Raw genomic sequence first — 144,179 nt, forward strand, 5'->3', positions numbered from 1 at the left:
CCATCTATCAGTTCCGGATAAACTACTGAATCCCGTGATCATCCCAGAGAGAGTCGCTAGTTCGTTTGTTTCCGTATCCGAAGTTGGCTGTCGCGTCCAGTCGAACGTCAAGTATGTCTCACCATTCGTCGTCCCGTATCTTTCTCCAACCGTTACCTGTTTCTTCCTTTCCAATCCAAACAGTTCTGGAAATTTCCTGCATAACGGCTCATCCGCGGTCCACCAATCTGTCCAGAAACATACTTTTGAACCCACACCCGGTCGAACCTTGATTAGTTTTTGGACATCAATATCGGCCTTCATCAAGTCTTCCCCAATTTTTCCAAGTTGCTTCCATGGTCCTGCGAGAGACAGTTTAACTGGGATATAATTCCATGACCTTGAGGCTGCATGAATGCTCCAAACCATTTTCCTCCAGAGGCTTTGCTGGTCCACCTTAAACCTCCACCACCACTTTGACAACATGGCAACATTTGCCTCCCGAAGCGAACCCATACCTAGTCCACCCAAATCTTTTGGAGTCATCGCGTTTCTCCACTTTAGCCACCAAACCTTCCCGTGTTCCGGCGTTACTCCCCATAGGAAATCTCTTCGAATAGCCTCTAAGCGTTTTATAACTTGGATCGGAGCTTTGTATAGAGAAAAGAAATACGTCGGCAAGGAGTTAAGCACCGCCTTGGTTAAAGTTATCTTTCCTCCATACGATATAGTGTTAGCCTTCCAAATAGAAAGTCTCTTTCGAAACGTTTCGATAACCGAATCCCATTCTTACAAAGGTTCATGTTTGCCCCGACATATAGGCCCAAATATTTAAATGGAAACGTACCGACCCTATAGTTAAGCTCTCCCGCTAAATTCTGAACCCGAGAATCGCTCACCCCAACACCGAAAACACTACTTTTCGAACAATTAACTCGAAGACCCGAAGACAGGTAGAAACATCTGAGAAGTTTCCGGAGACATCGAGCATTGTCTGAGGACCATTCTCCCACGAAGACCACATCATCGACATAAAGAAAATGGGAGAGAGTTGGACCACCCATATTGCATTTAATCCCTTTAAAAAGTCCCACCGCACACGCTTCCTTCATAACCCCCGTAAGAGCTTCCATGGCTAGTACAAAAAGGAATGGGGACAAAGGGTCACCTTGTCTCAATCCTCTTTGGCACGAAAATTCTTGTGTCGGCGACCCGTTAACTAGGACCGATGCTCTAGCGGCTGATACAATGGACATTACCCATTTCCTCCATTTAGGATGAAAATTCATTTGACTCAAAACTGAATCAAGAAAATCCCAGTTCAGTGAATCATAGGCTTTCTCAATGTCCACTTTAAAGATCATACCTTCCTTCTTGCTTTGTTTCAGCCATGCCACGACTTCGTTGAGAATCAGCGGCCCATCCAAAATACTCCTATTCGATAGGAAAGCCGATTGCTCTTCAGACACAATATATAATCTATCCTATATAATAAAAGAAACTTGTTTTGGGACACTTGTCATTCTCTCATTTAATTGATTAAAATTATTAATAATACTAATAATAATAATAATATTTAATCAAATCTAATGAGAATTCACATGAATTCCAAAATAATAATAATATTTATGATAATAATTCCTTTCATCTCATCATGTGCGTATGCATGTGCATGCATATTGAGTTAGAAAAAAAAACTTAATTTCCTAGCTCAATTGCCACTTAATGATTATCGGTCCAACTCCTTTTGAGGACCAAATCGTCCCAACTCTCTTGTGTTCAACTATTGGCGCATGCATGTTATTTGATCTGATTCCTCAAAACAAACTGCCGAACTTAAGGCCCCAATCCTCAAACCGCCCCTACTGCCAAATTAGTTTATAAATTATGTGAGAGCATGTTGTCTTCTTTATAACTATCCAAAACTCTCATCAAACCCTACCTGCAAGTATACTAATCTGCGAGTATAAAAAATCTCTCTCTATCTCCCTCGCTACGGAATCGGTCCCAAGATCACCACACAATCGGTTAGTACAACTCACTCCGCAGTTTTTAGTTAAGTTTTTGTTGTTTCGATTTCGGTTTCGGTTCGATCTCGGCTTTAGTTTTAAGTGCATTCGTGACATGAACTTGACTTGGTATGAAACTGTGACTTTGACTTGGTACAAAAACTATGCTTATATGTACGAACACATGCTACTTGGTATAGAAACTATGATGTGTATGTTATGTGATGTGCTTATATATGATGCTACTGTGATTATAAGGTTTTATGAATTGTACGAAAATAATATTAACCTAATTTAAAAAATAATAAAAATCCATTTTGACTTAGAAAGATTTTTTTAACAATAGATAAACCTCTGTAATACACAAGGTTTTTAATGATATAACATTTTTTTTATTATTTGCTACATAAAATTAAATTTATTAAACCCGTACAATACACACAATACACGAAGTTTTTTTAAGTATAACTTTTCTATTATTTAGTATATAAAATTATATTTCTTCCACCCGTGAATACACAAGGGTTTTTTTAAATATAATTTTTTTATTGTTTGGTATATAAAAGTATTTTTATTCAACCCACACAATACACGAGATTCTTAAAGATATATTTTTTATTATTTAATAATATAAAATTATTACTCAATAGATGTAATAAATGAGGTTTTTAAAAATATATTTTTTTTATTTAGTATATAAAATTATATTTATTAAACCCGTGTAATACACGGGGTTCTAATCTAGTAAATAATTAAAACAAGGGTTAACTTTGTACAATAGTAACCAAGTTTCAAGAGTATTCTAATTAGGTCACTCATAATTCTTTTTGTTCCAATTAGGTCATTCAAGTTTCATTTGATGTTTCAATCCTAGATATTTTACCTAAATAGAAGGTCATCCATCCTACATGGCATTTAATTATTTTTTTTTTAATTTGTTGACATGGCATATAAATGCCAAATGGATTAGAAAAAAAAGAGAAATAGGTTTAAAAAAATTGTGGAAAAGTTAACAAAATGCGATTTTTTTTTTAAATTGTAGAAAAGTTAAAAAATGCAAAAAAATTAAAAAAAAATGTGATTTACCCTATTTTTAATAAATAAATTAATAAAACCTCCTAAATCATTTCGTTTAAATTACTAAAAATTATGAAAGTTTTATTAAAAAATTAAAATGGGCCAAAAATTCAACTGCGTTTTACCAAACCCTTTATACTACTAATAATATCACTTTAGAAATAAGGATATGGTGGGCATAGTTCATGGGAATTCCATCTTATCGTGTGACTTGGGAGTTGGTCCTGAACCAACACATCCACTTTCATTCAATGACATGCAAAAAGGTCTTCTAGGTTGAGCTTTGCTGTGAATATTCTTAGGATATTGATGTTAATAACAACTATGTCACACCCTGACTTTTGCGGAAGCGTGATTATGTGTGACTTGCTTAATATCATTGCATTCAATCATAACAACAACTATATGATAACACTGAAGATGTTCGTCCATTTAATAAGTTTAGAAACATTACAATAACATTATTTTAAAACCAAGCGCACACTTCAAATCCAAATACAAACCATACAAATGTTTTAGAGTTCCACAAGGACTCGACAAAAGACTTTAAATGAAACCAGGTCTTGCGTTCTTCGCAAGCAACGGTAACTCAATGATCGGATTATCCGGTTTTTGGATATCCAAAAACCGTATATCTGAAAATTCCGGATAGTGAATATTGATATCCGAATCCGTATCCGAAATTATAAAAAAAAATCAAAAAATCCGTTTCGTGTATAGATTAAAACTAAAGTTATATTCGATTTCCTAAATTTCCAACATTTAAAACTAAAAACATTTATAAATTCACATGAATACAATTATTTACTAGTTTTTTACTAATATTTACAATACTTCAAACTAAATATAATGCTCATATACTATATATATTTATAAAAAAATAATTAGTTTTCGGATATCGGATAATCAGATTATCCGAAATTTTTTAAATTCATATCCGAATCCGAAAATTCGGATTATCCGGTTTTCGGATATCCGAAAATTCGAATATTTCGTATACGGATTTTTGGATATTTCGGATTCGGTTTCGGAACCGGATTTTTTTGAACACCCCTAGTCATGGACTCGTGGGCTGGACCGAAATTACAGTGGATTTTAATGTGTGTCAATAAAGGATTATATATTTTTTTTGTACAAATATGTGATTTTTTGCTAATCTATAAATAACTAACCATATACAACGTTTTAAAGTATACCATATTTATAGACTTACAAGACACAATAACGAAAAACAAATTTATTATTATTATTATTATTATTATTATTATTTTAACGGCTGTCAAATTGATTATTCCCAGCCCCACAGCAAGTGACGTTATTCAGTTTTGAGATGTATAATAATTGCCAATAGGGCTGTAAACGAACCGAACGTTCAGCGAACAGTTCGTGAATCGTTTGGCGGGAAGTTCGTTTTTGTTCGTTCGATTAACTTAACGAACGAACACGAACAAAAAATTTCGTTCGGTTAGCTTAGTGAACGAACACGAACATAGGTCTCGTTCGTTCGACTGCGTTCGTGAACGTTCGGTAATATGTTCATTTGATTATATTAAAAAATAATAAATAATAAACCTTTTATCTAAACATATTGAAAACTTGAAACCCTATATCTTTCTTTGTTAGCTAAAATTTGGACATTCTAAGACATTTTTGGGATAATTATGTCTAAGTTAGTTAAACTTTATTTATGGTTTGGTGGTGTGGTAGACTTCTTGTGTTTTGATTTATCATTTGATGGTAGTATTTAACTACTTACATCCAATGTTTAAGGATAATAATGTTTTTATTTTTTTTATTTTCAAGTTAAATGTTCATTTGCGTTCATTTTTATTTGCTTGTGTTCGTTTCTGTTCGAGAGCAGTGTTCACGAACTATTCGTGAACAATTGAATTTTCTTAACGAACGAACACGAACATAAACTTATGTTCAGTATGCGTTCGTGAACAGTTCGCGAACATGTTAATTTCCTTAATGAACGAACACGAACATGGCTTTGTTCGTGTTCGTTCGGTTCGTTTACAGCCCTAATTGCCAACGTAAATGGCAGGTATTATCGTTTTAAGAAGTGAGAAAGCAACTCTTGAACCATAAGGGCATCGTTTTAATATAAGTGACTTTGTTTTGTTGGGGTATTTTTAATTACTTTCAGCTCCTCTATTTCCGATCCGATCAGTTCCTCTTTTCTGATCATCACTTCCGTTATTCCGAACAATGGTGTTGTGGCTGCTTCTCAACCGTCTTTACACTGCTGTGTTAGCCATTATTAATGGTGGAGGAGAATATTGATATCAATGGTACACCGCCAGAGGAGAATACAGATATCAATGGTGCAAGACAGCCAGAGAATTCTCCTATAAGGGTTGATATCGATGATGAGGGGGATGCAAATCCCGAAGGATTTTTCCGCAACATGCTCGCATTTATTAAGCGGCACAGATACATCTTTACGGTGATCATCACTACGATTATTGTTGCGATCGTATGCATAACTATAATGTTCATCACTATGGGTGTCAAGGTGATGAAAAATCACCCAGCTACACTAGAATCAGCTGAAGTTACAAAGCCGATGTATTCCATATCATCTACATCCCTCGACCCCTTAGAAATTACCGGCACGGATACTGTAACCATCCAAGTAGCACTTTCTTTAACCACACGCTGGATCTCACAGTGTTACGTGAGGATTAAACCAACTGAAGCCATCTTCACGTTATCTTTGAGAGTGGGAGTCTCACTGAACAACACCTCCGTGACAAAAAGAAACGTGTTTCCCGCTACACCATTTGAATCTGCTCAGCAGATTGACTTTCCGTCAACTGAAACACGTCTTACCGCGGAGCAGCTCAAAAGTCTCGCTGGTGACATGAGATCTGATTATCTTTGGTTCTCACTCACAACGAACTACAGGTTCAAAAAGAATTTGGCAGGTTTCCCTCTGTACCCCATAATTCATGGGAATTCCATCTTATCGTGTGACTTGGGAGTTGGTCCTGAACCAACACATCCACTTTCATTCAATGACATGCAAAAAGGTCTTCTAGGTTGAGCTTTGCTGTGAATATTCTTAGGATATTGATGTTAATAACAACTATGTCACACCCTGACTTTTGCGGAAGCGTGATTATGTGTGACTTGCTTAATATCATTGCATTCAATCATAACAACAACTATATGATAACATTGAAGATGTTCGTCCATTTAATAAGTTTAGAAACATTACAATAACATTATTTTAAAACCAAGCGCACACTTCAAATCCAAATACGAACCATATGAATGTTTTAGAGTTCCACAAGGACTCAACAAAAGACTTTAAATGAAACCAGGTCTTGCGTTCTTCACAACCAACAGTAACTCAAAGATCGGATTATCCGGTTTTCGGATATCCGAAAACCTTATATCCGAAAATTTCGGATAGTGAATATTGATATCTGAATCCGTATCCGAAACTATAAAAAAAATCAAAAAATCCGTTTCGTGTATAGATTAAAACTAAAGTTATATTCGATTTCCTAAATTTCCAACATTTAAAACTAAAAACAATTATAAATTCAAATGAATACAATTATTAACTAGTTTTTTACTAATATTTACAATACTTCAAACTAAATATAATGCTCATATACTATATATATGTATAAAAAATAATTAGTTTTCGGATATCGGATAATCGGATTATCTGAAATTTTTTAAATTCGTACTCGAATCCGAAAATACGGATTATCCGGTTTTCGGATATCCGAAATTTTGAAGATTTCGTATACAGATTTTTGGATATTTCGGATTCGGTTTCGGAACCGGATTTTTTTGAACACCCCTAGTCATGGACTCGTGGGCTGGACCGAAATTACAGTGGATTTTAATGTGTGTCAAAAAAGGATTATATATTTTTTTTGTACAAATATGTGATTTTTTGCTAATCATAAATAACTAACCATATACAACGTTTTAAACTATACCATATTTATAGACTTACAAGACAAAATAACGAAAAACAAATTTATTATTATTATTATTATTATTATTATTATTAATGGCTGTCAAATTGATTATTCCCAGCCCCACAGCAAGTGACGTTATTCAGTTTTGAGATGTATAATAATTTCCAACGTAAATGGCAGGTATAATCGTTTAAGAAGTGAGAAAGCAACTCCTGAACCATAAGGGCATCGTTTTAATATAAGTAACTTTGTTTTGTTGGGGTATCTTTAATTACTTTCAGCTCCTCTATTTCCGATCCGATCAGTTCCTCTTTTTCCGATCATCACTTCCGCTATTCCGAACAGTTCACCGGGCGGACTTGGGTGATTCCTGTCCGAACCAGTGAAGCAAGTAAGGACCCACGTTCTATGGTTTAACTCGCTGTTAAAATACCTTGAAATCATGACAAACAACCAAAACAGCCAAGTGTTAGACGAAAGGCCGACCAGGTTAGAAATGCTAGCCGAACGGCCGGGCCAACCGATCGGCTAGCACATGGTCCCACTCTTTTCAAATTTCATGAAGTATGCTATTGACGAAGTAATGTTCGATCGAATATGCTACTCGATTGGTAAACATTACTCTTCGGATCATGAGATACTATGCTTTAACACTTAATCGATTTTGCAACTCGTTCGTAGTATGGAATGCCAGCCGATCGAACAGGCTGTTCGATCGAGTGACATCCTGCTGAGAACTACTTCTGAAGTTCCTAGCCGATCGGTTAAGCCGGCCGATCGAACAGACCGTTCGATCGATCGACCTGAAAGGTAAGAACACTTCGGTGTTCTCTAATACTACAACGAAAACTTCAAAGGTTCAAACCATCATACACAAACACATCAGAGGAAGAAACAATCCACTCGGATGGTCCAGCTGATCGAGCCTACCAGCCGATCGAACAGGACTGCTCAAACGGACTTTCAAGCCGAACGAACAGCCCGCTCGATCGAACCTGTTGTTCGATCGACCAGGCTGTTTGATTCATTTACACTTGTTTGCATTTCCGCGTTACTCATCATTATGCTATCGAACTATTCAGGCTAACCCTACTCTCAGCGCTCCCTTCAGTCCATAATCAATCACTGTGAGTATACTCGAATCCCTTTCTGCTTTAGCACTTTTGGGTGTTACATACGTTACTTATCAAAATCACAATCGAACACACTATTCAAACTATTTGAACGCTAAACGATTGCATGTATTACGTCACTAAATGTATGCTTGTTGTTATGTTTACACGTGGAATGCTGTCTACCTGCCTTAGCAACGTAGTACTATAGTTTGGACTCAGCACCCGTTCACACGGGGGTTGTTAAGGACAATTACTTGCATGGATTACGGTGGTAATCATGTATTGCGAACTGTCTCGGACAGTCAACCCGCAGTCGTTGGTATCGATAGGTCCATGTCGATAATTAACATGCATCATTTCCCTCTGCGTACGTGCTGGTTATGCGTAAACTATTCGAACTCTATGTGCTATTATTAAACTTGTATGCTCACCTTTACATTTTATGTATTGACTTTATTTTAACGTATGTGACAGGTGTTTAAGGTATTTGCTTGCTAGGGAAGTGAAGCTAGAATAAAGCTTTAGAGGCCCTCAACAAATAGTTGTCTGTCAGGAACAAGCAACTAGGGCATAGTTGTCTGTAGATCTTGTCAGGCTGGGTCTTTAGGAGCATTTAAACCATATTTATTTATGTTAAATCTGAGTTGTCGGAACCGAATTTCTTGTTTGGATGTTATCTGTAATAATATATTTGTTTATTCGGGATACGGTATGGGACGTATCTTTAACTGGATTATATAGATAGTTGTTATGGAAACTTCTGGACAATCTGTTTCGCTCAGTGCCATGCCCCGATGATTCCGCCATCGGTTGGGGTGTGACATTACCACCACCAGAGCACCTAAACAATGGTACCTGAGTTTTTTTCCATCTAAAAGGTATTTTAATAGATTTTATCATGTCATAGTTAAGCATCACTTGATTTAGTTAAGGTTATAACTCATGACTAAATCCTCATTAAGGTTTTTGGAAATGCGAAAGGAGTGGCCACAATCATTGAATTTTTATATATTTGGAAATCTGCTTCAATGCTATTAGGAAAATTAAGTTAAAGCCTTCAATTTAGGAAGAAACTAGATCACTCGATGAGTCAGAAGGTATTATTACGCGAATGTATAATCTAACTTATTAGTCATAATTTCATTATAGTTTCCTTAATCGTATAAAAAAGGTGCATCATATCCCCATGTGTTAGAAGCGTAAGGGCCCCGAATTTAAAATCCGCTTTAGGCCTACAAAAAGGTTGAGCCGGCCCTGGGCACAGATACGTCTTTACGGTGATCATCACTACGATTACCGTTGCGATCGTATGCATAACTATAATGTTCATCACTATGGGTGTCAAGGTGATGAAAAATCACCCAGCTACACTAGAATCGGCTGAAGTTACCAAGCCGATGTATTCCATATCATCTACATCCAATTTCGGATAGTGAATATTGATATCCGAATCCGTATCCGAAATTATAAAAAAATCAAAAAGACCGTTTCGTGTATAGATTAAAACTAAAGTTATATTCGATTTCCTAAATTTCCAACATTTAAAACTAAAAACAATTATAAATTCACATGAATACAATTATTTACTAGTTTTTTACTAATATTTACAATACTTCAAACTAAATATAATGCTCATATACTATATATATTTATAAAAAAAATAATTAGTTTTCGGATATCGGATAATCGGATTATCCGAAATTTTTTAAATTCATATCCGAATCCGGAAATTCGGGGATTATCCGGTTTTCGGATATCCGAAATTTCGAAGATTTCGTATACGGGTTTTTGGATATTTCGAATTCGGTTTCGAAACCCGATTTTTTTGAACACCCCTAGTCATGGACTCGTTGGCTAGAGCATAGTACCTAATTGTTTGTTTTACAATTTGTAATATTTGATCGTTTTGGGTTTTGGGTTTTGATTTATTATATTTCTTTTATTTGATTCCATGTCATTATGTTTTAACAACAAAAGGTTAAATAAATACCATGTAGGACTATGACATGCATAAATTTTATTAGTGACTTAATTGGAACACTCATAAAACTTCATTACTATTCTGTGACATATTCCCTTAAAACAGAAAAAAAACTCCCTCTATCTCTCTCTATGTGGTCCCCACTTATCAGCCATCAGCTAATCCCCCTGCATCGTCCCTTCTGTCTTCCTGTGAACGTGAGCGATGCAACGACCCCATGAGGGGCGGTGAGCGACGTGAGGGACTATCCGAGAGGGGGAGGGGAGGACCCCCATACCCCATGGTCTAAGTGGAAACTGAACCACAATCAAGTGGGTGATTGGATATAGGGTGAGAATTACTTATCGACTTATAAAAAGTTAATAAGTTCTTTTATAGTGTTTGGATAGAGTGTGAGAATGACTTTTATGGCTTGAAAATGAAAAGTTAGAATTTTGAATTTCTCACTTTTGACTTATTAAAAGTTAAAAGAAATCCCAAACACCCCAAAATCTGGGAAAAAAAAACGTATAACAAAACTGATTAAAAAAAACTAAATCATTTAACTTTTGTAGCACGATAATAAACAACCAAAGTTTTACTGACGAAAAAAAAACCCCTTAAAAGATGACTATGCAAAAGCAAAAAAGAGGAAGAAAAAAACCAAAACCCCATAATGACAAAAAAATCATTATTCCTTCCAATATTATGAATTAATACATATAGATATAGATGTACACTCACTTTTAACTAGGGATGGTAATACCAGATATAGACATGTTAACACCACACCAACCAACATGTTTTTAACAGATTTTATATTTGGACTTAACATGTATCGTGTCTTAAATAGGTAAACACATTAACATGTTAGTGACCTGGCAATTTCAGACAGTGACATGTTAACATGACACGAACCATCACATTCTTGACAGGTTTTGTGTTTAGGCTTAACAGGTTTTGTTTTGGGCTTAACAGGTCAACACATCAACCTGTTGGTGGTTTGTTTAAATTTGTAATGGATGTTTATGATTTGACTTTGTTGGAATTCTGTTTTAAATTTGCTAAGGCTACGGGGTATGAGGATAGTGGATTGGATCATGGATTGCCACGTGAGACATGGTTCTCGTGGTACACCGTCCCCATTTCCAAATCATGGTGGTTCGTATGGTTTAATTCAAGGCAACCATGACTCTCTTTCAATTAATTAGGGATTTTGATTAGTGGGGGATGATAGTAGGGTCATGATCCACCCCATATAGGATTGTGGATTAGGTTGGTGAATGAGGGTAGGGGCGTGAATTTCTGACACGACCCGAAAACCCGACACGAACCTAACACGAAATTCGTGGGTTTAGGTTTAGTCTAAACGGGTTCGGGTCAGTTTTAGGTTGAAATCGCAAACCCATTTAGGTTAACGGGTCGGGTTCGGGTCAACCTGGTCGGGTTAGCGGGTTGACCCGTTTAACACATTTATACTATATTATATTTTTTACAATATATTTTATGTCATAAATTAATTGGGTGTGTATTTTATGCATTGATTATAACTTAAAAAGAGAAATTAATATAGATTTTATAATTTAAATATGATATTATTATATACATTTATGTTTTTTAAGTAAATTTTAATTTTAATATATTAATTTCAGGAAAAAAAATAAAAAAATTCGGGTTGAACGGGTCGTGTTCGGGTCAGCCCACGAAACTTCGGGTCGTGTTCGGGTTCTTATGTATGATACAATTTTCGGGTTAGGGTCGGGTTCGGGTTTGTGTAAAATTTTCGGGTTCGGGTCGGGTTGAACCCGCCAACCCGCGAACACGACCCGTTTAGCACCCCTAAATGAGGGTAGGGTGACATGACGCTGACGTGGAGGATGGTGATGGTCATTTAGGTCAGGTCATAACCACACCACATAGCCTAAGGATTAATATAAATATATTTAATGATTATGTACTAGTTAATACTTTTATGAGCTTTTAGCAATTTTTTTTTCACTAAATAGGTTCCTAAATATGTAATATTTATTGTGTCTCTAAACATGTTTCTTAATAGGTCGTTTCATGTTCACCTATTTCTAAACAGGTCGTGTTCATGTTTGGAAAAATGACATGATAAGCTATCGTGTCATGTTCAAGTCTAGTATCTTTGGTCATCGTGTCTTATCGTGTTGTGTCCGACATGTTATGTCAGACCTACTTTTAATAAAGTTTTATCTATTTTATCGTAATTATACCTTTATTTCTCTCTAAACCAGATCCTCCTATTCACCCAAATATAATCAGTGATTGGAGCAACGACTCATGTTCGTGAATGATGTTCTAGAAGTTAATCTCGGTGGTTGGGTGGCGGTGTTTGTTGTTGGTAAAGGGCAGAAAAAACAAAGTTATAAGGGTGAACGGGGTGGGGCGTCTTCAAGATGGAAGAGCGAGATCACTATAATCAAATTTAATTTAAGAAATAAGAGAAATAAAGAAAAAGAAAAACAAAATCTAACAAAATCTGTAGGGTAAAACAAAAATTAAAAAATAAATAAGCCTGACACAAAAAAAAGAAAAAAAAAAACCCTCATATACTTTGCATTATCCTTATATTAAAAAAGAAACAAAATGAACAGTAATTATCCTTATATTATGAATAGTAATTATCTTTATATTAAATCAGGGTAATAACGTATCAAATTTATCAAACCGGGTATATTTTTTGTATCGAATCAGTATCGCCTTTTGACATTTTTGGTATCGGTTCGGCACCAGTATTCAGCAGCTTTTTCCCTCAAATATCGGTATCGACCGGTACCGAACCATACCGTACCAGGTATATTCGGTACCGGTACCCACTTTTGTGGATTTTTCGGTAACGGAATTTTCGGTATCGGTTGGTACCGAGCTCATCAAATCCTGTAGCAACGCAAGTAATTGCACCGGTTTAGATTATTTGTCATACACAATCCAATGAATAGTAACATCATCAAAGGGATGAGCAAATGGTATCGGGTACCGGTACTGGTATCAAATTTACCAAACCGGGTATATTTTCGAAATCGGTACCGACTCTTGACATTTTCGAATTGAATGAATAGTAACATCACTAAGGGATGAACAAATGGTATCGGGTACCGGTACCCGCTTTTACCAAATCGGGTGTATTTTCGGTACCGGTTCGGCACCGGTATTCACTGATTTTTACCCTCAAATACCGGTGTCGTACCAGTACCGACCGGTACCGTACCAGATATATTCGGTACCAGTACACACTTTTGGGGATTTCGATAACGGTATTTTCGGTACCGGTTGGTACCGAGCTCATCAAATCCTGTAGCAACGTAGCAATGCAAGTAATTGCACCGTTTAGATTACTTTACATACACACAGTAAGTAAACTGTATTTTGTTTGAATGAGGTTTTATATACACAACAACTTATTTTGGTTTCTTTTTTGTCTTTTTTTGTAATGAATGAATTGTAGCATGTAAAATTAATATGGATATTTAGATTATTGATGAGCAAATCGTATCAAATCCTGTAATAAAACCGGTATCGTATCGATACCAAATTTACTATACCAAATCATTTTCGGTACCAATTTGGTACCCACCTTTTGGCGTTTTCAGAATCGTTACTTTCGGTTCGACACCGATCTAGCACCATACCTGTATTTATTGATTTTTACCGTCAAATACCATACCGTATTGTACCGAGCATTTTCGGTGCCGGTACCTAATTTCGATGATTTTCCGGATCGGTACTTTCGGTGCCGTTACCGGTACCGAGCTCGTCCATATTTTAACGTGTTAGCACCGTAATAACTAAACTGAAAACAACCGAATTTCCAACGTGTAGGATGTGTGGGTCCTATTATTATATATTAGGTTATTTAAAATCGTTTTATAGGACGAAGTGACTACCCTTACCACGTCATTTTTATTTATGTTTTGATATTCGATATCTGCTGCTGACACGCGTTTTGCAGACATTGGGTCCCCGCCGCAAGGCGCGGGCGGAAAATTAACTAGTTTAACTAAAAGAACTAATATTAATGTGAGTAAATGTTTTCATCAAGTTGTAAAAGGTTATCCCGATAATAAAATATCACGTTATAGATTGATCTGAACCATTTTTAAACCGGAAGGCATAGCGTGCAATTTTAGGAATACATAAAGGTTGTTTTATGCAATTTTGTTTTGTTTTTCAATTGGCACAACCCTTCAAACCGATTTCTTCATTTTTCTTGTTACTCTCCACATCCTTTTTATTAAATCTCACTATATAATAAAAGAAACCTGAAGGGGTATGGCCCCAAAAAGCTGCGCAACCCTTCATTAAGGGTGCGCAAAGGCCATACTCCTTATTCAACAATACTCTTGCGAAGGCAACCTCGCGCGCGTATTGGCACATCCCACGAAGAGGCGCGAGGTCCAGCCAGAATAAAACTGCAATTACGACACTTAGCAATCTGATAAGAACCTTCACTACCTGCACACCCGCGCAACTCACACAAAGGTTGCAGCGCGGGCCCAGAGTATGAAGGTACAAAGGGTACAAGTGGCAGAGAAAGGGAGCCAATGAACATCCAGCAGGCTCTGTTCAATCGTGCGCCACGATCGTCTGACGAGAAGTACTCAAGGACGCTTACGTGGCACCAATCAGAGGACGGAAACATCTGTCCCACGATCTCCACTTGTCTGCTGATGGCAGAAGGATGACAGGGCCGACAACAAGGACACGTGGCTCCAATCAAGGCGCGCCAGCGCCGGAGAGCTTCTAGAAGCCACCAACGGTCGACACCAGTGAGACAAAGAGCATATCCATTATGTTGTCAATTACCGGCCCAAGGCCCATCAGCCCATATCCTCTTACACCTCTCCGGCTATAAATAGAGACCTCACTCCACAGGTTAAACATTCTATTCCCTCTACTCTCACTCTTAATACTTGATTATCCTCCCAAAGCAGTTGCTTATTCTCACGCCGGAGCCCGGTTAAGAGGGAAACCCCCACATTCCCCTCTTGACGAGTAACGGTGTTCTGTTTTGCAGGATTAAACATCAAGGTCGGAGCTCAGATAAATCTTTGGAAGATTAACCACTATGGTAGAAACATAAACCAAACTGATTAGTCACCTAATTAGTTCAGTGTTTCTTCATTGGCGCCCACCGGTTTTTCTACAACCATCTTCATCTTCCTTTTTCTGAGTTTTTGACATCTTTCGTCCTTCGATCATGACTGGTTAAGGAATCATTCCCGAGTTTGGCTTCGGAGCCAACTCTAATGTGGCGCTGGGCGAAGGAATCCAAAACATCCAAGCCCAGCAAATCGAAGAAATTGGTGAAGTCGAAGTAACCAATATTGGGGGCCCGCGCGGGAGCATCACCCGCATCACTCAGACGGTCACCCCAGGAAACAACGGCGAGGGACCTTCAAACCCAACACCGCCTCAGAATGTTTCGGCATTGCTAGGGCTACCAGAAGGCGAAACTCCAGCCTCATGGTACGCCAAGAATATCGCCATAATCAACGCAACGTACCAATCTCTGATTGCACAGCAAGCAGTCTTGACGGCAGAACCGTCCTTGGTCACTCCTCAAAGTCAGGGGGCACGCCAGATGCCCCCACCGTAAAATCTCCAAGGCAGAATCAACAGGCCTCCCCCTACCAGACGTTTAAGCGTGCATGACACGCGCGACACAAGGGGAGAACCGGAAAGTTACTACGACTATCCGTCAAACCTTCAAAGAGGTCCTGTTCATAACCGGCTTACGCTGCGCAACATGAACAACGAATGGGAGGAGACTGACCCAAATGGTCCAACTTGGGAAGATGACGAGGGCTCGTCAGTCTTCAACCGCTTGCAGAGGAACCATGAATACTTCAAACCACGACAGCATGTCGGGTACACTGAAGAAGCGGAAAGAGACTTCCGCCTGGCCTACCGGCCAGCGGAAGCCGCGGAACATTCAAAGTTTATCCCAAAAATCGCGCTTGCGCCACTTTCAAGAGAGAAGTTACCTCCAACAGTTGGGAAATTCAACGGATTGACTGATCCTGACGATCACGTCAGAACTTTCACAAGCGTAGGCTGCATGGGAGGTTGGAACATGCCTATGCAGTGTCACTTGTTTATTCAAACTCTTACCGGGGCTGCTCGCGCCTGGTTCGACAGCCTTCCACCGGGAAAGATTAAATCATAGGGTAGATTTCAAGACGCAGTTCTTGAGCTACTTCAGCCAGCAACGACGCTACCAGCGTGACACGGCCGAAGTAGAAGACATCTGGCGAAGAGATGGCGAAGGTCTGGAAGATTTCATCACCCGTTTTAACAAGGAATGTTTGGAGATAGGTGGCGTAAGCGAACAACTCATGCATTGTCATTTCAAGAAAGCCATTCGCTGTGATAGTCTCATCAGAACTATCACAGGCAAAGACGGAATGCCAAAAGAATGGGATAAACTCATGGAAGCCGCAAAAATCGTTGCGCAAACAGAAGAATCACTCGCTGGGAACAAGAGTTATTACTCTGAAGATCGATTCTCCAGAGGAAGCACGCGTGACAACAACAAGCGCAACAAATACAAGGGTAATGATTGGAAGTCTGGGAGATCAAGGGGCCACGATGAAAAGCCGCGCTATAGAGAAGACGCGCGTGACACAATCGACAGAATCGGTTACAAGAAAGCAGTCAAAGATGATAACCGAGACAAGCACTGGACTTCGCTCATAAAAACACCAAAAGAGGTGTTGATGACGGAGAACCATGATTTCAAGGCTCTTAGGCCGATGACAAACAAGAAGGGACAAGATCCCAACTTGTACTGTGATTTTCATAAAGACACAAGACACTTGACTGACGACTGCTATAGTCTGCGTCAAGAGATCGAAAAAGCGCTAAAAAGCGGAAAGCTAAGTCACTTGGTGAAAAATGTGCGAAAAGAAACTCGACAGCTTCAACGCCAAGATGAAGGAAATCACAAGAAAGTCCGGCGCCTAGAGACCCATATGGTCAACGGACCAAGATACATTGCAAAAGAAAAAGGCAAGCGCCCCTATGAGCCTTCATGGCAGGAGCAGCAGGTCATTTTCCCGGTAGTGCGCGGCGGCCCTCGCGCCACTTGACCCGTCGTCATTACCGGTATTATCGGCCATTATGAAACGGAATATGTCTTCATCGACCCGGGAAGTACAGCTGACATCATCTATGAGCAGTGTTTTAACCAGTTTGATGAAGAGGACAAAGCGAGACTCGAGCCAGTTGATTATCCACTGTCCGGATTTTGTAATGAAATGGTCTTTCCACTAGGCCAAATCAGTTTCCCCGTCACGCTCTCTGACGGGAAACATTCAAGAACAACGAGCGTAAACTTCATGGTAATGCCCGTCAAATCGAGGCATGATGTGTTGATTGGGAGAGAAACCCAGGGCGAGCTGAACATGGTGACTTCCACTCCCCACTCTGCGATAGGGTTCCCAACCAAGACGGGAGTGGCGATCATCTATGCCAAGAAGGAAGTGATGTTAACCGAAGAGTTGCGCCCAACAAAAGCGGCGAAAGTCTCAACAACTGAGCCAGAGAAGTGGGTATTGAACTGTAAATACCCAAAGCAAACAGTGACAATTGGCCATGCCATTTCGTCAAACATCAGAACACATTTAAAACAACTACTGTTCAGAAATATGGATATATTTGCCTGGACCCCGGCAGACATGACCGGTGTCCCGCGCAACATAACCGAACATTTCTTAAACACCTACCCCTCTGTTGAGCCAAAGGTCCAAAGAAGGCGCAGCTTAGGGGCAGACAAAACAAAAGCAATGAATGAACAAGTATGCGAGCTGCTCAAAGCTGGAATCTTGCGGGAAGTACGTTATCAAATTTGGGTTGCGAACCCAGTAATGGTGGAAAAGTCGACTGGAGGATGGCGAATGTGCGTGGATTATACCGATCTCAACAAGGCATGCCCCAAGGATTGTTATTCCTTGCCTGAGATCGACAAAAAAATAGACTCCTTCGCGCCATATAGATGGAAATGCTTCTTGGATTGCTACAAGGGGTACCATAGGTTCAGATGAAGCTCGAAGACGAGGACAAGACAGCTTTCAGAATTGATCTCGGTATTTTTTGTTACACAAAGATGCCTTTCGGTCTGAAAAATGCTGGCGCGACGTATCAGCGCCTGATGGACAAAACCTTTGCGGGGGATATCGGGAAGCACATCGAAGTCTACATCGATGATTTGGTTGTAAAAAGTCCTGAAGAGGACCAAATGTTGAAGGACATCGAGAAGACCTTTAACTCGTTGAGAAGCGTGAATATGAAATTGAATCCAGCCAAGTGTTCCTTTGGCATGGAAGAAGGAAAATTCTTGGGCTTCATTGTCACCAACGGCGGATTTAAGGTGAACCCAGAGAAAGTCCAAGCAATAGAGCGCATGCCATCCCCCAAAACAATCAAAGAGATGCAAAGGTTAGCCGGCCGCCTGGCCGCGCTAAACCGTTTCCTGTCAAATCACGCCGCAAAATCGTACCCTTTCATAAGTACGTTGCGCAACTGTGTAAAGAAGCAAGAATTCAGGTGGACGCCTGAAGCAGAAAGCGCATTTCAACAAATGAAGGAGTGTTTGATCGAGCTCCAAATGCTGACCGCACCGTTCGAAAAAGAGCCACTAATCTTATACTTGTCATCATCTGACAAGGCAGTGGGCTCGGTTTTGCTTGTAGAAAGAAACGGGGTTCAGACTCCAATCTATTATGTCAGTAGGATGCTAACAGATCCAGAAACAAGATACTCCACGATGGAGAAACTAGTACTAGCACTACTACACGCCTCAAGAAGGCTGCGCCGATACTTCACAGGCCACGTCATCACCGTACTGACCAATTTCCACATTGGGACAATATTGCAAAAACCGGAAACATCCGGACGATTAGCGAAGTGGGCAATTGAGCTGGGAGGCCACAACATCTTGTATAGGCCACGCCCAGCAATCAAGGGTCAAGTACTTGCAGACTTTATCACAGAAGTCCCAGCGGAGAAAGTCAAAGAATGTGAAGTCGTGGAAGCTCCCAAAAAAGATACATTAGAAGGGTTGTGGTTCTTATACACAGATGGTGCCTCAAACGAGGATGGCTCAGGAGCCGGGCTGCGGCTGGTCAGCCCTGAAATGCACGAATTTACATACGCCATCAGGTTGGACTTTTAAAACACCAACAATGAAGCGGAGTACGAAGCATTTCTGGCAGGATTGCGCCTCGCCATTAAAATGGGAGCCAAGAATTTACAGGCGCACGTCGATTCACTCCTGATTGCCAGCCAAGTCAATGGATTTTATGACGCGAACGGCGACGTTATGGCCCTATATCTGGATCAAGCAAAAGAGCTGCTGCAGAAATTCACGTCATTCAGAGTCGTACACATCAACCGCTCTGAAAACAAACAGGCAGACGCCTTAAGCAAGCTCGCATCAACTTCCTTTCAGCACCTTGCAAAGAAAGTAAGGATCGAAGTGCTCAAGAATCCATCAGTCCTGCTGCGCCAGGTAAACGTGATCGAAATGGGGCCACCATCTTGGATGACCCCTATAATTCGCTATCTTCAAGAAGGGATACTCCCTGAGAGTAAAGCAGAGGCAAGGAAAATCCAACACAAGGCCTTGCATTATGAAATGAATGATGGTATCCTGTATCGGAGATCCTTCTTAGGTCCCTTGTTGCGCTGCGTGAACCCCGAGGACGCAAATTACCTAATTCGAGAGATCCATGAAGGGATATGCGGTATACATGCGGGGCCACGCATGGTCGTCGCGAAAATCATGAGCGCTGGGTATTATTGGCCAGGGATGCATGTCGACGCCCTGAAGGAACTGCGCAAGTGCGACTCTTGTCAGCGACACTCTCCAAAGACCCTGCGCCCCAAAAACGATCTTATCCCGGTATCCACTGCTTGGCCCTTCCAACAGTGGGGGATTGATATGGTGGGACCCTTCCTAGATGCTCCAGGGGCCGTAAAGTTTATAATCGTGGCTGTCGATTATTTCACCAAGTGGGTGGAGGCAAAAGCCCTCGCATCAACCACTGCCATGATTGTGCGCAAGTTTATCTGGGAGTATATCATCTGCAGATTCGGTCTTCCACTAAAGATCGTCACAGATAATGGTACCAATTTTGCCTCGGAAGACCTTAAGAAATGGATGAAGGAAATGAAGATTGAACATACCCTCTCATCCGTTGCGCACCCCCAGGGCAACGGTCAAGTGGAAAGCGTGAACAAAAGCATCGTGTAGGGGATAAAAGCCCGACTAGGCACAAAGCGCAGAGGATGCGTAGATGAGCTCCCAAGCATCCTATGGGCTCATCGAACCATGCCGAAGACGAGTACCGGCGAAACTCCTTTTAGCCTCGTATACGGTTCAGAAGCAGTTATCCCGCTAGAAGTTGGTCTCCCCTCACCACGATTGACAGCGGTCAATACAATCGACAACGAAGCAGAGCGCCGCCTTGACCTGGATCTCTTGGAAGAAAGACGCGAGATCGCGCACATTAAAGAGGCAAAATACAAAACACAGCTGGAGAGGTACTACAACGCGCGAGTCCGCATTTGTACCTTCAATCCAGGAGAATACGTCTTCCGTGACAACGAAGCCTCAAACGCCGAACGTCCTGGAAAGCTTGCATCCAAGTGGTAGGGCCCATACTTGATCCACGAGGTGCTAGGGAAAGGGGCATACAAGTTACGAACGCTGGATGGCCATATCATTCCATGAACATGGAACGCGCAGCAATTGCGCAAGTGCTATATGTAATCACTTCAGATTCAACTCACCCCTATGTTGAGGGTCACACATCTATTTAGTTTCCTATGATTGGCTAAACGCCATGTATGTTATTTACTCACAATGTATGGTTGGCCTAAGCGCCTGTTTCCAAGTTAATGAAATCATACAACATGTTTTCCTACTTCAATGTACTTCAAAAGTTACAAATGCATGTTAAACTTTTGGTTAACACGAAAACACTTCGGTAAATCGCCAGCCCTTGAAGTACACCTACATTTATTCGTGCTAACTTAACAAAAGTTTCAAATAAAAGTGCAATAATTGTAACGAGAGAATAAAAGTAAACGTAAATATCATATTCAAGAAAAAGCGAAGCGCAAGAGTTACATAAAAGTCACCACCCTTTCGATCTACAAAAGCGCGACCGCGCAACCCTATACATTCAAAGCATTAGAACAAGGCAATCATCCTTTAAAATCTACTCTAGTTCAAGAGCTAAACAAAACAAGGCACAAAGCCTTCAATCACTATTCAGGTTGATCAGCATTCCCGCCATCATTATCATCACCTTCATCGTCACCGGCCAACTCTTCATCTGATAGTTCAACTGTTTGTGGTGGATCTAGGATGATCTTCAATCGATGACACCAGTCGTCATGCTTCAGCGCTTCAGTAACCAAGTCCATCACTGGCAGCGATAAGTTATCATAACCATTTTCAGCGCGAGCCAGTTCGACCTCAGCTTGATCAGTAACCGAGCAGTGACTGGTGTCAAATTCTTGGCCAATCACCTCGGCAACATGTTGCGCACACTCCAAGTAACCACCCCGGTGACCAGCGGCGAGGGAAGCATCTATTAGAGCCGCAACGGCCGTATCCAGCTCCCCAGCATTCAAGACAGAGTTGGCCATCTACAATAAACAAAACACATAAGACAACAAGCCTTAACGAATTAAACCAAAGTAAAGAGAAATCTTACCAAAGCGACCCCTCGGCTGCGCATCCATTCAGCCTCAGCGATCAGAGTATCCACAATACCTTGAGCCTCAGAATAATTATTCTGTGCCACATTAAGAGCAGTGGTACTAATGGCTCGCGCCTCCTCGGCCTGTTGCTTCGCTTCCTCAACAGTGGCAGCTTTTGACTTTTCAGCTTCGAGATCAATCTCTAAGGACTCGCTCCTTTCAGTCTGCTCGTGAAGGCGACGCTTCAGCTCAGCGATTTCAACGTCCTTAGCAGATAAATCCCTATCCTTGCTCGAAAGTTGCGCCTTAAGCTCAGCCTATCGAAAAAAGGACTTAGAATATTTTCTACAAAAGGCATAAGTAAAGAGGGACGAAAACATACCTCAGATTGTTCTTTCTCAGCTTGCGCATTCTCAACCTTCTTCTTAAAGTCCGCAACTTGACCTTCAAGTTCGGTGATCTTGGACCGAGCAGCATACATACGCTCATTATCCTTGGCGCATATAGTCTTCCATTCAGCTCGTTCCTTTGAAAGGAGTTCCTCAGCAGCACGAAGTTTGTTTTTAAGGCCTTCACGGCCCCACTCTTCACCCTTTTTATCTATTTCAAACTTCGCCTTCTCCTCTTCAAAGGCGGCCTTCGACCTCTCATAAGCTTTCACTTGCTTCAACAGCCGCTCGCGATACTTCTCTCACTCATCCCTTTCCCTAACCATAGTTCGCCATTCGCGAACGATTTGATGGTTAGCAGCGCGAGTGTTGGCTTCACCAACAACATAGGCGTGATAAAGCGCGCTGTGGGTTCGCTCTCTTTGACGATTCACCTCACCAGGAGGGATAGAGTTGAGAAGCCAATCGCGGCAGGGAGCGAATTCTAGAAAAGTATCCTTCTGTTTAAGGCCCCATGGAGGCTGATGAAGCGCTTCACCTCGACTTTCTTCGGTGTAAGACTTATAATAAACATCTCCCAAAGTGTCCATCAGACCTATGGGAGAATGAAGCGATTCACCACGACTCCCCGCGCCAGCTTGGCCGGCAACAAAGCCAGCGTTACCACCAGCAGCAGCAGTAGTCTGCTCCGTAACCACCGGACCAGTCTGGACATGGGCAGCACTCGGCGACGGCTCAACAGGCTTCTTCCCCTCAGAAGTTTTCTCCTTCTCAGTAATGAGCTGCGCATGTTCAGTGACAGGAGTGGACCCTGACCCCTGCGCCGAATCAGTGGTAATGGGGGCAGTGACCTCAGGATCCCTCGGCCCAGTAGGAGGCTTCTCAACAATCTTCTCCTTGTCAACAACCCTCTCTCTCGCAACCTCTTTTTCCCTTACAGGCTTCTCAGCCCCCTTCTTTTTCTCCTTGTCAGACTGAGAAGAAATATACGGCTTGATGGTGACTTTGGTAGGCCGAGACTTTTTCTGTGCCGGCTCCAAAGGATACGAGTATTAGACAGGAGAATATTGCAAGTGCAAGTAAACGAGATAGTAACCAGGGGAGAATCTGTAGAGCGAGCGCAAGTTGCTCTTCTTCGTAATCAAAGGAGCCTCGCCTGTTTTCAGCAATGCGGTGGCCCCAAGCGCAGCCTCCCGGCTCCTTTTCCTTATCAATTGCACTGCAGGCTCTTCTGGCGTCTCTTCTTCATCACCCCCTTCCTGCGCGCCAGACGACGGGGTAGCCCCAGCATCTGGATTACGGGAGCCCACGCTCCCTGAACTCTTAGAGCCTCCTGCTCCGGTTCTCTTCTCTCCTATATGCGATAAACCCTCCAGTGAATCACTGATAGTAACATAGTCTTCAAGGTTACTTTGACGAAGGCGGAAAGTACCTTTGTCAGTAGCAGCAACAGTTGCGCGGCTACTCCCAGCTTCTTTGCTGGTCACCTCAGGGTCCAAGTTGATGACCTTCTTCTTCTTCGGAGGTTTCTTCTTCTTCTTCTCTTCCGGGTCTATCCCCAAATCGCGCAGCACACCTGCAAAGATTTGAGACCATGGACTTAATTCTCCACTTGATGATCCAACGGACTCCTCGCTGGAAAGATAAACAACTTCTTTCCCAGCAGAAGTCACGGAGCGCAAGGGTCGGGGTTTAGGTATATGCGCACCTTCAGTTGCTGTCGGTGGCTCGGCAAAGGCATCGGCAACGGGATACATGAAATTGTCCCTGATCTGGTCATACCAGCGCTCCTCCTCATCCCGGAGTGGGCGCACGCCCATAGACTCTCCAAAAGTAGCGAAAGCAGCTTGATACAAGCGCGCCTCTACATATCAAAACGTATAAGTAAAATAAAGCATGAAGCATGGAATCGGGGAAACTAAGGAAATCACTGACCTTGATCACCAATCTTTAAGACTGGAACTTCCTCGCTATCAGGTGACCATCGGTCACTCATGCGCACCGCAACTAATACATTCTCCCCAAATACACGGTTAGGGGTTAGAGTTAGTTGCTGATACCACCTCTCATGTTTGGGGATTGGAAGATCTTCTTTCAACACCGGGTCTCTCCAATCCCGGAAGGGCATGGCGATCGGGAGCACCTCCTCTCGAATAAAGAAAAATTTAGGTTTCCAAACGTGGAAACTCTTCGGTGGATTTAATAGAATCTTCCTCGCTGCACCACGGCTGGCAAACGAGAAAAGACCCATAGTCCGTTGAAGCTGATAAAAGGCCCGGAACTTCTCAACAGACGGCTCGATGCCATGGGCCCGGCATAAGAACTCGAAGTGACGAACCCTAACCATCCCGGGAGGGCTCATCTAGGAAATATGAAAGTTGTAAAAGTGCAGAATGTTCCCCATGAAGTTCGTCGCCGGCAGCCGGAAGTTGCCTTGAAGGAAAAAATCTTCGAATAATGTAATATAGCCCGGCGGTGCGTCGGCGGCCGTCTGATTCTGGGCCGGATACCGTGCATCCCATTCCGGTGGAAATCGGAAACTCCTAACGATCTGCTCAAACAAGCCTAAGTCCCACCGGAGAACTGGGACCGGCCCCTCTTCTCCGAGATTATCTTCAGCATGCTCTTCTGCCATTGGAGTTGTTAAAGAACCGTTGAATATTCAAGTATGAAGAACTTGAAGAACTGCTACACAGGTTTGAAGATCTGAAAAAGATAGGAAGATTAGAAAGAAACGAGTAGGAAAGAGCACAAGATGAGTCGTTTCCTCTCACCTCCATCGAATATATATACCCATCGCATTTAATGCGATGGGTAAACGTGCCGCACTCGCCGCTCTCCTGGCCAACCAGAGTATGCCACGTCACGCGTAAAAGCAGGGGTGACGGTTACCACGCGCGCGTGGGCCCCACTCTCCTGACGAAAAGTGGAACCGTCACAGACGGTATGATGACATCCGTGCCAGGAGTCAACTTAAACGTCGCAATCAGAGACTTATCTCACCAAACTGTCCGAATTTAAATTTCGATGAATTTCCCGCTGATAGAAGGGTAAATAACCGTGTTTTAACATGTGTAAATATAAGGTTTTAAGTGTTTATCATCATAAAACATGGTTACTTTGAGTGTGTTTCTATTTGTAGGTACCCAAAGCTTAACGGGTGGATATTGAAGCTAAACGGGAGGTTTTCGGGAAGATTTATGAAGGTTAGAATCTTACACACAAGTTGGGAGTTGAAAAATGCGAAAAATGGTGAGAAACCAGTACTTGGCGCAAGAAGAAACCAGTTTGGCGCAACCTGGTGTCAGTTTGGGCGCAATACAGATGCTAGTCAGTTAGGGGCGCAACCTTGTGCCAGGGGGGCGCAACCTTGCGCTGACAGCAGATAGTCACGCGAAAATTCAGGATTTCACTTTATTTTAAGATATCTTCAACCCCAAAACGAGATATTCACTAACCCTAGCCGTTTTCCACTTCCCAAGGACGAATTTTGGAGTTCCCAACCTCAATTTTCATCAATCTTTCATGCAATCAAACATCCAAGACAACCAAGAAGATCAAATCATGACTATGAGTGGCTAGATTCTTTTGTGACCACCTCCGGGTGGATGGTTCATGTATGTGAAACTCAAACCTTGTTTATTTAGTTCTTTGGATTGTTTTTCATAACTTGAAGAATACTTGTGGTTTAGTTTTGCTTAAAAGAATTGTGAGTGTTGCAATTATTCATCTTTTACCATTCGCATTCGGTTTTCTTGCGTCGTGAGTAGTTTAGTTATTGGGTGGGTTCTTGGCACTTATGATTTGGTAATTAAATTGCATAGGTTATTATTAAAAACTTGTCTTTGATTATCAATCAAACTAAACTGTTAACAAGACCTTTTGGTATCTATCTAATTAAACAAGTTTGGGTGAATCATTGAACCGGAAATCCGGAGGGGGTTGCTTTTCTTTAAAATTGATAACTTTCTTAATTATTCTCAATCAAAAATCTCAAAACGCAATCAAAGCAATAGTTTTTCTTAGTTCTAGTTAATCTAGGTTTCTACAATCAACACTAACCACATATTCCCTGTGGAGACGACCCTACTTACCCTTGCTAGTAAAGGTACTTAGGACCAAATTTTAAACTTGTTTTTGACCGACCTTTCGACATTGATCAAAATGGCGCCGTTGCCGGGGAATCGGTGCGCTTAGTGTTAGTCGTTGTTTTTATTAAAAAAAAATTCAAAAAAACCTAAAAAATAGAAAAACCAAAAATATTTCTTTTTGTTTGTCTTTTATTTGTTTTGTTCCGCATTACGCTTGGTTTCTTGTTTGTCTGTGTGCAGGTGATTCTCGTGTTGCATGCATACCAGGTTTTCAAAGAAATCCTCACCGCTCTTATTTGATCCTGAAATTGAGAAGACTGCTCGACAAGTGATTTGTTAATAAGGTGAGTAATGTTTGTAATGGTTGCTTGAGGACAATCAATGTTAAGTGTGGGGATGTGATGGAGAGTGTGAAACCCGGGTGTTAAAGTGTTTAAATATTGTGTTTTATTACATTTTAGGCGGTTAAATGTTTCGAATGTGATAACTACGAGTTCGTGTGGTTTTACAGGTTAACCGTCTAAATCGGTAAAGTTGGAGAGTTTAATGACGAAGTGGAACAAGTGAGGATGTTTATCACAATGTATTACATCATTCGGGAATCGTGTGGGTTAAAGAGATAGCTTGAATGTATAAAAAAACGGAAGGTAATGAAGTCCAGAGGATTGTTTGTTATTTGCTGAAAGTTGAAATAAAGTAAACAAGAAGTCAGCATGTTTGAGATGTGGCTTACGGAATAAGAAGCGTAACCTACGGCCAAGGAATAAAGAAGAAACAGAAAGTAGGAACCGTAACCTACGGTTAAAAACCGTAGGCTACGGTTGTATATGTATGGCAGCGGCAGGTATACACGCACACAAGGAGGTCATGATGACAATATTAATCCTATCCATAAATCTGTGGGAATAGACAAACATCACATGCACATGGGTTTTTAGTCAACATCATATCCTCATTATCAATGTGATATACACACATGATTGGGCTCTAATGAATGCTGGGAACACTTGATTGGATGGCACATGGGCATCCATAAGACTAGAAGGTATGGGGAGGATGGGCTTGGAGGGGATGAGCCGCCACGTAGGCGCCACGTAGGAGTGGCTTAGAGGGGATGGACCTAAGGGGGTGGGGGATGAACCCCTTTATGTATATATATGTATGTATGTATAGGTATATGTGAGAGGCAAGAAGAGAAAGAAGGTCCGGCTACCCCGGCTGTGGGTGGCCGGTTGTGCCGAGCCGAGCCCAGGGGGCGGTGTGGGGGACCGGCGCCGGTCCTAGCCTGGCCTCAGCCGGCCCCCATACCTTCTAGTCTAAAAGATTTTGATGGCAGACTTTGAGACTTGTGTGGACTATTATATTGCATAGTGAAAATTTGTCCATTAACACAAGAAAAAGAGTGCATACATCATTGATCATCACCAGCAATACATGTGGGCCGCAAGACATCACATGTGCTTCTTGCACAATTTGGATTGGGCCGACTTGGTGGACTACATGGGCCGCACACTTGGACTTGGGATACACACGCATATATTGGCGGCAGGCATCACAAATCGACATCATCATCTTTTGACGGCAGAAAGGGTTTCAACCGTGGTCCAAGCGATTAAAGATTCAACCGAGATGAGCGGCTAAATCTCTCGTGGACACTTCAGGTGAATGATTGTGTAAGACACTATTGATTTGGTTTATTGTTTTATGTATTGAGTTCGGATTGTAACCGTGTGACAGACGGTCTTTACTTGTGTTTTTATAATTCGTTTGACAAACGAATCCTGTGTTAGACAGAGACATAAATACGTTTAAATCCGATTATACTTTGTTGGTTGAATAATTATTCATTGCATGAATAGTTGATAATTATATCGTTTAACCAATAGTATCCAATATGACAATCAGCTAAGTTATTTGTTAATCACACAATCTGAATCCCGGAGTGATCACCATTTCTCATCATTGTTTATTACACTCACTCTTTTTCTTAATTGCTACTTGTTTCATGTGTTCTTAATTCTATATCAGTTTTATAATCATCAGTTAGTTTAGTAATTAATTAATACTTTTCATTCGACACTTTCCACAATCCTCCTCTGGTTCGATATCCGACTTACTCTAGCTACTAGTTTATTTCGGTTTTTGCATGTCACTAACGACAGACATCACCCGCCCAAATCTCCCAACATTTAACAAAGAAGATACTTAGAACGCGCAATTCACCTTGTACACAAGATACCCGCATGATAGCTTATTGAATGAGCAACACTCAGCTAACAGATACATAGTCGCGCCGTCATAATCGCCAGCTCTTTTACGCGCGCGCCTATAAACACAAAACAAGCAACCTCTATAATTTACTTTTTCTAAGTCCAGAGCTCGAACCACTCGCCTTGCGCATGGTGCAGCACTGGACTGGGGGGGGGGGTTGAAGGGGTATGGCCCCAAAAAGCTGCGCAACCCTTCATTAAGGGTGCGCAAAAGGCCATACTCCTTATTCAACAATACTCTTGCGAAGGCAACTCGCGCGCGTATTGGCACACCCCACGAAGAGGCGCGAGGTCCAGGCAGAATAAAACTGCAATTACGACACTTAGCAATCTGATAAGAACCTTCACTACCTGCACACCCGCGCAACTCACACAAAGGTTGCAGCGCGGGCCCAGAGTATGAAGGTACAAAGGGTACAAGTGGCAGAGAAAGGGAGCCAATGAACATCCAGCAGGCTCTGTTCAATCGTGCGCCACGATCGTCTGACGAGAAGTACTCAAGGACGCTTACGTGGCACCAATCAGAGGACGGAAACATTTGTCCCACGATCTCCACTTGTCTGCTGATGGCAGAAGGACGACAGGGCCGACAACAAGGACACGTGGCTCCAATCAAGGCGCGCCAGCGCCAGAGAGCTTCTAGAAGCCACCAACGGTCGACACCAGTGAGACAAAGAGCATATCCATTATGTTGTCAATTACCGGCCCAAGGCCCATCAGCCCATATCCTCTTACACCTCTCCGGCTATAAATAGAGACCTCACTCCACAGGTTAAACATTCTATTCCCTCTACTCTCACTCTTAATACTTGATTATCCTCCCAAAGCAGTCGCTTATTCTAACGCCGGAGCCCGGTACAGGGAAACCCCCACATTCCCCTCTTGACGAGTAACGGTGTTCTGTTTTGCAGGATTAAACATCAAGGTCGGAGCTCAGATAAATCTTTGGAAGATTAACCACTATGGTAGAAACATAAACCAAACTGATTAGTCACCTAATTAGTTCCGTGTTTCTTCAGTATGCAAACTATGTATGGGTTTATATGACAAACTGAGCTTGCTCGTTTAACTTTGAACGAGCACTCTTGATACACAAATATCTTCAAAAAACGTTCCCACCTGATTGGAACTCGCAAAACACTCTCGATGAAATATCGGGGGTTGATCGTGGACTTAATGATGATGACTTGTTGTATGAAAGTGATTCTGATGGTGATATTGACGAGGATTGATATATGCTTTTGGTACTTGATGTATATTTGGTAAATGTTACAATGACATAATGATGTAGTGACTTGTACATTGTGCAATGAAAGTTGTACATTTTTTGATTTGTGAATCTAGGTTTGAGTGTTGAGATTTGGTAATGGTGCAGTCTGCTTTATCTAAAGTCTTCTGCTTTAAATGTGTACATATATCTTAGTTAGTTATACCTTGTATATTTGGATCTTTATTATAATTATTATAAGGGGAAGAGGGGTGGTCACTAGTGATGGATTTCTATCATTTTCACTATCCAATCAAATCATGCTATGTCATCACCCAATATTCTATCACTAGTGATAGAAATGTAGGGGAGGTGGTATCACTAGTGATGGGATTCCAATGTACAAGTATTAATGCACAATGTACAAGATACACATTCATCACCATTGATCTTCAACGCGTTATATATATAACGAGTTATACTCCATAACTCGTTATGGAAGTGGAGGTGGCGGTGTTCCACGAGTGATAGAATCCTATCACGGTAAATAACGTCCCCACCCCGTGTGTCCTGACAAAGAAGAAGCATCTTAATAGTTTATTTATTCATTTTTCTAGTGATTCATTTTGCCAATGTGACCTACATCTTCAACAATACTTTGTACGACTCTTTAAACATATGATATTATTAGCTTAGCTCCCTCGTCAAATGATGATGATAAACGAATTCATCAAATGAAGATGATTGCATTTTTTCAATAAAAGAGGAATTTTCTAGTGACAGAAGTTGGTGTTGTTTGTATGAATAGAAGTTGGTTTATATAATAAAGTATTTCAAGGATTATTTATTTATTTATTTATTTATTTATTTTTATAAAACTAGCCGTTAGGAACGGCTCTTTTTTGAAAACAAAAAAAATCGGTCAAATGCTTGATCAAAGTCCCCACGCCCGTGGAGAATCCCACAATGAGAAGGGGCAATACCCAAGGGAAATGGAGGTGGGGTGGTGTGGGTGGCATGAAGGGGCTTTGCCCTCCCCTCTTCACGCCTCATGCCACAAAGTCTTAGACGTGAGAACTTGACTCCTTGGCGATACGAAGTCAATATTGATGGAAAGGTTTTCCAAACATTAGATATCAATTATAATAATTGTATTTAACTAGATTGATAAATGTCGCGCGAGGGATCAAAAGCATGAGGTAAAATAGGCAGAATTTTATCATCACCAGATCTCATTTTATATGAAAATTAGGAAAAAGTGAGTAACGAGTTGGAAGATTAAGGATATGTTTGCTATGATGTAATAGAATGAATGAGAGAATGAAATGAACAAAGAAATGGAATGGAGAAGAGAATGAAATGGATCACTTCGTTCTATTGTGATGTTTTGGTTACTCATGTGTGAATAGAATAAAACATTACTTTGTAAAGTTTGATAGGCAAAAACATTACTTTGTAAAGTAACGAGATATAATTTATTAAAAACGACAACAATTTAATTACCTCAATAATAATAATAATATACTAATGATAAAAAAATTAATAATAAAATATTGATGTAATATAATGTAGAGTAAATTCCCAAAATCGTACCTGAGGTTTGGACATGTTTGCCATTTTCATCTTTTTTGTACCATATAGTTAGGGGTGTAAACGAGCCGAGCCGAGTCCGAGCTCGACTGGGCTCGAGCTCGGCTCGGCATGTTTTTATGAAGCTCGAGCTCGAGCTCGGCTCGGTTCGAGCTTACTTGTTTGAGCTCGAGCTCGGCTCGCGAGTAAAACCCAAAGCTCGAGCTCGGCTCGACTCGGCTCGAGCTATTTTGAGAACAACGGCTTAAGCTCGTTTCAATATCGCTTAAACGAGCCAAAGCTCGGTTCGAGCTCGGCTCGCCAATGTTAGCATCATTTTTATTGTATTATATATAATAAAAATAAAATTTTGTTTGGGCTCGTTTAGGCTCGCGAGCCTAAACGAGCTTTGTATTTCAGGCTCGAGCTCGGGCTCGATAACAAAACGAGCTCTATTTCAGGCTCGAGCTCGGGCTCGAGCTCGTTAAAGCTCGGCTCGTTCGAGCTTTTAGCCGAGCCGATAACGAGTAGCTCTCGAGCCTCTGGGCTTGTTTACACCCCTACATATAGTCATTCACTTTTTGGATTTTTTGCCATTTTCATCCAAACATCTGACTTTTTTTGCCAAAATCGTCCTTGAGATTTGAAAAATTTTGCCATTTTCATCTAAATGTTTGATAGAAAAAATAAAGCAAATTAGATATTTGGATGAAAATGGCAAAAACTCCTAAAAGTGAAGAACTATATTGTACAAAAAAGTTGTTTTGTATGAAAATGACAAACATGCCCAAACCTCAGGGACGATTTTGACAATTTACTCTAAAAAAGTGGAGTAAATTGTCATTTTTGTCCCTAAGGTTTAACCAAAATTATTACTTTAATCCAAATAGTTTTTTTTTTTGCCATTTTCGTCCAAATAGTTTTGTTTTCTGCCATTTTAGTCCATGACTTTTGTCATTTATTGCCATTTTCATCGACCACCACCACCACCCACCCCATCACAACATTCTATCATCGCCACCACCTAGTGCACCGTCACCACCCATCCCACCACCATCACCACCCACCATTTCCACCACCACCGGCCACTTTTCCGCCACTCACGTCATCAACCAACACCACTGCCGTCATCGTAAAACATACAACCACCGTCATCATCTTCACTGTAAACCGGCACAACACCATCCCCATACAATCACACCTGCAAAAAAAGAAAGAAAAATGTGGTTTGACCAAAATTCAGCTAAGTTAACAAAATATTTTGAATGGTTATGATGAACAGATTTATGGTTCACAAAACTAGATACATCTTCAAGCCGGTTTCTATTGGCCCTTGTCCCGACTAAATGCAGCATATTGTTGTCATTTTCATCTCTCAAAGGTGTAATCAAATCCTTCATTGAGCCTATCTCATACAATAAGTTGTAAATCCCCTCATGGCGATGTTTGACAGCAATGTGAAATATGCTTTGGTTATTATCATTGACCTTCCATATCAGATCAGGGTATAGTCGGATAAGCTCAACTATAAATACTGTATTGCCCATTTCTGCAGCAACAAATAGTATACGCGAAGAATATGTTTTTCGTGCATTCCCCATCGTTGGTGCTCTTGTCGTTTTCGCAGAAGTCCCAGCAGTTAACTTTTGGATTTCAACTGGCATTTTGGCAATGTTTTCAGAAATATGCTTTGGTTATTATCATTGACCTTCCATGGAAGAAAGGAAGCCCAAAGCTAGGGCTTTGGCAGCTTTACCCTTGAGCCGGCCCTACTAACACCCAAGCCTAATGTTCTGAAACATGGTTCAAAAATATAGATTCAACACTAAAGAGGAAGAGGAAAAGTACCTGGAGGTCCGGCAGTGCTGAGAAGGTGGTACGGCGGCGCTAGGGAGGTGGTCCGTCGAGATGGTGCGGCGTCAATCTAGGGTTTGGGGGAGCGGTACTGGTGTGATTTGGGAGGGAATGGGTGAATCTCCAGCCCGCCAATGGTTTTGATAAGCGACATGCTCTAATAAAACACCAGCCCTTAGATTGCCTTATGATCAAACGGTTAGGGATTGATTAAAAGGAGAGGACACGGATAGGAGTTTTAGCGGCGACTTTTTGGAAGTCGTCGCTAAAGAGGTCGCCGCTATTGCTAGTTTTTCTTGTAGCCGCCTATCATCTTTCTTAACTGCATCAGGCGGCCCTCGGATTATGTCATCAATTTCTTTCTTAGGCTTGCTTGCAATATTTTTCCAAATTATTCTTAGTAATTGCATTGCTTCATTAGCCTTTTTCGACGATCCCGAGTTTGAACCCCGTTCAAAAGCTGCAAAAGCGAAAAATAATAGAAAAAAAAAGCGAAAGTTATCAAATACATAATACGGTTATATATAAAGGAATACTGTCATGACTAGTAAAGTTCTAGCATATAACATGGATATTATTTTGAATACATTTGATGCTTACCCCAACTGATAAATTTTTGGAACATATTTGATGTTGTTCCATAAAACACATCCGGCTTTTTAGCCAAGTAGACTCCCGTTACTAGCAAGTTCTTGGCGGTCTTCCACTATTTTTAGAGCAATATCTGAAAAAATTCGCATTTTTTGAGGCAAATGCTTTTGCAAAATAATAAAGAAAGATAAAATATAAGTATCTTATTTACTACAACATGGTAGAATGCTTACGGAACAGTTCGGCTCCAACGCTAGTCTGAAGTAGCCAACCACGGTTCTGCGGATTCCAGCCATCATCACGCAACCCCTTGGATTCATTATAAAGATATTCCACCGTGGCATGTTGTCCAAATAAGGCAGCCATATAGAGTGGCATCATTTGTTGACTACCAGGAATTGTGAGCAACGCGCGGTTCTTTTCCACCAAAATTTTAACCATTTCAACGTTTCCAGCCGCAGCTGCTAAACACAGGGCAGTGTTGGAACTGTTATTTTGTAGTTCCAAGTCTTCTTTTGTCATCAACCCCACCAATTTTTTCACAAAGTCTTGCATCGGTTTAGTTTTCTTAGCCGATGCGGCAATATGAAGTGCTGTTCCGCTGTTTTCAGTGATGCTATACCGTACCAAGTCTGGTTTTTCACTGATAATGGCTTTAGCAGCTTTCCAGTCGCCTTTAATTGATGCTTCATAAAGGGGGACACCAAGTTTGATGTACTCCTCTCTACTGCCTTTAAAGTAATTCCAACGACAAGTTAGTATGAATATTTGCTCAAGATAATTCAGTTAAATTTGTCTCTTCTAAACATCGAAACTGATAAATTTATCATCTAGTACTCTTAAATTCACATTCAACACTAATCTACTAGTTATGTTTACTAATTAAAGTAGAGTTGATGATGCTGATTTTATCCCAAAATTGAGTGTTCAATATGAGGCACAAACTCAGAAAATAGTGTTTTGTGAACCATAAATCTGTTCATCATAACCTTTATATGAAAACGAATTAAAAACTTGTGGCAATCACCCACATGTTGCGGCGGCCGCTTTTTATGTGGAATCGTAGATGAAAAAACACGTCACGCATGCATTTGCACATCGAAATGTACAAGAAAACACGTTGTAAAGGTATATTAAGAAAATCGAAATGTACAAGAAAACACGTTGTAAAGGTATATTAAGAAAATCGAAATGTACAAGAAAACACATTAATAAGAAATAATAAAAATTAACAAACAATTGAACAATTTAATGATAAAAAATTGAAGATAAACGATAATTTTTTATAATCTAAACAATTAAAGTTAAGTGAAACAAAAAAAAAAAAAATCAAATACCATCTTTTGGATGAAACTAATTCAAAAAAAAAAAAAAAAAAAAAAAAAAAAAATCTACGGGGCCCAATATAAGCAAAACCTACCTAGCATATACACGGACGAAAACAAAAGGCATTGCCGCCCCTATCATAGAGTTATGGGGAAAGCATGCAAGAAGCAGTCGTCCTTGTTCGTAAAGCTTCTCCGCCGCCGTGTACACGAAACATATGGAAGCTTCTCCAATCCATCCATCAACGAACTGGCTGACGTCCTCCGAACCAAGTATCCGGAATACGCTCGCCACAAGCCCCAACTGTTAACAAGGATGGTCAAGCAAACCCTAGATTCCGACAACAACAACAAGCGGAAATTAAGTAGGAACAACGATGAGGATGATGATGATATCACATCGGTGTCGTCATGCAAAAAAGCGAAGAAAATCGATATTGGAGAACAGACCTCTGAGGATGGAGACGAAGATATGAGTGCGGTTGCGACGTCGTACAGCCCTGAGTTTGATCTAACGAAATCAATGCTTCGAAACAAATACAAACCTAAAACTGTAGAGTTAGAGCTTCTTACCGATAGCATCGATAGAAAAGTTGATTTGCGGATGGAAGATAAATCTGTTAAGCGCGCGAACAATTTTCCTAATGCTGATGGTGTTGGAAAAGTTAGACTTAAGGATCTTGGTGGTATCGATGATGTGTTGCGTGAGCTACTGCTGGAAGTAATTATTCCTTGGTATCGTCCGGACGTGCCTCTTAGCATTGGAGTAAGGCCCACGACTGGTATTTTGTTACATGGGCCGCCTGGGTGCGGCAAGACTACACTAGCTAATGCTATTGCTAATGAGGCTGGAGTTCCATTTTATAACATTGCAGCCCCTGAGTTGGTCTATGGGGTATCTGGTATGTACCTCTGAATGTTTGCATTTGAGATTTCACAGTTGTAATATCAACTCATAATCATATATTCATAACATAACTGTACTTTTATTAGGTAACTAGGGTAGATTGCTATTCTTTTGCATCACTAACTTTAGCCGACATCATAGTTATTAATAGCCCTCATAGAGAGCGCTATAGCAAATAGCGTAGCGTAGTGCTCATGTGTCGCTATTTGATTTTGGCGCCCCCACAGTGGGATTTTAGGTTTTTTTCTGCTTTATTATAAAGAGCGGGATTTTATAGGTATAAACTGTTAGGGGTATCGGATCAGAGTAGGCTCGAGCGGAAGCGGAACAAACACACACACTAGCAGAAAATAAAGAACACGAGAATTTACGTGGTTCGGTCAAGGTGACCTACGTCCACGGGTTGCAACTAGGGTTTTACTTTTATTAGATGCTCACAACTGTTTTCAGAATGACACAGATTACAATTACATCATAGGTATTTATAGAACAAGATTAGGGTTTCCTACTTGGTCAACAAGTTAACTAAGTGGGCTTAATAACTAGGGCCGGCTAACCCTAATTAGGGCCGGCTACCCTAAAGCCTACGAACCCAACAATCTCCCACTCGGAGGCTTTGCATAGTCCACAAAGTGCATCCAAGAAACCCATCACCAGTAACTTCAGTAATCTTTACGTTCAAGTCTTCCCAGCCTCCAGTTCCAAGAACAAGCTAAGACTTCAGTCACATCCAAGCCACCTAGTTGCAACCACACCTCTCATCAAGTAACTGAGAGACCAGTTGAAGCTCCCATAAGCTCCAACCCAGCCATGACTGAAATCGTCACTGACCCATCCTCTGTCTCAACCGGCTTGCACGATCCACCAGCTCCAGAGATACACCGAGAATCAATACCACTCTCCACATTTTGCAAACTATTTCCAGGAGAGCTTTTTTCTTCAGTCAGAATCTTCGTCTTCAAAACCCAACGGTTCTTTGTGATTGTACCCCGAACACGACCCGTGCTCCCACTATCACCAAATCCCTTGACTGGCTTAAACTTAGACCCCTGACCACATTCAACTGACATCCCCAAAGCACCAGGATTCAAGTTCGCAAATTGAACCCTCTTCCGCTTACTAGATTCAGTGAACCAGACTTTATGTTGTACAGGGACGGCTACTCCCTCAACAGGTATCTCAACTAGATACAACGATCCTCGTCTCCTCCCACAGGCAACAACAAGATTTCCATCAATCACCTTCCACTTCCCACCACCAAACTTAACATCTAGTCCCTGTTTATCCAGTTGACTAACAGAAATAAGTTTCTTCGTTAAACCTGGAATTACCCTGACGTTCTTTAAGTTCCATGTAATGCCCAGTGGAGTCTTCAGATTGACATCTCCCATACCCGTAACATTAAGAACATGGCCGTTAGCTAATCGTACCTTTCCGAAGTCTCCTTTTTTCAGATTCACCATCGTCTCCCCGCTGTGCATGGCGTGAAACGAAGAACCAGAATCCATAGCCCAAGAATCTATAGACTCTTCACAGCAAACTAGTACGTCACCGTCAGATTCATCTGACACAACGCTGTTTACATGCTGCTTACCATCCTCTTTCTTAGGATCAGGACACTCGTTTTTAACATGCCCCTTTTCACCACAGTTCCAGCACCTCACATTTTTCCCAGCTTTAGAAAAGCTTTTCCCACGACTCCCACTGCTTCTGTTTTTACCTCTTCCCCTGCTAACACTGAACATACCAGAAGTAGATTATCCACTAGTGTTCCTCCGGCGAACGTCTTCACCCAAAACACTATCCCGAACCCGATCAAACTTCAAATTTCCAGTTCCAGCAGTTTCAGTGACCGTTGTCACAAATCCTGACCAACTATCAGGTAAGGAAGATAACAAAACCACAGCCTGAGTGTCATCATCCAACTTCATGCCCACAGTTGCTAATCTGGACAAAATTGAATTGACCTCGTTAATGTGATCAGCAACTGAACTGCCTTCGTTCATTCTCATATTAAACAGTTCCCTCATCAAGAACACCCTATTACCGGCAGACGGCTTCTCATACATATTTGACAGAGCTTCTAACATATCACGAGCAGTTGTTTCCTTCATGATATTAAATGCAACGCTCCTCGTCAAAGCCAATGTAATTTCACCTCTTGCCTTTTTGTCCTTTGAGTTCCAAATTGCCTTGGCAGCTTTATCCATTCCAGCAGGTTTTTCTTCTAGTACCACATCCAAATCGCATTCACCAAGCAACGCCTCTATTTGCATTCTCCACCAAGCAAAATCAGTACCGTTGAACTTCTCGATTCGGAACTTCCCGTCTTCAGCCATAGCAAACGAGAAAAACCAGAAAAAACCACAAGGAACCAAGCAACCGAAACCCGAGCAACTTTCAATAAACCAGAAACCCGAAGTACCCGAACCAGCGACTTCTCTTGCAAACCCGAGCGTAAAATCAGCGAATAACCAGGATTCAAGAACCGAAACCCTAATCGCCAAACACCCCAAAACCACTAGATCTGCAACAGCAAACCCTACGGCGCAAACCCTAGACCTTACGAGCCGTAACCAGAGAATAGGTACGGGCCGTAAACAAGTCAGCGGCGACGGCAGCAACAGCAGATCAAGATCTCTCATCCAGCTCTCCCCTTCTCCTGCGATAACCGTGTGTTTAACTGAACCTTTGGCTCTGATACCACTTGTTAGGGGTATCGGATCAGAGTAGGCTCGAGCGGAAGCGGAACAAACACACACACTAGCAGAAAATAAAGAACACGAGAATTTACGTGGTTCGGTCAAGGTGACCTACGTCCACGGGTTGCAACTAGGGTTTTACTTTTATTAGATGCTCACAACTGTTTTCAGAATGACACAGATTACAATTACATCATAGGTATTTATAGAACAAGATTAGGGTTTCCTACTTGGTCAACAAGTTAACTAAGTGGGCCTAATAACTAGGGCCGGCTAACCCTAATTAGGGCCGGCTACCCTAAAGCCTACGAACCCAACAATCTCCCACTCGGAGGCTTTGCATAGTCCACAAAGTGCATCCAAGAAACCCATCACCATTAACTTCAGTAATCTTTACGTTCAAGTCTTCCCAGCCTCCAGTTCCAAGAACAAGCTAAGACTTCAGTCACATCCAAGCCACCTAGTTGCAACCACACCTCTCATCAAGTAACTGAGAGACCAGTTGAAGCTCCCATAAGCTCCAACCCAGCCATGACTGAAATCGTCACTGACCCATCCTCTGTCTCAACCGGCTTGCACGATCCACCAGCTCCAGAGATACACCGAGAATCAATACCACTCTCCACATTTTGCAAACTATTTCCAGGAGAGCTTTTTTCTTCAGTCAGAATCTTCGTCTTCAAAACCCAACGGTTCTTTGTGATTGTACCCCGAACACGACCCGTGCTCCCACTATCACCAAATCCCTTGACTGGCTTAAACTTAGACCCCTGACCACATTCAACTGACATCCCCAAAGCACCAGGATTCAAGTTCGCAAATTGAACCCTCTTCCGCTTACTAGATTCAGTGAACCAGACTTTATGTTGTACAGGGACGGCTACTCCCTCAACAGGTATCTCAACTAGATACAACGATCCTCGTCTCCTCCCACAGGCAACAACAAGATTTCCATCAATCACCTTCCACTTCCCACCACCAAACTTAACATCTAGTCCCTGTTTATCCAGTTGACTAACAGAAATAAGTTTCTTCGTTAAACCTGGAATTACCCTGACGTTCTTTAAGTTCCATGTAATGCCCAGTAGAGTCTTCAGATTGACATCTCCCATACCCGTAACATTAAGAACATGGCCGTTAGCTAATCGTACCTTTCCGAAGTCTCCTTTTTTCAGATTCACCATCGTCTCCCCGCTGTGCATGGCGTGAAACGAAGAACCAGAATCCATAGCCCAAGAATCTATAGACTCTTCACAGCAAACTAGTACGTCACCGTCAGATTCATCTGACACAACGCTGTTTACATGCTGCTTACCATCCTCTTTCTTAGGATCAGGACACTCGTTTTTAACATGCCCCTTTTCACCACAGTTCCAGCACCTCACATTTTTCCCAGCTTTAGAAAAGCTTTTCCCACGACTCCCACTGCTTCTGTTTTTACCTCTTCCCCTGCTAACACTGAACATACCAGAAGTAGATTATCCACTAGTGTTCCTCCGGCGAACGTCTTCACCCAAAACACTATCCCGAACCCGATCAAACTTCAAATTTCCAGTTCCAGCAGTTTCAGTGACCGTTGTCACAAATCCTGACCAACTATCAGGTAAGGAAGATAACAAAACCACAGCCTGAGTGTCATCATCCAACTTCATGCCCACAGTTGCTAATCTGGACAAAATTGAATTGACCTCGTTAATGTGATCAGCAACTGAACTGCCTTCGTTCATTCTCATATTAAACAGTTCCCTCATCAAGAACACCCTATTACCGGCAGACGGCTTCTCATACATATTTGACAGAGCTTCTAACATATCACGAGCAGTTGTTTCCTTCATGATATTAAATGCAATGCTCCTCGTCAAAGCCAATGTAATTTCACCTCTTGCCTTTTTGTCCTTTGAGTTCCAAATTGCCTCGGCAGCTTTATCCATTCCAGCAGGTTTTTCTTCTAGTACCACATCCAAATCGCATTCACCAAGCAACGCCTCTATTTGCATTCTCCACCAAGCAAAATCAGTACCGTTGAACTTCTCGATTCGGAACTTCCCGTCTTCAGCCATAGCAAACGAGAAAAACCAGAAAAAACCACAAGGAACCAAGCAACCGAAACCCGAGCAACTTTCAATAAACCAGAAACCCGAAGTACCCGAACCAGCGACTTCTCTTGCAAACCCGAGCGTAAAATCAGCGAATAACCAGGATTCAAGAACCGAAACCCTAATCGCCAAACACCCCAAAACCACTAGATCTGCAACAGCAAACCCTATGGCGCAAACCCTAGACCTTACGAGCCGTAACCAGAGAATAGGTACGGGCCGTAAACAAGTCAGCGGCGACGGCAGCAACAGCAGATCAAGATCTCTCATCCAGCTCTCTCCTTCTCCTGCGATAACCGTGTGTTTAACTGAACCTTTGGCTCTGATACCACTTGTTAGGGGTATCGGATCAGAGTAGGCTCGAGCGGAAGCGGAACAAACACACACACTAGCAGAAAATAAAGAACACGAGAATTTACGTGGTTTGGTCAAGGTGACCTACGTCCACGGGTTGCAACTAGGGTTTTGCTTTTATTAGATGCTCACAACTGTTTTCAGAATGACACAGATTACAATTACATCATAGGTATTTATAGAACAAGATTAGGGTTTCCTACTTGGTCAACAAGTTAACTAAGTGGGCCTAATAACTAGGGCCGGCTAACCCTAATTAGGGCCGGCTACCCTAAAGCCTACGAACCCAACATAAACGAGCATGAGTTAAGGTTTTTTATTTTTTTGTTAAGCATACATATGAAACAACTTAGTTTGATATAATATACACATAAAGTATTCCTAAAATTCTCCTAGTGTGTCACTAAAGATAAAATAGCGCCCGCTATCACTATGTAGCGTATAGGTATCTTGTCGTTATTGTTCGCTATTCGCTATCAATAATTATGGCCGACATCTACTATCAGGTGAATCAGAAGAGAAGATACGTGAGCTGTTTTCAAATGCACACAAAACTGCACCGTCTATAGTTTTCATTGATGAGATTGATACAATAGCTTCGAAAAGAGAAAACCTTCAAAGGGAGATGGATAAACGTATTGTGACACAACTAATGATTTGTATGGATGCCGCTTCAAAACATGAGGATGGGAAACCGGGATATGTTTTGGTGATCGGTGCTACCAATAGACCTGATGCTCTTGACCGGGCATTAAGAAGGCCGGGGCGTTTTGACCGTGAGATTACTTTAGGTGTTCCGGATGAAAATGCTAGAACAAAGATTCTTCGTGTGCTTACACGAAATGTAAAACTTGGAGGTGCTTTTGATCTCGTCAAAGTCTCAAAGTTAACTCCAGGTTTTGTTGGAACTGATTTGGTATCGTTGGTGGACAATGCTGGTCGCCTTTGTATGAGGCGAAATATTGAGGCAAAAGAGTTGGAACTTTCTGCACAAGATGAAGACTGGTGGAAGAAGCCATGGACCCTTGATAAGGCTAACCTTAACATCACGATGTCTGACTTTGAGGTATTAAGAGATAGTTACTCTTACCTATCAAATTTGTCTCATTGTTGTTGATTCCTTTAAATTTTAAATTTATATACAGGAAGCAGCCAAGCTGGTTCAGCCCTCTTCTAAAAGAGAAGGATTCACGAGCATTCCCGATGTCAAATGGGAAGACATTGGAGGTCTTGATCGGTTGAGAATGAAGTTTAACGAGTACATAGTCAACCGTATAAAAGATCCTGTTGCGTATGAGGTAATTTAACTTTATACATTGGCATATTTATTTCAATGGCTCTAACTATCTGCACACCCTGTTTACCTATCTGCACACTTAGGGTTTACCTACAATGCGTATAGGTCTATACGCAGTGTATAGGGTTAACCCTATACGCTGCGTATAGACCTATACTCAACGTATATAAACCATGGATTTCAGAGCCTTATCAGCAATCATTGCATAGAAAACAAGGGTTTATATACGCTGCGTAGGGACCTATACGCAGCGTATATAAAGCTCAATTTTTGTATTTTTTATGTATTCTTTTGTTTATTTATAAAAAAAAGAAAATTATTTATAAAAAAACAATATTAATGGTAAATAATACAAATATAAATTATAAAAATTAAAAATAATACAACTATTATGAATTATAAAAATTAAAAAAGAAAATTATTTATAAAAAAACAATATTATTGGTAAATATTACAAATATAAATTATAAAAATTAAAAATAATACACCTACTATAAATTATAAAAATTAAAAAAGAAAATTATTTATAGAAAACAATATTATTGGTAAATAATACAAATATAAATTATAAAAATTAAAAATAATACAACTATTATGAATTATAAAAATTAAAAAAGAAAATTATTTATAAAAAACAATATTATTGGTAAATAATATAAATATATTATACGATACGATGCAACACGATACGCTACTACACTATACGATACGATGCAACACGATACACAACTACCCTTGTATTTCGCTTCGTATAGCCTCAACACAAGGGTATAAAGGACATTTTCAGACCTTTATATACGCTGCGTATAGGTCTCTACGTAGCGTATATAAACCTTGTGAAAAACTGATACTTCAAACCTACCAAAATGACCCCAAATTTTCAGATGGTTTATATACGCTGCTTAGAGACCTATACGCAGCGTATATAAACCTTGTTTTCTGTGCAATGATTGGTTATTAGGCACTGAGATCCATGGTTTATATACGTAGCGTATAGGTCAATACGCAGCGTACAAGGTTAACCCTGTACGCTGCGTATTGACCTATACGTTGCGTATATAAACCCTAGTTTTGGTAGGGTTTGGTGTGCCAATAGGCACCCCCATTTCAATAAAGGGAACTTTTGTTCATAGTTAATCTCCTGTTCTTTTAGAAAAGTGGACTCAAGAATTTGGAAACAGCGTTTTTGCTTCATGGACCTCCTGGATGTGGAAAAACATTGATTGCCAAAGCTGTTGCTAACGAAGCAGGAGCAAATTTTATACACATTAAGGTCTGTCACAGTGTCACAGATTATGCTCCTTTTAAAATTTTATTCACCTTATTTGTCTTATGAGTTATCCCCTAAAATTCGTAATATACATCTTTTTATTCCTATGAAGGGTCCTGAGATTATGAGCAAATACGTTGGAGAAAGTGAATTGGCAGTGCGGAATATATTTAGTCGTGCAAGGACATGTTCTCCATGCATAATATTCTTTGATGAGGTTCGTTTTAGTTCATCGTTTTGCTCTAGCATTGATTTTGACAAATGTCGATATATATATATATATTTTTATAATAATATTTCAGGTAGATGCTTTGACATCGCAGCGTGGAAAGGAAGGGGGGTGGGTTGTTGAACGAGTTGTAACCCAGGCAAGAAAATTTTACAATATCATACTACTACTAATCTTGCTCACCGTGCATCAATATTTCTAAATAACCAAAATTTATATATCCTTAATCCTATTGCTTTTAAAAAAATGAGTATTCGTTATCTTTTGCAGCTATTGGCAGAGCTAGATGGTGGTGATCCACGCAAGGGGGTTTACGTAATTGGTGCTACCAACAGGTTTTTGTTATAAAATTACGTTACTAAAGATCAATGTTCTATTTTTGTTGGGAACGGATGAATGTTGTATAGTTATTGATCTTGTTGGTGTTTTGGTCATTTCAGGCTAGATGTGATTGACCGAGCACTCTTACGGTCCGGAAGGTTTGGGGAGATTCTGTATGTCACCCTGCCAAACCAAGACGAGCGTGGGTTGATCTTAAAAACTCTTTCTAAGAACTGCTCATTAGATGCTGATGTTGACTTGATTGCAATTGCTCGGAGCAAGGCTTGTGAAAATTTAAGTGGAGCTGATCTAAAAAGAATGGTTCGTTTATCTTTTTCTTTTTGGTTTGATTGCCATCCCTAGCCCGTTTAGAATAAATCAAAACCGTAATATCGTGTTGGGTTCGTGTTGTGTTAGAACTTCATCCCTATTTTGGCTATAGCTTTTTCCTCTAACTAATATGGTTTACTTTTGTTTATCTTGACTTTTTGACCATATTTCAGATGGCTAAAGCTGCAATGGTTGCTCATAGAGAAAACTGCAGTAAAATTAAAGCTGTTCATTTTGAAAAAGTATTGAAAAAAATCAAGCCTTCTGTCACTGATAAGGTATAATTAACTAGCCCTTTGTTGATCATGTCTGCATATATCATATACATCATCACTATCTTTATAAATCGTCTTAGTTCAGAGCGTAATCCATCACATCCAAAAATGGGTCATGTTCACGGGTCCAACCCGACACTAACCTGAACATCACATAAATATATTGCCTGCAGTGCTGAGACGAGCATGACCGGTTTAACAAAAAATAGAAATGCATATAAAATTATTACGTGTAATTTATAAAATCTTATATTAGTTTCGCTTTACAACTTCTAAGTCTTGACATAAAATACATAACCTGTTTAATGGGTCAAGTTATTCTACAAAGGCTACTAATTGTAAGAAGTGTAAGAAGGATTTATAGAGTGACAAGTGTCCAATAACCTAAAACTAAACCCACTACATCACCACCAAAAACCTAAATACCCACCCCCACCCCACCCCACCACCACCCAAAAACCTAACCCCCCCCCCCCCCCCCCCCGGAAAAAAAAACAAAAAAAACCTATACCTCACCAAAAAACCCCCAAAAAACCCAACCTCCCCCCCCCCCACCCCCCAAAAACCTAAAAAAAAATCTAAAAAAAACTAAACACCCACCCCCACCCCCCACCCTCCACCCCTCACCCCCTCGGCAAAAAAAAAAAAAAAATTATTTATTTATTTTTTTTTAGGGTGGGTGATTGGGGGGGGGGTTTAGATTTTTGGTGGTGGTGGATGTTTAAGGTTTTTTTTTTTTTTTTTTTTTTTTTTGTAGTGGGGTTTTTTGTGTAGTGGGTTTTTTTTAGGTTATTGGACACTTGTCACTCTATAAATTCTTCTTACACTTCTTACAATTAGGATCCTTTGTGTTTGATCCTAATCCCCTGTTTAATATATGACAATTGACAAAATGTAAATTTAAATAAAAAGTAAACAGTTCACTTACCTGTCAGGCTGACCTGAACACGATCATAACGTAACCTTACTAAACATAGACTTGTATATTCTGCAATGAAAGTTGTGCCTTGCTCAGTGGCGGACCCAGAAAATATTATCAAGGGGTGCGAACGAGGGGTTTAACCAAATTTCCAAGGGGTGCGATCAGGATTTTGACCTATAAAATACACTAATTTTTTAAGGGGTGCGCCCGCCCACCCAGGCTCTACCTAGGTCCACCCCTGGCCTTGCTGACGATTTGTCGTGTACATTGTGTCCTAGCTAGACCTTGGTATTAATATTCGTGCACCTTATTTTTGTTTCAGGAAAGAGAGCATTACGATCTAATGGCAAAGATCCTCGAGTCTTAAAATGCGGAGTATGGTTTTGCTGCCGGTTATTATTCTTTTATAGCAGCTACTAGCCAAGGGTTTTACACGCGTTACGATTTAATATTCATGACACCTAATATGTTGGTGACGATTTTGTTTTAGAATTTGGATTATGCATGGATACAAGATTGATGCAAGAAATGGAATGGTTTGATGAAAAATGTTTTTTGCTTAGTACATTGAGTTCGGTTTCAAGGACTGGGTGTCTTTATAACTTAAAAGAGCATAGAGATGTCGAAAATTCAAGTTAGACTCTCAGCTAGTAAAATAAATGATTGGAAGAATTCAATATAGATCAAGCTCGTAAAATTCAACAGGCTTCAACTAGATTAACAGCCTAATACTTGCATGATTAGATATTTAGATGAACTCTGCCGATCAAAATCATGATGTTGATGAACATTCGGCTGTCTTGTATTGATGAAGAGTGAAGACCCTTGATGAACCTTGATGGCGTCGATGAATCAAAATAACGTAATGATGTTAAATTCTAGCATTCTGTGATTCATGGTGATGATGTTTACAAACTGAAGATCTTGATTCCGTTTAGGGGTTGTTTTAGCTTTTTCGGCATTACAAACATTAGATAAAACTTGCATAAATTCGTTCTATAAAACTATGTTCACTACAATTAAGGAACCAAGATAAAGAACTCCTCAGCCCTTAAAAAAACTCAAACCAATTTTAGATTAATACAGATAGAATTATATATAACCTTGCCACCAAAAAAAAAAAACTACCTTTTTGGAAGATTTTGACTGTATAAATTCCCCGACTTTTGATTCCCAGTTTAAAATAGGCTCTCACTATCTGCACACCAAGTCAGGCTATCTGCACAATTAGGGTTTGCATACGCTGCGTATTGGTCAATACGCAGCGTATAGGGTTACCTGAATACGCTGCGTATTGGTCAATACGCAGCGTATATAAGTGGTAGGTGGACGACCAGACAATCAAACCTAGTACCATGTCAAATCAGTCTTACATAGGGTGCGTATTGATCAATACGCATCGTATAGATAGACTGATTTGACCTGATACGATGTTGTCTAGGGCACGTGAATAAAGTAATACGGTGAGTAGGGATCAATACGCTGCGTATTGACATGCTAGATGAAAGTCTATTTATCCCTCCATTCATATCTGTTACCCATCACCCGACATATACTTTGCTTTCCTTTTCATCTTCTTCTTCAGTAAATTGTTAGTTTTTGGTTCAACCTTGTTAAAATGTCATCATTTTGGAAGGATAATTATTTCGGTAATCGTTATTCTAACGACACATGGGGATCAAATGCTGCCAATGAGGAGGAGGAGGTTGTGTCTGGAGTCCCTGTTAATCAAGAAACACAGTTGCCAGACTTGAACAAGACTCCCACTCCACCTGTTGATGAACCAAATTACCCGGCGCATCAAGTGTGTCCAGATTACGGATACGGGTATGAATCTCCGTACGTGCAACAAAGTGGATACGGTGTTGAGAATGCACCTGTTGATGAACCATATTACCCGTCGCAGCAATCGTATCCGGGTTATGGGGTATACGGGGATGAAGGTGGATACGGAAGTTACAGTGGATACGGTGGTGATGGTGGATACGGGGGTGAAGGTGGTTACAGTGGATATGGGGGCTACGGTGGATACGATAGATATGGGGGTGACGGTGGTTACAGTGGATACGGGGGTGAAGGTGGTTACAGTGTATACGATAGATCTAGGGATGAAGTTGGATACGGTGGATACGAAGAACATGGTGGATATGGTTATGAGTCCCGTAACACATCACTTTATGAACCATCTACCCCGGGCAATCCATTTCAAGTAAATGAGGTATCACATTAAAATAATTATTGTTATTATTATTATAATTATAATTGTTATTATTATTATTATTATTATTATTATTATTATTATTATTATTATTATTATTATTATTATTATTGTTAAAAATAATATAATTATAATAATTATTGTTATTGTTATTATTGTTAAATACTTTAATTATAATTATAATTGTAATTATTATTATTATTATTATTATTATTATTATTATTATTATTGTTATTATTATTATTATTATTATTATTATTATTATTATTATTATTATTGTTGTTGTTGTTGTTGTTAAAAATATTATAATTATAATTATTATTATTAAAAATTGTATTCTTTTTATAATAATAATCTAGTTAGTCTAATTAACAAAATGGTTAGTTTAAACCTAACTTAGTTAGTTAAATCATAGTTATATCCTAACTAGGTTAGCATTTAATACAAGGGACCACTAACTGAGTTAGAGAACTCAGTTAGTCCAGTTAAGTGCCAAAAACAATAAAAAGTCCCTGAAGTTTCAAATTTTACGAAAATAGTCCCTGAAGTTTCAAAAAATTGACAAAACAGTCCCTAAAGTTTTGAAAATTGACAAAAATGGTCCCTGAAGTTTCGAAAATTGACAAAAATGGTCCCTGAACTTTCGAAAATTGACAAAAATGGTCCCTGAACTTTCGAAAATTGCAAAAATGGTCCCTGAGCTTTTGAAAATTGACAAAAATGGTCCCTGAACTTTCGAAAATTGCAAAAATGGTCCCTGAACTTTTGAAAATTGACAAAAATGGTCCCTGAACTTTCGAAAATTGACAAAAATGGTCCCGGAAGTTTCGAAAATTAACAAAAATAGCCCCTGAAGTTTCAAAAATTGACACAAATGGTCCCTATACTGTTCAGTTAAGTATGCTAACTGAGTTAGTGTTTAAAGATGAAATCTTTATATGAAAGTTAACCTTGTTAAATCATTCTGTTAAAATAGTTTCAATAATAACCATATTAGTACCTGAAGTATGAGTTTCGAATATATTATTATTATTATTATTATTATTATTATTATTATTATTATTATTATTATTATTGTTATTATTATTATTAATGTCTTTTTGACACAAATGGTCCCTGAAGTTTCGATTATATTATTATTAACGTAACTTTTTTTAGCGTTTCATGTCTCTAACTGATTTGAAGAATTGGGTACAAGAAACGGGAAAGGATAATGGTTACGTAATTGTTACCCGCCGATCAAAAAATATTGGCGGTACTACTGGGATGGTATGGCTTGTGTGCGACCGTAGTGGTGAACACCGTTGTAAAGCAACAGTTACGTAATTGCTTCATCCACTACACACTACTGCTCTACTTTCACCAGCAAGCCATACCCAACGTCCACTAGGACCGCCACCACTATCCCCTTCTACTCCATCACCACATGCTCACACGACTCCGAAAACCTCACCACCACCTCATCGTCCCTCCGCCGCCCCGCCAATAACCGACCCTTCAAACCCATCGCTAACTCCCCCGTCAATCCCCACCGCCCCAAACCCAAAACCCATAACACGAATCCGCTCCAAACGCTCCTCAACCCCACCCCGAAAAGAAATCCAATAGATAATAGTTCTCAAACGCTAACCGAAAAGCTCTGGTTAACCAGCAAACTCTCTCCGCCACCAGCACCAGCACCGGCACCAGCTCCAGCGCCTGATGCGAATGAAACTGATATTAGTAGTTATTTGGATAGTTCAGTTGATTTGGGATCGAAACAATCCAAACAAATCGAGCATAGAGAAAAAGGGAAAATCTTTGTCGGGAACCTTCCGTTGTGGATAAAGAAAAACGAGCTTACCGAATTTTTTCGGCAATTTGGACCGATAAAGAACGTGATATTGATAAAAGGTTACAACGATACAGAACGAAACATGGGGTTTGGATTTGTAATATATGGTGGTGCAACCGCGGAAAAGGCGGCGATGAACGCGGTGGAGTTTGACGGGATGGAGTTTCATGGGCGGGTGATAACTGTGAAACTTGATGACGGGAGGAGAATGAAGGAGAAGTCTGCGGAGAGAGCGAGGTGGATAGACGGGGATGATAGCGTGGAATACAAGTCAGCGTGGCAAGAAGAAAGAGACGGTTCACGAAAAGAGCTTAAAAAGGTGTTGGAAACCCAACCGGAGAACTGGCAGGCTGTTGTCGGAGCTTTTCAAAAGATTAAGAAGGTACTTACTTTCGTTTTGTTTTGTTTATAGATGGCAAAATGGGTGGGTCGGGTGGGTTCAGTAACGGGTCAAGATAACCCTCCTATGAGCTGTGAGAACTATGAGAACTTTTACTTCCCGAGTTTTCCCACCATCTTTTGCACCAACGTAGATGAAAATGTTACAAACACATTTGTAAAAAAAAAAATTGCCGAGCCGGTAGTTATTCTTCATTTACATTGATGTAAAATTGTTTTACAGGACTGACCGACTGATGACGTCACCTGTAATTTTTTTACGGTGATGTAAATTTTCGTAGGCGACATGCTTTTGTTTTTTTTTTCTGAAACACTTGATTTTTTTTTAAAGATTTTTGGGGTTTTTTTTTTGAAAAAACCTTTTGTAAAGCCTAGTTCTCACAATTCATGGTGGTTCTCATTTGATCCGAATCCTATATATGTATATATATATATATATATATATATATATATATATAGGGGAAGGTTCAAATGAAAACCACTAGTTATTGTGAAAACTAGAAAACTAACTAAAACCCACTAAAAAGGAGGGGGGAAGACTTTTAATGAAGGAGGGGTAAAATTGGAACAAAAAATATATAACTTTTCAAACATTTCCCATTTCTCCATACGTTATCATTTTAAAACAAAAACGGCACCATAAGATCACAAATTTTCTTATCTTTCATTCAAGTATATTCGAGCATATTTTTTATGACATAAAAAAAGATTTATGGTGTCGTCTTGTTTTCAATACTATTATTATAGTAGTGCACATGTGCAATATAACATGTACTACAATGTGCATTACATGCTTAAAATTAGGTTTTTGAGTCTAGTTTAGCTTTTAGGGTTAGTTTTTTTGGAGGTTTAGGATTAGGATTAGGTTTTTGGGTGTGGGGGGGGGGGGGGGGGAGGGGGTGGGGGGGGGGGGGGTTAGGTTTTTTTTCGGGTTTATGTTTAGGGTTTAGTTTTAGGTTTTCAGGAGGGTGGGGGGTGGGGGGTTTAGGTTTTGGGGGGGGGGGTTAGGCTTTTGGTGGGAGGGTGAATTTTGGTTTTTTTTTTTTGGGGGGGGGGGTGGGGGGTGGGTTAAGTGGTTTAGGCTTTCCGTATTAGTGCACATGTGCAGTACAACCAAAATTTTTTTTTTTTTTTTTTTGAAATTTTTTTCCATATATAAAAAGTAGCGATTTTTCTAAAAAAATTGTAAAAAAAAAATTTTTTTTTGTATGTTTTTAGGTTTTTTTAGGCTTTTTTAGTTAGTTTTCGAGTTTTCACAATAAAAGTGGTTTTCATTTGAACCATCCCCTATATATATATATATATATATATATATATATATATATATATATATATATATATATATGAGTCACTTGCCTGAAAATATGCTTAAATGTCGGAATGAGAAGTTGAATGTTTTCCTAAAAGTCAACTGTTATAGCCTTCCAGGAAAGAGTTTGGGTTGATGGTCAACTATTATGCAAGGCGAGGAGATATGCATCGTGCACGAGAAACTTTCGAGAGTATGCGGGCCAGGGGAATCGAGCCAAACTCACATGTATTTACCAAGTAAGCGACTTTGATGTATTAACCCCTATATGATCTCTTTTGTGACTTTTATCCATTTTCTAGCATTAAAAATAATTTATTTTATGCAGCCTAATTCACGCTTATGCAGTAGGTAGAGATATGGACGAAGCACTTTCTTGTGTAAGAAAAATGGAAGACGAGGGTATTGAATTGAGTTTGGTGACGTACAGTATTCTTGTCGGAGGATTTGCTAAAATTGGCAATGTAAAGTAAGTAAAACACACACACATCCATTCATTTACGTATACACACACACACACATCCATTTACATATGCGTACACCATAGTTGTTAATAGCGGCTATAGCGACCGCTATAGCGCGCTATGTAGCCATGCGACCAAGTGTCGCTATATGGGTCTTAGCGAACTTAGCGACAGTTAGGTTTTTTTTTTTTTTTTTGATGTTAATTTCAATTAGATATAGCTATAAAATAGCTGGATTTATATGTTTTTGTTACATATCCTTGTAAAATAGCATATATACAAGGGTATTTTGATGTAATATACATATAAAAATTTTCAAAATTTTTTTTCTCGTGTAATCGTTATTTATAAAATAGTTGTCTCTATTTTTCACTATTCGCTACGTAGCCTATAGGTGCCTTGTCGCTATTTGTCGCTATTCACTATCGACAACTATGGCGTACACACACACATCCATTTATGTATACGTACACACACATATCCATTTACGTATATGTACACACACACACACACATCCATTTACGTATACATGTACTTTGCATCATGCATGTTGGATGTTGTTTACAACTTATGCAATGCTATTTCTTTACTACACTTTTTTTTTATACAATTAATTGTTGCTCATTTTTATCTATTGTGCTTAAGTTAAATCTTTGTATTGTTTACTTTGAAGTGCTGCAGAGAAGTGGTTCAAGGAGGCCAAAGAGACACAACGAACTTTGAACGCCATTATATACGGAAACATAATTTATGCTCATTGGTAAGTATTCCCTTTTTTAGTATATTTCAAATGTGAAAATAATGAGACTATGATCTTCACTTTTCAAAAGTGAAAATATGACAAGTCAACAACCTTTTAGAAGTGTTGCTTTATTATTATTATTATTATTATTATTATTATTATTATTATTATTATTATTATTGTTGTTGTTGTTGTTATTATTATTATTATTGTTATTATTATTATTGTTATTATTGTTATTAATATTATTATTATTATTGTTATTATTATTGTTATTATAAGTATTGTTGAAGTGTTGCTTTATTATTATTATTATTATTATTATTATTGTTATTATTATTATTATCATTATTATTGTTATTATTATTATTGTTATTATTATTGTTATTAATATTATTATTGTTATTATTATTATTATTGTTATTATTATTGTTATTATTATTGTTATTATAAGTATTGTTGTTGTTGTTGTTGATTTACGATTATACACGGTTAAAAACACAGCCAAGCGTTTAACATGGAGCGTGCAGAAGCGTTGGTGAGGGAGATGGAGGAAGAGGGCATTGATGCTACACGGGATATTTATCACATGATGATGGATGGTTATACGATGATTAAAGAAGAAGATAAATGTCTCGTCGTGTTTAAGAGGCTTAAGGTAAGATTGTTTTGTCTCTATAGCTTTTTTTATTATTGTTGTTAATCTTATTCTTCTTATTATGCTTATTAGAGTAAAATGCCATTTTCGTCTCTTAGGTTTGGCTACTTTTGCGAATATCGTCCAAAGGTTTGTTTTTCCGCATCTGGATCCAAACAGTGGCGGATCTAGAAAACCCTTCATAGGGGTAACGTCTTAAAAGAAAGGGGTAACGAAATCGAAAAAATGTCAAATTTTTCCAAAATTTACACTACCGCCGGAGCACCAAGGGGTAGCGGAGGCTACCCCTTCTCATATGGTACATCCGCCCCTGGATCCAAAAATCTTGCCATTTTCATCCAACTCGTTAACTCCATTTATTTTTAACGTTAAGTCAGGGGTATTTTCGCCTTTTTAGACATTTTTTTTGTGATGATTAAAGGGTTTGGTGGGGAGAAAGTCAACAGAGGTGGATCTTTATTTCTTACAGTGTTCTATTTCAATAAAGAATGTCTAAAAAGATGGAAATGCCCCTCACTTAACGGAGAAAAATGGATGGGGTTAACGAATTGGGTAAAAATGGCAAGATATCAAACCTTTTGGATCCAGATGCAGAAAAACAAACGTTTGGACGAAAGTCGCAAAAGTGGCCAAACCACAGGGACGAAAATGGCATTTTACGCTTATTATTATCATTATCATTTTGCCTTTTTTATAGGAGTTTGAGTAGCTTATAGTACACTAACCTTAGCTTTGTCGCAGGAATGTGGCTTTACACCAACAGTAATTACATACGGATGCCTTATTAATCTCTACACCAAGGTAACTTAAAATGTTTATTTCTCTATGGTACCATGTTTATCTTTTACATTTTTGCATATTTTTTAATAAAAAGTAGAGTAAACTTTCGTTTTGCTCCCTGTGGTTTGGTCACTTTAATGGTTTTGCTCCAAACCTTTAAAAATAGCCATTTTGCTCCCCGATGTTTTGATTTTTTTGCCAGTTTGCTCCCCGCCTCTAACTCTATCCAAATTGATTGTGTTTCCATTTTGCTCCCCGCAGGGAGCAAACTGGCAACAAAACCAAAACATCAGGGAGTAAAATGGCTATTTTTAAAGGTTTGGGGCAAAACCGTTAAAGTGACCAAACCACAGGGAGCAAAACGGAAGTTTACTCTAAAAAGTAAATGCATTAAATATGATTACAATTTCATATGATCAACTCTTCCAGACGGGAAAAGTTTCGAAAGCGTTGGAGGTGAGTGAAACAATGAAAGCCGACGGCATAAAGCATAACATGAAGACATATTCAATGTTAATTAACGGCTTTATAAAATTAAAAGACTGGGCAAACGCATTTGCAATATTTGAAGACGTCGTGAAAGACGGTTTAAAACCCGACGTTGTGCTTTACAACAACATTATTACCGCATTTTGCGGTATGGGAAACATGGATCGTGCGATCCGTACCGTTGAAGAGATGCAAAAATTGAGACATAAACCGACTTCAAGAACATTTATGCCCATAATTCATGGGTTTGCAAGAGCCGGAGAATCTAAAAGAGCTCTCGAAGTTTTTAATTTGATGAGAATGTGTGGTTGCATCCCGACCGTCCATACTTACAATGCCCTAATTCTCGGTTTAGTTGAGAAACGCCAGGTATGTTGTCGTTAAGAAATTGAATTAAGGGGGTGTTTTTGCTTTTTGTAAATGATTATCGGAGTATTGCATAGATATGACAATTTCAAATCATTTACTTACTATCGGTTAATTCGGGCTATGTTTATCTCTTGCGGGTCAAATGGGTAAAATAGAAAAGAGTAAAATGCCATTTTCTTCCCTGAGGTTTGGCCAATTTTGCGATTTTCGTCCAAAGGTTTGTTTTTTCGTCCGGCTGGTTAACTCCGTCCATTTTTTCTCCGTTAAGTCAGGAGTATTTCCATCTTTTTTGTTAACTTAAAGGGCAATTCGGTCTTTTTCACTTTATGTAAAAAGACCGATACCCCTAAAAAGACCGAATTGCCCCTAAAGACAACAAAAAGACGGAAGTACCCATGACTTAACGGAGAAAAATGGATGGAGTTAACGAGCGGGATGAAGATGCAATAATCAGCTTTTTTTACAACTGTCTGTTTTGACCCCAACCGGAAAAGAAAAAATAAAATTATGACCTGACATGTTTTGACCCGTTACACAGCTGTCTGACTCACTGAGTTTGCCACCTATATCATTGCAATATCAAGATGCAATAATCCGTTTTATTTTTATTTTTTATTATTTTATTTATTTATTTATTTTTGAGTAAACTTTCGTTTTGCTCCCTGTGGTTTGGTCACTTTAACGGTTTTGCCCCAAACCTTTAAAAATGGCCATTTTACTCCCTGATGTTTTGGTTTTGTTGCCAGTTTGCTCCCTGCGGGGAGCAAAATGGAAAAACAAACAATTTGGATGGAGTTAGAGACGGGGAGCAAACTGGCAAAAAAACCGAAATATCAGGGAGTAAAATGGCTATTTTTAAATGTTTGGAGCAAAACCGTTAAAGTGACCAAACCACAGGGAGCAAAACGGAAATTTACTCTTTATTTTTTTTACAAATAATTAGACACCGCTGATTATTTGCTTCTTACAAACAATTGGAAATGAATAATCACTTTCATACAAATTACAACAAAACCAATTTTAGTGGCTTAATCATCTGATTTGTTTTTTTAATGATTTTTCTATTAATCCAAACAAAATCTGTGAAACAACTCATTCGGTCAAATCAACCATTTATACCAAATAATACATAAAATATGTGTCAAATTACACTTCCAAACACCGGTTCTTATACTCGTGAAATGATGATTCTTTTTACAGATGGATAGGGCGGTAAAAGTATTAGATGAAATGTTACTTGCGGGGATTGGACCAAACGAGCACACGTACACCACCATCATGCATGGCTATGCATCACTCGGTGATACCGGAAAAGCATTCGAGTATTTTTCTAAAGTTAAAAACGAGGGATTAAATCTCGATGTATTCACATATGAGGCACTACTCAAGGCGTGCTGTAAAGCCGGGAGGATGCAAAGTGCTTTAGCGGTCACGAAAGAAATGCATGCCAAAAAAATTCCGAGAAATACTTTTATTTACAATATCCTTATTGATGGGTAAGAGTTTCTTCAGTTTTTTAACTAATTATATAAAATATTAGGCAAATTGGAAAATAATAATCCCATCTTTCTGAAATTGGCCGATAATAATCCCAAGTCAGTTATTAGCCAATAATAATCCGACCTCGTCCAATTTTTTTGTAAAATAGTCCGCCGTTAAAATAGCTTAACGTAGTTAAGTGTTTTTCCGAATTACAAACCGATGTTTTAGGGCTTTTGATCAGAACGAGGATACGAGTCGATTGATGTAAAACTTACCTCAAAATACTGCCCCCAACCCACGAAAACGGTGCTTCAATTCGCGTGTTTAACTTCCAATTAGCAAAATTCAAGCCATTTCGAACACAATTTGAAGGTAAGTTTTACATCAATCGACTTGTATCCTCGTTCTGATCAAAAGCCCTAAAACATCGGTTTGGAATTCGGAAAAACACTTAACTCCGTTAAGCTTATTTTAACGGCAGACTATTGTACAAAAAAATTGGACGAGGTCGGATTATTATTGGCCAATAACTGACTTGGGATTATTATCGGCCAATTTCAGAAAGATGGGATTATTATTTTCCAATTTGCCAAAATATTATTAGTTTGTGGATGATCTACTTGTTTAATTAGGGTGAAAATTATATGCATTTGACCGTCAAGTATGGCTGCAAATGAACTGAATGAACTATTTGTTTGTTAGGGAAATATATGTGTCCACGAACGCTTACGGACGGTATTTTATATTCGTGTTCGTTGGTTAAAGAAATGAACGTGTTCGTGTCCGTTTGTTAATTTTAGGCAACGAATGTTCATGAACACAAATGGAAACAAACGAACACAAACATGAGTTCATGATCAGAATATAAAATACATTGATACTTATTAACTATTTTATTTGTCTGAATTTAGAAGTATTTAAAGAAAAACTAAAAACACTAATGAACTATAGAACACATACGAACACGTTACCGAACGTTCACAAACATAAATGAACGAACGCGGCCTCTATTCATGTCCGTTCATTTAACTAAACGAACGGAATTTCTTGTTCGTGTTCGTTCATTTATTTAACTAACGAAAACAGATGAACTTCTCGCCAAACGGTTCACGAACTGTTCGCTGAGCGTTCGATTTGTTTACAGCCCTACCGTCAAGCATGTACTTGATAAAAATGAATGTACGCCATTTTTAGTCAATTATAACTCAGTGAAAGAAATTTATCAGATATTAACATATTATTGTCGTGCAGATGGGCTCGAAGAGGTGACGTTTGGGAAGCAGCTGACCTAATGCAACAAATGAAGCAAGAAGGGGTCAAACCCGACATCCGTACTTACACATCCTTGGTCAACGCTTGTTGTAAAGCTGGAGATATGCTTGTATGTCTTCACTCTTCACCTCTCTCTCTCTCTCTCTCTCTCTATCTATATATATATATATATGCGCACACAAATTAATGATGCATTATTGAGTGCAGCGAGCAGACAAAACAATCAAAGAGATGGAGGCTGCAGGGTTAAAACCTAACATAAAAACATACACGACATTAATTCATGGGTGGGCCCGCGCTTCGCTTCCCGAGAAAGCTATGAAATGTTTTGAAGACATGAAGTTAGCCAGGCTGAAACCCGACCGGGCCGTGTACCATTGCTTGATGACATCACTGTTGTCCCGAGCCTCTGTAGCCGAGGACTACATTTACTCCAGCATTCAGCAAATCTGTGCGGAAATGATTGACGCTGGTTTGACCGTTGACATGGGCACCGCAGTGCATTGGGCCCGGTGTTTACGCAAGATTGAACGGTGTGGTGGAGATCTTACTGAAGCACTTCAAAAAACGTTCCCGCCTGATTGGAACTCGCAAAACACTCTGGATGAAATATCGGGGGTTGATCGTGAACATGATGATGATGACTTGCTGTATGAAAGTGATTCTGATGGTGATATTGATGAGGATTGATATATGCCTTTGGTACTTGATGTATATTTGGTAAATGTTACAATGAGATAATGATGTAGTGACTTGTACATTGTGCAATGAAAGTTGTACATTTTTTTTGATTTGTGAATCTAGGTTGAGTGTTGAGATTTGGTAATGGTGCAGTCTGCTTTATCTGAACTCTTCTATAGATGTGTACATATATGTTTGTGGTTGAATAATGCTGTTGGAGTTTTAGTTAGTTATACCTTGTATATTTGGATCTTTATGATAGTAAAGAAGCATTTTAATAATTTATTTATTTATTTCCTTTGACAAATTTGATTGTAAGACCACCCGTAGTGGATTTCTTTTGACTTTTTTTTTTCCAAAAAAAAAAAAAAGAAACGCCCAACAACGCCCGGTAATCGCCCCATGGGGCGTTTTTTTTTTTCTGAAAAAAATTGCTGGAGTGTGTTTTTTTAAACACCTTAACTTTACCTTTGGCCAATAGCATTTTTTTGATTGTTTTTTTTATATTTTTTATTTAATTCTATTAGAATACCTAATCAAGTAATCATTGCAAGATTTCAAGACTCACTACACCCCTTTTAACATAATGCCCATATGCTAACTGGACTGCCACATGACGCAAAATACCCAAGGATCTTCCCTCTCCCACTACACATAGTCTAATAATTCAAACTATCACTCATTATCCTATAATGATTTACTTTGACAATGTGACCTACAACATAGAGCAAGTGGCTATTTTTTTGAACGGCGTACGATTAGGATGTCGCTAACCGGGTTAGTAGTTAGTATCACCAAATTAGTATTAAAATTCCTCTTTGCCTGGATTTGAATCCAAGACCTACAATTTCCATCAATTTCATGACGAGGTTTTCCAAACATCAACTAGTTGATTTTCCGACCCCGCGTTGCCACGGGGATCCAATGTCTGCAAAACGCGTGCCCACAACGGCAAATGGATACTGAATATCAAAACATAGATAAAAATGACATAGTAACGATAGTTACTCAGTCCAAAAAAACGATTTTAAATAATCTGATATATAATAGTAGGACCACACGTCCTACACGTTGGAAATTCGGTTGTTTTCAGTTCAGTAGTTCAGTTATGACGTTAGTAACGCTTTAAAACTATGGATGAGCTCGGTACCGGTAATGGCCCTGAAAGTACCGATCCCGAAAATAATCAAAATTAGGTACCGGCACCGAAAATGCTCGGTACTATACACTATGGTATTTGAAGGTAAAAATAAGTAAATACAGGTATGATGCTAGACCGGTGTCGAACCTAAAGTAACGATTCTGAAAACGCCAAAAGGTGGGTACCAAATTGGTATGAAAAATGATTTGGTATAGTAAATTTGGTACCGATACGATACCGGTTTGATTACAGAATTTGATACCATTTGCTCATCAATAATTTAAATATCTAAGTTACAGAAAAGACAAAAAAGAAAACAAAAGAAGTTGTGTATATAAAACCTCATTCAAACGAAATATAATTTACTTACCACGTGTATGAAAAACAATCTAAACGGTGAAATTATGTGCGTTGCTACGTGGCATGAGCTCGAATGTGATGTTAGGAATGAGCTGGGTACCAAAAACCCCCAAAAGTGGGTAGCGGTACCGAATATACCTGGTACGGCACCGGTATGGTACCAGTATTTAAGGGTAAAAACCGGTACCGAAAATATAAAAAGTCGGTACCGAAAATGTATCCGGTTTGGTAAATTTGGTACCGGTACTGGTCCGATACCAATACCATTGGCTTATCCTTTGTAGTGTTACTGTTCATTTGAATGTATAGGTAATCTATAGGTAATTATGATAAATTCATTGCCATGAATAAAAAACAGGAGGGGCATGGAATTTTTTCACCACTAGAGCTCATGTTAAAGTGAAAATTAAAATAAAGAGTTAATAGCCAAAATGGTCCCTGAGGTTTGCTCACTTTTGCCACTTTAGTCCAAAATCCAAAATTTTTAAATCTGGGTCCTTGAGGTTTGCATTTTGTTGTCATTTTAGTCCAAATTTCAAAAACTCCATTTTTTTACTGTTGCAACCAACCTATTTTGTCCTTTTGTGCAGGGGTATTTTGGTCATTTTTATCAGTTATTATAACAAACTCAGATCAAGAACCCAGAATACCCCTGCGCAAAATGACAAAATAGGCTGGTTGAAACAGTAAAAAAATGGAGTTTTTGAAATTTGGACTAAAATGACAACAAAATGCAAACCTCAAGGACCCAGATTTAAAAATTTTGGATTTTAGACTAAAGTGGCAAAAGTGAGCAAACCATCAGGGACCATTTTGGCTATTAGAATACTTGTATTTAGGGTGTTGTTAAACGTATCCTCTTTCTCACCTTTTAAATATTTTGTTTTGTTAGTTTAACTTTCTTTATATAGGATTTCACCGTCTTCCATTTTTTTTTAACTTAAAATTCTTCCTTATTTTTTAATGGGCAACGAATCTTTTAAATAAGCTACTGGCGAAATTCATCACATCGAGATACACTTGCCTCTGAACTAGGGAAAACCCTCACCTAAGGCCGAAGGCCGTGAACACTCGCCCGAAGGCACGACAGTGCGATGAGGTGAAACTCGCTCAGTTCAAGGATCAAACTAGCGATCTCCACCTATTCGCCTAGTCTCCCATTATCACCAGGTGCGGCAGAAAATAATGGAGATGATAGAAATCGAACTTGGGTCCCTTAGAATATCAAGAGTCTCCCTTACCACTAAAAAACAAGTTTTTTTAATTATAACATTTTAATATTAATATTAGCACTATTGTTATTATTATTAAAATGATCTTTGTTATTATTATTACTAATATTTGGGGTTGTTTGTTCTTTTGAAAAACACTTTATCACCTCCTATGTCTGTCCCATGCAGACCAGGACGACGTTGGTCTCAAAACTATTTGGTTCTGGCTAATCTCAAAACCCTAGCATCCTTCTCCCAGCCGACACCTCCACCACCACCTCCACCTCCTCCGCCACCATCACATCTCCGTCACTTGCTGCCATTGTCGTCGATCCCTATTCATCGTCGACCCCTGCTGTTCATCGTCAACCCCTACTGTTCCTCATCTGCCCCTGCTTCCAGCCGCAGGTATGTTCATTTTTTAATTATTTTTAAAGAATGTTCTTTTTATTGTTTAATTCTGATTTTATGTTAAATGCTTATAATAATTGTTGTTTCAATTCTGATTTTTGTTTAGTGTCAGTTGATAATTGTTATTTTTGTTAATGTTAGTTCATAAGTTAATTATTGGTGTTTATATTCTGATTTCACTTATGATTATGTTAATTTTTTGTGTTTATTATACAGGGCCGGCTCAACCGATTTAGAGGCCCAAAGGAAACAAAAAATCCGTGGCCCTACACCCTTCCCAATAGTCATATTATAGCTTAAGGATTTTAAGATTCTGTAACCCATATATTAAGAATAAGAACACTTCCATCTAATAAATAACATGATAAATCAACAACAATGAGGTTCTTGTTTGATAGAATGAAGATGGAAGATTTCACCATTAATTTATTTAGAGCTAAAAAAGAAAATAAGGGATATATTTTTCCGGTATAATTAAATAGAAAAGTTGAGGTTTCTAAGGGTTTGTTCATAAAAACAAAAGGAAAAAAAATCAAACATATATGTTTCATACTTAAAAATAGGTGTGTTGGGCTTGTACTTCAATAAAAGTAAATAACAATCATCACCTTAGCCAATGTCTCAAACCCTTAAACACTTCTTTAACTAAGACCAATGTATCACTAAGACACTTGATACCAGCATTTACTCGGCTTAATTTGAATTTAAATATACATATCAAAAATTCTATTTTTAATTTGGAGGCCCAATTCAAGTGGTGGCCTAAAGTAGTGGTGCACAAAAAACTCGTACCCGGACCAGAAAATAAAACCCGAAACCGGGTATTATAAAACCCGGGTTTTTTTATACACGAACCCGACCCTACCGATGGGGTAGGGGTTGGGTATGCATTTCTTTTATAAAACCCGAACTCGGAACCGGTTTTTTTTTATACTCGTTTTCAACCCGGGTTTTAAGGGTACCCGGTTTCAACCCGAACCCGAAACCGGGTTTTTTCAATACCCGGTCCGGGTTTCCCAATACCCTGTTTAGGTTTTTTCGTTTTTTTGTGTTTTTCGAGTTTTGTACCTTGGTAACGGCTATATAGCCGTTAGAAAGTGTATTATGTTCATTTGTTTGGTTTACCTTGTATCTCTATACCCTATAAAAGGGGTCTTTGATGACGAACAATAAACGAAGACGATCAAGTTATTCGAAACTATCTATGTTCATCATCTTATTCGATCCGGTTCAATAATTATTTAGGTGTCATGTATTTCTATATTTTATGAAATAAAAAGGTTTTGTATTTTATATTTCTATGATTTATCAAAAAAAAATTAACACCCGAGGCATACCCAAACCAAACCCGAACCCAACCTGATCCATACCCGACTCTACCCGAACCCGAAAATAGGGTATTATAATACCCGAGTATTAGAAAACCCGACCCGAACCCGGGTATATATGGTATACATTTTTTATATAAAACCCGGACCCGACCCGGGTATTGTCAATACCCGATTTTGTAGAACCCGATCATACTCGAACCCGGTTCCATACCCGGAACCAGGTATTCAGATAACCCGATTTATGCACCACTAGCCTAAAGCCCTTGCTTGGGTTTAATTACCCTTGGGCCGGCGCTGTTGTTATAGAATATAGATGTTCATATTCTGATTTCGCAGTTTGCAGCCCTAATCAACAACCTTGGAAGAAATCCAGCTGGCTTGTAAATAAAAAAAATTAAAACCCTAACTTCCAAACGAAACCTATATAAACCTCATCGATCCTATTGTCCTTGTCAAACACTTAACCTGCAACTGCTGCGTCACCAATGGGTAAAGCAGGCAAGAACAAGAAGTCGTTAATGTTCGAAAAGATCCTCCGCCACCGCGTAAAGGAGACCTACGGCACCTCTATACCGTCCATCGACAAACTCATCGACGGTCTCCGGGCTAAATATCCGGAATACGGTCGTTACAGGCACCAACTCTTCACAAGGATGGTGAAACAAACACTAGATGTTCATAACAACAACGACAAGAAGCGGAAATTAACTGCTAACTATGAAGAAGACGATGACGTTATGTCACAGTCTTCAGCAAGCAAAAAAGCGAAGAAAATTGAAATTAAGGGTAGAGGAATTGAGCTACAAACAGAACCATCAGAACTGGAATCGAGTAGTACACATACGGTTTTGTCTTTCGAGAATGAGAGCCAGCAATTCGAGCCGGGGTTTGATTTTACTAAATCAATGCTGCGAAACAAATACAGCGGGTCAACAATACGTAAAAATATAGAGTTAGAGCCCATGGTAAAAGCCGGGTCAAGGAAATCGAATAACAACGGGCCAAGGTTTGATGACATTGGTGGTATGGATGATGTGTTGGATCAGCTGGAAATGGAGGTGATTGTTCCTTTGCTTCGTCCGGATCTTTATCCAAGCCTCGGGCTAAGAGCGACGGCTGGTGTTTTGTTACATGGGCCGCCTGGGTGTGGAAAGACGCTACTAGCTCGTGCCATTGCTAATGAGTCCGGGGCTTCGTTTTATAAGATTTCGGCCCCTGAGTTGGTCTCCGGTGTATCAGGTAGTGTGTTTACTTTTTGTATGTTTATTGTGATTTGGATATGATATCAATTTTTAAGGTTTTGGTAATGTTAAGGTTCACTTTACATGATATAAGTTAAAGTTATTTTTTCGCTCTTAGTTTTGTAGTCGGTTAAGCCCTCCAATAAGTTTGTAAAAGTTTTATGTAGGGCTGGCAATTGGGTACCTCTTAAGACACGATTAGACCTGTTTGACTGAAAAATACACCCTTTGACTTTTTTAATTTTTAAAATAATTAATATTACAATGTTAGGATCTATCATTTATTCATCTTTGTACATAAAACATAAAAATGTTTTATAAACATGAGGTAGAAAGTAGTTAAACGAGTCGTAATCATGTTTGAAACTTATGTTGTGCGTGCCGTCAGAAACCTGTTAAACTGTTAAGACACGATTTGCCAGCCTTAGTTTTATGTATTAACAAACAAACACACAAAAATACGCAGTAAACCTTTCCTCTATCCCAGGAGATAGGGTTGTAATCATTTAGCCAAATAACTTGCATGAAAGAATATTTACCTTATTATAGAATTGTAATTGTTTTGTAAAAAGCTACTATTGCGATTACAACTATATTGGAATTTACAACGAAACAGAAGGTAAACGGGCAACAAGCTGCGCTGCTACCCCTTTTTGTAGCAAAACCAAGTCTTTAAAAAACTGCATCCATAGATCTCGAGGGTCATAACATTACTATGCATGACAGTCTGGACTTGCCTAAGTAGAGCCACAACCTCTGGTGCAAGGAAACCAAAAGTATGAAAAGTAAATGAGATAAACACGTGTTGGTTGTCAAGTCACGCTTTCACGTGTTGGTTTATAATTATTTGATTTATCAGGTGAATCTGAAGAGAATATAAGAGAGCTATTTTCAAAAGCAAACAGGACTGCACCATCTATAGTTTTCATTGACGAGATTGATGCAATTGCTTCAAAAAGAGAAAACCTTCAAAGGGAGATGGAAAAAAGAATCGTGACACAACTAATGACGTGTATGGATGAATCTCATAGGACATCTGAACCAGATGACACTTTAGAAACCACAGAAATGCCAAATGGCAAACCGGGATATGTTTTGGTGATTGGTGCTACCAATAGACCTGATGCGCTCGACCCAGCGTTAAGAAGACCAGGACGTTTTGATTTGGAAATCAGTTTAGGTCCTCCAAATGAAGATACAAGATACAAGATTCTTTCTGTGCTTACACGAGATAAAAAACTTGAAGGTGATTTTGACCTGATGAAAATTGCGAGGTCAACTCCTGGTTTTGTTGGAGTCGATTTAGATCGTTTGGTGAACACAGCTGGTGGCCTTGCTATAAGGAGAGTGTTTTATAAAAGAAAGTTGGAACTTCCTACAGAAAGTACAAACGCCATACAAAATAAAAACTGGTTGAAGAAGCCATGGACTCATGAAGAGCATGCCAGCTATAGGATCACAACGTCTGATTTTGAGGTATTACAAGACAGTTGTTTGTTACTTATCAAATTCGTTTAATAATTGTTGTTGATTCTTTTTTCAAAAATGATATACAGGCAGCTGCCAAGCTGGTTCAACCCTCTTCTAAAAGAGAAGGGTTCACGAGCATTCCAAATGTCAAATGGGAAGACATTGGAGGTCTTCATTCGCTTAGAAGGGAGTTTTACACTCACATTATCAGCCGTATAAAATATCCTGATGAGTGTGAGGTAGATTTAGCATAAATGTGTATGTGTCTGTGTGTGAAACAAATACTTCATTCATGAAAACAAATACTTTTCATCGTTAAGTTTATATTCGTTTAGGATATCAAAGATGATTTGGAGACGGGGTTTTTGCTTTATGGACCTCCTGGTTGTGGAAAAACATTGATTGCCCAAGCTGTTGCTAACGAAGCAGGAGCAAATTTTATACACATTAAGGTCTGTCACGGATTCTATTCCTTTCTTTCTATCTACCTGATTTTTTATTTCCTTAAATTGACACTATATCTTATCAATCATGAAGGGCCCTGAGCTTCTGAACAAATACGTCGGCGAGAGTGAATTGGCATTGCGGACTCATTTCAGTCGCGCAAGGACATGTTCTCCATGCATATTATTCTTTGATGAGGTTTTTTCTTAAATTTTTTATTTAACCTTTTGCTCTAGGATTGATTTTGACAAATGTCATTACATTTTTTTTTTGAATCAATATTTTAGGTAGATGCTATTACAACTAAGCGTGAAACTGACGGGAATTGGGTTGCCACTCGAGTTGTACACCAGGTAAGCAAACTTATTGTTAATCTTGCTTGTTGTGTATCAATATTTATAAATATAAAAAATTTATACACACATAATCTTATTCCATTAAAAAAATGAAAATTCTCTATTCTTTGCAGTTCTTGACAGAGCTAGATGGTGGTGATCAACGTAAGGGAGTTTACGTAATTGGTGCTACCAACAAGTATGGGCTATAAAACTACTTAATCATGATGAATGATTTATAGTTATTGATTTTATTGGGGTTTTATTTATTGTAGACCAGATGCGGTAGACTCAGCACTCTTACGGCCCGGAAGGTTTGGGGAAAACATGTATGTCCCTCTGCCAAACCAAGACGAGCGTGTGTTGATCTTAAAAGCTCTTTCTAAGAATAGGCGATTAGATGCTGATGTGGACTTGATTGCTATTGCTCAGAGATGTGCAAATTTCAGTGGAGCAGATCTTTCAAAACTGGTTTGTTTGTTGTTTTTTTTTTTTTTTTTTTTTTTTTTGTAAAAATGCTAATAAGTTACAATGATAAAAAATGCAATCATGTACATGCATGTTTGTTGCCTTTTGTTATGAAAATACGCAAAACTTACTTTTAATAAGTTCAGCGTAGCATCATTTGATAGTAGGGGGGGGGGGATGGGCTTTGTTTGTGGGTTGGCGGATCAAACCCGACACAAACCAAAAAAAATTACACCAACCCAACCCAAACACGACACGAACTCGACCCTTTTAACTTATAACAAACAGTTTAAGTTACAACATAATTTTTTTAAAGAAAATTATAAAACTAAGCCGGTTGACCATGTCAATCTGATCCTCACCTGTTTAATTAGTTAAACATGTTCATGGGTTTAACATAAAACCAACCCGAACCTGTTTAGGCTAAACCTAAACCCACGAATTTTGTATTAGGTTCCTGTCGTGTCGTGTCAGAAATTCATGTACCCTTTTCTAGCTAACAAATACGGTTTTCTCTTATTTGTTTGAGTTTTTACCATATTCAGATGAAGAAAGCTTCATTGGCTGCTCATGAAGAAAGAATTAGTAAAATTATAGCTGCCGGTCATGAAGGGACATCTCTAGGTGACACCCGACATATTATTAAGAGAAAATTACCATTTTAGCCAAGAAAATAGTCAACTTACCATTTCAGCCAAGTCATGAGTCTTTGGAAGGACCATCTCTATTCCCAATGCGGGAGAGACATCTTCAATGGTAGATTTGTTGAAAGCTTGTAGCAGGTTGCCGCTCCACACGAACATATGAAATTAGAAGGTTCCACGAACTGAGTAGATTTGTTGGATGAGGAGGAAGCTGATTTTTGAGACATTTATTCTTCGGTTGGTGGGATCGGTTTTGGGAAAGAAGCTCGGTTGGTGGTAGCAGGTTTTGGGAGGAATGCAAACATATATAGGTGATGACAATCAATTTCCAAATTCCAATTTTATATTTACAGTCAAACATATGATTGGTAGGCCCGTGTAAAAGTGGGCTTATTTACAAATTGGTAGGCCCGTGTATGTTTCATTAAAACAAGGTTACATTAAAACAAAATACATGACCAGTTTCACAAACAAAAAACATTACCTGTTTCATTAAAACAAGGAACCGGCCCACAAACAAAATACATGACCGGCCCACAAACAAAATACATGACCGGCCCACAAACAAAATACATGACCGGCCCACAAACAAAATACATGACCGGCCCACAAACAAATACATGTAAACATCCAAATCCGGTAGGCCCTTTCTACCTTTAACAGGAACCGGCCCACCAACAAAATTCTAAAAAAAAAAACAAAGTAGCATACATATTCCACAACCAAAACACATGACCTGTTTCATTCACAAACATAGCGAGACACATTCCATAACCCAAAAAATCATCAACATTAACCCTCATGATCCGAGTCGTTTTGCATTTTGTTGCTAGTGGACACGATATCAAAATTTTCTGGTAAGAGACTTTCGTAGAATAACACCGTTAGCCTTTGCCTCATTTGCTTCGCAACCACAGCCGTGTCTTCGTCTTGAAATATTGGTTGTTTCTTGATTAACCTTTCTTGGAAAATGCAAACCCAAATCCCGCAATCTCCGAGACCGCCTGATTGTTGGGGCACTTTGTCTGGGTAGATCGTTTTGAACGGGAGAGACATCTTCAATGGCTTGTCCGCGTAGTAGCCGTTGATGCGTAGCCATACGTCGAAGGCAACATTCATTTTACAGACAACCTCTGTTCTTCTCATGGCCATACTTGCACACTCCGAAAGACTGCACAAGTTACAATTTTTTTATAGAATTATAAAGCCTGTTGAACTATTGCACAAGTACAAATAAGAGAACTGCTTATTCAAAAACATGTCCAATTACCTGTCATATATTGTAAAGGTTTCATCTCGAAGGTTGAATACCCCTAAAAACCAATGCAATCTTGGAATATTCAACGGTACATAAACCTGTTTCATTCACAAACATAGCGAGACATAAAACATATAGCATTAATACGCTTGGATGATTACAATAACAACATAACACTTACCTCGTCGACATCGGCGATTGGAGGCACAGGCTCCAAGGAGCCATCGAAATAACACCTCGCCTTCCGTTTCGACTCACATTCAAATAAGGTCATTTGAAAGTAAGGCGGTAGAATGCTCCACCGGTCGGTTGGTTTCCTCGTCTCATACATCGTAATCATCCAAGCGTATAAATGCTGTTTTTTATGATGATTAAATACTAAGTTTTTTTTAAAACATAAATAACATAAGAAACAAAACATTATCATTCTTACATCATCGGATAACCAACCGTTTCCTTTGTCGCCCATCAAAGACATCCAAAAATCAGGACCAACTTCACCGCCCATCAACGTCCCAAGCCGCCGCAATCTTAAATCTGTTTTGCAAACTTTAGCAAATTCACTTTCATACCAACTCTTGATTTTTTCAAGAGTACTTTCGTTTGCATCTCTTTCGTTTGCATCGGCACTATCTTCCGTTTGCATCTCTTTCTTCGTTTTCTTTTTTTTCTTTGACACCCTCTTCATAACAACATAAGGTGATAGCGTACATGCAGACGGTTTCCATAACCTTTCCGACCGACGCAATAATGCAATCTCGGCGGCATCATCCTAACAAAATAAATTTTTTAAAAAAAATCACACTCCGTTGGCTTCATCAGCCCAACTTTACCAAAACAATAACATCTTGCTAATTAACGAACAAGTTGGCTTACAGGAGGATTAGACGGTTGCATTTTGTCTGTTGGCACATGATAAACAGGAGCATCGTTGTCGTTTTCGAACAGGTCGTCTTCCACCTGAATACATAAACTGTAATTAACTATATGATAATTAGCATTAAACCACAACATTACCTTTTCATCGTCATGACCAGAACGGTTTTCACCCTTCAGGCTAGTGAGCTGTATAAGATGAAATTCATTATTGACATATATAAACATCAAAAAAACATAAAACAGTTGTAATTGAACCCCTACCAATGATTAATGAACAAATGGGTATCATAACTAGGATTAAACCACAACATTACCTTTTCATCGTCATCACCAGAACGGTTTTCACCCTTCTGGCTAGTGAGCTGTATAAGATGAAAGTCATTATTGATATATATAAACATCAAAAAAACATAAAACAGTTGTAATTGAACCCCTACCAATGATTAATGAACAAATGGGTATCATAACTAGCAGTAAACCACAACATTACCTTTTCATCGTCATCACCAGTACGGTTTTCACCCTTCTGACTAGTGAGCTGCACAAGATGAAAGTCATTATTGACATATATAAACATCAAAAAAAAACATAAAACAGTTGTAATTGAACACCTACATCGGACTTTATTAGCTGACTAAGCCTCGGGTTATTCGCATGAAGCCAATTGTCCAGAATTGATTTAAATTCTTCCACCAAGAATGTCTGTATTTCATCAGGAATTGAATATTGTAATCCCGAAATAGTCACAGATCTTCTTTTCTTTGATTCTTTGGCATCTTTCATGTTGAAAGACGATCCAAAACACTGAAACCCATCACCAAAACAATCTTTTGGTTTTTGATTACCAATAGTGTGTATTGTCTGGAAACTGGGCTGCCTGGTAATCACCGGTTGATTCAATATGCCAACAGCACGTAAATACTGTTCACTATCTCTGTACCATTCACACTGCCTTTCATCGCTAGTGGCGCTTACATCTAGTATTGGACGGTATAAATCATTCTGCAAGTTAAATCAGATCATTGATAGTATTAATCAAAAGAATATACACCTCAAAAATAGTACAAATATATCGTAATACCGTCTTTGCTGTTTCCAAAATTCGCTCGACAGTTGTAATCGTAAGCCGTGTCCCCGGGCCCCAACTTAGAAATCTAGGAATTCTGGGTGATTTATAAAATTTTTCCATCTGTTTAAACTCTGGGAAAATTTCTAAAATCCACATCTGCACATATAAACGATAATCATTAACCAGTAAGAAAGATAGGATTGTTTATCCAACACAGAAATCATTACCTTGAATGGCCAAACGCATCCAGGCAAATTGAAACCTGCGTTACCGGGTACGTGACGTCGAGTCATATCGTAGACATGTGAATAGGTGCTCTCCCAAAGATAACTGCCCCACGGGAAATGGTTCCATGCTTCTAAGTCATCAACAAGATTCATCAACTTCATATCTATGGTTTCGTGACTTTGAGTGCCTTTAAAAGCTAACCCTACTATCATCAAAAGGCAGATACGGAGACAATCATCCTCCGAAAAGTTTGACCAGTCTGAAGTGAAAATCTCGTTCAAGTCGCGTTGTTTAACCACCCTTTTCCCTGGAAATATCCTAGATTTGAAAGAATTGGCTGACTCGTTGAATATGACATTTGGGTACTCCCCAAATCTTAACCCGGTGATAACACAAAACTGTAAGGGGGTAAACAAGACTGAATCATTGCCGAACATGTAACATATTCCATGACTAGGGTTTTCAGTGAAAGCTTGATGTCGGGCAACACAGAGCAACAATGGGCTTTCACAAATCACAGACTCAATATCCAAATAGTGCCCGAAGACACTATCCCTCAACCTAAGTTGTATCCTTGCAGTGACTGTTTTCTTGATCCTATCGATGATTGTCCAAACAGCTCTAACTCTAATTCTAGGATTCTTAACCTAAACAATCATAATGAAATGCAGAAAAAACATAAAGGCAAGATTATAACCAAAATAATAATAAATCTATAAGAACACATGGTTTGCTTACCGGTTTGGCGGAAGGAGCGGCATTGTCCACGAATGCAGTGGCAGAATGCATGAGGTCATCTGCATTGTTGATGGGTGGTAAAGGGAAATCATCCCAACAATTCCAGTCCATTGTGGTCCCCGAGAGAGAAACGATGGCGGTTTGACGGGTCGGGTCGGATCGTCTTCAACAAATTTACATCGGTTCGGGTCACACCTCTTCGGGTCAGAATCCCTAATCGTGTAGATGAGCACTACATGGAACCACGGTATGACGGATCAGAGTAAGAAAGGTGGAATCTTCTTCAAAAGAATGACTGATCTGAGTTTGAACGGCCGGATCTCCGACACACCACCGCCGGATAGAACTTGAAGGGTCGGATCTCCGTCAAGAGGTGGGAACCAGTAACCCGATTGTGATGCGTCCACGTGAGCACTGAACGTTGACTTTGAATATTTAAGAGTTTGCACGTGTTTTGATGAGTTTGGGACGCATCGAATGAGTTTGCACATGGTTTGATGAGTTTGAAACCTATCTAATGAGTTTGGAACCTATCTAATGAGTTTGCCACAATTTCTTATGCGTCTCTACAGTAAAAGTACTATTGTTTTTATTTTGGCAAAAGTTTTATATAAATCGCCATATTAATGATAAAAAAAATAACGTACACTAAAAAAATCATCACATTTGCAAAGATTTTTAGACAGAAATTATTTATTTATGTCGAATCGGAGAGGAAAAGAGTTAGCGAGTGACGAATACTCCTCTCAACCCGCTAAAAAGGCATCAAGTTGGATACTAAGTCGATGGAGAAGGCTGGCAAATGCAAACGAAAGCGGGAAATCTACTAAGGAAATTGAAAATCGACGTGATATTGATGAAGGTGACTATGTACATAATAGACATAGCTTACACCAGCACAACAGAGGTAGGTGGGCGATACCAGACGACGAAAACGAGAATTGGTCTAAAGATGTGGTAGAATTCTATCGTAGCGGAGACGCTCCGTTTTGTTATTCGGCGGTTTTTACTAGATACGTTCAGCTCGACAAAAACTTTTGGGGAACTTTGTTGGGATTTCGTTCTAACGGCAACCTCAACGAAACAGTAAAATATATAAACTACTATGTTAAAAAAATTGTTTTTATTAAATGCATCTGTAACTAAATTAAACTTTTTTTTTACAGCATATATTGAAGGCTGGGTTGGTAGACTGATGTCTTGGAGAACTAGAAAAATTTTGAAAGAGCCTATGTTAAATCTTCGTTGGACAATTCTACCACCAAAGTTTTATGAGTGTTTATTGGACTCCGTTCCAAAAAACGTGGCAACTTATTGCAATGGTAAGTTCAAGCCGTACCCATCCTTTTTTGACGTTGATTACGTTTTTTTTCCTATACCGCTAGAAAATAAGGAATGGCTAATGCTACGACTCGACCTGGCGACCCAACAACTGTTAATGTATCCCTGTGCAGACATTTGCGAAGGCGAGAAATACCGACAAGTTGTCATTCCCAAGCTTACAAAAATTGCGGTATATCTAGGAGCAGTATTGGTTGACATGCAATACTGGAAAAAATCTGGAAAACAGGAAAAAATAATGTCATTTGAGATGAATGACGACTACGTCGTGTCTCGCAGCTCCCTGTTTGGTAACGAAGCAGTTTATCTATGTATGATAATGGAACATCTGCTCACGGATAAACCGATCAGTCTCAATAGTGATATGAAGGAAATATTTATGACATATAGAAGGTTTATGGCAGATAAATTGTATTTTTGGCGTTGCTTACCGCGTCCAAATATTGTTTAATGTGAAATTTGTTTCGCCGAACGTTTGTTTAACTATAAATCTAAGTACTTTTTAATGTTGTTTTGTTTTATTTCGCCGAACGTTTGTATTTTTTTAACGCTTACAACGTTACAATAAACGTTTATTATCAACGTTTATTATCAAGGTGACCGTTCAAAGTAAAGTTAGTAAAACTTTAAGATAAACCGGTATTTAATAAACCGGTAAGTATGCATATTTAAAAAAAAAAAAATTAACTTGCATTCGTTAGCGACGGATAGTAAGCGTCGCAACTTCAAGATCTTATATTTGTGACAGCAAGCGTCGCAAGTAGTTAAGTTGATGCCTTTGCGACGCATGGCAAGCGTCGCAAATCACTCAAGATCTTCCACAAAATTTTTGACAGGACTGTGATGTGACTGATGTGATTGCTCTGACCCAAACGCCTGCCTTGCGTCGGCCGACTCAAGTGATGCGTCTCGGAACCTGACTTTTTGTTGCGTTACAAACTCATCCGACGGGTCTCGTACGGACGCATAAAATAATGTGCTATCTCTTGAGCCAGACGCAAGCCATCCGGCTTGCCTCTTATTAGAGGCTTTGGATGAGTCTGGATGAGTCACTCTGGAAGTAATCATTACTGTTACACGTGTCGATAGATGATTGGCTGACAGAAAAAAGCAACAAAAAGAGGCATCAGCCGCATTGGGAATAGAGATGGTCCTTCCAAAGACTCATGACTTGGCTGAAATGGTAAATTGACTATTTTCTTGGCTAAAATGGTAATTTTCTCTATTATTAAAGCAGTTCATTTTGAGCGAGTATTTAGAAAAGTCTCACCTTCTGTCTCAGAAGCGGTATATAATAATCTAGCTCTATCTATCTTTACAAATCGTCATTACCTCTAGCTAGACCTTTTTTTCAAAAGTCATGCACCTTTTTTGTTTTGTTACAGGAAAAACAGTATTATGATCGATTGGCAAAACACTTCGGAGAATCTTAAATGCAGAGTATGGTTTGTTCCACGTTATTATTCGGTTATCAAAGTTACCACCAACATATATTCTTGTAGTTTGACACTGATCGTTTCAAAACAATAGCACTTTGAATCATTATTATGCATTGGTGCAAGATTTGATGGTAAGCTAAAATTGAAATTGGTTTAGTGAAATCTGTTTAATTAGTACATTGAGTTTGGGTATCCACTTTAGGATTTGTTTTGTTTTTTTGGTATGCGAACTATGTATGGGTTTATATGAGCACAAACTGAGCTTGCTCGTTTAACTTTAAACGAGCACTCTTGATACACAAATATCCTTTTTTTTCGGCTCTAATATTACTTTTTCATCTGTAAACACCATGATCACGAGGATTTTGATTGTTATCAGCTTTTTATGGTGGGCACAATGTTGGGCCGGTCTTGGATTTGGTTGGACTTGGGTTTGGGCTAGGACCGATTTAGCATGCATACATATACAATATACTTTACCCACTGCCGTTTGTTGATGTAATGCTTTAACTCCACTGTCGATTGATAATAAATGTTCACTATCGATTACAATATTATGAAGACTGTCGACTGTTATAAATGCACCCAACCCGAGACTGAGAATTTCGCATCAGACGAATCATTCTCACCGGTACGGAAGAGGCATCAAATGACTCTTCCAGACCTCCAGCTTTATTTACAAAAAACAAAGACCATCCACATGGCCTAGGATCTTCTCCAGACTCCAGACTACCTTTTAAACACCATAGTCCAGTACTCCTCCCACATGCAACTTGCATATGGCAGCAACACTAGACTGGGGGGGACTTGAAGGGGTATGGTCCCAGATCTCGTGTCAGCATCGACCGCGAGTGACTATTACCCTTATCAAAACCCCCATTAGCTAACAGCCTACTTATGTCCGTGCGGGAACGCATCGACACAGTGGTTGAATCCAATCTATCCAGTGATGGAGGAAGACTTACCTGGAATATTAGAACGGTAGAGTGATGCGGCATAGCATCACATCTGGTGTATGAAAACGGAAGTATTCACAGCGATGCGGCCTGGCACCGCGTCCAGTGAACACTTCTATCAATACAAGGAAGCTGGACAACAGCAACAGTCACCACAGGCGACGATGCGGCTGGCACCGCATCTCGCGTATTTCTTGATCACAAGCAAAAGGACGCGGTAACGTCAGATGTTACCGCAGGCAGTGATGCGGCTGTTGATGCAGATTTTGTGTCCGATGCTTGTCGAATAGATTAGTTATTATTTTACGCTGAAATTGTAATAGTTAGTGAAACGGTCTATCGAACGTGTATAGACCCGCTCGTTTGAAGTGGTCAAACGAGAGGGTTATTCGGTTGACCGTGTGTTGTTGCAAGACAAGTTATGGTTGTTAATGTTGGTGTCGAAGGATAAGCTCGAAAGATATCCATCGAAGGATGGACCTCGAAGGATATGTGATCCTTCGAGGTATGTATGTGTCTTTCGAAAGCTGGATAGTCGACAGATGATCTGTCGACCAGTCAGTTTGATCCTTCGACTGTGCAACCTGTGTTTGGTATAAATACCAACACCTTGTCTTGTAAAACATAAGAGTGAGAGCACAAGTGTGTGCTAGAGAGTGAATGGAGGTTTGAGTCCTCACCGGGAGAAATCACCACTTGATTTCTCCCTGGATGTATACTTCTTTGGTATTAGTTCGGTTATCATGTAATCGGGCCGACTTGTAATGTTTATTACCGGATTAATACAAAGTTTGTTATGTTTATCCTCTCTTATCTCTTCCATCTTTGAACATTATCATGAAAATCACGGATTGGATCCCGAAACCTGGACCTACAATTGGTATCAGAGCCATGGTGCCCGATTTAGTAAAACTAACCGTTTACTAAGTCACATGTGCTCTAGATCTGTGATTTTCGTGGGTTTTTGTTCAAGATGTAAAAATGGTGAAGATGAGAAAAGCTCAGATCTGAACCCGAATATTCAGATCTGTGATAAAACGAGTGTTGGGTTTTATGTTTTTCTCCTAAAAATTCAAGTTATCATCATCAAAAACCGTTTTCAAAACGTTTTCATCGAATCTGAAATTTACCCAGATGTCTGTGTTCTTGGTGTTCTTCACATCTTCATGTGTTGAAAGATGTGAAGAACTTCGAAAGGTCTGCCATTCAATCGAAGGATCAACCTCCACCCAAAAACAACCTCGAAAGGTCAACCCAACTATCTTCGAAGGATCATTCTTGTTTCGAAGGGTCAAATTTTTGAAAGATCAGTTCTGACAGCAGCTGATGTGTGTCAGATTCAGATCTGACATGTGCCAGAAAAGTCAACTTCACAACCTTCGAAAGATTATTCTTTTCTCGAAGGATTATCTCACAAACTTGAAAGGATCATCAACAGATTTCGAAAGATATTTTGATACCAGTTTTCGAAAGATAACTGGTTCGATTGATAACTGTTTTCGAAAGATAAAATGGATTTCGAAGAAATCAGTTGTTCGAAGGATCCAGCTGACTTTTGTTCATCGAAGAAAGAGAAAGTGAATTTGTCGGATGTTGTTGATTAATTAAAAAAAAAAAAAACAAACCTAAATGATAACTTCGAAAGATTCACATAACTTCGAAGGATGTTCACATGGTTTAGCGGCAGTCTTTATTTTCTTTCTGATCGATGAGGTGATGGGATCTTGGGTTTGATGGGATAATTAATGTTCACATGGGTTAACTCTTGGACCCATTTATGATGTCGGCTGTTTTGTTGTCATCTCAGAAAAGAAGATGACTTTTGATCCATGAGATGTTGTCGGCTAAGAATAAATGGAAGGATAGGATTGGTTGATTTTAGAGGTGGTGAAGTTATCAATTAAAAAAAAAAAAAAAAAGGGATATTTGTTAGTGTTCTCGGCCCAGATCACGTGTTGGTTAACAACTTCCTTTTAGTCAATGTTATGACATCATCATGACATCATCATGATGATGTCATGATGATGGGTAAACGGGAATGGGTTTGTGGCGCTCCGTGCTTCGCGTGTCGAACTCTGGGACGCACGACGGAGGAATGTCGTGACGTCGGACTTGAGTCAGACATAACCGTGTCGAAACCGAGTCGAACCGAGCCGAGTCGCGTCGACACAAAGTGTATCAATGTGAAAATCTAGCGCCTAAAGTTATATTTTGCTAGTTAAAAAAAAAAAAAAAAAAAATCCATTGGAACAAAGGTTTTTGATGCAGAGTGGGGTCGGGTGTTCGCGAAGTTGATTTGAACCGCGCTTCTAAATGTCAACGTCAAAATTCGTATGAATTTGGGAGCGCGCGGGATGATGCGGCATGATGAAAATAAGAGATGATGAAAACTTGATTGTTGAAAATGTGGGGTAGTCACGGTTACCGATGCAATGGCAAAAATGGTAACGCGACTATTATGGGCCAAAAACAACACGATATGTTCGCTTCCGCGCATCAGTATTTATGATTGTTACCGGTTATTCGGAAATGTTCGAAAGGATTTTGTTTATTGTCATATTCTCGCATTTGAAGACGTACGTATGAACCTGGAACGTCTATACCGGTCCTAACGAGTTCACAAAGACTTTGGTCTTTGGGGGGATACAAGTCAGATCCTACGGGGTACCAGGGGACGTTCTTATTCAACTAGTTTATGCAAAGAAGAAAGTCATGTTCGTGAATTTTCGGAACCGAGAACATTCAATAAAGATTGATGACAGTTTCGCTCAGTGGAGGGAATTGGTGAACATTGGACGACAGTTTCTTTGAAGTGGAAAGAATCTGTTAAGGTTTAGAGATCTTACCAAAGAAATGGGGGGATAAAAATTTTCAAAATTTTGAATTTCTTCGGTAAATTTCTAAACGCAATCACAGGTGGTAGAGGTTATGATTTCCAGGTGATACAAACGGTTCTGCGTGGAATGTTTTGTACAGACGCTTGAAGATCAAGACTTGATGCAGTTGTTAAAGAATGGAACCCTTATCAAATGCCGGTTGGAGTATTGGAAGATCAGCGGAAGATCGGTCAATTGAGCCTTTTGAGGAAATTGCACAACACTCAACACGGATGCGCGCACTCTGAGGGGGAAATCTTATACAATGAGCATCAAGATACTACCTACCTGGATCATCGGTCAAGGGGGAATTCGTCAACACAGAGAAGATGATTACTTGACTGAAGATCGATGATTGCAGTTGCATTTTCAGCATTCGACAGCAACGGACAAGGGGGAATTTGTTGATGCAGATTTTGTGTCCGATGCTTGTCGAATAGATTAGTTATTATTTTACGCTGAAATTGTAATAGTTAGTGAAACGGTCTATCGAACGTGTATAGACCCGCTCGTTTGAAGTGGTCAAACGAGAGGGTTATTCGGTTGACCGTGTGTTGTTGCAAGACAAGTTATGGTTGTTAATGTTGGTGTCGAAGGATAAGCTCGAAAGATATCCATCGAAGGATGGACCTCGAAGGATATGTGATCCTTCGAGGTATGTATGTGTCTTTCGAAAGCTGGATAGTCGACAGATGATCTGTCGACCAGTCAGTTTGATCCTTCGACTGTGCAACCTGTGTTTGGTATAAATACCAACACCTTGTCTTGTAAAACATAAGAGTGAGAGCACAAGTGTGTGCTAGAGAGTGAATGGAGGTTTGAGTCCTCACCGGGAGAAATCACCACTTGATTTCTCCCTGGATGTATACTTCTTTGGTATTAGTTCGGTTATCATGTAATCGGGCCGACTTGTAATGTTTATTACCGGATTAATACAAAGTTTGTTATGTTTATCCTCTCTTATCTCTTCCATCTTTGAACATTATCATGAAAATCACGGATTGGATCCCGAATCACGGACCTACAATAACTTTGACTTGGTCGGATCTGTTAGCCCTTGAAGGGTGACCCTGTTAGCCCTTCATACTATCGCGCGATGATCGGATCCCTTATGTACCTCACAGCATCAAGGCCAGATATAATGTACCCAACATGCCTGCTTGCCAGATATCAAGTCAACCCGAAGGCCTCACATCTTGCAGCTGTCAAAAGGATTTTTCGTTATTTGAAGGCTTATCCAGACACCGGTCTGTGGTATCCTAGGGATAATAACTTTGACTTGGTCGCATTCAGTGATTCTGATTTTGGCGGATGTAAAATCGACGGCAAATCCACAACGGCTGGATGTCAGTTTTTAGGAAATCGCCTAGTCACCTGGCAGTGCAAGAAGCAGACGTGTGTCGCTACATCAACATGCGAAGCTGAATACATTGCTGCCTCAAGTTGTTGTTCACAAGTTCTTTGGATCCAACAACAATTGCGGGACTACGGTTTTGAATTCCTAACTACTCCTATATACGTTGATAATTCTGCTGCTTTAGATATCACTAAAAATCCTGTGCAGCATTCAAAGACCAAACACATCGAAATCAAATATCACTTCATACGTGATTGCTTTGAGAAAAGGCTAATCGATGTTGTTAAGGTCCACACCGATGACCAACGTGCCGACTTATTTACCAAAGCTTTTGACAAATCTAGATTTGACTTCTTATTATTGGTAAATGGCATTAAGGTCAAGCAAGAGTAAACCAACATCGGAAAATCATTTTTGTGAATATCTTTGTGTGTTTTTAAATTTATCTTAGTTTGTTGATTTTAGGGGGAGTAAATCCAAAACTCAGAAAATACAAAAACATCGAAAAATTTCTAAAACACAAAAACAATAGAAAAACAAAAATGAGTTTCCTGGCGAGAAAAAGAGAAAATGATAGTACATCAGTGGTCTATCCAAACCTCTTTAAACCTTAAATGCAAAACGATAAGCAGCTCTATATAAGATGTATCGGTAGGCTCACAATCATTTTAAAGTGTGCAGGGTGATATAAATCTTAATCGACTGAAGACCAGGTGGGAACCATTCATTGGCATATGGTCTTAGTACCGAAATTTCGTTTGATAGATTGCCGAGGTTCTGAGATATTCGGTCTTTATGCTGCTTATCATCTGGGTATCATGGTTGTATCTTTTACCGAAAAATAACGGGGACGCAAGTCTAGATCTTCCATGATACTATACATACGTGTACATATTGCATACTGCATTCGACCTCAATAAGTGATAAACAATCACATGTCCAAAACAAATAAGTGATAAAATATCACATTTTTCCGGGTGTCAAGTTCGTCTCTCTGCTGTACGGAAGTACTGACCTGTTCACGGACTTGCACCTGTGCCCTCATGCATACGAAAATCAAGTTCCTCATCAATAAGTGATTATATCACATAGGACTTGTTTTCAAATCAAAATAAGTGAGTATCTCACAATTTATACGGTCAAACAGATGATAATCGGTATACTCACCGGTAAGATGAACTCTCGTGCATACCTTGATACGGGAATGTGTCGTGATGTGGATGAACACCGGTCGGTAAGTATAAATCATACATTAACGTATCCTCTAAACATGATTACATCTGATAAGTTGAGCTTAAGTGGACAACAATACCGATAATTGTTATAGGATGCTTATTTTAATGTCAATTAACTGAACAACAAGAGTGTTTTGGCATGACCGTACACTGATATGATTCTCTTACCCTCGAAACTCGCAAAAAGAATGTCTGTATATATTTATTTATTTACTGCTTAACTTTTATTGTTCTTCTTTTAAACAGTTTCGTCGTTTGGTGCATATCAGCACGACATTAGCGGTGATGTCGTTTGATAACACTCAAAGGATTTTAAATTGTTGTCTTTTACTTTCAAAAATACCAAAAAGATTTTAGGCTTGTTTTAATATAAACTTTATAAACGCCAAAAAGATTTTACTTCTACTTTATTTTCGATCGTACGATGTTGGAGCTCGAGTCTTCGTTACCTGAAACCTGAACGAAAACCGAATTGACTAAATCTTCATAAACGGTCGAAATTTGCATGTTTTGAAAGTTAAAGACTAAAATTGAGAAATTTATTAAACTTTCAAACTGTCGGACGGTGTTTGATTGTGACATGGTCATACGTGTGTCATTTGTTTATACTATGTTCCAAGCAGTTGTTCTCATTACGCGTTTAGATTTCTTGCATGTGCAGATTCTAAAGGCTAGGAGAACATGGTCGATGACAAGCTTTGGAATGAAGACACGACGAGAAGGCACTCAACTGATGAAGATGATCGAGTAGCCGCTGACCATCCTCAACACCACAAGGATCTCACTTCATAAAGATAAAGTCCATTCACGAGCATAACTCAAGGGGGAGCTTATGTTAAGGGGGAGTTTGTCAACACACTTCCTACATGATACGGGTAGTTTGTTGATACACTCTCTGCTTTCAAGGCGTGAAGACTTTGAAGATCCTCCGACATTGAAGACTTGAAAGGACATCAGAGTTTTGGTAACTCGAAGACCAAAGACCGTCGAAGTTCAAGACGAGTCTGCAACTATAGAAGATAAAGACAAAGCTACAGCCAAGGGGGAGTTTGTTGGTGCACTTGTGTCTGTACTTTGTCTGTATTCGGTCTGTATGTAAACGATGTCCAAAGTCAGTCTGTAAGTTGACCAAGTCAACTATCCTCCTAGTTTGACTTGGACAACATGATGTTTATCTGGATCGAAGGATAGCCTCGAAGGATACGCATCATCCTTCGAGGTGCTCGAAAGATATGGTTCGACCATGGTTCAACCATTAGACATCGAAGGATGATCCTTCGATGTCCATGCTGATCGTTCGAGCTCCCTGTCATCGATAGATGATCCTTCGGACCATCTATCGATCCTTCGACCAAGACCTGTTATGTATGGGTATAAATACCCATGCAGTGTGTTAGTGTGAGAGAGATGCACACATAGAGAGTTAGAGAAACTCTGCTGAAAAACACACACACACATACTTTAGAGAGTTTGCAAACAGATTGTAAACCTTGTGCTTGTAACCGTTAACCTTCATACGTATTAATACAGTGGTGTTAATCGGTGAACTTTGTGTGTTCTTGTGTTTGTTCTTGCTTCATCCCGGTTTGCCTACTAGCTTGGATTCCGCACTCGCTAGTGGGTTAGTATAACAAGGTTTAGGTTGTTCTCGATCCTCCGAGAAAAGGGACCTACAGCGGCTCGCACCGCATCCTGTACGCCCAACATGTGGGACTGACACCACAGTGCAAGTAGCACCAATGACAGTCATCTGTCAGGGCTACGTAAGTAACAGACTGACGTGGCGTAACCTCCACACCCGACAAGCCTGACACACCTGCAAAGGTGCAGCACGTCGTCAGTCTATCCATCATCCTCCTCCTTCACTCCTCGGCTATAAATACCAACCCCAAACCAGGTTTGAGGTATCTTTTTACAACTCTCTCACCACTACTACTATCATACTTTGCTTCCCAAGCAGATTACTGATTCTCACGCCGAAGAGTGGTAACAAGGAGCACCCCCACCCCATCCTCCTTGTTACGAGTCACGATTTGTTTTCTTGTGCAGGGGATCAACCCACTGGTGATCCAGCCAGCGATCCTCGAGAGGGAGGGATTAACCCTTCTTGACGAGATCAGTGAGTTAACCCTGTCTGGTTAACCATTGTTTCATCAAGGCCCAAAGCAAACAAAAAATCCGTGGCCTACACCCTTCCCAATAGTTATATTATAGCTTAAGAATTTTAAGATTCTGTAACCTATATATTAAGAATAAGAACACTTCCATCTAACAAATAAAATGATAAATCAACAACAATGAGGTTCTTGTTTGATAGAATAAAGATGGAAGATTTCACCATTAATTTATTTAGAGCCAAAAAAGAAAATTAGGGATATGTTTTTCCTGTATAATTAAATAGAAAAGTTGAGGTTTCTAAGGGTTTGTTCATAAAAAAACAAAAGGAAAAAAATCAAACATATATGTTTCGTACTTAAAAATAGGTGTGTTGGGCTTGTACTTCAATAAAAGTAAATAACAATCATCACCTTACGCTACACGGTATGGGGACGTCCCCACACCGTCGAGGACCGGCAACGGTCTCTACACCATGCCGCCCCCCCCCCCCCCCCCCCCCCGCGCCCCGGCCTCTCCGTCCGTTCTTCGCCGTTGGAGACGGTCCAAAAAAGTGGGGCCCTCATTAAATAATTTGACCGTTAAAATAAATTTTTTTTCCATATTTTGAATAATTACAAACGGTCAGAATTTTTAAATATATATATTTACCTTCCATTTTCACTTTCAATCACCAAATTAACCCCAAAATTTCATCTCTTTCTCACATAATTTTTATAAACCTTCTTCCACTATTTTATAAACCTTCTTCCACTATAAACCTTTTTACACTTTTTCATGGATCCGTTCAACAACCCGGACAACCCGAACACTCCGAACAACCCGAATACTCCCAACAATCCGACCCAACCTAATGTTTTCTCGGTTCCGGGATATTATCCGACGCTAGAACCGAACCAATTCTCGCAATATTCATCGAACGCGTTTGCTTCATTCCAACACTCGCCAAACCATTTCGCTCAAATCTCCCAAAATCAAGCCCTTCAACAAATGATGATGCGGGGTGCTTGGAACTTCCCACCCGTTCAACCTCAACCGATCCCCACACCACCCGTTCAACCTCAACCGATCCCGACCCAATCCGAACCCGAAGACGATGTGGAGATTGTTCCCGAAACCCAACCGCCTAAAGGGAAAGGAAAACGAAACAAAGGCAAGCAAGTGGTGGGTGATCAACCGTCGAAACCGAAGGCGACTAAGTGGATACCAATCGAAGAAGAAGCCTTAGCCAAGGCTTTCATTGGCACTTCTGACTAGGGCTGTAAACGAACCGAACGAACGCGAACAAGGCCTTGTTCGTGTTCGTTCGTTAAGGAAATAAATGTGTTCATGAACGGTTCATGAACACTTACCGAACGAGATTTTATGTTCGTGTTCGTTCATTAAGGAAATGAGCGTGTTCGTGAACGGTTCACGAACACAAATAAATTTGGCGAACGTGACGAAGGATAAAGATAGATGGCCAAGAGAGTAACACTCGAACTTGAATCCATTATTATGGAACGGAGGTCGATTGTATACGTGGATGCAAATGACGAGAAATGGAAGGGAAATGATGCATAAACAAGGTGAAAGTAGATTTCCTAGTTTAATTGTTAGGGAAATAAAATAAATAAAAGTTTAATAATATAAAAAGTAAAAATAAAATATAAGAAAGTACAAAGATTTTCAATTAAAACACAAACATACGAACATAAACGAACGCAAATAAACGAATGTTCACGAACATGTTCACGAACACCTTACCGAACGTTCACGAACACAATCGAACGAACGAGACCTTTGTTCATGTTCGTTCACTTAGCTAATCGAACGAAATTTCTTGTTCATGTTCGTCGTTCGTTTATTAAACGAACGAACAATAAACGAACTTCCCGCCGAACGGTTCACGAACAGTTCGCTGAACGTTCGGTTCGTTTACAACCCTACTTCTGACAACCCGACAAAAGGTTCGTAATTTTTTTAAAGTTTAAATTTTTTAAAGTTAATTTTTTTTTCTTAACCGACAGTTTGTTTTTTTTTTAAAGTTTTATTTTTTTAACAGTTGGTTTTTATGTTTATTAGTTTTAAAGTTTTAATTTTTTTTTGTTAACAGTAGGTTTTTTAGTTTAAGTTTTATTTTTTTTTGCTACACGGTAGGTTTTTTACTTTATTAGTAGTTTTTTTTTTTTAACAGTAGGTTTTTACTTTAAGTTTTATTTTTTAACAGTAGGCTTTTTACTTTTGTTTATTATTATGTTAACACTTTATATATTTTGTTTGTTTTTTATAGGTAATAACCAATCGGGTGAGGGGTTTTGGTCCAAGGTATTGGCCAAGTTTCTCGTCTTGATGGACCAAGGCCCGTATCGAGATGTCGACTCGGTCTCCTCAAAGTGGCGGAAAATGAACTCGTCCATCAATAGGTTTTTTGAGGAATATAATAAATTATATATAAGTGACCGTCGTAGCGGGTGGAACGACGAGGATGTGTTCAAAATGGCGTTGGAAAAGTATAAGGACAAGAATGGTAATACCAACTTTCCTCACGTTCGCGCGTGGATGGTTGTAAAAGACGAACCAAAATATAGGCCTATTCCCAACGAGGTGGCGATGGCGAAACGCCAAAAAACATCGGAAACGGGTAGTTTTAGCGCCGGTGGATCGGACGCGAGGTGTCACATAAACTTAAATGATGACGCCGACTTTGACGAAGAGGAGTACAACGTACGTGAACCGGAGCGTCCAACAGGCCGAGACAAATCAAAGAAGGATCGGGCCAAGGGAAAAGAAAAGGAAAAGGTGGACCCGAACATGGTTGAGTTTATGGAACACCTAAAAATGTACAACGACGTCACGGCCCAAAAGACGAAGGCGAAGGAGCGGGGCGTCGAAGAAAAAAGTCGTGCATCGGAAGAAAAGTTACGCGAGAAGGTCCGATTAGCGCATGAGAAAATCCGAATTTCCGATGAAAAATTCGGCTCAAGGAATGGGAAATAATGATGATGAGTGTCGAGTACGAACCCGAGCCGAAACGTTCGATGTTGAAAAAATTACAACACGACATCATGAAAAAACATCAAATTATTTAACTCTATGTTTATTTTTATTAAGTCTTTGGTTTTTTTAAGTTTATGTTTTTTTTTATGTTTATGTAATGTGGGTTTAATATTAATGAAAATATTTTGTTAGTATATTTGTTAAATGTTAAAAAAAATAGAATACTAAAAAAAATAAAAAAAAACATAAAAAGTGGTGGAGGACTATGACTAGGATCATCCTACCATGCCCTCTAGTTTTGGAGGATAGACCATCTTTGGGAGGAATATGACGTGGCGCCTACGTGGCGGGTCATCCTCCAAGGATGGTCCATCACCATACCTTGTAGTGTTAGCCAATGTCACGAACCCTTAAACACTTCATTAACTAAAAGACCAATGTACCACTAAGACACTTGATACCAGCAAGTACTCGGCTGAATTTGAATTTAAATCTATACTCTATAATAAAAGAAACCTGTTTTGGACACATGTCACTTCTTCATGCTTTCTCATCTTATTTCCTATTTATCTATGTTAAATTAAATAAATAAATTAAATAACAAAATAATCTAAATTAAATAACAAAATAATAATTTCTCACATATCAAACTAATAATATTCTATTTATCTATGTTAAATTAAATATATTAATTAATGTTAAATTAAATAACAAAATAATAATTTCTCACGTTATATCAAACTAATAATATTGTTAATATATAGTCTTTTTCTTTTATCTTTATTATTATTATTTAATGTTATTTATTTAATTATATTGTTAGTGATAAGCCGTAGAAAGTTTTTTTAGTATTGTGTACTTTTTATTATTGATATCCTCTTTCCCTTCTCATCTTCTATGTACAAACCCTATTTCCAAAATCCTCATTCGTATAGTTCCGATTCGTTTGAGTGAAGAAAAAACAACCGGTTCAATGGCAGTGGCGACAACCAACTGGTCCACGACGGCAGATGTTTTGACAACATTAACACAATAAGCAAATGGTATCGGGTATCAGTACCGAACTGGTATTAGTATTGATTTTATCGTAGCGGAATATTTTTTGTACAGGACCGGGTTTTACCTTCAAATAATGTGGATAGTCAATTGTAAACGCTAAGTTTTACACTTTAACTAAGAAGGTAAATAGTCACATTTTTTAGGCACCTAAAAATTAAAAGTTCAAAATTTTTACCTTTTGCCCGGTATGAACAGGTACCGGTATACCAATTTAAACCTGTATAATCCAATTTACCGGCGGTATAACTTCTTTGCTATTTCCTTAGTTTACCGGTATGATTCGTGCCGGCCAAACATCCGGCATCCGGTTTAACCGGTTCAACCAGACGATTTAAACCGGTTTTTAAAACACTGGGTTAATATTCAAAATCATGTAACTTGACTTACGTCAAATGAGATGTTGAATAATGAAATGAAGAAATTAGGTTGTACATTATATATAAATCCATTTTTTTTTTTGACAAAATCAGCTTTATAATTTTCATTTTATGTATTTGTAGTTATTTTATTAATGTGAACTAGAAAAATATATAAATTTAATAGTATATTTACATAATAATTGTTATGTGTTATTTTATTGTTAAGTTTTAACCTTTTTTCTGGCAATCTATTTTTATGTAATATGGATAAAGGGTAAGGATAGTGTAAAAAGAGTTTTAAGTGTATCTAATGGTTGAGATCAATAGACATTAAATTGATTCAACCCGTGTAATAAATGAGGTTTTTAAAGATGTATTATTTTATTATTTGGTAAACAATATTACATTTATTTAACTCTTGTAATACACGTGGTGTTAAAGATATCTTTTTATTTGGTATATAAAATTACATATATTCAACTTGTACAATATGGTTCTTATATATATAACTTTTTTATTTAATATATAAAATTATATTTATTCAACACGTACAATAAATGAGGTTTTTAAATATATATTTTTTTATTATTTAGTATATAAAATTTATTGATTCAACTCCGTGTAATTCAACCCCGTGTAATACACGGGGTTATAACCTAGTATACATATAAAAAATTCTATTTTTAATTTGGAGGCCCAATTCAAGTGGTGGCCTAAACACTTGCTTGGGTTTAATTACCCTTGGGCCGGCCCTATTGTTATAGAATATAGATGTTCATATTCTGATTTCGCAGTTTGCAGCCCTAATCAATAACCTTGGAAGAAATCCAGCTGGCTTGTAAATAAAAAAATTAAAACCCTAACTTCCAAACGAAACCTATATAAACCTCATCGATCCTATTGTCCTTGTTAAACACTTAACCTGCAACTGCTGCGTCACCAATGGGTAAAGCAGGCAAGAACAAGAAGCCATTGATGTTCGAAAAGATCCTACGCCACCGCGTAAAGGAGACCTACGGCACCTCTATACCGTCCATCGACAAACTCATCGACGGTCTCCGGGCTAAATATCCGGAATACGGTCGTTACAGGCACCAACTCTTCACAAGGATGGTGAAACAAACACTAGATGTTCATAACAACAACGACGACAAGAAGCGGAAATTAAGTGCTAACTATGAAGAAGACGATGACGTCATGTCACAGTCTTCAGCAAGCAAAAAAGCGAAGAAAATTGAAATTAAGGGTAGAGGATCTGAGCTACAAACAGAACCATCGGAACTGGAATCGAGTAGTACACATACGGTTTTGTCTTTCGAGAATGAGAGCCAGCAATTCGAGCCGGGGTTTGATTTTACTAAATCAATGCTGCGAAACAAATACAGCGGGTCAACAATACGTAAAAATATAGAGTTAGAGCCCATGGTAAAAGCCGGGTCAAGGAAATCGAATAATAACGGGCCAAGGTTTGAGGACCTTGGTGGTATGGATGATGTGTTGGATCACCTGGAAATGGAGGTGATTGTTCCTTTGCTTCATCCGGATCTTTATCCAAGCCTCGGGCTAAGAGCGACTGCTGGTGTTTTGTTACATGGGCCGCCTGGGTGTGGAAAGACTCTACTAGCTCGTGCCATTGCTAATGAGTCTGGGGCTTCGTTTTATAAGATTTCGGCTCCTGAGTTGGTCTCCGGCGTATCAGGTATTGTGTTTATTTTTTGTATGCTTATTGTCATTGGCGAAGGATAAAAGGGGCAGGGAGGGGCGCCCGACCCCCGAACTTTTTGCTTAGTAGTGTTATATATGTAATTTTCGTATTGAATTTTTTGGGTATATATGTTTTCGACCCCCGGTTCTATAGAAATTTTTTGGTATATACGTTTTCGACCCCGCGGTCATTCGGGTCAAGCTTCGCCACAGTCTATTGTGATTTCGATGTGATATCAATTTTTAAGGTTTTGGTAATGTTAAGGCTCACTTTACATGATATAAGTTAAAGTTATTTTTTTGCTCTTAGTTTTGTAGTCGGTTAAGCCCTCCAGTAAGTTTGTAAAAGTTTTATGTATTAACAAACAAACACACAAAAATACGCAAGTAAACCTTTCCTCTATCCCAGGAAATAGAGTTGTAATCATTTAACCAAATAACTTACATGAAAGAATATTTACCTTATTATAGAATTGTAATTGTTTTGTAAAAAGCTACTATTGCAATCACAACTATATTGGAATTTACAACAAAATAGAAGGTAAATGGGCAACAAGCTGCGCTGCTACCCCTTTTTGTAGCAAAACCAAGTCTTTAAAAAACTGCATCCATAGATCTCAAGGGTCATAACATTACTATGCATGACCCTCTGGACTTGCCTAAGTAGATCCACAACCTCTGGTGCAAGGAAACCAAAAGTATGAAAAGCAAATGAGATAAACACGTGCTGGTTGTCAAGGCACGCTTTCACGTGTTGGTTTATAATTATTTGATTTATCAGGTGAATCTGAAGAGAATATAAGAGAGCTATTTTCAAAAGCAAACAGGACTGCACCGTCTATAGTTTTCATTGACGAGATTGATGCAATTGCTTCAAAAAGAGAAAACCTTCAAAGGGAGATGGAAAAACGAATCGTGACACAACTAATGACGTGCATGGATGAATCTCATAGGACATCTGAACCAAATGACGCTTTAGAAACCACAGAAATGCCAAATGGCAAACCGGGATATGTTTTGGTGATTGGTGCTACCAATAGACCTGATGCGCTCGACCCGGCGTTAAGAAGACCAGGACGTTTTGATTTGGAAATCAGTTTAGGTGCTCCAAATGAAGATACAAGATTAAAGATTCTTTCTGTGCTTACACGAGATAAAAAACTTGAAGGTGATTTTGACCTGATCAAAATTGCGAGGTCAACTCCTGGTTTTGTTGGAGCTGATTTAGATCGTTTGGTGAACACAGCTGGTGGCCTTGCTATAAGGAGAGTGTTTTATAAAAGAAAGTTGGAACTTCCTACAGAAAGTATACAAAATAAAAACTGGTTGAAGAAGGCATGGACTCATGAAGAGCATGCCAGCTATAGGATCACAACGTCTGATTTTGAGGTAGTACAAGACAGTTGTTTGTTACTTATCAAATTCGTTTAATCATTGTTGTTGATTCTTTTTTCAAAAATGATATATAGGCAGCTGCCAAGCTGGTTCAACCCTCTTCTAAAAGAGAAGGGTTCACGAGCATTCCAAATGTCAAATGGGAAGACATTGGAGGTCTTCATTCGCTTAGAAGGGAGTTTTACACTCACATTATCAGCCGTATAAAATATCCTGATGAGTGTGAGGTAGATTTAGCATATATGTGTGTGTGTGTGTGTGAAACAAATACTTCATTCCCGAAAACAAATACTTTTCATCGTTAAGTTTGTATTCGTTTAGGATATCAAAGATGATTTGGAGACGGGGTTTTTGCTTTATGGACCTCCTGGTTGTGGAAAAACATTGATTGCCCAAGCTGTTGCTAACGAAGCAGGAGCAAATTTTATACACATTAAGGCCTGTCATGGATTCTATTCCTTTATTTCTATCTACCTGATTTTTTATTTCCTTAAATTGACACTATGTATCTTATCAATCATGAAGGGCCCTGAGCTTCTGAACAAATACGTCGGCGAGAGTGAATTGGCATTGCGGACTCATTTCAGTCGCGCAAGGACATGTTCTCCATGCATATTATTCTTTGATGAGGTTTTTTCTTAAATTTTTTATTTAACCTTTTGCTCTAGGATTGATTTTGACAAATGTCATTATATATATATTTTTTTGAATCAATATTTTAGGTAGATGCTATTACAACTAAGCGTGAAACTGACGGGAATTGGGTTGCCACTCGAGTTGTACACCAGGTAAGCAAACTTATTGTTAATATTTCTTGTTGTGTATTAATATTTATAAATATCCAAAATTTATACACACATAATCTTATTCCATTAAAAAAATGAAAAATTCTCTATTCTTTGCAGTTCTTGACAGAGCTAGATGGTGGTGATCAACGTAAGGGAGTTTACGTAATTGGTGCTACCAACAAGTATGGGCTATAAAACTACTTATTCATGATGAATGATTTATAGTTATTGATTTTATTGGGGTTTTATTTATTGTAGACCAGATGCGGTAGACTCAGCACTCTTACGGCCCGGAAGGTTTGGGGAAAACATGTATGTCCCTCTGCCAAACCAAGACGAGCGTGTGTTGATCTTAAAAGCTCTTTCTAAGAATAGGCGATTAGATGCTGATGTGGACTTGATTGCTATTGCTCAGAGATGTGCAAATTTCAGTGGAGCAGATCTTTCAAAACTGGTTTGTTGTTGTTGTTTTTTTTTTTCAAAAAATGCTAATAAGTTACAATGATAAAAAATGAATCATGTACATGTTTGTTGCCTTTTGTTATGTAAATACGCAAAACTTACTTTTAATTTCAGCGTAGCGTCATTTGATAGTGGGGGGGGGGGGGGATGGGCTTTGTTTGTGGGTTGGCGGGTCAAACCCGACACAAACCAAAAAAATTTACACCAACCCAAACACGACACGAACTCGACCCGTTTAACTTATAACAAACAGTTTAAGTTACAACATAATTTTTTTAAGAGTAAATTACGTTTTTGGCCCCTGTGGTTATATCACTTTTACTATATTAGCCTAAAATAAGAATTTTTAACATATCTGCCCCCATGGTTTCTATAACTAACCATTTTGGTCCCTAAGTCTAGAGATCATGGGGGCCAAAATGGTTAGTTATAGAGACCATGGGGGCTAAAATGGTTAGATTTAGGGGCCAAAATGGTTAGTTATAGAGACCATGGGGGCAAATATGTTAAAAATTCTTATTTTGGGCTAATATAGTAAAAGTGATATAACCACAGGGGCCAAAAACGTAATTTACTCTTTTTTTCAAGAAAATTATAAAACTAAGCCGGTTGACCATGTCAATCTGATCCTCACCTGTTTAATTAGTTAAACATGTTCATGGGTTTAACATAAAACCAACCCGAACCTGTTTAGACTAAACCTAAACCCACGAATTTCGTATTAGGTTCGTGTCGTGTCGTGTCAGAAATTCATGTCCCCTTTTCTAGCTAACAAATATGGTTTTCTCTTATTTGTTTGAGTTTTTACCGTATTCAGATGAAGAAAGCTTCATTGGCTGCTCATGAAGAAAGAATTAGTAAAATTATAGCTGCTGGTCATGAAGGGACATCTCTAGGTGACACCCGACATATTATTAAAGCAGTTCATTTTGAGCGAGTATTTCGAAAAGTCTCACCTTCTGTCTCAGAAGCGGTATATAATAAACTAGCTCTATCTATCTTTACAAATCGTCTTAGATCAAGTGATCAACAACATCTGGAAATGGGGTCGTGTTTGTGGGTTGTCGGGTCTAACCCGACACATATCTTAAAATTTGGCACAAACCAGAAAATTGTGTTTGTGAGAACCGAACCTAAATATGATCAATAAGTTGTGTCAGACACATAAACATAAACCCGTACGTGACACGAATATTCAAGGGTTGTTTAAATATTAAAAACATTACCAATATAACAAAATAATACAAATGTATATAAAATTGTTACGTGTAGATTATATATGAAATTGTTACGTGTAGATTATATATGAAATTTAGGGTGCATTTGGTTCGCGAAATTTAATGGAATTCGAAGAAATAGGAATATGAAATTTATTGGAACTGGAACTTCAGTTTCATCTTTAAGTGCTTTGTTGGGTAAAGAATTCAAAATCCTTTTAATATGTGGAATTCAACCGGTAACCGGACCATCGCTTTTGAGTTCAGTTCAGCCCCCGTCTTGAACATTATTTTATGTAAATATTTAATATAAATTAAAAATTGATACAAGTTTTTATAATCTACACTCAACCGTCTCCACACAGAGGGGTTAACCCACAAACCCGTTAGGTTGACCTGAACACGACCCTACGTGTATATACTAAATCCAAACCCGTGAATTTCATGTTAGGTTCGTGTTGTGTTAAAACATTACCTCTAAGCTAGACCTTGGTTTCAAAAGTCATGCACCTTTTCTGTTTTGTTACAGGAAAAACAGTATTATGATCGATTGGCAAAACACTTCGGAGAATCTTAAATGCAGAGTATGGTTTGTTCCACGTTATTATTCGGTTATCAAAGTTACCACCAACATATATTCTTGTAGTTTGACACTGATCGTTTTAAAACAATAGCACTTTGAATCATTATTATGCATTGGTACAAGATTTGATGGTACGCTAAACTTGAAATAGGTCTATACGCAGCGTATATAAACCATTAGATTTTTTTGGGTCATTTTGGTAGGTTTGAGGGATCATTTTTTCACAAAGTTTAAATACGCTGCGTATTGACCTCTAAGCAGCGTATATAAAGGTCTGAAAATGTCTTTTATACCCTTGTGTTGAGGCTATACGAAGCCAAATACAAGGGTAGTTGTGTCATTTTTGTCTCATACGCTGCGTAGGGATCTATACGCAGTGTATATAAAGCTTCATTTTTGTATTTTTTTTGTGTATTCCTTTGTTTAGATAGGAAACCCTAAATGTGCAGATAGGCAAACTGGGTGTGCAGATAGTTAGGGCCTTAATTAATTAGTACATTGAGTTTGGGTATCCACTTTAGGATTTGTTTTGTTTTGTTGGTATGCGAACTACGTATGGGTTTATATGAGCATAAACTGAGCTTGCTCGTTTAACTTTAAACGAGCACTCTTGATACACAAATATCTTTTTTTCGGCTCTAATATTACTTTTTCATCTGTAAACACCATGATCACGAGGGTTTTGATTGTTATCAGCTTTTTATGGTGGGCACAATGTTGGGCCGGTCTTGGATTTGGTTGGACTCGGGTTTGGGCTAGGACCGATTTAGCATGCATACATATACAAAATACTTTACCCACTGCCACGTTCAATGCATACGTAGACAATGTATTTTGATTATTGAGAGTTGCTCGAGCTTGGATTGTTTGCGTTTGACCAATCCCACGGGTTAGTTGCCATTTTATCCGAAAATTTAAAACGGTGTGAAAAATTAAACTAAGTTAAGCAAATCGCTTTCCTGTCAAACCGCAACTCAAGTCAATCGATAAAATACTCAGTCAAACGACAACTCAATTTTAAGTGATTAAAAAAATTAAGCTAAATGACTTTTGGTTCAAGGCCCAACCGATTTAAATTGAAACCCGAATAATCAAACGCAATGGGCTATATAATAATAATGAGTTAAGCGATAATGGGTTGTCCTTTTGTGTTTAATTGATGGACTTGGCTTTTGAGATATTAATCAATAATGGGCTTTTAGGGATATTGATTCTGAATCAAGGCCTGTTGATTTAACCGATGGTAAACCAAACGATGTTGGACTAGCAAATTATATGGGCTTCTAAAATAATATCAGGCTTTATGAGCTACGGTTTTAAACAAAGGTTACTGCCCACTGTGGGTTTAAACAATAGCTTGAAAACGACTGTCGTTTAAACAGTTTCATAACGACTGTCGTTTAAACAAAGGTCAGACTTTAAATGTCATTGTCGTCCAAAGGTTTGTTTTTTTCGTCCGGCTCGTTAACTCCGTCCATTTTTTCTCCGTTAAGTCAGGAGTATTTCCATCTTTTTTGTTAACTTAAAGGGCAATCGGTCTTTTTCACTTTATGTAAAAAGACTGATACCGCTAAAAAGACCGAATTGCCCCTAAAGTTAACAAAAAGACGGAAGTACCCATGACTTAACGGAGAAAAAATGGATGGAGTTAACGAGCCGGATGAAGATGCAATAATCAGTTTTTTTTACAACCGTCTGTTTTGACCCCAACCGGAAAAGAAAAAATAAAATTATGACCTGACATGTTTTGACCCGTTACACAGCTGTCTGACCCACTGAGTTTGCCACCTATATTATTGCAATATAAAGATGCAATAATCAGTTTTATTTTTATTTTTTATTATTTTGTTTATTTATTTTTTTACAAATAATTAGACACCGCTGATTATTTTACAAACAATTGGATATGAATGATCACTTTCATACAAATTACAACAAAACCAATTTTAGTGGCTTAAGCATCTGATTTGTTTTTTTTTTTTATGATTTTTCTATTAATCCAAACAAAATCTGTGAAACAACTCATTCGGTCCAATCAACCATTTATACCAAATAATACATAAAATACGTGTCAAATTACACTTCCAAACACAGGTTCTTATACTCGTGAAATGATGATTCTTTTTACAGATGGATAGGGCGGTAAAAGTATTGGATGAAATGTTACTTGCGGGGATTGGACCAAACGAGCACACGTACACCACAATCATGCATGGCTATGCATCACTCGGTGATACCGGAAAAGCATTTGAGTATTTTTCTAAAGTTAAAAACGAAGGATTAAATCTTGATGTATTCACATACGAGGCACTACTCAAGGCGTGCTGTAAAGCCGGGAGGATGCAAAGTGCTTTAGCGGTCACCAAAGAAATGCATGCCAAAAAAATTCCAAGAAATACTTTTATTTACAATATCCTTATAGACGGGTAAGAATTTCTTCAAATTTTTTTACAAGATGTTTTCGTGTTCGTTTCGTTCGTTAAGGAAATAATGTGGTCACGGACTGTTCATGAACACTTACCGAACAAGATTCTAAGTTCGTGTTCGTTCATTAAGAAAGTGAACTTGTTTGTGTTCGTTCGTTAATTTTCGGTTACGAACGAAAAACGAATGTTCATGAACATAAGCAAAAACAAAAGGCGCTCATGAACAGAAATGAAAACAATCCAACATATGTTAAAATTTATGTTATATACACAACACACTACAACAACCATACCCAGTATAATCCCACCTATAGCGAAACTATTGATAGTGTCTGGGGAGGGTAGGATGTAGGCAAGCCTTACCTCTATCCTAGGGGATAGAGATGCAGTTGTGAGGGCCATACCAAGGGATGAAAGATTATGTATAGGAGACGATTTTAATGGTCACATTGGTAAAGGTAGTGATGGTTTCCAGTCAGTGCATGGGGGTTTTGGGTTTGGCGATAGGCACGACCCTGGGTTTGACTATCTTTTGATGAGAGGCGATGTGATCTACGATGGTGCATGGATTGCAAGGTTATACCAGGGGAGACAAATGTGGCTCAACACCGTTGGTCGCTGATATAGTCATGAGAGAATTTTTGACCAAGGGGAAGCGGGATATGCGACCTAGGATACGATGGGGTAATTTGAAAGGCGACAAGATTGCACTGTTCAGAGATAAGGTCATCTCGCCAACATCGGCCCGACTGGATGGGGACTCAAACCGGGTGTGGGAGGCTATGGCGACCACCATTACTTATGTGGCGAAGGAGACTCTAGGGGTAACAACAGGAAAGACAGATGGGCGGTATCTATTCATGTTCGTTCGTTTAACAAAACAAACGAAAATTCTTGTTTGCGTTTGTTAATTTATCAGACGAACGAAGACAAACGAGCTTCCTGCCAAACAGTTCACGAACTGTTCATTGAATGTTCGGTTTGTTTGTAGCCCCACTAGATATATAAAATAGCGTCATACTTTTCGCGACCGTTTGTTTTGGTAATTACAACCTTTTTCTAGATGTTTTGTTCATTATTCGTTTTTGGATGATCTACTTGTTTAATTACTAATTAGGGTGAAAATTATATGCGTTTGACCGTCAAGCATGTACTTAATAAAAAATGGATGTACCGTCATTTTGAACTAATTATTACTTGGTGAAAAGTATTTATTAATTATTAGATTTTTTTTTTTGAACGGCTATTAATTATTAGATATTAACATATTATTATCTTGTAGATGGGCTCGAAGAGGTGATGTTTGGGAAGCAGCTGACCTAATGCAACAAATGAAGCAAGAAGGGGTCAAACCCGACATCCGTACTTACACATCCTTGGTCAACGCTTGTTGCAAAGCTGGAGATATGCTTGTATGTCTTCACTATTCATCTCTCTCTTTCTCTATATATGTGTGTGTGTGTTATTTTTTAGGCAAGGGGAAGAACGGATGTGAAATGTAGGAGATAATGTCATATAATTAGGGCTGTAAACGAACCGAACGAACACGAACAAGGCTTTGTTCGTGTTCGTTCGTTAAGGAAATGGATGTGTACACGAACGGTTCATGAACACTTACCGAACGAGATTTTATGTTCGTGTTCGTTCATTAAGGAAATGAGCGTGTTCACGAACGGTTCACGAACACAAATAAATTTGGCGAACACGATGAATGATTAAGAGAGCTAGCTAGATGGTCCAGAGAGTAGCACTCGAACTTGAATCCCATATTGTGGAACGGAGGTCGATCGTATTCAGTGGGTTTTCTAGTTTAATTGTTAGGGTAATAAAATAAATAAAAGTGGGTAATAAAATAAATAAAAGTTTAATAATATAAAAAGTACATATAAAATATAAGAAAGTACAAAGATCTTCAATTAAAACACAAACATACGAACATAAACGAACGCAAATCAACGAATGTTCACGAACACCTTACCGAACGTTCACGAACACAATCGAACGAACGAGACCTCTGTTCATGTTCGTTCATTTAACTAATCGAACGAACATAAACGAACTTCCCGCCGAACGGTTCACGAACTGTTCATTGAACGTTCGGTTCGTTTACAGCCCTACATATAATTAAATATTTAAGGGCTTGATGAATCCTGATTATTTAAGGTATTAAATTATTAATAATAGTAGATAAAATGACCAGAAACACATATTTATAAAGAGTAAGTACGCGGATGGTCCCTGTGATTTACCAAAATTTTGGATTTGGTCCTTAACTTTCCAAAAGTACACGAATGATCCCTGTGGTTTGCACATGCTTACAAAGTGCAAACCACGAGGACCATACATGTACTATTAGAAAAAGCTAGGGATAAAATGCGTTACAAAGTGTAAACCACAGGGACCATCCATGTACTTTTGGAAAGCTAGGGAGCAAATCCAAAGTTTTGGTAAACCAGAGGGACCATTCGTGTACTTTACTCGATGAGAGTAAAAGTCCATCAGATTATGTTAAAAGGGTAATTTGGTAATTTACTTTTCGGTCAGATAATTATCAAAAGTGGTAATTTTACTTCCTGTAAGATTATTGAAACAATAATCAAATAATCAGTTTCAAAACACAAATTAATGATGCATTATTGAGTGTAGCGAGCAGATAAAACAATCAAAGAGATGGAGGCTGCAGGATTAAAACCTAACATAAAAACATACACAACATTAATTCATGGGTGGGCCCGTGCTTCGCTTCCCGAGAAAGCTATGAAATGTTTTGAAGACATGAAGTTAGCCGGGCTGAAACCCGACCGGGCCGTGTACCATTGCTTGATGACATCACTGTTGTCCCGAGCCTCTGTAGCCGAGGACTACATTTACTCCAGCATTCAACAAATCTGTGCAGAAATGATTGACGCTGGTTTGACCGTTGACATGGGCACCGCAGTGCATTGGGCCCGGTGTTTACGCAAGATTGAACGGTGTGGTGGAGATCTTACTGAAGCACTTCAAAAAACGTTCCCGCCTGATTGGAACTCGCAAAACACCCTCGATGAAATATCGGGGGTTGATCGTGAACATGATGATGACGACGACGACTTGCTGTATGAAAGTGATTCTGATGGTGATATTGATGAGGATTGATATATGCCTTTGGTACTTGATGTATATTTGGTAAATGTTACAATGAGATAATGATGTAGTGACTTGTACATTGTGCAATGAAAGTTGTACATTTTTTTTGATTTGTGAATCTAGGTTTGAGTGTTGAGATTTGGTAATGGTGCAGTCTGCTTTATCTGAACTCTTCTGCTTGCTATAGTTAGTTATACCTAGGGGCGTAAACGAGCCGGGTCGAGCCCGAGCTCGACCAGGCTCGAGCTCGGCTCGTTAGGTTTTTATGAAGCTCGAGCTCGGCTCAGTTCGAGCCTACTTCTTTCAGCTCGAGCTCGGCTCGCGAGTAAAACCCAAAGCTCGAGTTCGGCTCGACTCGACTCGAACTATTTTGAGAACAACCTTAAATGAGTTAAAAGCTCGGCTCGAGCTCACTTCAACATCACTTAAACGAGCCAAAGCTCGGCTCTAGCTCGGCTCATCAATGTTATCATCATTATTAATATATTATATATAAAAAAAATTAAAATTTTGTATGGGCTCGTTAGGCTCGCGAGCCTAAACAAGCTTTGTATTTCAGGCTCGAGCTCGGGCTCGATAACAAAACGAGCTTTATTTCAGGCTCGAGCTCGGGCTCGTTAAGGCTCGGCTCGTTCGAGCTTTTAACCGAGCCGATCACGAGTAGCTCTCGAGCCTCTGGGCTTGTTTACACCCCTAGTTATACCTTGTATATTTGTATCTTTTATGATAGTAAAGAAGCATTTTAATAATTTATTTATTTATTTCCTTTGACAAATTTGATTGTAGGACCACCTATTGTGGGGCTTCCTCCCCCCCCCTCCCCCCAAAAAAAAAAAAAAAAGTCCAACAACGCCTGGTAACCTCCCCCTGTGGCGTTTTTTGAAAAAAAAATTGTTGAAGCGTGCTTTTTTAAACATCTTGAACTTTATCTTTGGCCAATAGCATTTTTTGATGGTTTTTTTTTTATTTTTTATTTAATTCTATTAGAATACATAATCATTGCAAGATTTCAAGACCCACTACACCCTTTTAACATAATGCCCCACAATGTCCACATGCTAACTGTACCACCACATTACGCAAAATGTCCAAGGGTCTTCCCCCTCCACTACACATGGTCTAAGGGTGAGGGGGGCACCCTCGGTGACCCCATGCGGGGACCAAATCCGCCGAAGAGGGGCGGTGCCGCCATCAAGGCGGGAGGCCAAATCGGGGAGCCGGCACCGAAGAGGGGAGGAGAGAGAAGGTGGGCCCCCCATTCAATCAACCAATGATTTTTTTTAATAAAAAAACAAGTTACCTAAGAGGGGAGTGCCGCCATCAAATTGGGGTGTGAGGGGAGTTTAAGAGGGGAGTTGACGTGGCATAACCTGATTGGGTGTACGTAAGAGAGGGGACTCCCCTCTTAGGGGAGTGCCCCGCTCACCCTAATAATTCAAACTATCATTCATTATCCGATAATGATTTACTTTGACAATGTGACCTACAACATAGAACAAAGTGGCCTTTTTTTTTTGTAACGGCGTACGGTTAGAATGTCGTTAACCGGATTAGTAGTTAGTATATTAGTATTACCAAATTAGTATTAAAATTACTCTTTGTCTGGATTTGCACTCAAGACCTTTAAGAAAAGCAAAGCTTCCCAACCCCTTCACAATTTCCATCAATTTCATGAGGAGGTTTTCCAAACATCAATTATGATAATTGCATTGCCATGAATAAAAAACAGGAGGGACATGGAATTTTTTCACCACTAGAGCTCATGTTAAAGTTTATTAAAATAAATGAGTGAAGAGTTGAAAGATCAAAGGTGTAATCTTATATAGAATATTTGTATTTAGGGTGTTGTTAAAGGTATCCATTTTCTCACATTTTAAATCTTTTGTTTTATTAGTTTAACCTTCTTTATATAGCATTTCACCGTCTTCAATTTTTTTTTAACTTAAAATTCTTCCTTATCTTTTAGTGGGCAACAAATCTTTTAAATGGGCTACTGGCGAAATTCACCACATCGAGATACACTTGCCTCTAAATCGGGGAAAACCCTCATCTAAGGCCGAAGCCCGTGAACACTCGCCCGAAGGCACGACAGTGCGGTGAGGTAAAACTCGCTCAGTTCAAGGATCGAACTAGCGATCTCCACCTATTCGCCTAGTCTCCCATCATCACCAGGTGCCGCAGAAAATAATAGGGATGACAGAAATCGAACTTGGGTCCGTTAGAATACCAAGAGTCTCCCTTACCACTAAAAAACAAGTTTTTTAAATTCTAACATTTTAATATTAATATTAGCACTATTGTTATTATTATTAAAATGATCTTTGTTATTACTAATATTCGGGGGTGTTTATTTTTTTTTGTGAAAAACACTTTATGACCTCTTATGTCTGTCTCATGCAGACCATGCAGACGTTTGAGTCTGCAGTGTGTTTGTTTTTTTAGAAGTGATTTCATTAAAAAAAGTGTTCTAGACCTCTTCTCGCGCAAATCTGGACTCACATCTTCAAGACTCTTGCTTTTTTTGTACGGCAAATTTCTTTTATTGCATTTTTCTTAACGACAAATTTCTTTTATTCCATTTTTGTTAATGTTAGTTCATAAGTTAATTATTGGTGTTTATATTATGATTTCGCTTATGATTATGTTAATTTTTTGTGTTTGTTAAAGAATATAGATGTTCATATTCTGATTCGCAGAAATAAAAAAACAAACAGTCTTTTCTTGCAGTGGTACACCCTTAGAGCGGGCTAAACTCCAAAGAATTTTAGGGAAGGAAAAGAGATAACTCTTGGGGCAATTTTCTGATATTCATTAATCGAAACAAACAACTATTTAAATGCAACCTATCTCTACATGCACTTTATTCAGTTACAAGAAATAAGGAAACGTACTTCTACCACTATTTAAATGCAACCTATCTCTACGCGTTAATTTCCACCGCTGCCTCAAAGTTCAACGCGTTATAGCACCACGGACTCGATTTTTCGTTATTTTCTTCACGCGTTATTCTTTTGTTTTGTGAGGGTAGTTGTTGGTTGTGGGGGAAAATTGTTGGGTGTGGTGTTGAGTGATGACCACCCCCACTAAAAAAAGTTGTGAGTGATGGAAAAATGATTGATGACATGACGGAACTTAATTGGTGCTTGTGAGTGATATAATTCTATCACTAGTGACCACCCCCTCCCCTAACTCCACTGAGCACATTGCTAGAAACTTGGTCTTCACTCCAAATTCTTGGTCGGCATTTTAATAGCCCTCTTGGGCCTGTTTGTGATTGGGCCAATACCTGTCATGTGGGTCGTATCATGCAGACTGCAGACCTAATCAATAACCTTAGAAGAAATCCAGCTGGCTTGTAAAAAAAAAAAAAAAAAAAATTAAAACCCTAACTTCCAAACGAAACCTATATATAAACCTCATCGATCCTATTGTTCTTGTTAAACACTTAACCAGCAACTGCTGCGTCACCAATGGGTAAAGCAGGCAAGAACAAGAAGTCATTGATGTTCGAAAAGATCCTCCGCCACCGCGTAAAGGAGACCTACGGCACCTCTATACCGTCCATCGACAAACTCATCGACGGTCTCCGGGCTAAATATCCCGAATACGGTCGTTACAGGCACCAACTCTTCACAAGGATGGTGAAACAAACACTAGACGTTCATAACAACAACGACAAGAAGCGGAAATTAACTGCTAACTATGAAGAAGACGATGACGTTATGTCACGGTCTTCAGCAAGCAAAAAAGCGAAGAAAATTGAAACTAAGGGTAGAGAAATTGAGCTACAAACAGAACCATCAGAACTGGAATTGAGTAGTACACATACGGTTTTGATTTTCGAGAATGAGAGCCAGCAATTTGAGCCGGGGTTTGATTTTACTAAATCAATGCTGCGAAACAAATACAGCGGGTCAACAATACGTAAAAATATAGAGTTAGAGCCCATGGTAAAAGCCGGGTCAAGGAAATCAAATAATAACGGGCCAAGGTTTGAGGACATTGGTGGTATGGATGATGTGTTGGATCACCTGGAAATGGAGGTGATTGTTCCTTTGCTTCATCCGGATCTTTATCCAAGCCTCGGGCTAAGAGCGACTGCTGGTGTTTTGTTACATGGGCCGCCTGGGTGTGGAAAGACTCTACTAGCTCGTGCTATTGCTAATGAGTCTGGGGCTTCGTTTTATAAGATTTCGGCCCCTGAGTTGGTCTCCGGTGTATCAGGTAGTGTGTTTACTTTTTTGTATGTTTATTGTGATTTGGATATGATATCAATTTTTTAAGGTTTTGGTAATGTTAAGGTTCACTTTACATGATATAAGTTGAAGTTATTTTTTTGCTCTTAGTTTTGTAGTCGGTTAAGCCCTCCAATAAGTTTGTAAAAGTTTTATGTAGGGCTGGCAATTGGGTACCTCTTAAGACACGATTAGACCTGTTTGACTGAAAAATACACCCTTTGACTTTTTTAATTTTTAAAATAATTAATATTACAATGTTAGGATCTATCATTTATTCATCTTTGTACATAAAACATAAAAATGTTTTATAAACATGAGGTAGAAAGTAGTTAAACGAGTCGTAATCATGTTTGAAACTTATGTTGTGCGTGCCGTCAGAAACCTGTTAAACTGTTAAGACACGATTTGCCAGCCTTAGTTTTATGTATTAACAAACAAACACACAAAAATACGCAGTAAACCTTTCCTCTATCCCAGGAGATAGGGTTGTAATCATTTAGCCAAATAACTTGCATGAAAGAATATTTACCTTATTATAGAATTGTAATTGTTTTGTAAAAAGCTACTATTGCGATTACAACTATATTGGAATTTACAACGAAACAGAAGGTAAACGGGCAACAAGCTGCGCTGCTACCCCTTTTTGTAGCAAAACCAAGTCTTTAAAAAACTGCATCCATAGATCTCGAGGGTCATAACATTACTATGCATGACAGTCTGGACTTGCCTAAGTAGAGCCACAACCTCTGGTGCAAGGAAACCAAAAGTATGAAAAGTAAATGAGATAAACACGTGTTGGTTGTCAAGTCACGCTTTCACGTGTTGGTTTATAATTATTTGATTTATCAGGTGAATCTGAAGAGAATATAAGAGAGCTATTTTCAAAAGCAAACAGGACTGCACCATCTATAGTTTTCATTGACGAGATTGATGCAATTGCTTCAAAAAGAGAAAACCTTCAAAGGGAGATGGAAAAACGAATCGTGACACAACTAATGACGTGTATGGATGAATCTCATAGGACATCTAAACCAGATGACGCTTTAGAAACCACAGAAATGCCAAATGGCAAACCGGGATATGTTTTGGTGATTGGTGCTACCAATAGACCTGATGCGCTCGACCCAGCGTTAAGAAGACCAGGACGTTTTGATTTGGAAATCAGTTTAGGTGCTCCAAATGAAGATACAAGATTAAAGATTCTTTCTGTGCTTACACGAGATAAAAAACTTGAAGGTGATTTTGACCTGATCAAAATTGCGAGGTCAACTCCTGGTTTTGTTGGAGCCGATTTGGATCGTTTGGTGAACACAGCTGGTGGCCTTGCTATAAGGAGAGTGTTTTATAAAAGAAAGTTGGAACTTCCTATAGAAAGTATACAAAATAAAAACTGGTTGAAGAAGGCATGGACTCATGAAGAGCATGCCAGCTATAGGATCACAACGTCTGATTTTGAGGTAGTACAAGACAGTTGTTTGTTACTTATCAAATTCGTTTAATAATTGTTGTTGATTCTTTTTTCAAAAATGATATATAGGCAGCTGCCAAGCTGGTTCAACCCTCTTCTAAAAGAGAAGGGTTCACGAGCATTCCAAATGTCAAATGGGAAGACATTGGAGGTCTTCATTCGCTTAGAAGGGAGTTTTACACTCACATTATCAGCCGTATAAAATATCCTGATGAATGTGAGGTAGATTTAGCATAAATGTTATGTGTGTGTGTGAAACAAATACTTCATTCATGAAAACAAATACTTTTCATCGTTAAGTTTGTATTCGTTTAGGATATCGAAGATGATTTGGAGACGGGGTTTTTGCTTTATGGACCTCCTGGTTGTGGAAAAACATTGATTGCCAAAGCTGTTGCTAACGAAGCAGGAGCAAATTTTATACACATTAAGGTCTGTCACGGATTCTATTCCTTTCTTTCTATCTACCTGATTTTTTATTTCCTTAAATTGACACTATATATCGTATCAATCATGAAGGGCCCTGAGCTTCTGAACAAATACGTCGGGGAGAGTGAGTTGGCAGTGCGGACTCATTTCAGTCGCGCAAGGACATGTTCTCCATGCATATTATTCTTTGATGAGGTTTTTTCTTAAAATTTTTTATTTAACCTTTTGCTCTAGGATTGATTTTGACAAATGTCATTATATATTTTTTTTTGAATCAATATTTTAGGTAGATGCTATTACAACTAAGCGTGAAACTGAAGGGAATTGGGTTGCCACTCGAGTTGTACACCAGGTAAGCAAACTTATTGTTAATCTTGCTTGTTGGGTATCAATATTTATTTATACACACATAATCTTATTCCATTAAAAAAAATGAAAATTCTCTATTCTTTGCAGTTCTTGACAGAGCTAGATGGTGGTGATCAACGTAAGGGAGTTTACGTAATTGGTGCTACCAACAAGTATGGGCTATAAAACTATTTATTCATGATGAATGATTTATAGTTATTGATTTTATTGGGGTTTTATTTATTGTAGACCAGATGCGGTAGACTCAGCACTCTTACGGCCCGGAAGGTTTGGGGAAAACATGTATGTCTCTCTGCCAAACCAAGACGAGCGTGTGTTGATCTTAAAAGCTCTTTCTAAGAATAGGCGATTAGATGCTGATGTGGACTTGATTGCTATTGCTCAGAGATGTGCAAATTTCAGTGGAGCAGATCTTTCAAAACTGGTTTGTTGTTTTTTTTTTTTCAAAAAATGCTAATAAGTTACAATGATAAAAAATGCAATCATGTACATGTTTGTTGCCTTTTGTTATGAAAATACGCAAAACTTACTTTTAATAAGTTTGATTTGGGGGGGGGGGGGATGGGCTTTGTTTGTGGGTTGGCGGGTCAAACCCGACACAAACCAAAAAAATTTACACCAACCCAAACAGGACACGAACTCGACCCTTTTAACTTATAACAAACAGTTTAAGTTACAACATAATTTGTTTAAAGAAAATTATAAAACTAAGCCGGTTGACCATGTCAATCTGATCCTCACCTGTTTAATTAGTTAAACATGTTCATGGGTTTAACATAAAACCAACCCGAACCTGTTTAGACTAAACCTAAACCCACGAATTTCGTATTAGGTTCCTGTCGTGTCGTGTCAGAAATTCATGTCCCCTTTTCTAGTTAACAAATATGGTTTTCTCTTATTTGTTTGAGTTTTTACCATATTCAGATGAAGAAAGCTTCATTGGCTGCTCATGAAGAAAGAATTAGTAAAATTATAGCTGCTGGTCATGAAGGGACATCTCTCGGTGACACCCGACATATTATTAAAGCAGTTCATTTTGAGCGAGTATTTAGAAAAGTCTCACCTTCTGTCTCAGAAGCGGTATATAATAAACTAGCTCTATCTATCTTTACAAATCGTCATTGTTTAGATCAAGTGATCAACAACATCTGGAAACGGGGTCGTGTTTGTGGGTTGTCGGGTCTAACCCGACACAGATCTTAAAATTTGGCACAAACCAGAAAATTGTGTTTGTGAGAACCGAACCTAAATATGATCAAAAAGTTGTGTCAGACATATAAACCTGTACATGACACGAATATTCAAGGGTTGTTTAAATATTAAAAACATTACCAATATAACAAAATAATACAAATGTATATAAAATTGGTACGTGTAGATTATATATGAAATTTAGGGTGCATTTGGCTCGCGAAATTTAATGGAATTCGAAGAAATAGGAATATGAAATTTGTTGGAACTGGAACTTCAGTTTCATCTTTAAGTGCTTTGTTGGGTAAAGAGTTCAAACTCCTTTTAATATGTGGAATTCAACCGGTAACCGGACCATCGATTTTGAGTTCAGTTCAGCCCGCGTCTTGAACATTATTTTATGTCAATATTTAATATAAATTAAAAATTGATAAAAGTTTTTATAATCTACACTCAACAGTCTCCACACAGAGGGGTTAACCGACAAACCCGTTAGGTTGACCTGAACACGACCCTACGTGTATATACTAAATCCAAACCCGTGAATTTCATGTTAGGTTCGTGTTGTGTTAAACATTACCTCTAGCTAGACCTTGGTTTCAAAAGTGATGCACCTTTTCTGTTTTGTTACAGGAAAAACAGTATTATGATCGATTGGCAAAACACTTCGGAGAATCTTAAATGCAGAGTATGGTTTGTTCCACGTTATTATTCGCTTATCAAAGTTATCACCAACATATATTCTTGTAGTTTGACACTGAGCGTTTTAAAACAATAGCACTTTGAATCATTATTATGCATTGGTACAAGATTTTTTTTCGGCTCTAATTTTACTTTTTCATCTGTAAACACCATGATCACGAGGGTTTTGATTGTTATCAGCTTTTTATGGTGGGCACAATGTTGGGCCGGTCTTGGATTTGGTTGGACTCGGGTTTGGGCTAGGACCGATTTAGCATGCATAGATATACAATATACTTTACCCACTGCCATGTTCAATGCATACATAGACAATGTATTTTGATTATTGAGAGTTGCTCGAGCTTGGATTGTTTGCGTTTGACCAATCCCACGGGTTAGTTGCCATTTTATCCGAAAATTTAAAACGGTGTGAAAAATTAAAGTAAGTTAAGCAAACCACTTTCCTGTCAAACCGCAACTCAAGTCAATCGATAAAATACTCGGTCAAACGACAACTCAATTTTAAGCGATTAAAAAAAATTAAGCTAAATGACTTTTGGTTCAAGGCCCAACCGATTTAAATTGAAACCCGAATAATCAAACGCAATGGGCTATATAATAATAATAAAGTCCACTGTCGTTTGTTGATGTAATGCTTTAACTCCACTGTTGATTGATAATAAATGTTCATTATTGATTACAATATTATGAAGACTGTCGACTGTTGTAAATGGTATCTCACTGTCGATTGATGTTTGGTAAAGTAACAGTATCGATTACGAAGGTACTGTCAATTGTTGTTATAACAAGGTCCACTTTCGATTTTTGTTTGATATAACTAGACCACTGTCGATGTAATTATAAAGAAACTAACACCGTCGATTACAAATTATACAGTCGACAACTGTCACCCAATAAAATTCCAGCTGAAGTTCTTCAAATGATTGGTGGCATGATCCTGGTCAGTCACACGCCTCGCGGTAGTACTCCGCATGTGGAAATTGAGGGTGTGACAAAGGATCCTTGGATGCAATGGTGTTGTTGTCTCCACTGGCTTCCTAGACTCCTTTAGCTTTTCAAGTTCCTTGAACAGCAACTGGTTAGTCTCCTTTTGTTGCTTCATTTGTTGTTTCACCGTCGTAAACATTGATAGGATATTAACGTTAGAAGTAAGGACTGGTCCTCCAATAGGTATCCCGGATCCAGAAGAGGTGATTCCAGCAGAAGTGGGGTTCCTCTGATATGTTGGAGGAATAGGATTGCTCACACTAGAGGTTGGAGAAACAACAGAAGATGAAGTCGGTTTGGATTGAGATGCCATTTTTGAAATAACTTTGAAATAAACTGGTTCAAGAGAAATTTCAAGAAAGATTTGATGATGAAAAGCACCACTTACCTCACGGTGGGCGCTAAATTGTTTTGGTCAAAAACTGACAAGTTCAATTTAGTAACCAAACTTAGAAAGTGAGGCGGTGTGTTCTTCAAAATAGTGAGGTTAAGTCTGAGGATGCCTGTCCAGGATCTTGGTTTAGAAAACAGGTTGGTTGTAAACTTGATCAATCGCTAAAAATGGAATGAATAAAGAAAGAAAACAATAAATATTGATGAACACAAGCGATTTGTTACTGGGCAAAGCGCTTGATATCTTTGAGATATGATCGCCGACACAAAAACCGCCCAGCTCCGATATTTAATAATGCAAAAAGATTATAAATATGGAAGTGCTTGTTCGATTGCTAAGTGAATACAATATGCTTAGCGAGTGTTGTGTGTGTTTCTAAGTCAATCAAGTGCTCTATATATAGTACAAGAGATAAAAATTATCCTAACTATGTCTTTGATATTTCCGGGATCTTCAGTCTAGGCAAGTGACCGTTGCGGGTCTTTACACGTCTTCAGCACATTTTCCCCTACCTCTCAAGCGATAATTCGGAAAGTCTTTATCTTATAGCCGTTTGCCTTCGAATATACCTACGAATATTAGCAAGAAGGGATTAAAACAAACATTAGTAGTACCGGAGCTCAGGATTCTTAGCTCTGTCAGGATACCAAAGCACAGGGCCGGCTTAACGGTTTAGGAGGCCCAAAGCAAAATTGTAGGTCCCGAAATCGGAGGATCGATTTACACAACCAAATCCTTGTTTATAACAAACAAAGTCACGTGTGCGGAATCCACGTAACTAAGCCAAATCAAACATAGAATAGCAGTAAGAACACAAGTTTAACCAAAGAAACACAATCGTTTGATTAAACTGGATGAGAATGTAAACTGATACAAACACAGTCTAGACAAAGTAACTTTCAGGGTATTCTCTCATCTCTAAGTTGTAAATGAAACAGACTGTGCCTATATATAGCAGCTGGGCCAAAGTGATCGACGAAACACTAAGTGGGCCGACGAAACACAACTGGCCCACAACACCAGCCCATCAGACGACGAAACACATTTGTTTCGTCGTTGATCATGACGAAACAGAAACAACAGAACAAATTCTGTTTCGTCGACAAGTGTTTAACGAAACACATCTGTTTCGTCGAAGGCTGCAAATTGTAAACTGTTTGCTGCAAACAGACAGCAAACAGCAGGCACATTTAAACACAAATAAATGACAGAAATACCCTTTACATGCAACATGCATTGTTCAAAGACTATTACATAACAAAGGAGACAAACAAGTCGGACACAAGCGGATAGGAGGATATCCGACTTGGTCAACGTCGAATACAGACTCGATAAACGATAAAAGACCGTACAAAATACAACGTACATTACAAGACTAGTGACAGACACAAAAATGCATCAACAAACCCCCCCTTGTATGTTACTCGTCTTCGGTCTTTAAATCTTCCTTCTTCAGTGACGTTCGGACCACGAACTCCCCGAATGTATTCCCCTGTAGTAACAGAAGCAATGCGGCCACGTCATAAAATGGCAAAGACAGAATGCTCAGTAAAAATGGGTGATATGAGTGATTTAGTGGGTGACCGGAAGTATGGGGGTATGGAGTGTTTGGAGAAGATGAATGTCACACCCCCAAAATACCACATGCGGGAACACCGCGGGATGTGTGACGTACCAGGACTCTAGCCACTAATCATGTTGAACCACGCATTGTATTTAAACAAAACATATCATTATTTGTCAATTGTAAAACCAATCATATGATTAAACCAAAAGAGTCGTGTAGCGGAAGCATATAGTAAATTGTTAAACAACTGTTTCATAATAAGTAATCAAAACCAATGTATCAATGTACGTATATCCAAGAGCCTCGATCCATGACCACTCCAGCATCCCAGATAGCAAGTCCATGTCAAGAAATCTAATGACCTGCAAGCATGCAGACAAGTGTGTCAGACGACGCTGGTGAGTTCAAAGTTTGTTTTCTCGTTTAATTACCAGATGTGTGTTTACAACAGTTCATCGTTTAGTTTTGATGTTGTTATTACTCGATTACCGTATGTGGCGACTAGATATGAATGCCCAACCCCAATGCCTCCATTTAGGCATTGGTCATGATGTCAAGGTATCAAACAACCTTGAATAGATGTAAGGGGTCTTATATGTACACGATGTGAATGCCCAACCCCAATGCCTCTAACTAGGCATTGGTCATGAAGTCCAGGTAATTAGTTCACGCCCGTCCTTTCGGCCTGGTGTGAGGGTGCCAAACCTAATAGCGCTATCAACTAAATACCTCGTTGCTTCTTCAGCAACACGGTAGATGTATGGGGTCTTACATGATTTATACTGTGTTCAATAACCAACATCCCAATTAAATAGTTTACCCAGTATTCCCTTCAGAAACGTTTACCAGATGTCCCAATCCACCGGGACGCATGCTTAGAAAAGTGCAGTGAACTCGCCTTAGATTGCTCGGTATGTTACATCACATTACCCATTCCAAATTGATCAACCAAATCCTAGTGTGGTTACCAATAACAGTCAGTCATATGCACAAAGAGCACATATTCTATACACATACTACACTTGTAGCGTACCCAGATTGCACATATCATTATACAAGTCACTACAATAATTCATATGACATACCAGTTCATTATCATCATAAAATCACATAGCGAGTAGTCGATTCAGTTATACGTTCACATTACAAATTCATACCTCACAAGACACGTAGCAAATAATACTCCGTTCAATTCCACTTCGGTCACACCCGACGATGCAACTCAACCATTCAGGCCCAACAAGTATTTGGTAAAATATTCAATCAGTTTTTATGCGGCCCAATCAATTAACTGATATTAATTTAAGACTGACAGCCCACTAGAAGCATCGACCCACTATCGAATACATGGTCCAATAATTGGCCAACATTCAAATGATCATATGATTTAACAACAGCAGACATGATGACAACTAATAACAATATCACGTGAACTTTAATTCAAATTCAGCACTAGTGTCATGCACACACTTTATATTTGTAAACACAAATCCCACTTTATATTTTTTTTAAACATAAATACCCGATGCCATAACTACACGGTGGGACCCCCCCTTATCGACTAAACTCATATCGACGAAAGATCTACCCATATTCGTCAACTAAGCCAGCCGGCGAAAAGCCATATTTCGTCGGCCTAAGGTTCTCCATCTTTCGTCGACGAGGCCAGGCGACGAAAACCATCTTTCGTCGGCCTGGGGGTTCTTCGTGGGGGTTTCGTCGCTGCCCAGCAGTTCATGCTACAACCCTAGTTATGCGAGTAGTTTCTAATCACATTATCAACAGCAAGTATTAAACAGCCAGATTAATGTAGCAGCATCACAGGTTCAAGAACCTTTCATCATCTTAGTGAATGTCATACATTATGATAACCCAACACAACATCATACATAACAACGACCAAAACAAACAGTTTCGTATCCTCACAGTTACCATTACCCCTAACCTTAATTCGGTTTATGTAGCGAACAACGTAACCGTTTCTCCTCATCATGCTAATCTAAATCTCAAATTTAGATTTCATAAGTATCATGGCCGATTACCAGTTACCTAGAAATATTATATCATTTAATTAACACCGATCATCCGTTGCCGAATCTCTATTTCGTTACCAAACATGCATATCAGTTACACTTCCTTATGATTCTCATAGAATACATCAGTTCACATAAAATACATCGATTCACATACAATACATCAATGGCAATAAACATAATTTGCGAAACCTGAATAAACGTAACCGAAACATACATTAGGTTCACATCATTAATTTAACACCCACACATAAACAAGATCAAACCATTACAAAATAACATTACGAATTTACTAACCAGTGGGCTCAACTAAATAGGATGATGCCTCCATTGGGGGGGGGGGTCGTCTGCCGTCACGAATTAAGGAAGGAATTAGGGTATTAGGGTTGCAACAAGTTGTATAATGAAACACACTCTTAATTTACGTATACATAAAGGAAAGGTGGGGATTGGGCTCAAGTGGTTCGGCCAATATGCATGCATGGGCTGAATAATGTGAGGTGATGATTACCCATGGCCCACCTACATGTCGTGTGTGTGTGGGGTTGCACTCAATACACTCGCGACCAAAAATATATATGAGCGGCCCAGGTTCATATGCGGCCCTTAAATACAAAAAAAAATTAAATATAACAAGAGCGTGGAAGAAAGAGAATTATGAAGAGTTAGAATTACGACATCAAACAGCATTAACCATAAAAGTTCAGGTTTTCACATCATCCCCAACTTGAAAAAATTTCGTCCCGGAATTTGACAAGTAAGCACAGAGAAATGAAGTGATAAATCAAGATTGCTGCAGATTTTCCTCAGGTGCCACATCATCCCCAACCTGAAGAGGAATTTCGTCCCGAAATTCACTAGTAGTACCATAATTAGATTGGTTATCAGGAAAAAGTTGAGGATACTTAAGCTTCATCTGATCCTCGCGCTCCCACGTGAACTCCGGTCCACGTCTTGAGTTCCAACGAACCCTCACGATCAGAATTCAACTACGTTTATGCACCTTGACCTCCCGGTCCATGATCTCGATAGGTTCCTTGACAACAACAACTTGTCGTTAACCTTAGGCTCCAGTAGAGGTATCACAAGTGTTTCATCGGACAAACACTGCCTTAGATCTGAGGTATAAATGACATCGTGTGCGTTACCCAATCCATCAGGTAACTCGAGTTTGTAGGTCACGCTACCGATTCTTCCCAGAATGTTGTATGGCCCACCTGATGTAAGTTAAGCTCGCCACGCTTCCTAAGCGTACCACACCCTTTCCCAGGGTGAGACTTCCAACATGATACGATCGCCTACAGCGATCTTCCAGCGCTTTCTAAGCTGATCAGCTTTCCTGACGGTCACGCGTTGCCATCAAACGATTCCCGATCCAAACAATTTTCCAAGGGTTTCGAGTACAAGTTCTGGACTCGTAATTAAGTTGTCAATCACCTTAGTCCAACAAGGAGGTTGGCATTATCATCCATGCAATGCCTCAAACAGAGCTGTCTGAACACTAAAATGGTATCTGCTACGGTAGGACTCATCCAAAGGTAAGCGTCCTCCCATTTTTACTAAAGTTGCTCATACACATACTCGCAGCATGTCTACGGTGATGAATAATGCTCATGTCTAGACGTGAGTCGATGGTGTTGTGTTTTGTCTGCCATGAATCTGGTATAGATCAGAAGAAAAGGTATGAGGAGTTGGCACCTCGTGCCTAAAAACCGCCTCTCTCGGAAGAATATTCAAAAGCTGTGAAGACTCGTCAGTTTCCTTAATTGCAAGAGGATGTATTGGTTACATGAGACTATCAATGATCACCCAGGTGATAGTGTTTCCGTTTCAAGTTGTAAGTAGACTAGTGACAGAATCCATGGTAGTCTAATCTCATTTCCATATGGGTGTTTCTGTTTGCTGATACAAACCAGTAGGTTTCTGGTATTCCACCTTGACTTTCGCACCAGTCAAACATCGTTATGTGGGCCTTCCTGCCCGGTCATCAATACAATATTTTATAGATCCTAATATCTCTCATCAAAACCCAGACGACTAGAATATCAAGGCCGGTGTGTTTTGCTCCACACGAGTTCCCTACAGTTGCCGTATAATGAGACCCACATTCGTTCCATGAGGTAGCGAATATCGTCCGACCTGCCAACGGTTGCTTCTCCATGCCCCGCATGGGTTTAACTTGAAAATTCTTTTCCATCAGCCCTCCAGTTTGAACAGAGCGAGTCTGATCAGGTAAGTTAGAGTCGATAGTGAGCTGCAAAGCTCGGGCACGTTCCGGTTTCACAGTCGTAATCATTCAAAAGTTCCATCCAGCGATGCGATTACATGTTTAGTCCCTCTGAAACAAGGGTACACGGGAGGCCCTTGTGATCAGTCTAAGTAGTGCATTTGGTACCGTCCAAGTAATGCCCTCAAATTCAAGATCGTGGCTTCCACCCCAGGTCGTGAGTCGTGAAATTCTTCCTGTTATGTCCATTACGTAAGTCATCACTTTCTCGTGTTGCGTCGGTGTGTAAACATTGCAGAGCTGGGATTCGAAAGCTGAAAAGACGTCCTCCTGTTTTGTCTTTCACGAACACAACACCCTACTGTGCTAAAGAGATTTAAGCTGCGTGACCTTCGAAAATCATGTGGTGAATCTGCAATAGAGTCTAGTGTGACCAAGAAATTGCTGCATCCTCGAAGGGATCTTTGGTGCCGAACAATATCTAACGAAATGGGTCCTTAGCGAGATCCACGTGTATTCCCACTTCGTTGATCATATGACCAAAAAGGTATCTCTCGAATCCAGAAATTACCTTTAACAAGACTTCGCGGGGAGTGGCTCCTCCCTCAGGAGCTCTAAAATAAGATACAAATGCCGCCCATGATGTTCCTTCCTCTTGGAAATGGTCCAAAACGTCATCCATAAACACGGTCGATCCATGGGATCCATAAAGCTGGTGGTGTGTTGATTAATTCAGTGGTTAAGGTGTACAAAGTCGCACTGGCTGCATTGCGTTCACTATGTCGTTCCAAGAACATTCTCCCCTTGGACTTCCATCGGATAATAGCTCGTTTCGTTAATCAACCCTCGAATGGAAGCTCGTCCCTCGCAACTGGTCAACAGGGTGTTACTACATGGTCGAAGCGAACAGTTCTTGACTGTCATCTTGTTGAGTTTTCGACAATCAGTACACATACGAAAAGGCTTTATCTTCCCGAATATTGCTGGGGCTCCCTACAGCGAACAAAACTAAGTCTAATAAAACTCCTGTCCAACAGTTCCTGTAGATAGTCCTTGCAACCCTCCTGGTGCAAGACGGTATGTAGCACGAGCAATCCTGGCTGCTCCTTTCGTGAGATCAAACTAAGATTCTGCCTAGCGGTGGTGGAAGTAAATCTGAAAGCTCCTCGGGCAGCGCACTGAGAGGAATCACGAACAGTAAATCTAAATGTCCTCCCACGAGCTTCATTTCTAGTGTTGTTTTCGTCACGAGAATTTCCAGTTCTGCCGCCGTTCCCTTGGTTGTCGATCCTTGTCGAGGTCGCCTTCGTTTCCATACTGTAAGCTACGATCACGAGTACCTTGATGTTGCCACGACTGTTGCCTCTAATATTGTTGCCTGTAACGGTGTCCCGCATCCTTTCACCATCAAGGTCCATCTTTTCACACTCCGTGCCATGTTCTAAGGCACTACTCATAGTGCGGGCGGTTACACAGTCCGCTCTACAGTCAATCGTCATCGATTTTGTCCCGATTGGTTCGTAAAAGTCAACTCCCAAGAGTCGCTGTCTGGGGTTGAGGATTCGATTAGAGTCAAATCGCTGTTGCTCGATGCCGGTAACTAGGGTCGTTCAAATGCTGAAGTCGGTAAGGTACTACGTTTACCCTCTTGTCCATCGTTCTTGCAAGTTGACTGAGTAATGGACGGTATGTCGTGAGAGTGCTGCAGAAGTGATCGCACTTCGGGATCTAAGGCGTTAACATGCTAAGTTCCAGCAAACAAAGATAAGTGAGAAAAGTATAGTCTAATCATTTGACGCTGAGCCATCCAACTCAGGGACGTTCGTACTAGCACCTAACATTCTACACAATTCGCTAGGCGTTCGGATGCGTGATCAGGTGATACTCGTTAGTATCGAGATCCGTAAGGATTCAGAAAGGGGTGAAAAGATCATATTCAGGTAGGAGACAATCACTACTATGACTCCTATAGACTGCTGAGTTCTAACATAACATCAATTAACAGAGCGGAACCCCTTCTTCACTTGTTAAGCCTCACTGGGACTCGCATGCACCCCACATTATTATTATGTGTGCACCCACAATAATATTGTGATTTGCATGCTCATCTCAGTTCCTCCTAACTCATGTCGAATGTTTCCCCCAAACTCGAATAGCAAACAAAGAGCATTACATAACATAAGTCACGAATGTTTAGGGAAATACCACCCTATCAGTCATATAACATGTGCAAGGGATACGTAAGTTCATACTATCGTGTTTAACGTGCACCAGCATGCAATATCATATGTAAGTGTCCACTAGTTACGTAGTACAATGAGTATACGAGAGACGAACCTTGCAATCTGGAGCTGAGTGTCATGGTCATATTCTTTGTTGTCAAAACTGTTCGGTTATAGTCTGGTTTTATAAAAACGTTTTAAAACCAAGTTCTCTATAACCAGTGGCTCTGATACCAAACTGTCACACCCCCAAAATACCACATGCGGGAACACCGCGGGATGTGTGACGTACCAGGACTCGAGCCACTAATCATGTTGAACCACGCATTGTATTTAAACAAAACATATCATTATTTGTCAATTGTAAAACCAATCATAGGATTAAACCAAAAGAGTCGTGTAGCGGAAGCATATAGTAAATTGTTAAACAACTGTTTCATAATAAGTAATCAAAACCAATGTATCAATGTACGTATATCCAAGAGCCTCGATCCATGACCACTCCAGCATTCCAGATAGCAAGTCCATGTCAAGAAATCTAATGACCTGCAAGCATGCAGACAAGTGTGTCAGACGACGCTGGTGAGTTCAAAGTTTGTTTTCTCGTTTAATTACCAGATGTGTGTTTACAACAGTTCATCGTTTAGTTTTGATGTTGTTATTACTCGATTACCGTATGTGGCGACTAGATATGAATGCCCAACCCCAATGCCTCCATTTAGGCATTGGTCATGATGTCAAGGTATCAAACAACCTTGAATAGATGTAAGGGGTCTTATATGTACACGATGTGAATGCCCAACCCCAATGCCTCTAACTAGGCATTGGTCATGAAGTCCAGGTAATTAGTTCACGCCCGTCCTTTCGGCCCGGTGTGAGGGTGCCAAACCTAGTAGCGCTATCAACTAAATACCTCGTTGCTTCTTCAGCAACACGGTAGATGTATGGGGTCTTACATGATTTATACTGTGTTCAATAACCAACATCCCAATTAAATAGTTTACCCAGTATTCCCTTCAGAAACGTTTACCAGATGTCCCAAACCACCGGGACGCATGCTTAGAAAAGTGCAGTGAACTCGCCTTAGATTGCTCGGTATGTTACATCACATTACCCATTCCAAATTGATCAACCAAATCCTAGTGTGGTTACCAATAACAGTCAGTCATATGCACAAAGAGCACATATTCTATACACATACTACACTTGTAGCGTACCCAGATTGCACATATCATTATACAAGTCACTACAATAATTCATATGACATACCAGTTCATTATCATCATAAAATCACATAGCGAGTAGTCGATTCAGTTATACGTTCACATTACAAATTCATACCTCACAAGACACGTAGCAAATAATACTCCGTTCAATTCCACTTCGGTCACACCCGACGATGCAACTCAACCATTCAGGCCCAACAAGTATTTGGTAAAATATTCAATCAGTTTTTATGCGGCCCAATCAATTAACTGATATTAATTTAAGACTGACAGCCCACTAGAAGCATCGACCCACTATCGAATACATGGTCCAATAATTGGCCAACATTCAAATGATCATATGATTTAACAACAGCAGACATGATGACAACTAATAACAATATCACGTGAACTTTAATTCAAATTCAGCACTAGTGTCATGCACACACTTTATATTTGTAAACACAAATCCCACTTTATATTTTTTTTAAACATAAATACCCGATGCCATAACTACACGGTGGGACCCCCCTTATCGACTAAACTCATATCGACGAAAGATCTACCCATATTCGTCAACTAAGCCAGCCGGCGAAAAGCCATATTTCGTCGGCCTAAGGTTCTCCATCTTTCGTCGACGAGGCCAGGCGACGAAAACCATCTTTCGTCGGCCTGGGGGTTCTTCGTGGGGGTTTCGTCGCTGCCCAGCAGTTCATGCTACAACCCTAGTTATGCGAGTAGTTTCTAATCACATTATCAACAGCAAGTATTAAACAGCCAGATTAATGTAGCAGCATCACAGGTTCAAGAACCTTTCATCATCTTAGTGAATGTCATACATTATGATAACCCAACACAACATCATACATAACAACGACCAAAACAAACAGTTTCGTATCCTCACAGTTACCATTACCCCTAACCTTAATTCGGTTTATGTAGCGAACAACGTAACCGTTTCTCCTCATCATGCTAATCTAAATCTCAAATTTAGATTTCATAAGTATCATGGCCGATTACCAGTTACCTAGAAATATTATATCATTTAATTAACACCGATCATCCGTTGCCGAATCTCTATTTCGTTACCAAACATGCATATCAGTTACACTTCCTTATGATTCTCATAGAATACATCAATTCACATGAAATACATCGATTCACATACAATACATCAATGGCAATAAACATAATTTGCGAAACCTGAATAAACGTAACCGAAACATACATTAGGTTCACATCATTAATTTAACACCCACACATAAACAAGATCAAACCATTACAAAATAACATTACGAATTTACTAACCAGTGGGCTCAACTAAATAGGATGATGCCTCCATGGGGGGGGGGGTCGTCTGCCGTCACGAATTAAGGAAGGAATTAGGGTATTAGGGTTGCAACAAGTTGTATAATGAAACACACTCTTAATTTACGTATACATAAAGGAAAGGTGGGGATTGTGCTCAAGTGGTTCGGCCAATATGCATGCATGGGCTGAATAATGTGAGGTGATGATTACCCATGGCCCACCTACATGTCGTGTGTGTGTGGGGTTGCACTCAATACACTCGCGACCAAAAATATATATGAGCGGCCCAGGTTCATATGTGGCCCTTAAATACAAAAAAAAAATTAAATATAACAAGAGCGTGGAAGAAAGAGAATTATGAAGAGTTAGAATTACGACATCAAACAACATTAACCATAAAAGTTCAGGTTGTCACAATGAAACTGATGAAGTTTGAAAAATGAGGACATGTCTGATAGTTGGGTCCCTTTATACACCGACTCACTTCAACGAATCGGACAACTCGACGAAACGGAACATGGGCCATGACGAAACAGAAATTTGGGCTTGGGCTTGGGCTTGTAAACTTAGTCCATGACGAAACACACATGGGCCATTCTGTTTCGCCATATCCTCGACGAAACGGGTTGTTTCGTCGCTGACCAAAACAGTTTAACCAAGTGTTGACATTTTGACTTTGACCAATCTGTTTCGTCGTACCCAGTCTGTTTCGTCGACCACACTTTTGATTCGTCGACAACATTTTTCAGAAATACCAAGGCATGGCAATTTTGCACACTGCACAGATTTTAACTAATTGAACATTTTGCCATTTTGTTTGAGTTTTCAAATGCAAGGACGTTTTATGAAGAAGGTTTCAGGCTTCCGGCGTAAACACCAAGCAACAACTTTGGCTTAATCAAAACCGAACTTACACACTACACTACGGACAAATTTAAAACGTGGAAAACTAAACGAAATGCAATTGAAAGAGATAAACATCTGTACAAGTGCAACTTTTTGCGTGTTTCAAGGATAAGGAATCATACCAGCTTACGGTCTTAGTCAACATGATTTTGATTTCTGTTTAAAGCTCTTGATAAGTATACTACCTCGATTATCGGTATTGTTGTCCACATAAACTCAAGCTTATCAAACGTAATCACAATTAGTAGATACGATTTACGGTAAGAATTATACTTACAAGTCGATGTGAATCCACTCACGACACATTCCCGTATCAAGGTATGCACGAGGATTCATCTTATTTGTGAGTATACCGATTATCATCTGTTTGACCGTATAAAGATGTGAGATACTCAATTATTTTGATTTGAAAACAAGCCCTATGTGATAGAATCACTTATTGATGAGGAACTTGATTTTCGATGCATGAGGGCACAGGAGCAAGTCCGTGAACAGGTCAGTACTTTCGTACAGCAGAGAGACGAACTTGACTCCCGGATAAATGTGATATTTTATCACTTATTTGTTTGGACATGTGATTGTTTATCACTTATTGAGGTCGAATGCAATATGTACACGTATGTATGGTATCATGGAAGATCTAGACTTGCGTCCCCGTTATTTTTTTCGGTAAAAGATACAACCATGATACCCAGATGATAAGCAGCATAAAGACCAAATATCTCAGAACCTCGGCAATCTATCAAACGAAATTTCGGTACCAAGACCATATGCCAATGAATGGTTCCCACCTGACTTGAAGTCTGTTAGGTTTGTATCATCCTGCCCATTTTAGTTTGATTATGAGCCTACCGATACATCGTTAGTCGAAATACTTATCATTTGTTTAACATTTTTGACCATGTTGACCGACCACACCAGTGAATATCATCATCTTCCTTTTTCCAAGAAACTCATTTTTGGGTTTTCTAATTTTTTTGAATTTTTGAATTTTTCAGATTTTTTTTAATTTTTTAATTTTTCAAACGAAAAGACAGAACATAAAGACATCTTTTTGGATTTTTGAGTTTTTCAAATGTTTCTGTATTTTCTTGAAATTTCCCCCCCCTAAAATGCTAAGAGATTACGAAAATGAAAATCTTTTTGTATTTTTAGAGTTTTGAAAGAAAATATTTACAAAAACGATTAGCCAAAGAAGTTTACTCGGGTATCACCTTAATGCCATTGACCAAAAGTAGATAATCAAACCGTGATTTATCAAAAGCTTTTGTAAACAGGTCGGCACGTTGGTGATCGGTGGGGATATGAACGACATCGATTAATCTCTTGTCAAAACAATCACGTATAAAGTGATATTTAATTTCGATGTGTTTGGTCTTGGAATGCTGTACAGGATTTCTAGTAATCTGTAAGGCAGCATTGTTATCGACAAAACTAGGAGTAGATAGGAATTCAAAACCGTAGTCGCGCATTTGTTGTTGTATCCACAAGACTTGGGAGCAACAACTGGAAGCAGCAATGTATTCTGCTTCACAAGTTGATGTAGCAACACACGTTTACTTCTTGCACTGCCACGTAACTAGGCGATTTCCTAAGAATTGACATCCTGCTGTTGTTGATTTGCCATCAATTTTGCAACCACCGAAATCAGAATCACTGTATGCAGTCAAGTCAAAGCTATCATCCCTAGGGTACCAAAGACCGGTGTCTGGGCATCCCTTCAAATAGCGAAAAATCCTTTTAACAGCTGACAGATGACAGGCCTTCGGGTTGGCTTGATATCTTGCAAGCAGGCACGTTGGATACATGATGTCAGGCCTCGAAGCAGTGAGATACATGAGAGATCCGATCATGGCGCGATAATATGAAGAGTTGATGCTTTCACCCTTCAAGTCCGGAGTAATCCCGTGATTCTGCGGAAGTGGGGTACCAATGGGCGTTGCATCTGACATCTGGAACCGGCTCAAGATGTCACCAACATATTTAGTCTGATGGATGAATATCCCAGACTCGGTTTGTTGAACTTGTAGGCCCAAAAAGAAAGTCATCTCCCCCATAACGCTCATTTCGAACTTTTCCTGCATAATACGTTTGAATTGCCTGCACAAAGAATCATTAGTAGAACCGAATATGATATCATCAACGTATACCTGTACCAACAGAAGATCTCCATCTTGTTCCTTTATAAAGAGAGTGCAATCAATAAGACCTCGTCGAAATCCATTCTCCAGAAGATAGTTGGATAAGGTTGCGTACCAGGCTCTAGGTGCTTGATGTAAACCATAAAGAGCTTTGTTGAGCAACCAGACCCGATCGGGGTGAATAGGATCTTCAAAGCCTGGAGGTTGTTCGACGTACACCTCTTCTTGAACTATCCCATGAAGAAAAGCACTTTTGACATCCATCTGGTAGACTTTGAATCCTTTAAAAGAAGCATAAGCAAGAAAGATCCGAATAGCTTCCAGACGTGCAACAGGTGCATAAACTTCATTGTAGTCAATGCCTTCAATCTGGCGAAAACCTTGAACCACCAGTCTCGCCTTGTTACGAATAACTACTCCACGATCTTCCTTCTTGCATTTAAAAACCCAGCGAGTGCCAATTTTCTTGTAATTCTCCGGCCTTTCAACAAGCTTCCACACACCAAGCTTTTGAAATTGCTGCAGTTCGTCCTGCATGGCTTCAACCCAAGCATTATCCTTTAAGGCTTCTTTCCAAGATTTCGGTTCTTCTTGTGAAACGTAACACGCGAAGGACCAATTATTTTGAAGACCAGATTCTCTGATGGTTGAATATAAACCAGTATTCTGGTTATTTCTCAGCTGATTACGCGTCTGCACACCGCGATGGACATCTCCTATAATGTTCTGCTGAGGATGGGTATCGTGAATCCTCATTTCAGGATTTTCAGGAACACGAGCATTGATACCCAAATTGTTAAGATTAAGATCAACAACCAATTCCACACCTGGAATATGTGTAGAAGTGGATGCATTTCCTTCAGCAGTATCTACATTCTGCACATGAGGAGTTTCCAAAGAAGCACCTTGAACAGGAGCAACTGGAGCTGAAGATCCTTCTGCCGCATCATGATATTCATCATCTTCCGATGACTCATTGTAATTAGTAGCATCTTCAAATACCTCATTTTGTACCGTATTGTTAATCGAAGAAGAACCTTGAGGGTTAACGATAACAGGTCTAACCAATGGCGAGTCAGCAGCATTGTCACTGTCAAATAACATTCTAGCAGCTGCAGATTCTTCGTCAAAGGTTGGCAGATTAACGGAGTCAAACAGTCCATCGTAATCGAACATCCAAGGATCACCCGGAGCTCTAACAGGACTTGTGTACCTTTGAACCCTTACTTCACTCCATAGTTCAATCTTTTTGGTTGCCAGATTCCATACACGAAAATTTGGAGTTGCATATCCAAGGAAGAAACCATCGATAGCTTTTGCGCCAAACTTTCCATCCGGCTCAATCATAGTACATGGAGTGCCAAACGGTTCTAAGTAAGAAAGATCCGGTTTCCTTTTCTGTAGAAGTTCGAAACAAGTTTTGCCATGTCTCTTAACTGTAAGAACTCGGTTCAATGTGTAGCAAGCAGTCGACACAGCCTCCCCCCAGAATTGAACAGGGAGTTCCGACTCTACCAACATTGTTCTTGCAGTCTCAATTATCGTCCGATTCTTCCTCTCAGCGACACCGTTTTGTTGTGGAGTGTATCGAGAACTGTATTCATGCAGAACGCCCTTAGAAGTACAGAACTCATCCATCACATGATTCTTGAACTCCGTTCCATTGTCGCTTCTGATCCTCTTAACTTTCAACGTGTAGAGATTCTCCAACATTGTAAGAAGATCTTTGAGGATGCCAGGAGTATCACTCTTGTGTGCCATAAAAGATACCCAAGAAAATCTAGAATAATCGTCAGTAACCACTAGACAGTAAGCATCCCCGAAAGTTGTCTTGTGTTTCATAGGTCCAAACAGGTCCATATGAAGACGTTCGAGAGGCATGCTAACAGTGTTGATTTTCTTCAACGGGTGAGACTTCTTTGTTTGCTTCCCTTTCTGGCACGAAACACAGATATCTTGTAAATGAAAACTTCTTACAGGCACACCATTCACAAGATTGTTTTTCACCAAATGGTTCATCTTCCTCAAGTGAATGTGCCCCATTCTTCTGTGCCAAGATATAGACTCCTTTTCTGTGGCTTTCGAGACAAAACAAGTGACTTGTGCAGATGTCGTAATCGCTTGGCTCATATCAAGAATATAGAGATCATTAACTCTTGGAGCCGATAAGAGAATCCATTCTTTAGGAATCTTGAAACCAGGTTTAAGCACATAACAACCGGCATCATCAAAATGCACGGTGAACTTTTTATCGCAGATTTGCGACACACTGAGAAGATTATGATCAATTTGACGAACATAATTGATCTTATCGAAACACACAATACCATTGGAGATACTTCCCTCTCCAGTGATGTATCCGCCTTTGTCTCCCGCAAATGCGACATAGCCTCCTCTAATATTTCTCACATCATATAGAAGCCGTAAGTCGCCTGTCATGTGCCTGGATGCTCCACTATCAACAATCCAATGACTATTAATAGTTCCTCCTGGAACATCCTGCACATATCATTGAAAGATCAGTTGAGGATGGGGACCCAAGCCTTAGTGGTCTTGGGTCGTCCCTGAGCATCACGAAAAGTGATCTCAATTTCTTGATGATTCTAAAAAACAGCAGCTCCCCCTGAACTATCACCCGTCTTAGGTTTCCAAGTTTGTTTTTGTTTACCAGATTGAGTGTTGTAAAAAGATTTTGAAGCTTCTGGTTTTAATGGTTGTGAAACACTTGGTTCCCTTTTTACTGTTTTGACTTCAGATTTTAAAGCCTTTTCAACAGCTTTGATGTTCTTACGTCGTTGTTTCGTGTCTTGTTCTTTAACAGTTCGTTTATCATGTTTTGGTGAAACTGGACGACGTTGAGGGTGAACCTTTTCAGGTGGTACTTTCTCAACAAATTTATCTTTTGGAGTGTTTGTGCAATTCTTAATGATATGCCCAAACTCCCCACATTTAAAACATGTTCTCCTTTCCACAAACTTAGGAGAATTTGATTGACCAACAGATGTCGAACCCGTAGAACCTGAGGTACTTGCTTTCTCATCACACCCGTTTGTGTGTTGAGTGTAATTGTTTTCGCTGTTTCGTTTTAAAATCGTGACTTGTTGTACAAAATCAGTGTTTGATTTGTTTTCAAAAGTCTCAATTTTATCCGTACCCTTTGATGCTACAAACTTGACATCTTTTGCTTTCTTTTGATAACGAGCTCCTTTTGTTTCAGATTTCGATTGAGAAACGTTAGGCTTTTGAGCTCGCCTTTCTGGTTGTTTACCCTTAGAAGCAATAGGTTGTTGCTTTGTTGGTGGTTTTTGATTTCCAAATTGTTTTCTAATCTCAGCCTTAGGAACTGGATCACATTGAGTTACAACGACTCCTGGAAGTGTTTTTCCCAAAAACTTGTTTGTGTTATCTTCAAAAACTTTATCAATCGAAGATGGATTGACATTTTTAATTGGAAAATCGTGATCTGAATAGATTCTGGAATCACCAACCAAAGTATACAACACATTACTGCTCTTAATGGTAGACACATATGTCTTGTCATTCTTGATAGGATCTATCACTTGTTTGACAACAGGTTGAACAACAGGAGTATCAGGATTACAAAGAATATGATTTTCAAGTGGAATTTCTACTCCTTTCATCTTGTTAAGTGATTTATCCTGATCACTAATATCTGATTCAGATTCATCATCAGACGACTCATAGTCCTCAATGATTGGAGGACTTTGTTTCGTAGATGTTGAGGTTTCTGGTTGCTCCGATGATGAGTTTGAGGAACTGTCCGGTTTGAACCCTAGGCCAGTAGAAAATTCCTCATAATCAAGAGGCACACTGGGTTCATACCGTGGCATATCATCTTCATCAGGCATATGAGTATAATTATGTCTTAAAAGGGGCGGACATTTCTCATACCCTACACCTTTCTTGTTTCCTTTCAGTTGTTGAACATCAATGATGTGATCAAGCACAAATCGGGAGTTAGAATAACTTTCCAATTTTTGCTTGATAGCATCATGCTCGCATTTGGCTATGGCTAGTTCCTTTTTGGTTTCCTCAACAATGTTTATGTAATCTTTTATGCTAACTTGTTTACGATAAACCACTTTGTTAACTTCGGAAACGCTTTTCTTTAAGGTTTCGATTACAGATTTAAATTCCTTTTCGTTTCGAACTAAAGCCATATTTGCCTCTTTGCATTTAGACAGTTCAATAACCAAACTTTGATTATGACTATGAAGCTTTTTGGATTCAAGCTTCATATCTGCACAAGATTTACAAACACTAGGAGCAGGAGTTTCAGAATTTACCTGACTCGTAGAGGCTGAGACATTTGCCATAAAGGCAGTATGAAAAGAAAAAGATCCATCTTCAGAGAAGAACTTCTCCATTTCCTTAGATGCTACAGCAGCTTTCTTGATCAGAACTGATTTCTGACATTTCAACTCCTCAGCTTCATTTAATAAGTCTTCAACATCAGAACTTGCTTCTTCCTTCACATCAGAATCAGAATGATCATCTCCCGAAACAGAACTTTCTTCATAAGAACTCCCGGTATAACCCGAACTGTCGTCACTTTCAGAAAATTCCTCCTTATGAACATGCTTGATGTGATTGATGATCTTTGCATAACATGCTGTTCCTCCTCCTTGATCACCTTCTCCAAACTGTACAGACCAGTCACACCCTTCGTCAGCTTGAACGGTCAATGCTCGATTGGGATTAGATGGTCCAGACTGGTTCTGATTGTTATTCACTGCTACAATCCTCCTTTCACGATTCTCTTGCTGGGCATTGACATTTGACGTACTCATCTGGTTTCTGAATGGGTTGTGATTGCCTTGTTTGCTAGGTCGGGTGCACTCACGTTTAAAGTGCCCCTTTTCCCCACAATTGAAACATGTGACAGCATTTATATCAAACCCATACTTCGTATCCTTTTTGCCTTCCAACGAAGTTCTTCCAGTTCGAGCCATGAAGTCCTTTGCCCTTCTAACTGCACTTGCAAATGCCCATTTAATATCCATTAACTCCATTTCATCCCTGTCGATCTGTTGATAATCTTCATTGGTCATATTGATGTTTCCAATTTGACCTGCGACCAAACCACAGTAAGCACTGACCATCGTATTGATGAGTTCCATATGCTCCTTTGCTACTTCAATGCTAACTTGTGAAAGGTTTGAAGTGTCGACTCAGACCGTGTTAGGGTTTTGAGGTGGAGGATTGTTGGTATAATGAGCTTGTTGTTGTGGTTGGACTTGTGGTTGTGATGGAACAGGAATGTAAGCCCTCGGATCGAACTGAGGTTGAGCAGGATTAACTTGAGGTGGAGGTTGAGGTGTTGGAATATAAGCCCTTGGATCAAAATCCGGAGTAGGAGTTGACTGAGGAAACGGAAAGGAACTTGTATTGGACACAAATGCCGTTTGCAGTTTTGGTTGCTGAGCTGCACTGGATCTGGCCAAAGAGTCGAATCCTGGAAGATACATTTCTGTATTTTGAGGAGCAGGAACTCGTTTAGCTTTCCGGATTTCTTCATCATTCTTGTGTTCCAGCTTCTGAATAAACTCATAGATGTTGACCGTATCTAGAGTACCCGTATGCTTCAACAGCTCAATAAACGAACTCCACTTTGGAGGTAAAGCATCAACAAACCTAGCCACCATTTCCTGTTGAGTTGCCAAAACCCCATAAGTAAACATTTCACTAATCAAATGATAAAAACGTGTAGTCATATCATTTAGGGTTTCATTTTCCAAGAACTGAAATGATTCAAACTCTTTCTTTAACAGATCATGGCGAGACTTTCGAGTAGCTGCATTGCCTTCTCCTCTTGCTACCAAGGCATCCCATAATGTTTTCGTGTCTTTGCAATAAGAGAACTGATGATAGATTTCTTTGTTGAGCGCTTGTGTAAGAATAGCAAACGCCTTTTTCTCTAAGTCATAGGCTTTCTTGTCATCTTCAAGCATATTAGCATAACCTGCTGAAGTTGATGCTGCTACTTCGAGAGCAGGGTTGAATGCATTAATGAAACACGTCCAAAGTTCGGTGCTTTGCCCTTGAGCATATGTGTGAAAGCGACCTTTCCATGATGGAAAGTCATTCATGTGATTCAACTTTGGTGGACGATTGTTGCTGCCCGTTTCACTCCCGCTAAGTAGAAGATTTTGAATGCTTTGGTTCTGATTTGATACCAACGCCCATTGACTTGCACTAATAGCTGGTTGAGGAAACATACTCCTTGCCCATGCGGCTGCGGAAGTTTGATCTTGACCTGGTTGTGGGTCCGTACTCCAGTCCCACAGACTTGTGCAACTCATCTTCGATGTATACAAGAAGAATACCTGATCAAACACTTGAAAACACAATGTTATGACAACTTTGCAAACCTTCTATTGAAAAATGACACCACACACGACGAAACACTTTCCCACGAAACAGATTTTCTTTCTTCCAAAATCACTTATGACGAAACGGATTTCCTTTCGTCGAAATCACCTATGACGAAACAGGATTCCTTTCGTCGAAATCACCTATGACGAAACAGAGTGTGTTTCGTCAAAGAAGTATGGCGAAACAGAATATGTTTCGTCGCAAATGTTTATCGGCGAAACGCTTTTGTTTCGTCGATTGTTTGATTCATCGATGGTCTGTTTCGTTGAAAAAGGGGGTTGGTGAAGCAGGTCAAATCTTATCCCCCAAGCTGTCAACTCACACGACTTTTCTCACTTTAACCCATGCTAAAGCTACTAACCAAGGTATGGTAACAATATTTTAATGATTTCTTTAATTCTTTTCAGTTTAAAGTTTTAAATCAAAACCCAATGGATATTCAAGAACAACTTGAATGTCACTTGAATATGTGAAGAACAAACCCAGAAATTATGAATTTTCCGGTCACCGATAACTTTTCCGAAACACGAAAATGCACAAGACTTTCAATAAAAACCCGGTTTATCACACAAACAAACAATCTAACGGGGTTTTTGATAAAACTCTTTAGCAAACAACAATGTTTGAACAGATTCTTGAAGAACTTTTCCGGAAAATATGAGTTTTCAAGAACACTTTTCTGAAAAACACACACAAACACTTGATAAAAAACCGAACTATGTTTGATTTTAAACAAGGATAAGAGCCTTTCGCTCTGATACCACTTGTAGGTCCCGAAATCGGAGGATCGATTTACACAACCAAATCCTTGTTTATAACAAACAAAGTCACGTGTGTGGAATCCACGTAACTAAGCCAAATCAAACATAGAATAACAGTAACAACAAAGGTTTACCAAAGAAACACAATCGTTTGATTAAACTGGATGAGAATGTAAACTGATACAAACACAGTCTAGACAAAGTAACTTTCAGGGTATTCTCTCATCTCTAAGTTGTAAATGAAACAGACTGTGCCTATATATAGCAGCTGGGCCAAAGTGATCGACGAAACACTAAGTGGGCCGACGAAACACAACTGGCCCACAACACCAGCCCATCAGATGACGAAACACATTTGTTTCGTCGCTGATCATGACGAAACAGAAACAACAGAACAAATTCTGTTTCGTCGAAGGCTGCAAATTGTAAACTGTTTGCTGCAAACAAACAGCAAACAGCAGGCACATTTAAACACAAATAAATGACAGAAATACCCTTTACATGCAACATGCATTGTTCAAAGACTATTACATAACAAAGGAGACAAACAAGTCGGACACAAGCGGATAGGAGGATATCCGACTTGGTCGACGTCGAATACAGACTCGATAAACGATAAAAGACCGTACAAAATACAACGTACATTACAAGACTAGTGACACACACAAAAATGCATCAACAAAAATAAAATATTGAGGCCTTTTTCTGAATCTTATATTAATTTAGTTTTAAGTCGTAACACAATTAGTTTGCCAACTCAATCTTTTGTTTTTCAATGTAGGAAACTTAATATTTACATGAGTAATTGAGTACTATTCTTACAAAAGAAAAGTTAAAAACATATTCTCTTTAGAGAGTTTTTTTTGTATGATTCACCACCACCTGGATTTTCAACATAATAAAACTAGATTTTGAACCCAGAATTTATTTTTCTAAACCTATTTTTTATGTATTGAACCCAGAATTTCAATATCAGTTAACCCTTAATTTAAGATCAAATGCAAAGATAGAGACAAAAGAAATATAAACAAGCCAACCTAAAGGTCTAATCCTGAGAAAGGCCCATGGACTCATATTAATGAGCGGAAATGCATTCCACTACAACACCAAATAAAACAAAATCTGCAACGAAGAAATCTCAACAATTACTAATCATCTTCAAATAAGAAGAAACATATTTCATATACCTGATCTAAAACTAGAATCTTAATTTAAAATAAGTTTAGACAAATCATTGAACAACTTTTCCTCTTCCAAAACTTTTTTTGTGAATCGGTGGAATGATCAAGGGTCATGGATATGTGACAAAACCCCAACCAAATAAAAAATGGGCCCAAACTAACAGATATTGGAGGCCTCAAAAATTATGAGGCCTAAAGCAATGGCTTTATTACAATTAGGCTTCAGCCGGCCCTGATCAAGTTGTTCATTTGTTCAAGATTTTTCGTGGGGGCTATAGTGTGAATCTAAGAACTTGTGTGGTTAGACAAAACTATACAAAACCTACTTCGCATATATATAAACCTCACGGACGACAACAAAAGTCATTGCCGTCCCATTCATAGAGTTATGGGGAAAGCATGCAAGAAGCAGTCGTCCTTGTTCGTAAAGCTTCTCCGCCGCCGTGTACAGGAATCATATGGAAGCTTCTCCAATCCATCCATCAACGAACTGGTTGACGTCCTCCGAACCAAGTATCCCGAATACGCTCGCCACAAGCCCCAACTGTTAACAAGGATGGTCAAGCAAACCCTAGATTCCGACAACAACAAAGGTAAGCGGAAATTAAGTAGGAACGACGATGAGGATGAGGATGATATTACATCGGTGTCGTCATGCAAAAAGGCGAAGAAAATCGATATTAGAGAAGAGACTCCTGAGGATGGAGACGAAGATATGAGTGCGGTTGGGACGTCGTACAGCCCTGAGTTTGATCTAACGAAATCAATGCTTCGAGACAAATACAAATTTAAAAGTGTAGAGGTAGAGCTTGTTACCAATAGCACCGATAGAAAAGTTGATTTGGGGATGGAAGATAAATATGTTAAGCCCGCGAACAATTTTCCTAATGCTGATGGTGTTGGAAAAGTTAGATTTAAGGATCTTGGTGGTATCGATGATGTGTTGCGTGAGCTACTGCTGGAAGTAATTATTCCTTGGTATCGTCCGGACGTGCCTCTTAGCATTGGAGTAAGGCCCACGACTGGTATTTTGTTACATGGGCCGCCTGGGTGCGGTAAGACTACACTAGCTAATGCTATTGCTAATGAGGCTGGAGTTCCATTTTATAACATTGCAGCCCCTGAGTTGGTCTATGGGGTATCAGGTATGTACCTCTGAATGTTTGCATTTGAGATTTCAGTTGTAAAATCAACTCATAATCATATATTCATAATATAACTATACTTTTATTAGAGCACCCGGGCTCGTCCGTGATAGTATCACGGGAACAATCTTCAACGCGTTAATGTCCACCGCCGGTAACAAGTATAACGCGTGATGAGTTCAACGAAATTGATTTTCGTTATTTGTGTACAACGCGTGATGATTTATTTTTGTGAGTGGAATTGTTGGTTGGGGGAAATTGTTGGGTGTGGTGATGAGTGATGACCACCCCCACTAAAAAAGGTTGTGAGTGATGGAAAAATGGTCGATGACATGGCGGAACTTGATTGGTGCTTGTGAGTGATAATTTCTATCACTAGTGAACCACCCCCCTCCCCTTAGGTAACTAGGGTAGATTGTATTCTTTTGCATCACTAACTTTAGCCGACATCATAGTCCTCATAGAGAGCGCTATAGCAAATAGCGTAGCATAGCGTAGTGCTCATGTGTCGCTATTTGATTTTGGCGTCTCCATAGCGGGATTTTATGGTATAAACGAGGAGGAGTTAAGGTTTTTTTTTTTTTTTGTTAAGCATACATATGAAACAACTTAGTTTGATATAATATACACATAAAGTATTTCTAAAATTCTCCTAGTGTGTCACTAAAGATAAAATAGCGCCCGCTATCGCTATGTAGCGTCTAGGTATCTTGTCGTTATCTTCCGCTATTCGCTATCAATAATTATGGCCGACATCTACTATCAGGTGAATCAGAAGAGAAGATACGTGAGCTGTTTTCAAATGCACACAAAACTGCACCGTCTATAGTTTTCATTGATGAGATTGATACAATAGCTTCGAAACGCGAAAACCTTCAAAGGGAGATGGATAAACGTATCGTGACACAACTAATGATTTGTATGGATGCCGCTTCAAAATGTGAGGATGGGAAACTGGGATATGTTTTGGTGATCGGTGCTACCAATAGACCTGATGCTCTTGACCGGGCTTTAAGAAGGCCTGGGCGTTTTGACCGTGAGATTACTTTAGGTGTTCCGGATGAAAATGCTAGAACAAAGATTCTTCGTGTGCTTACACGAAATGTAAAACTTGGAGATGCTTTTGATCTCGTCAAAATCTCAAAGTTAACTCCAGGTTTTGTTGGAACTGATTTGGTATCGTTGGTGGACAATGCTGGTCGCCTTTGTATGAGGCGAAGTATTGAGGCAAAAGAGTTGGAACTTTCTGCACAAGATGAAGACTGGTGGAAGAAGCCATGGACCCTTGACGATAAGGCTAACCTTATCACGATGTCTGACTTTGAGGTATTAAGAGATAGTTACTCTTACCTATCAAATTTGTTTCATTGTTGTTGATTCTTTTAAATTTTAAATTTATATAAAGGAAGCTGTCAAGCTGGTTCAGCCCTCTACTAAAAGAGAAGGATTCACGAGCATCCCCGATGTCAAATGGGAAGACATTGGAGGTCTTGATCGGTTGAGAATGAAGTTTAACGAGTACATAGTCAACCGTATAAAAGATCCTGTTGCGTATGAGGTAAATTAACTTTATATATTGGCAAATTTATTTCAATAAAGGGAACTTTTGTTCATACTTAATCTCATGTTCTTTTAGAAATCCGGACTTAATAATTCGGAGACAGCGTTTTTGCTTCATGGACCTCCTGGATGTGGAAAAACATTGATTGCCAAAGCTGTTGCTAACGAAGCAGGAGCAAATTTTATAACATTAAGGTCTGTCACAGATTATGCTCCTTTTAAAATTTTATTCACCTTATTTATCTTATGAGTTATCCCCTAAAATTCGCAATATACATCTTTTTATTACTATGAAGGGTCCTGAGATTATGAACAAATACGTTGGAGAAAGTGAATTGGCAGTGCGGAATATATTTAGTCGTGCAAGGACATGTTCTCCATGCATAATATTCTTTGATGAGGTTCGTTTTAGTTCATCGTTTTGCTCTAGCATTGATTTTGACAAATGTCGTTACATATATATATATATATATATATATTTCAGGTAGATGCTTTGACATCACAGCGTGGAAAGGAAGGGGGGTGGGTTGTCGAACGAGTTGTAACCCAGGCAAGCGAATTTTACAATATCTTACTATTAATCTTGCTCTCATCGTGCATCAATATTCCTAAACATCCAAAACTTATACATATCCCTAATCCTATTGTATTAAAAAATGAGTATTTTTTTTTATCTTTTGCAGCTATTGTCTGAGCTAGATGGTGGTGATCCACGCAAGGGAGTTTACGTAATTGGTGCTACCAACAGGTTTTTGTTATAAAATTACGTTACTAAAGATCAATGTTCTATTTTTGTTGGAAACGGATGAATGTTGTATAGTTATTGATCTTGTTGGTGTTTTGGTCATTTCAGGCTAGATGTGATTGACCGAGCACTCTTACGGTCCGGAAGGTTTGGGGAGATTCTGTATGTCACCCTGCCAAACCAAGACGAGCGTGGGTTGATCTTAAAAACTCTTTCTAAGCACTGCTCATTAGGGGTCTGTTTGGTATGGGGTAATGGAATGGACGAAGGAATGGAATGGACGAGGTAATGGAATGGACGAGGGAATGCAATGGATCATTGCCATTCCATGTATTGTTTGGTTACCATGTGTGAATGGAATAAATTATTATTGTGTATTGTTCGGTAGGCAAGAAAAACAGAGTAATAAAATCAGCGGTGAGTGGTGGTGGTGGTGGTGGCCGGTGGTAATGATTGTGGGTGGTTATAGGTGGCGGTGGTGGATGTCAGCGGCGGCGATGGGTGGTGGTGGTGGCGGCGAGTGGCAGTGCGGCGGCGACGACGAGTGGTGGTGGCGGCAAGGTGGTCGTTGGTGGTGGGTGGCAGTAGAGGTGGCGGTTGGTGGCGGCGGTTGGTGGTGGTCGTGGTGGTAGTGTTGACGATTGTGGTGGGCGGCGGCAACGGCGAGTGTCGTTAGCGGTTGGTCGCAGCTGTGGGTGATAACGTTGGCGAGTGGGTGGCGGCGGCGGCGGTGGCTGTCGGGGTGAGGTGGTGGCGGGTGGCGGCGATGGCGTTGGTGGTGGTGGTGGTGGGTTGTGGCAAAGGTGGTGGGTTGTAGACTTGTAGTGTTGTTGATGAATGATGCAAGAGGGGATGGAATGGAAAAAAAACATGGGGGGTGGAAGGAATGATTTTGAGGGAATGGAATGCATTTTGGAATGGGTGATTCCATTCCATTGACCAACCAAACACCTTGTTCTTCATTTCCTCGTAATCATCCATTCCATTCCACCTCTCATTCCTGCATACCAAACACTACCTAGATGCTGATGTTGACTTGATTGCAATTGCTCGGAGCAAGGCTTGTGAAAATTTAAGTGGAGCTGATCTAAAAAGAATGGTTCGTTTATCTTTTTCTTTTTGGTTTGATTGCCATCCCTAGCCCGTTTAGAATAAATCAAAACCGTAATATCGTGTTGGGTTCGTGTTGTGTTAGAACTTCATCCCTATTTTGGCTATAGCTTTTTCCTCTAACTAATATGGTTTAGTGGTTTACTTTTGTTTATCTTGACTTTTTGACCATATTTCAGATGGCTAAAGCTGCAATGGTTGCTCATAGAGAAAACTGCAGTAAAATTAAAGCTGTTCATTTTGAAAAAGTCTTGAAAAAAATCAAGCCTTCTGTCACTGATAAGGTAAAATTAACTAGCCCTATCTTGTGTCATGTCTGCATATATCATATACATAATCACTATCTTTATAAATCGTCTTAGTTCAGAGCGTAATCCATCACATCCAAAAATGGGTCATGTTCACGGGTCCAACCCGACACTAACCTGAACATCACATAAATATATTGCCTGCAGTGCTGAGACGAGCATGACCGGTTTAACAAAAAATAGAAATGCATAATATTATTACGTGTAATTTATAAAATCTTATATTAATTTCTCTTTACAACTTCTAAATCTTGACATAAAATACCTAACCTGTTTAATATATGACAATTGACAAAACGTAAATTTAAATAAAAAGTAAACGGTTCACTTACCTGCCAGGCTGACCTGAACACGATCCTAACATAACCTGTTTATACTAAACATAGACTTGTATATTCTGCAATGAAGGTTGTGCCTTGCTCAGTGGCGGACCCAGAAAATATTATCAAGGGGTGCGAACGAGGGGTTTAACCAAATTTCCAAGGGGTGCGATCAGGATTTTGACCTATAAAATACACTAATTTTTTAAGGGGTGCGCCCGCGCACCCAGGGCTCTACCTAGGTCCACCCCTGGCCTTGCTGACGATTTGTCGTGTACAATGTGTCCTAGCTAGACCTTGGTATTAATATTTGTGTACCTTACTTTTGTTTCAGGAAAGAGAGCATTACAATCTAATGGCAAAGATCCTTGAGTCTTAAAATGCGGAGTATGGTTTTGCTGTAGGTTATTATTCTTTTATAGCAGCTACTAGACAAGGGTTTTACACGCGTTACGATTTAATATTCGTGACACCACCTCTTTTCAAAACAATGAGCTACACCTATGTTGGTGACGATTTTGTTTTAGAATTTGGATTATGCATGGATACAAGATTTTGATGCAAGAATTGGAATGGTTTGATGAAAAATGTTTTTTGCTTAGTACATTGAGTTCGGTTTCAAGGACTGGGTGTCTTTATAACTTAAAAGAGCATAGAGATGTCGAAAATTCAAGTTAGACTCTCAGCTAGTAAAATAAATGATTGGAAGAATTCAATATAGATCAAGCTCGTAAAATTCAACAGGCTTCAACTAGATTAACAGCCTAATACTTGCATGATTAGATATTTAGATGAACTCTACCGATCAACATCATGATGTTGATGAACATTCGGCTGTCTTGTATTGATGAAGAGTGACCCTTGATGAACCTTGATGGCGTCGATGAATCAAAATAACGTAATGATGTTAAATTCTAGCATTCTGTGATTCATGGTGATGATGTTTACAAACTGAAGATCTTGATTCCGTTTAGGGATTGTGTTAGCTTTTTCGGCATTACAAACATTAGATAAAACTTGCATAAATTTGTTCTATAAAACTTTGATGACTACAATTAAGGAACCAAGATAAAGAACTCCTCTGCCCTTAAAAAAACTCAAACCAATTTTAGATTAATACAGACAGTACAAAAAAACTACCTTTCTTGGAAGATCTTGACTGTATAAATTCCCCGACTTTTGATTCCCAGTTTAAAATAATAATTTGGGGTGCATATGAGTCCTAGTGAGACCTAGCGTGTGTAAAGGATTCTGACCCATTATCCAACATAAATGGGGACTCGGCTATCCATAGGAGGCATAACGATGGGTGACTTCTACTCGATCTTGATCTTTACATTTTTCTTGTCTACTTGTACTGAATATGCGCGGTGGACGTGGCAACATTGTCTTGTGTAGGTCCCTCTCGGAGGATGACGAACCTAAACCTTGTTATACAAACCCACTAGCGAGTGCGGAATCCAAGCTAGCAAGCAAACCGAGATGAAACAAGTATAAACACAAACACACAAAGGTTCACCGATTAACACCACTTGTATTAATACGAATGAAGGTTCCGATTACAAGCACAATGTTTACAAATCAGTTTTGCAAACTCTCAAGGTGTGTGTATGTTTCGGACAGAATGCTCTCAACTTTCTATCTCTCTATGTGTGCATCTATCTCTGTCTCTGTCCTTAATGAAAAGAACACACTGCATGGGTATATATACCCATACACAGCAGGTCTGACCGAAGGATCCGATAGATGTCACGAAGGATCATCTATCGATGTTAAACCTGTCGAAGGATCAGGAATACTGATCGAAAGATCATCTTTCGATCAGACTTCCATCGAAGGATTCGCAGTGACCTCGAAGCATGATCTATCGAGGTCTATCCATCGAAGGTTCAACTTTCCAGCTCATCGAAGGATCTAAACTATCCTTCGATGAGACATCCTTCGAACCAGACATGTTACATTCATAACCTAACTGTTTGGCCAAGTCAAACCAGGAGGATGGTTGACTTGGTCAAACCTTACATGACAAACAAGAACATCCTTTTACATCGAGACGAATACAGGCAAAGTACAGACACAAGTGCACCAACAAACTCCCCCTTGGCTGTAGCTTTGTCTTGATCTTCGATGGATGCAGATTTGTCTCGATCTTGATCCTCGTTGATCTTCGTGTCTTCAAGTCTCGGATGTCCTTTCGAGTCTTCAATGTTGGAGGATCTTCAAAGTCTTCACGTCTAGAAAGCAGAAAGTGTATCAACAAACTACCCGTATCATGTAGGAAGTGTGTTGACAAACTCCCCCTTAACATAAGCTCCCCCTTGAGTTATGCTCGTGAATGACTTGATCTGCAAAGCTTGAGATCCTTGTGGTGTTGATGATGGTCCGCGGCAACTCGATCATCTTTATCTTTTGAGTGCCTACACGTAGTGTCTTCATTCCAAAGCTTGTCATCGACCATGTTCTCCTAGCCTTTAGAATCTGCACATGCAAGAAATCTAAACGCGTAATGAGAACAACTGCTTGGAATAGTTAGTATAAACAAATGACACACGAATGACCATGTCACTATCAAACACCGTCCGACAGTTTGAAAGTTTAATAAATTTCTCAATTTTAGATTTAACTTTCAAAACTTGCAAATTTCGACCGTTTATGAAGATTTAGTCAATTCGGTTTTCATTCAGGTTTCAGGTAACGAAGACTCGAGCTCCAACATCGTACGATCGAAAATAAAGCAGAAATAAAATCTTTTTGGCTTTTATAAAGTTTATATTAAAAGACAACAATTTTAATATCCTTTGAGTGTTATCAAACGACATCACCGCTAATGTCGTGCTGATATGCACCAAACGACGAAACTGTTTAAAATAAAGTAATAAAAGTTAAGCAGTAAATAAATATATACAGACATTCTTTTTGCGAGTTTCGAGGGTAAGAGAATCATATCAGTGTACGGTCATGTCAAAACACTCTTGTTGTTCAGTTAGTTAACATTAAAATAAGCATCCTATAACAATTATCGGTATTGTTGTCCACTTAAGCTCAACTTATCAGATGTAATCATGGCGAGGGGATACGTTAAGGTATGATTTATACTTACCGACCGGTGTTCATCCACATCACGACACATTCCCGTATCAAGGTATGCACGAGAATTCATCTTACCGGTGAGTATACCGATTATCATCTGTTTGACCGTATAAAATGTGAGATACTCACTTATTTTGATTTGAAAACAAGCCCTATGTGATATAATCACTAATTGATGAGGAACTTGATTTTCATATGCATGAGGGCACAGGAGCAAGTCCGTGAACAGGTCAGTACTTTCGTACAGCAGAGAGACGAACTTGACTCTCGGATAAATGTGATATTTTATCACTTATTTGATATGGACATGTGATTGTTTATCACTTATTGAGGTCGAATGCAGTATGTATTATGTACATGTATGTATAGTATCATGGAAGATCTAGACTTGCGTCCCCGTTATTTTTCGGTAAAAGATACAACCAAGATACCCAGATGATAAGCAGCATAAAGACCGAATATCTCAGAACCTCGGCAATCTCTCAAACGAAATTTCGGTACTAAGACCATATGCCAATGAATGGTTCCCACCTGGTCTTCAGTCGATTTAAGTTTATATCACCCTGCACACTTTAAAATGATTGTGAGCCTACCGATACATCTTATATAGAGCTGCTTATCGTTTTTCATTTAAGGTTTAAAGAGGTTTGAATAGACCACTGATGTACTATCATTTTCTCTTTTGCTCGCCAGGAAACTCATTTTTGTTTTTCTATTGTTTTTGTGTTTTTGAAATTTTTCGATGTTTTTGGATTTTCCGATTTTTGGATTTACTCCCCCTAAAATCAATAAACTAAGACAAATTTAAAAACACAAAGGTATTTACAAAAATGATTTTCCGATGTTGGTTTACTCTTGCTTGACCTTAATGCCGTTTACCAATAATAAAAAGTCAAATCTTGATTTGTCAAATGCTTTGGTAAAAAGGTCGGCACGTTGGTCATCGGTGTGGACCTTAACAACATCGATTAGCCTTTTCTCAAAGCAATCACGTATGAAGTGATATTTGATTTCGATGTGTTTGGTCTTTGAGTGCTGCACAGGATTTCTAGTGATCTGTAAAGCAGCAGAATTATCAACGTAAATAGGAGTAGTTAGGAATTCAAAACCGTAGTCCCGCAATTGTTGTTGGATCCAAAGAACTTGGGAGCAACAACTTGAGGCAGCAATGTATTCAGCTTCGCATGTTGATGTAGCGACGCAAGTCTGCTTCTTGCACTGCCATGTGACTAGGCGATTTCCTAAAAACTGAGATCCAGCCGTTGTGGATTTGCCGTCGATTTTGCATCCGCCATGATCAGAATCACTGAATGCGACCAAGTCAAAGTTATTATCCCTAGGGTACCACAAACCGGTGTCAGGGTAAGCCTTCAAATAACGAAAAATCCTTTTTACAGCTGCAAGATGTGAGGCCTTCGGGTTGACTTGATATCTGGCAAGCAGGCACGTTGGATACATTATATCTGGTCTTGATGCTGTGAGGTACATAAGAGATCCGATCATTGCGCGATAGTATGAGGGGCTAACAGCTTCACCCTTCAAGTCTGGAGTAATCCCGTGATTTTGTGGCAATGGGGTACCAATGGGCGTTGCATCGGACATCTGGAACCGGCTCAAGATGTCACCAACGTATTTAGTCTGATGGATGAATATCCCATACTCAGTTTGTTGCACTTGTAGGCCCAAGAAGAAGGTCATTTCCCCCATAGCACTCATCTCGAATTTATCCTGCATAATGCGCTCGAAATTCCTACACAAAACATCATTAGTAGAACCAAAAATAATATCATCAACATATACCTATACCAGAAGAAGATCTCCATCTTGTTCTTTGATGAAGAGAGTACAATCGATAAGACCTCTTCGAAAACCGTTCTCCAGCAGATAGGTGGATAAGGTTGCATACCAAGCTCGTGGCGCTTGATGAAGACCATAGAGAGCTTTGTTGAGCAACCAAACCCGATCGGGATGGACAGGATCTTCAAAACCTGGGGGCTGTTCGACATACACCTCTTCTTCAACCACACCGTGTAAGAATGCACTTTTGACGTCCATCTGGTAAACCTTGAATCCTTTGAATGAGGCATAAGCCAGAAAGATCCGAATAGCTTCCAGACGTGCAACAGGTGCATAGACTTCGTTGTAGTCGATCCCTTCTATCTGACGAAAACCTTGAACGACTAAACGTGCTTTGTTCCGAATAACCACTCCACGGTCGTCTTTCTTGCATTTGAAAACCCATCGAGTGCCAATTTTCTTGTAATTCTCAGGCCTTTCAACAAGCTTCCAAACACCAAGCTTTTGAAATTGCTGCAATTCTTCCTGCATGGCCTCAACCCAAGCACTATCTTTCAACGCTTCTTTCCACGATTTTGGTTCTTCTTGTGACACGTAACACGCGAAGGACCAGTCATTTTGTTGACCAGATTCTCTTATAGCTGAATACAAACCAGCATTCCGGTTGTTTCTCAGCTGATTACGCGTCTGCACACCGCGATGGACATCTCCTATAATATTCTGCTGGGGGTGGGTATCATGAATCCTCATTTCAGGATTTTCTGGCACACGTGCATTGATACCCAAATTGGTAAGATTAAGATCAACAACCAACTCCACACCAGGAATGTGGGTAGAGGTGGATGCATTCCCTTCAGCAGTGTCTACATTATGCATATGAGGTGTATCACCAGAGGCACCTTGAACAGGAGCAGCTGGAGCCGAAGATCCTTCAGCTGCATCATGATATTCATCATCTTCAGAAGATTCATTATAATCAGCAGCATCTTCATAAACCTCATTTTGAACCATATTGTTGACAGACGAAGAAGCTTGAGGGTCAACAACAATAGGTCTAACCAAAGGCGAGACAGCAGCGTTGTCACTTTCCAACAACATCCTAGCCGCTGCTGACTCTTCGTCAAAGGTTGGCAGATTGAAGGAGTCAAATAGCCCATCATAATCGAACATCCACGGATCACCCGGAGCCCTAACAGGACTCGTGTACCTTTGAACCCTCACTTCACTCCATAGCTCAATCTTTTTGGTAGCCAAATTCCAAACACGAAAATTCGGAGTAGCATATCCAAGAAAGAAACCCTCGATAGCTCTTGCTCCAAACTTTCCATCCGGCTCAATCATAGTACATGGAGCACCAAACGGTTCTAGGTAAGAAAGATCCGGTTTCCTTTTCTGAAGGAGTTCGAAGCAAGTTTTGCCATGTCTCTTTACTGTAAGAACTCTGTTTAACGTGTAGCATGCAGCCGATACAGCCTCTCCCCAGAATTGAATAGGGAGTTCCGACTCTACTAACATTGTTCTTGCAGTTTCTATAATCGTCCGATTCTTCCTCTCAGCGACACCATTTTGTTGTGGAGTATAACGAGAACTGTACTCATGAAGAATGCCTTTAGAAGTACAAAACTCATCCATAACTTGATTCTTGAATTCGGTTCCATTGTCGCTTCGGATCCTCTTCACTTTCAACGAATAGAGATTCTCCAACATTGTAAGAAGATCCTTGAGGATGCCAGGAGTTTGACTCTTGTGTGCCATGAAGGATACCCAAGAAAATCTAGAATAATCATCAGTAACAACTAGACAATAAGCATCTCCGAATGTTGTCTTGTGCTTCATAGGTCCAAAAAGATCCATATGAAGACGTTCGAGAGGCATGCTGACAGTTTTGATTTTCTTCAAAGGGTGAGACTTCTTTGTTTGCTTCCCTTTTTGGCACGAGACACAGATATCTTGTAAATGAAAACTTCTCACAGGCACACCATTCACAAGATTATTTTTCACCAAATGGTTCATCTTTCTCAAGTGAATGTGTCCCATTCTTCTGTGCCAAGATATAGACTCCTTTTCCGTGGCTTTTGAGACAAAGCAAGTGACTTGTGCAGATGTTGTAATCGCTTGGCTTATGTCGAGAATATAAAGATCATTAACTCTCGGAGCCGATAAGAGAATCCGTTCTTGTGGAATTTTGAATCCAGGTTTCAGCACATAGCAGCCGGCATCATCAAAATGCACTGAGAATTTTTTATCGCAGATTTGCGACACACTGAGAAGATTATGATCAATTTGCTTAACATAATTGATCTTATCGAAGCACACAAAACCATTTGAGATACTTCCCTCTCCAGTGATGAATCCGCCTTTGTCTCCCGCAAAAGCAACATACCCTCCTCTAATGTTTCTCACGTCGTATAGGAGCCGTAAGTCGCCAGTCATGTGCCTGGATGCTCCACTATCAACAATCCAGTGACTATTAATAGTTCCTCCTAGAACATCCTGCACATGTCATTTAAAAACATCAGTTGAGAATGGGGACCCAAGACTTAGTGGTCTTGGGTCGTCCCTGAGCATCACGAAACGTGATATCAATCTGTTGACGGTTTTCAAGAACAACTGCTCCCCCTGAATTGTCACTCACCTTAGGTAACCAAGTTCGTTTTTGCCTACCAGTTTTTGAAGATTCTGGTTTTACAGGTTGTGACACACTTGGTTCCTTTTGAACTGTTTTAACTTCAGATTTTAAAGCTTTTTCAACAGTTTTCATGTTCTTACGTCGTTGTTTAGTTTCTTGTTCTTTTACAGTTCGTTTATACTGTTTAGGTGAAACTGACCGACATTGAGGATGAACTGTTTCAGGTGGAGCTTTCTCAACAATTTTATTCTTTGGAGCATTTGGGCAGTTTTTGATGATGTGCCCAATTTCTCCACATTTAAAGCATGTTCCCCTTTCAACAAATTTAGGAGAACTTGATTGACCACAAGATGTCGAACTCGTGGATCCGAGGTACTAGCCTTTTCATCACACCCATTTGTGCGTTGAGTGTAATTGTTATCACTGTTACGTTTTAAGATTGTGACTTGTTTTACAAAATCAGTGTTAGATTTGTTCTCAAAAGTTTCAATCTTATCAGTACCCTTGGATGACACGAACTTGACATCTTTTGCTTTCTTTTGAAATCGAGCTCCTTTTGTTTCAGACTTCATCTGAGAGACTTTATGCT

At 39.3% G+C, this 144,179-nt stretch overlaps 9 protein-coding genes and 1 long non-coding RNA gene across 10 annotated transcripts; 8 read left to right on the forward strand and 2 right to left on the reverse strand.

Annotated features, from left to right (window-relative positions):
* Positions 1 to 33,508: 33,508 nt before the first annotated feature.
* On the reverse strand, positions 33,509 to 33,864 carry LOC118483846. The gene is made up of 2 exons (XR_004871890.1): positions 33,798 to 33,864; positions 33,509 to 33,657 (listed from the first exon to the last, which is right to left on the reverse strand). It is a non-coding gene; the product is annotated as an uncharacterized LOC118483846 (long non-coding RNA).
* Positions 33,865 to 33,998: 134 nt separating this feature from the next.
* LOC110887525 lies at positions 33,999 to 35,255 on the reverse strand. Its single transcript, XM_022135105.1, has 3 exons — positions 35,220 to 35,255; positions 35,126 to 35,141; positions 33,999 to 34,519 (listed from the first exon to the last, which is right to left on the reverse strand). Exons 1-3 carry the CDS (start codon positions 35,253 to 35,255, stop codon positions 33,999 to 34,001), a joined length of 573 nt encoding a protein of 190 aa, XP_021990797.1.
* Positions 35,256 to 35,261: 6 nt separating this feature from the next.
* On the forward strand, positions 35,262 to 46,271 carry LOC110887526 (cell division control protein 48 homolog C). The gene is made up of 10 exons (XM_022135106.1): positions 35,262 to 36,015; positions 41,679 to 42,238; positions 42,318 to 42,470; positions 43,623 to 43,742; positions 43,852 to 43,956; positions 44,042 to 44,107; positions 44,239 to 44,303; positions 44,409 to 44,610; positions 44,793 to 44,897; positions 46,139 to 46,271. Exons 1-10 carry the CDS (start codon positions 35,262 to 35,264, stop codon positions 46,181 to 46,183), a joined length of 2,175 nt encoding a protein of 724 aa, XP_021990798.1. The 3' UTR covers positions 46,184 to 46,271.
* A 1,082-nt stretch (positions 46,272 to 47,353) lies between these two features.
* Positions 47,354 to 49,360, forward strand: LOC118483779 (RNA-binding protein FUS-like). The gene is made up of 2 exons (XM_035979353.1): positions 47,354 to 48,034; positions 49,193 to 49,360. The coding sequence occupies exons 1-2, from the start codon at positions 47,435 to 47,437 to the stop codon at positions 49,358 to 49,360; spliced, it is 768 nt and encodes a 255-aa protein (XP_035835246.1). The 5' UTR covers positions 47,354 to 47,434.
* Positions 49,360 to 58,571, forward strand: LOC110887527 (pentatricopeptide repeat-containing protein At5g04810, chloroplastic; the record flags this gene model as incomplete). Its single annotated transcript, XM_035979354.1, has 10 exons — positions 49,360 to 50,250; positions 51,688 to 51,815; positions 51,905 to 52,045; positions 52,714 to 52,800; positions 53,287 to 53,440; positions 54,182 to 54,241; positions 54,650 to 55,078; positions 56,279 to 56,574; positions 57,812 to 57,941; positions 58,040 to 58,571. Coding segments are annotated over 10 exons (2,799 nt in total), but the record flags the coding sequence as incomplete, so codon positions are not given.
* Positions 58,572 to 63,506: 4,935 nt separating this feature from the next.
* On the forward strand, positions 63,507 to 67,590 carry LOC110889037 (cell division control protein 48 homolog C). The gene is made up of 9 exons (XM_022136527.2): positions 63,507 to 64,206; positions 65,068 to 65,684; positions 65,765 to 65,917; positions 66,014 to 66,130; positions 66,216 to 66,320; positions 66,410 to 66,475; positions 66,592 to 66,656; positions 66,733 to 66,928; positions 67,471 to 67,590. Exons 1-9 carry the CDS (start codon positions 63,621 to 63,623, stop codon positions 67,588 to 67,590), a joined length of 2,025 nt encoding a protein of 674 aa, XP_021992219.2. The 5' UTR covers positions 63,507 to 63,620.
* Positions 67,591 to 88,201: 20,611 nt separating this feature from the next.
* LOC110889145 (cell division control protein 48 homolog C-like) lies at positions 88,202 to 92,956 on the forward strand. Its single transcript, XM_035979355.1, has 8 exons — positions 88,202 to 89,156; positions 89,943 to 90,550; positions 90,631 to 90,783; positions 90,878 to 91,186; positions 91,279 to 91,344; positions 91,462 to 91,526; positions 91,603 to 91,798; positions 92,624 to 92,956. The coding sequence occupies exons 1-8, from the start codon at positions 88,400 to 88,402 to the stop codon at positions 92,954 to 92,956; spliced, it is 2,487 nt and encodes an 828-aa protein (XP_035835248.1). The 5' UTR covers positions 88,202 to 88,399.
* Positions 92,957 to 95,723: 2,767 nt separating this feature from the next.
* Positions 95,724 to 99,266, forward strand: LOC118483847 (pentatricopeptide repeat-containing protein At5g04810, chloroplastic-like). The gene is made up of 3 exons (XM_035979486.1): positions 95,724 to 96,032; positions 97,315 to 97,444; positions 98,679 to 99,266. Exons 1-3 carry the CDS (start codon positions 95,737 to 95,739, stop codon positions 99,165 to 99,167), a joined length of 915 nt encoding a protein of 304 aa, XP_035835379.1. The 5' UTR covers positions 95,724 to 95,736; the 3' UTR covers positions 99,168 to 99,266.
* A 3,362-nt stretch (positions 99,267 to 102,628) lies between these two features.
* Positions 102,629 to 106,865, forward strand: LOC110891596 (cell division control protein 48 homolog C). Its single transcript, XM_035979356.1, has 9 exons — positions 102,629 to 103,382; positions 104,246 to 104,853; positions 104,934 to 105,086; positions 105,180 to 105,296; positions 105,384 to 105,488; positions 105,580 to 105,645; positions 105,750 to 105,814; positions 105,891 to 106,086; positions 106,587 to 106,865. Exons 1-9 carry the CDS (start codon positions 102,629 to 102,631, stop codon positions 106,863 to 106,865), a joined length of 2,343 nt encoding a protein of 780 aa, XP_035835249.1.
* Positions 106,866 to 131,274: 24,409 nt separating this feature from the next.
* On the forward strand, positions 131,275 to 136,453 carry LOC110887528 (cell division control protein 48 homolog C). The gene is made up of 11 exons (XM_022135108.1): positions 131,275 to 132,031; positions 132,798 to 133,357; positions 133,437 to 133,589; positions 133,668 to 133,780; positions 133,881 to 133,992; positions 134,076 to 134,141; positions 134,275 to 134,339; positions 134,445 to 134,556; positions 135,346 to 135,435; positions 135,626 to 135,730; positions 136,409 to 136,453. Exons 1-11 carry the CDS (start codon positions 131,275 to 131,277, stop codon positions 136,451 to 136,453), a joined length of 2,178 nt encoding a protein of 725 aa, XP_021990800.1.
* The last annotated feature ends 7,726 nt before the right edge of the window (positions 136,454 to 144,179 follow it).

This window comes from Helianthus annuus, chromosome 11, assembly GCF_002127325.2.
Source record: "Helianthus annuus cultivar XRQ/B chromosome 11, HanXRQr2.0-SUNRISE, whole genome shotgun sequence".
NCBI lineage: Eukaryota > Viridiplantae > Streptophyta > Magnoliopsida > Asterales > Asteraceae > Helianthus > Helianthus annuus.

Coding starts and splice junctions, on each gene's coding strand:
- LOC110887525 (XM_022135105.1), bottom strand. CDS start 35,255: ATGATAGGGGCGGCAATGCCTTTTGTTTTCGTCCGT.
- LOC110887526 (XM_022135106.1), top strand. CDS start 35,262: ATGGGGAAAGCATGCAAGAAGCAGTCGTCCTTGTTCGTAAAGCTTCTC. Junction 42,239..42,317: donor TCACGATGTCTGACTTTGAG/GTATTAAGAGAT, acceptor ATTTATATACAG/GAAGCAGCCAAGCTGGTTCA. Junction 43,957..44,041: donor GCATAATATTCTTTGATGAG/GTTCGTTTTAGT, acceptor ATAATATTTCAG/GTAGATGCTTTGACATCGCA.
- LOC118483779 (XM_035979353.1), top strand. CDS start 47,435: ATGTCATCATTTTGGAAGGATAATTATTTCGGTAATCGTTATTCTAAC. Junction 48,035..49,192: donor ATCCATTTCAAGTAAATGAG/GTATCACATTAA, acceptor AACTTTTTTTAG/CGTTTCATGTCTCTAACTGA.
- LOC110889037 (XM_022136527.2), top strand. CDS start 63,621: ATGGTGAAACAAACACTAGATGTTCATAACAACAACGACAAGAAGCGG. Junction 66,131..66,215: donor CAAATTTTATACACATTAAG/GTCTGTCACGGA, acceptor TCAATCATGAAG/GGCCCTGAGCTTCTGAACAA. Junction 66,929..67,470: donor GAGCAGATCTTTCAAAACTG/GTTTGTTTGTTG, acceptor TACCATATTCAG/ATGAAGAAAGCTTCATTGGC.
- LOC110889145 (XM_035979355.1), top strand. CDS start 88,400: ATGGGTAAAGCAGGCAAGAACAAGAAGCCATTGATGTTCGAAAAGATC. Junction 91,527..91,602: donor GTAATTGGTGCTACCAACAA/GTATGGGCTATA, acceptor TATTTATTGTAG/ACCAGATGCGGTAGACTCAG. Junction 91,799..92,623: donor GAGCAGATCTTTCAAAACTG/GTTTGTTGTTGT, acceptor TACCGTATTCAG/ATGAAGAAAGCTTCATTGGC.
- LOC118483847 (XM_035979486.1), top strand. CDS start 95,737: ATGGATAGGGCGGTAAAAGTATTGGATGAAATGTTACTTGCGGGGATT. Junction 96,033..97,314: donor TACAATATCCTTATAGACGG/GTAAGAATTTCT, acceptor ATTATCTTGTAG/ATGGGCTCGAAGAGGTGATG. Junction 97,445..98,678: donor GCAAAGCTGGAGATATGCTT/GTATGTCTTCAC, acceptor TATTGAGTGTAG/CGAGCAGATAAAACAATCAA.
- LOC110891596 (XM_035979356.1), top strand. CDS start 102,629: ATGGGTAAAGCAGGCAAGAACAAGAAGTCATTGATGTTCGAAAAGATC. Junction 105,087..105,179: donor AATATCCTGATGAATGTGAG/GTAGATTTAGCA, acceptor GTATTCGTTTAG/GATATCGAAGATGATTTGGA. Junction 105,646..105,749: donor CCACTCGAGTTGTACACCAG/GTAAGCAAACTT, acceptor TATTCTTTGCAG/TTCTTGACAGAGCTAGATGG.
- LOC110887528 (XM_022135108.1), top strand. CDS start 131,275: ATGGGGAAAGCATGCAAGAAGCAGTCGTCCTTGTTCGTAAAGCTTCTC. Junction 134,557..135,345: donor TCTTAAAAACTCTTTCTAAG/CACTGCTCATTA, acceptor TTCCTGCATACC/AAACACTACCTAGATGCTGA. Junction 135,436..135,625: donor GAGCTGATCTAAAAAGAATG/GTTCGTTTATCT, acceptor ACCATATTTCAG/ATGGCTAAAGCTGCAATGGT.